This window comes from Pseudonaja textilis, chromosome 2 (genome assembly GCF_049901715.1).
Source record: "Pseudonaja textilis isolate UNSWEBS1 chromosome 2, rPseTex1.2, whole genome shotgun sequence".
NCBI lineage: Eukaryota > Metazoa > Chordata > Lepidosauria > Squamata > Elapidae > Pseudonaja > Pseudonaja textilis.
The window spans coordinates 73,395,953-73,507,483 of NC_141991.1; the positions used below are offsets into that span (position 1 = coordinate 73,395,953).

The following is a 111,531-nucleotide window of genomic DNA, read 5'->3' on the forward strand; positions in this document are numbered from 1 at the left end:
AAAAGGAGATGCCATTCCCAAATTATCTTTTCTGATTGCAAATACAAGCCAGTACTATTGGAACATGATCAAATCAACCTTTAAAAGAGTATTTTAAATGGGGCCTCCTTGAGCTGTATCTCCTCTCTCCTCCCTCCCATTGAAGTGTTCATGACACATTCTTTCTTGCTTGTTCTTTTTTTGGAGCTAGAAATTTCCTAACTTGTGGTCTTTTTCAGAAAACGAGAAGTGTCTTCCTCCAAGCAACCAGGCACAAAGAATACACGATTGAAGGATTAGCAGCCTTTGTTGCTTCATCCTTTGTTTTCCAAGAAAGATTCCCTGGGCCAAGGCACTGGCACTGTTCTCCTAGCCCACCATACCACACCTGGGTTGTGCAGGATGGATACCTTCACTCCAGGGCAAATGGGCTCTCTTTTGGTTCTGATAGCAGTAGCTATCTGGCAAGGTAGGTCTTCTTGTTCATTCCATTCACACATCAGTAAACTGTAGCAGCTGGGAACAACACAGAAATTTTTCTAGCTGTAACCAACCAACCCACACCTACAATGGATTACAAATGTCTTCAGTCCCAGCCTTTAAGGTCATTTGTTATTTTGGTTGTTGTGATGGAAGTTGCAATCTAATACCTCTGGAGGGTTCCAAATGAGGAGAGCTGGGTTAGAAAAGTAACAGTGTTCTTTAGTGTTTTTACATGTACTGCAAAAGGATAAAGGATAAAAATGTGTTTTCAAAACTTCTGTTTGAAGGAAACTAATGGTCAGCCAAATCTGTTGCCTTTATTGATATGATTGCCAGTTGGATACACCCAATATTGCATTAATGTCTACAGTTTTACTTTTAAAACTTTGATCATTTTCTTCATTCTTTTTTGAATAAATTTACTAACTTGTTGAATATTCAAGTGTAATGTTCACTTTGTTTATATGCAATGCCTGTTTTGGAAAAAATAAATTTTGGAATTAGGCGCTTAGTGTTTTGTTTTGTAATCAAGTGATAACTTTTTGACTAGCTTACTGACAAATTAAACATAGCTGAAGCAGTTCAGTTAAGACAAATGACTATTTTCTGCTCAAAAGATCAGTAATGTGTTATTCCATTTGGAAGTGAGGAAAATTTTTCTCCATCAAGAAGCATCTACTTTGATTTCTAGTTCTTAATTGCTTAAATGTACATCAGTCCTGTACAGCACCTTCAGTATCTAAATCAAGATTTGATCAAAATATTTTAAAGTAAGGATATATTTTAGAAACATTTCACATGATCAAAGCATGTCTGTAATCGTTTCTCAAGCTTTAACCACAGAAAGTTTCTCATTCCACCATAAATGGTACAACTAAACTGTACTTTGATTGTCAGTCTACTTTTTCTGGTAAATATTTTAACTAAATATTTAACAGAAGAGGGAGGATGAATTTTCATCAAGTAAATTCTCCCTAATAAATTGGCAGCATCAAAAGTTTTCAGCCACAATGGGATTAAACTGGAAAGTTCACACTGTACAAAAGGTTGTCCGTACTTCTTTTAGTTTCCAAAAGTCAAGAGGAAGAAGTTTCATGTGTGTGCTTGGTGGAAGACAATATGCTTCAAACTATCACTGAAGGTCACTATTATGCAACACAGTGATGTGGCAAAGCAGTGGCCAGTTGTTACTGAAAATATGAAGGAAGTAAGCCAGGATCCATTTTGGCAATGTTCTGAAACTCCATGCAAAACTTTAACTCAGCATTAGAATTGGCAAGAGAGATTTTTCTTTCATACTTTGAAGAAACTGAAAATTGGTTTTATATCATTAGGGCTGCATCAATGGTAACCACCATAGCTAAAAAATAGTATAATTGAATATTAAAGTAATTGGGTTTAGACAGGGAGGAGTGCTGCATATTTGATTTTGCTATGCTGCAGATTTTGCATTAGTATCAAGTACTATGTTATATTTAAAATGTGCTAGGTCTACTGCCCTTTGACCCATTTCTGACTGTGTTCTTGCATTCAAAACCTCACTTTGGTAAGGGTAGAAACTGTTCCAAAATTACTGCTATCACTTTTTTTTTTTGCTCCCTTTCATGCAGCCTCAACCATTTCCTGCTTATGTCTTCCAGTCTTGCCCACAATTCATGAATCCCTTTGTTTGTTATATGTGTAGCTCCTAACCTTATGTGTAGCTCCTAAACCTTTGTCTGTAGGGAATGATACCATGCCTATATAGGATTGTCTTTTGAATATGGGAATTAGTCCATTATTTATCTTGGTGGAAGACTACTACAAGCTCTCAAAATCTTTCCAGCTAAACATGGAGTATTCTGGCCAGGCATTCACTGTGCTACAAGAGGTAGTAACACTTTCAAACATGAAAAAATAGGCTTCTTTGTCTTACCAACTGGAGGGTTTTTTTTTAATTTGTATCCTTTCACAAATAACTCAGGGTAGTGAACATATCCAACACACCTTCCCTCATATTTTCCCCATAACCACTACCCTTTGAAATCAATTGGGCTGAGAGCCACTGGCTCAGGATCACCCAGCTGGCTTTTACAGATTAGTTGATGCACTCCTTTAAGTGTATCAGCCCTTCTCAATTCATTCAGTCTCTTTCACTTTTTTCTTACTATAGAATATCTTCACTCCTTGCCTCCCTCAAAAGGCATTCTTTGTCTTTAGTCAAAGCATTTTCTTTTGCTATTGGGTGCTCCTTTAAGTCCATCAGCTCCCTCATCTCTTCTTACCTCATTCACTCTTTCCCCATCATAGCTTATCTTAACTTTCTGCCTCCTTCCAAAGCTGCTCTTTTTTCTCTTTAGTTGAAGCCTTTCCTTTTGCTGTTGCTTTAATATCTTAGTCCAGCTCCATTTCTGGCTGGTCTATTTTCTTTGGTTTAACTACAGGCATAAAATGGATACCTTAGGTCTATCAAGGTAGTAGTTTTTTCTAAGGGAGAATCTGTCCCTTCTACCTTTCCTATGTCTGTTTATGTGGTGTAAGTTCTGGTTAAGAGGTCTGGTTTCTACAGCCAGGATTTTTGGTCATTTCCTGCAAAGTCTGACTTCTTCTGTGAGGGCCAAACTCTGTTCCTTTTGTATTTAGGGTGCATTTTCTTTTCATGGAGTGTTTAATGAACTCCTTGAGCTTAAGCCATCTCCATTTGTGTGGTTGCCACCCTAAGTTGGCTATCCCACTTTTTTACAGATATCCTACCCTGCCTTCCCACTTTTGTCATGGGTTCTTTTCAGTATTTCCATTTCAGTGGGCTCCAAACAAGCCAACAGAAACATAGGTCCAACACACACAAGCATTCACAAGCTATTACTACTACTCACCCCTATTTCCACTCTTCCCCACTTCTATTCCTACAGCTACTATTTCTTCTGAGAACTACTACTCCTATTTCTTCCAAGTACTGCTAGAGAAAATTACACCTCTCTGGCTGCCTGACTTCCACACACAAAGAGAAACTTATTCTCTCTTCCCCACCCCACCACATACTGCACTCTGAGCTGCCTCTCAGCACAGCTTTTATAATCAAGGCTGCCGGCCTGGCTGGGAAGAGGCCTTAAAGAGACAGGTGGACAGCAGCACAGGTGCTGGCCATTTTCTGGGTAGCCCGTTTCCTCAGAGCTGTAAGGAAAAGATGAAAACAGAAGTTAATCACCCAATTCCAAGTAAGAAAGAGATGAAATGTCCTTCATGGCTAGTTTTGTTGTACAGATGAAAAACCTATTCCCTCTCTGGTGCTCTAATTTCCCCCCAATTTTAGACATTCCCAGAGGATACTTTGGCAGGAAGCAAGCTTTAAAAGTCAAAAACAGGGTTGTCAAATGGGCTTCTTTTTGAAAAAAAGTTGAAATATTTTGTTCCTCTGCTAAGTGCTGTAACTCTAACTTTCAGAGCTAGGAAAGGGGACTCATGGTGTATTGAGTGCCTTTTTTTTTAAACAGACCATGCAAAAACCTTCTTTTTAATGAGAACACTTAACCTCAATAAGTGAAAGTTATAGAACACTAGATATTGGAAAGACAGCCCAGTTCAGACCTTATAGACCATCTTTCCTTACTCTTCAGATAAGCTCTATTTAATATCTTTTATGGCTGTTATTATTGATAAACCTGAGATAAGAATAGATTTGATGGACAGCTGGACGGAGAAAGCTGAAGGATGGGAAAGGATATGTTGATCCCATATCTGTGTACATGCTGGCAAGAGAAAGTCAATGACAGCATTAAGACTGTCCTTATAGCCCTACAAATAATAGCTCTACAAATTAATCTGTTGCATTCTCAGTCTTTATCCAAATATTTGGTGGATTTCAAAATTAATCTTTATCAGATTGTTCCACTCTTTATCAGAGTCAATCTAAATTCAGTTTGTTCTAGCTGTGTGATTTTCTGGATCTCAAGAAAACTCTTGAGTTTTCTGAAAACTCAAGAGTTCTTTGGAAGCTTAACAAATGGAAAACAAATTTCCCTAAATAAATAAATTAAATTATTCTTATTGATGATATAAGTAGCCATTGAGAACTGTTCTGTTCCATTTCAGCAGGAGTCTTCAAACTTGATAGCTTTAAGACTTGTGGACTTCAACTCCCAGAATTCCTCCACTAGTCTGTTAGCTCAGGAATTCTGGGAGTTGAAGTCCACAAGTCTTAAACTTCCCAAGTTTGAAGACCCTTGCATTTCAGTTTACCAAGGGTTACAAGATAACCAGTCAGTCTTTTTGAACAATACATGGAATCTTCTGTACAAAGTGAATTAAGTGTTCCTTGACAAAATAAATATGCAAAGAAATAAGACTTGAAATAGCTGGATGTGTAGAGTACTGTTTATGGTTCTGGTTATTATTTATTGTAAAATTTTATATACTGGATTGGCCTTTGCACTTCTTTCAACTTGCTGACATAAAGATGCACCTGGTTTATTAAACACTGAGTAACACTAAATATTTTGTGCCAGATTAATTTTATAAATTTAGAATCAACAACGTATGCTAGTATGCTAGTTTTGGTTTCATATAGTCATATTTCAATTTCAAAAAAATAATGACTAAAATAATTCCAAATTAAGTCAAATTTGGAAGTCCAGGGAATTGATATATTGGCAGAGAACCCACAACTTTTGGTGTTGAAGGATCTGGGATTGAGGAATCCTGGCTTAGGCATTGTTGTACTCACATAGCAATCATAAACACCTCTTGAGTAATCTTGAACCCAACACATATAGGTGGTCATTTGTTGGACCTTGTTTTTGTTTCAGGGAAGATGTTAGAAGATGTGGAAATTAAGGGGATTTCTAGTACTCCATTGCCATGGTCAAATCATGCCTTGATCAAGTTGCAATTGTTAGCCACCCATGATTTCTGCAGGACCATATTCAGATGGTCCATCCCAAAGGCCTATTGGATCAAATTGGTTTCCAAAGGGAATTTTTCCAGTGTTCTAGTAAGCATTTATGTGAAATATCTGATGAATAAATGGTAATGGGATGCAAACTGGGTTCTAAACAGTATTTTTCATTCCCATCCCAAGCCACCTCTTTCTGGATCCCTCCCTCAGTTGGTGACCCTTTGAGACATGAAGCACCAGAAATGATACCTATGAGAAGAAGGTGGATTTCTGGAACATTCTGGAACAGTTCTTACAGTTAGGAGATGCTTCCAAATGGCCAAACAAAATCTACTTCCTTACAATTTGTCTTTGTGAATCAGGTACCATAAGTCATGAGACATTTTGCAATATTCATCACATCATTTAATAATGGAGTTGCCAGTCCCAACTGTGGTTAGTAAGTGAGGGCTACCTATACTGTGTCTAGTTTTGGTTGCCACGATACAGAATGGATGCTGAGAATGGAAGAGCAGACTGTTAAAAAATGCAGACATCCATAGCTTCAGGAAGCAGACTGTTCAATACCTTGGTAGCTCTTAAAATCATGAAATTCTTCCTTATTTCAAGTTTGGATGTCTCAGTATAAAGCTTTGACCCATTGGTTCTTGACTTCCAAATCATGAAAGAATGTCATAGGGCAGAGGATGTGGTTTTATTCTCCAGAGTATCCAAAGATAAGAATTTTTTACTGTTCCATCATTGGAAATTTTCAAGGAAAGATTTGTCAACCATATATCTAGGGCAGTGGGAGGATCCTTGCACTGGGCAGGGAGCTGGATTAGACCTCAAGATCCCTTCCAATGTTAACAGATGGTTAACAGATAATCAGAGTTGGAAGGGACGTTGTAGGTCATCTAATCCAACCCCACCGCCCAAGTGGGAGACCCTACACCATTTCTGACAAATGGCAGTCCAATCTCTTCTTGAAAGTCTCAAGTGATGACACTCCCACAACTTCTGAGGGCAAGCTGTTCCATTGGTTGATTGTTCTCACTGTCAGAAAGTTTCTCCTTATTTCCAGGTTAAATATCTCCTTGTTCAGTTTCCATCTATTATTTCTTGTCTGGCCTTTGGGTGCTTTAGAAAATAGCTTGACCCCTTCCTGTCTGTGGCAGCCCCTCAAATATTGGAAGACTGCTATCATGTCTCTCCTGGTCCTTCTTGCTGGCTTTCTATAAAGTCTCTGTGGACAGCACTCTGACATACTGTCTGGGTGTGTGATATGCAGGCTCCTCAGCTGAGGACAAGAAAACTGTACAGAGGGTGATAAACACAGCTCAAAAGATCATTGGTTGCCCTCTGTCCTCCCTGGAAGACTTAGCCAGGTCCTCCTGCCAAAGCAGAATCAAGGCCATCATAGAAGACCCCCTCACACCCTGGCAATTATCTTTTTGACCTGCTGCCGTCTGGACGGCGCTTTAGGTGAATAAAATCCCACACCACTAGATTAACAAATAGTTTCTTTCCCTGGGCCATCCGAACCGCAAATAAACACAAAGCCACTACTTTATTAAGATGTGAAAAGATGTGAAATCTCAATACCTCATTTAGATGTATAATAACATATTACAGTACAATCCATCTCTTGTGTATCATATTCGGCAAAGTGTCACAGTCAGTGTTGGATGTATATTTTGTGCATATTCGTAGATATTGTACTCTCTGATTGTAAATGGAGATGTGGGTACTTTATTTTTCTATCTTCATTTTTAAGTGCTCTGGTTTTATTGTATTGCGAACAGTTGCTGGGGTGCATCCATAGCTTCGTTGTACTTGTACAATGACAATAAAGTTTGTCTTCTTCTTCTTCACCAGACTAGCCTAGCCCAGTTCCTCTAACCATTCTTCATGTGTTTTAGTCTCCAGTCCCCTAATCATCCTGGTTGCTCTTCTCTGTACTTTTTCTAGAGTCCCTACATCTTTTTTATAGTGTGGTGATGAAACCAATGCTATGATTCTATGTTGGAAAAGCAACAAGCAAAAGCTGAAAGCAAGGAAGTGTTACTTGCTAAGATGTTTAATTAAAATTCGAATTCAAAGATACTAACCAAGTATAGCCATATAAAACAAAATAACATAATAGCAGAATAACAGAGTTGGAAGGAATCTTGGAGGTCTTCTATTCCACCCCCTTGCATGAAACCCTATATCATTTCATACAAATGATCGTCCAATCTCTTCTTTAAAACTTCCATGTTGGAGCACCCACATCAACTGGGACAAGTTGTTCCGCTGATTAAGTGTTAGGAAATTTCTCCTTAATTTTAGGTTGGTTCTTTCCTTGATTAGTTTCTATATGTTATTTCTGATCCTGCCTTCAGGGACTTTAGAAAACAGCTTGACTCCTCTTTGATATTGGCAGCCTCTAAGATATTCAGAAGACTGCTATCACATCATCCCTAGTCCTTCTCTTTGTAAGACTAGACATACCTAATTCCTGCAACCGTTCATCATATGTTTTAGCCTCCAGTCCCTTAATCATCTTTGTTGCTCTCCTCTGTAATCTTTCTAGGGCCTCAACATCTTTTTTATATCATGGCAACCAAAACTGGACATTTTCACCCAACCGAAAACTGTCAGATGGGGTAATTTTTATTTAAGGATTTTTTTTTCATTTTATATGTCAGCAAATAGAACAATTAACATTGGCCTGGTTCTAGCAAGAGACAAGCAGGTTATGAAGATGATAAAAGAGATGTAATCTTAGCATTAATGTATGTTTTCTCTAAGACAGGAGGCACAATTCTGATACAAAAGTTACCTCACCCAAGTCTAGATCCTGTTTCAGAAACACCAAAAATATTTGTTTATTAATCCATTGGCACATTTCAGCAAGCTCAGTCAATAGGCCAGCCCCATTCATCTCAATCCATTGAGCTCACTGAGATTGGCTCAACAGTTAAGTGAGAGGTAAAGGTAAAGGTTCCCCTTGCACATACGTGCTAGTTGTTTCCGGCTCTAGGGGATGGTGCTCATCTCCATTACAAAGCCGAGGAGCCAGCGCTGTCTCCGTGGTCTCCGACATCTCCATGGTCATGTGGCTGACATGACTAAATGCCAAAGATGCATGGAACACTGTTACCTTCCCACCAAAATGGTCCCTATTTTTCTACTTGCATTTTTACATGCTTTCGAACTGCTAGGTTGGCAGAAGCTGGGACAAGTAACAGGAGCCCACTCTGTTACGCAGTGCTAGGGATTCGAACCACCAAACTGCTGACCTTTCTGATCGACAAGCTCAGTATCTTAGCCACTGAGCCACTGCATCCCTCTAATTAAGTGAGAAGTCTCACATTAAAACCAAATTTGTGTCATTGGATAGTAGCAATGACATTCTGAGTTTTGTTTTTGTAGAACTTAAACTAGAGAATGTTGATGTCCCCTGACACTATGTGAATCAGAGCTTACACACTGGTCAATACTCATGTTTAAAAAAATATTGTTAATAATTGTATCTTATGGGTTTTACTTTTCTTGTCAAAGAAGCTTAGGACACATCAGAAAATAATCAAAGTTTAATATGGACATAAATAATAAAAAGATCCAGCTTTTTAAAAATGTTTTAAAAACTTAAAAAGAAAACATCACAAACTAAGAGCTGGAATCTATGGGGAGCCCCTCCCTCCCAAGGTAATAGCAGAATTCATTTCAGGGGACTGCCATGAGTATGTCATAGAGGCCCATCCCACCCTATTGCTCCCTCAGTCAAGTACTAAAAAACAGAAGTGAAAGAACAGCAAAATTGAAGAGTTAAAATGGGGAGGGGAGGATGGGGCAGGGGAGACAACCACAGAAGAGGGACAGAGACCTCCAGTCTCAATGTGTTTCCTCTGTTGCTGAAAGGGACTAAAAAGTTTGTCTTCTCTGATGCTTTCCTCAGCAGATCTGAGTCACAGAAATATTTCTCACTTCCCCATCTTTTCCTTATATATATATATATATGTGTGTGTGTGTGTGTGTGTGTGGTGCTCCAAAGGAATCACTGACGTTGCAGAAAAAATAGTGTATGTTTTTGGGGGAAGAGAGGAATAGTCTTTCAGCTCTTATAACCACTTGAAGCCTTTTCTTCCTTTTGTTTCTTCCTTGACAGCCACTGAAAGCTGTTGTTCATATTCTGGAATCTGGTATTTTGTTTCATTCTTAATGCTCCATACATGATTTCACTTTTTCTTTCTTTATCTTTTTATGGGACACTGTTACTTAAAACAATGTTTTTTAAACCTGGCCATTTAAGATACATGGATTTCAATTCCCAGAATTCCCCAGACAACCCAACCCCAACCCCCAAACATGGAAGACTTAATTGCTGTAGCCAGAAAGGTTGGGGAATGCTGCTTTACAGTACTCAACATTTTGCCCCCAACAATCTGGGTCCTCATTTTACCAAACTTGGAAGGACAGAAGGCTGAGTCAACCTTGAGCTTTTCAGGATCAAACTCCTGACTGTGAACAGAGTTTGCCTGCAATACTTGATTCTAACCATTGTGGCATCATGGCATAATAATAATAATAATAATAATAATAATAATAATAATAATAAACAACAACAACAACAACAACAACAACAACAACGAACTATTTTATTTTCTTGATTCCCCATCTTGATTCCCCTTGATTGTTCCATCTCTCATTATCAAGCAAATTATATCTGTACAGCTTTTGACCAGGATTGTCCCAGAATTGTCCTCTACTCCTGCTATCCTGCCCACTCTCCTAGTCCTGAGGAGTAGGGATATCCAGACCTGAGAAGAGAAAGGGCCAGTATATCCATCAGTTACAAGTGCTTCTCCTTTGCCTGCCCAAGTTAGCATGTGCATCATCTCTTTGCCCCTGTTTTGAACACCAGAGCAAATAGTAAGACTTAGATAAGGGGAAGGATCTTCCCAGATTGTCCCTGGGTTTGAAGTGAGGCTTTTTTTGTCCCTGTGCATTTCCTAAGAAATATTACCTTAAATATAATGAATGACTTTTACTGTTCCATCCCAAATGCATATTTATCAGCTTAGTTTATCTGCCAATAAATGCAGAAATAAAATAGGCAGTTAGGACATGTATTATTTTTTTGTGATGGATTATTTCTATTTGTTGACCTTTGGTCAACAGCTGCAAGCAGCAAAAATACTCATGCAAAAAAGTATGTGCCCCAGACGCTTTTTATCTTTGAAAGATTAGGAACATTAAGCCCTTTTCTATAAATTTTTGGGTTTTGGCAAGTTCTGGATATGCAAATATTTTCCAGACACATGGAGCAAATAGTTTGGGAAGCCCAAATACAGAATGTCTGTGCATGTATGAGAAATGTGAGAGAGGTTTGGGACATTTTTTAAAAAAAAATATTCCATTCAGAACCATATCTATAAATAATGTGCTCTTTAAGAATGTAGGCTACATGACTTTCAGTTTGACCTTGCTGCTTGATCGGCACAGGGGAACGGGGCTCCGCATCCCCACATTGAATCCTCTCATCAGAGCCCCCCAATGGGCAAAAGTCACCCTGTAGGGATGACATACATGGAGGGACACCCTGCAGGTTGCAGAGAGCAGTGGATCTCCTGCTGGACCCAGGGTTTCTTCCCTCTTTGCTGAAGACAAAGACGAGGCGGCCAAAATGGCTGCTGTGAAGCTGGGGCAGCCGAAGAAACCAAGATTGTGCTGGACTGGTGTGAGTGGACAGTGATTGGAGCTGAGTGAAGTGACTTTTGAATGTTGCTTAGGATTTACCCTAAAAGAAAATTAATCAGGAAAAAGAGGCTCTCTGGAATACTTTCTAGCAGCAACTAAAGAGAGGCAGAGAAAAACTGCACCCTAACAGGAAATAAGTTAAAGTTTATAATACAGAAAGACTGGTTGTATAAATCTTATTGGCATGACCTAGAATGGGCATTTTACAATGCTGGACACCGGACTGGCTATTGGATATTTTGTTTGAAACATTTTGAAATAAATAACTGATAGAACAGCTTTAAAGTGGATTTTTAAACCTTGATTTCTAAGTGGAAGGCACCATCTACTGGTGAATGGATATATGCTATGTCATACCCCTAAAGAATAATAGAGCGACCATGGGAAACCTTGATAAGAGAAGAATAACACCTGGAGGTTTGCTATATTATTTATTGTTCTATACTTATCTACTTCATGGTGACTAGAGGATCAACCTTGAAAACCTGGAAGATATCTAATAGGATAACTTTTGGACATTGAAACTAACTAGCAAATTAAAAGGTAATTTAAAGAATCATTTGGAAAAAACCCTGGTGTTAGCCTTCGTTTGATTTCATAGGAATTCTAGCAATAAACTATGTTATTCACAGGGTTTTTGTGAATAGGTACATTTATTTTTGCTCGTTGTCCTTCAAACACGGCAACAACCATTATACTGGATAAAGTCAGCGCTGAGATCATTCGCATCTCAGCGCAATTTATCATGAGGCCCCACCCCATGGAGCTAACTAACATCCGCCCTCCCCATTAGTCCTATGCACCTCCACCCCGCAATTCTAAATGCAACTAATTTACCAAGCAGTTTAAATCTCGAGCTGCGACTTAATTTCCCCAATTCCACCCCAATGAGACTCCGTGTTTTGTTTCGGGAAATGAGATGAGTCGGAGCGATAAGCCTCCTCCCACCTCCATCCTTGTCACATGTCCGTGGCAATACGGGATAGATGAGTCAAGCCAGGATGGGATCTGCAGGAGTGAAAAACCTTCCCCGAGGATCTGCAGGAGTGGAAAACCTTCCCCGGCCAAGTCAATACATTGGAAACGACAGGATTGGATGTTCCTTCCCCAATCAAGATAATGTGTTGGGCTTCACTCCAGGGATAAACCGGTAGGATCATTGAAGCCAAACACATGGACTGTATAAATAAAACCTATTGATTAACTATGAGATATAAAGAACTATAACTATTATATTTCCTGATGAACAGTATCAAGATCAAATAATCTGCTGGCTTTGGGACATCAAAAAGAATAGCCTCTGGAGCAGTGACAGATTACTGACAGAACATTGTATATTTTTTGGACTTTTTAAAAATAAGGCAAGATGGTCCATCAGGAAGAACCAGGGGCACAAAAAGAAATTATGATGTTACTTCAAAGCTTTTATGATGGGGAATTTCAGGGAGATAAAGGACCTATTACATAATATATCTGGAAAGACTGAAAATGTGCAACAAAGAATAATGAAACAAGATAATAAAACCCAGGAAACTGTAAGCTTAGAGGATGCGATAGAACAGATGACAGAGCAAATAAAACAAGGAGAAAAGAAGGAGGAGATCATAAAGTTGGGTGAAATAAAGTTGGTGAAATATATATTAGGAGGTAGAAAAATGGAATTGAATAAATTGAAAGATATTTTTGGAAAAAAGATAGAGGATTTGACAGAGGACTTATGGGTGGACTGGCAGCAAAAAATAGTGGGGATGGAAACAATGGTTGGGTTGAATATGAAAGATGTAGATAAGGACCCAAGGGAGGAGTATGGGACACAAGTCAAAAAGAGAAGAAGTGAAACTTTCGAGAGAATGAGAGATGATGAATAAGAAGGATTTTTCTTAAATAAAAACAAGAGTAGCTGTACCAAAAAATAGAATAGATTAAAAATTAGAAATGGGGGGAATATTGTTATACATATTTTTACATAATACATTTAAAATAAATGTTAGAGGTTGAGATTAGATTTTGAAAAAGGATGTTATCAGGTATGCTCAAAAACAATACTATTACTATTAGAAGAATGTAGCAAATATTGCATAATTGAAAAATGGATTATGTACTGATCCAGAGATGTATAATAACATTAAATCACATAAGTCTGATTAATGTAGTAATTTTCATTTGCACTAATATTACTTTTGTATTAAAATGAATGACGTTCAGATGCCACATTGTCCATGAAATGATGTTGATGTATGTTTAAAAATTAAACTTTACAAAAAAAAAAAGAATATAGACTATATGTGCCTCTCAGACCATCAGAGCCAAATTCACAATTTAAGAAGGCTGTTGAAAATAATATAGCTATTTCAAACTTAGTTTTTTTTCTTTCTGATGTCTCTTCCTTCATGAAACAAACATGAAAGCCTGAATTTTGACCATATATATCCAAAATATATTAGCAGAAATCCCAAATGGGAACAGAAAAATTATCTGAGAAAACAGAGAATGTTTCTCTTTCAAACAAACTGAACTGTAGAACTGAATCCTTATATCGTGGTTGGACATGTAACTATCACAAAAAGTCATTAGATTGTGACTCCACCCAATGGAAGAATACCAATAATGAATATTGGCTTTCTTTGGTAAAAGATAAAGGACAGCTGTGGTCCAGCAACCTTGAGTAGACAATATTATTTTGCAATTCCCTGTCTTTAGTCTCAAACCAGCACTACTATTTGAGAACTTAGAAGAGGTAGTAAGTTGATGTAAGGTGCAGAAGTAAATTTGCAACAAGCAACAGCTGGGACAGCAAAATGGTTATGGTATTCACAGAGATCTAGCAAAAGGAGCCCCATAGCATGACCAAGAGAAAAAAGACACAGGAACTGTAGACTTGAGGACATATCAAAAAGCGACCCATTCACAAGGGTGAGAAATAAAATCAGGAAGGAGAAAGATAAAACTAGACAATGTGTGGAACTGCTTGCTAGAGGAAAAGACCTTGCTGCAGGGATGGATGCTACCGGTTCTGCCCGGTTCTATACAACCAGTAGCTCTGAAGAGCAGCAGACACCAGTTCTGTATTTGCTGCTGTTTGGCCCACCCGGGCTCTTACGTGTCCTTTGTTTCCTGCTTTTTCAACCTCAGCTGCTTTGCGCAGCACAGTTGAGGTTGAAACAGCAGGGGAAAAGTGGCTTTTCAAATGCTGCACACCTGCATGCAGCACTTTTCAGCTGTCCAGGGGGGACAGCTTAAGCCTATTTTATATGGGTGCACAGCAAAACATAGTCACTGAACCGGTAGTAACTCTGGTTGAATCCCACCCCTGCCTTGCTGACCTGAAGATGCCAGCATAAAACAAGCTTCAATTAAATGGATTCATTGATGAGATCAGGTTGTTCACAGATCTGCAGGGGATGCCTGTTCTTCTATGCTGGTGGAACAGTTGGGCCAGTGGGAAGCAAGCCACCACAGCACTGCCTAACTTAACACTGGATTTCCAGATGATCTTGACCCTGACATGCTTAATGTCTTCCAAGTGTGCTAAAACAGAATTGGTTTAGACTGGCCAGTTTTTCTCTAAATTGCCCTCAGACGTATTTCCTATAATCAATCATGTCTACAGCTTTCTATACATTGCCCCAGAGATTCAGATAGCTCTGATCCTTTTACCTTTTTGTAAGTCTTTGAAGACCTGGCTGTGTCCTCAGAAGTGTAAGCTTGGTTGTTAATGTCATCTTAGGGACTGATTTACCTCATGGGATGTTGCTTTTAATTTTTTTTTTTTCATCTTTGTTTGCTACCCAGAGTCAGTATTGTGAGAAGGGCGGCCAGCCACCCTGACGTACTTCTCAGAATGAATAATTGCAAAATCACAAAAAGCAATATCATTGTTCTTCATTTTAGGCTCAGCTTCTCCCACCATTCACCCTAATCTTGACATTCTGAGGGTGAAGAAAGGAGACTCCATCCAATTACTTTGCTTGGGGAAATTGCCTGTTGAGTGGATCGGTATCCAGAATGGGTCCACCATGATGGTGTATGACAATGGCACCCTCTACGTGCCTGAGGCTAGTTGCAACCAAATGGGAAGCTACCAGTGTGCTTATATCAACAAATCAGAAGAGGGGATTAGAACTATATATGTGGCTGTAACAGGTAACCAGATTTCTCTTTATTATCTCTCTCATATGCTCTGAAAATAAATCATTGCATATGCTAAATAAACACTGTCTGGGAATTGTGTTCCCCATACGTCCACTATCAACTGTCAGTGTTTTTACAGGGGATCAAGGGTTTATAGAGGGTGAAGTGTGAAGCCTACTGTGGATATGTTAGGGTCTTGCTCCATCAGGCAGCAAAGACACTTGGTGGAAGATGGAAAACCTAGGCCAGCTGGATTAGAAACTGACCCCTTTTTTGAATAATTTTATCAGCAAGGCTTAACTATACAAATATTTTTTTCATATATGAAACAAAGCAATCATGGGAAATCCCTGCTGCAAATTTGTCCAGTTCCACCATGGGAAATTAGTTGATCTGAATGACTCATAGAATGGAGTCCTTTTGAGCAAAAGAGGTAGTTGTTAATTCAGATGCCTACAATCACAGAACATTATCAACCTTGACTGTTGGCCAGAATGTGTCCCAAGGAGAACATGCTTACAATTTGGGGGCCCTTTTCTTTTCACAACTGGAAGATCTGAAGAATGAGGTTGCCAAGTAAATTGTCCTAGGGAAAATCTATTGGTGTGGGGGTTTTTTAAGAGCCCAAACTGTGGCATAAATGACTCTGGATTAACATCTCCTGCTTTATGAGAAAATGGTGGCCATGGCCAAGAAATTTGCCCTTCAAGACTACACAGAGACTTTAGCTGCTGCAAAAAGCATCACTGCTGAATTACACTAGCTATTACCTGTTACCTAAGCATGATTGACGATGCTAGTTATCACATATAAAGCCCTGTAAGTCTTGGAGCCTTGGACCAATTTAAGGCCTGTCCTTTCAATGAGAGAGACCGAAACCTGCTGAAGATCCCTTCCTACCATGAAGCACAATGAGAGGTAAATCTTCTCCTGAGACAAGACTGACTTTACCAAATATTAGTGGAGTAATCACACCAATCTACTTGATATTGATTGGCTATTGCATACGTTATGTTATTAATGTTAAAAATGAAGGCAAATATATCTGCCCCAAGATATTTTTGCAGGATTCAGTCTTGTCACCAGAATGTGAGACAGAACCTCCCTGTGGATGGGATGAGTCTGAAAGCTCAGTAGTGTAAACCTCTGTTCCTGGTGACCGACCCCAGATTGGATCCTGTTATTACTTCTATTATAATTAATATCTGTATGTTGTCTGGGTTGAGGCAAAGGATATATCTCATAAACAAAACAAATACACCACAAATACAACAGAGGCCTTGACTGAGAGAGAATACCTGAGAATATGTCAAAGATTTTGCTCTCACCACGTCAGCACCAGACAATCTTATTTCAGATTAATTCCAGCTATTTTTCTATTGTGCCAAGCTACCATATAGATTCATAACATATTTCTTCTACAGATCCTGAGTCTGTGTGGTGTGGCCTTCACAATGTTTATCCTAGTGTGGAAAAGGGCAGCGATGCCTTGATTCCGTGCCTGATTGCTGACCCAAGATTCACAGGCAACATGACCCTCCTTAAAGATTCCTCTCCAGTTCACTCAAGAGTCTCATTCAGTCCTAAGGAAGGAATACGGATTCATAATGTAGACCTGAGTGATAAAGATTCCTATGAGTGTAAAGCCCAGGTTCATGGAGAATGGGTGATTTCACCCAGAATTACTCTTTCTGTCTATGGTAGGTTGGAACTGCTCTTTTGTCACTACTTGAACATGTGCTTCCAAGCCTTTGGGGGACAGTTGTTGTAGCAGCATTTAGAAAAAGTGCTCCAGTGCATGTGGTTCATTTTTTTTTCCAACATGGAGAGGTTGGTTCCAAATTCTATATATTCATTGTGCTGTGCAATGCTAGACCAATTTTAATCAACAAAGAACAATTATACATTTTGGCAGGACAATGAATAGCTGCTTTGGTACATTAGTTGTTCTTTACTGTCACTGCCAAAGTGGCTTGAAATATGTTAAAGTAAAATGGCAAACACCCTCCATGTTATCTTTTCAATCCATTGGGTCAAAACTGCTGAAAAAGATGCGTGAAAGATTTGGAAAATACACCATCATTAAGCAGAAAATAGGAAAGGTATAACTTAAGAAAAGATGAGGGTGTTGGGGTTTTACTGACAAGCCCTCCAGCTCAGTTTGTATTTAACAGACTTTTCTGGCTTTTCTTAGACAATCACCAGCCTTTGATGGTTACTATTGGAGGACTAGCAAACCATGTGCGGTTACAAGGAGAACCATTCAGCATTTCCTGCAGAGTACAATATTACTCCTTTGAATATAATGGCACATGGATCTATCCCCTGACTGCAAACGTAAGCCATTTCTACAGGCTTTAGACATGCACTTTAGCTTCTGTTGTTTGTTGACTCGTGGTAACTGTTCTATTTCTACCGTTACAAGATGAGAGAAAAAGGATAGCAGATAATTATCTTTTTACTGTTCTGTATTCTGTACAGTGGTAGATTTGTCTTCTGTACAGTGGTAGATTTGTCTTCTGTACAGATGCAGATAGATAAACTCCACAAAACATCCATAACAAAGTACTTTTATTGGTTCATCAGGAATCCTCATAACTCACATTTGTGATGAAGTCCATCTTTAATGACCAATCCTTTACATATTTGTCTTGTAAGTAAAAAGATGATTATCTGCTATCCTTTTTCTCTCATCTCATAGCGGTAGAAATAGAACAGTTACCATGAGTCCATGAGTTCAGCCAAGAATGAGGAAAACTCCCCCAACCCATCGAGGGTCAATTTAGTGACCAATTAGGATTACAGATGTGGTCACGTGATATGGACTACATTTCCCAGGATACCTTAACTTCATTTACCATGATGCATTCCCTTAAGGGGACAGTTCACAATCGCTATCTAACTATCCAATTCCCATACACTGGCTGGATAGCACATTTGTCTTGAATGAGCTCAGAGTTACTTGTGGCTTGTATAAACCAATTCATGCAAGGACTTAGACCTGTCTTCCGGAGTTATTAACAGATAATCAGAGTTGGAAGGGACATTGTAGATCATCTAGTCCAACCCCCTGCCCAAGCAGGAGACCCTGCACCATTTCTATTGAACAACAATGCCTACCATCCCTAGCCAGAAAGACGTCATGAGCATCTAATGATATAATATGTGCTGCGATGTCACAATGAAAATTCTGCTCTTTTGATATTTGGATGCAACTTTGTGACACACAACTAAAAAATAGCAGTGTTTGCAAAATGACACCTGTGTCATCATTTTGACATCATCATGCCTCGGTTGTGAGGCTAATATCAGGCTGGGATGTTGGAAATTGTAGTCCTGAGACAATTCAAATTGAAGAAAGCTGCTTCAACTGCACATTGCACATTAACTTTGCACTTCTCAAGGTTGTTTGCTTTTGCATCCAGTTTGTCTTAACTGCTTCATTATAAGATTCTCTTGAAACTGCCTTGCAAACACAAACTTCAGTCATTTCTTATAAGAATAAGAGGCAGAAGCAAACAAAGGATATTTATTTATTAAATGGATGTACTCTGAATCTTATGTCTTTCTTTTCACCTACTTTAATTGCCTACTAAAGTGCTTTTATACTTAGGTATACTTTTATATTTAAATAATACAGATGGGAAACCATTGTCCTCATGGCTTATTATTTAAGAACTAGCATAATCTTAAATATATATAAATCATGAAATAGGATTAAAAAAATAGAAGTGGAGGACCAGTGGCTTCAAGGAAAAGCCCTGAAATCTGGTAAAGGTTTAATTGGAGATGATGGCAATGAGCATTAGAGCTCATATTTTCAAATCAGCCCAGTAATATCTGTCTTTTCTTACCACAGGCCATCTGGAATACAACGGATTTAGATACTGGATTATCTCAGTCATACGCCACTGATTACTTCCTATTCATTTCAGCAGTTCAGTTACAAGACAGTGGAATATATACTTGTCATGCGGAAGCTGCCCAATCACATGTAAATGTTTCAGCTACTCTCCAAGTGCTAGGTAGGTGACAACACAGGGAAAACCTCCTCACCCATCAATAAAAATAGATCCTGTGTATCCAAAACACCCCACCCCGTTTACAAATAATGTTGTCTTCTTTCACTTTCTATTGGATTTTTACATTGTGGTAGCCGATCAGAAGGCTTTTATGAATACAAATATGGAATGTTAGTTAAATCAATCAGAAACTAACAGTGCATGAGAACAATTCCAAAGGTGGTCTAACAGTTAGTATTCTAGTGTCTCAGTAAAGAAGATACATGATAAAGATAGAAATTCTTAATATTTTCTAGAATACAAGTGTGTTATGTAAGTATGTTTCTTTATGCTTCAAGAAAAGTATACAACTATAAAACACCGAAACTCAGTTACTTCTCATTGATTAATATGACTACTACAAAGTTTTCAAATGAAATATAGCATTGCTTTCTACTCTTTAAAAATTCATCAAGATAAGAATAAAATTTATAAATCTTGCAGAATCAGGGACATGGAAGGCAAGATACTTCCTCTTCCCACGTTCCATATTTCTATTCATATCGCTCCACCATTTTCAATGGCAAGGTTTCTGGGGTAATTCAGCTATCTTGCTCCTATCGAATCTTGTCCATAAAATCCATTTAGTGCTTAAGTACAACATGACTAACTTTTCTGCTTTCCGAATATACCGAAGAGAAGTCACAAGCTTAAAAGCTCCTAAAGAAGAACTGAATTACCGCAGAAATATGAAGTTTACATTCTGTCCTAGCCTTTCCTGAGTTCATGTTTGTTTCTTTTGTAAGCCCATCAATAGGAACTGTCTGTCTATTGGATTTTGTGGGCCATCTAATAAAACCTCTTTGGGGTTAAAGATCAGATCAGAACTCTTTAAATCACCTTTCCCTGCATACCTTCCAGTTGGGGTTGCGTGAGTTGTTTTTCAATGTATTTCAAGGCTGCCAGGACAGAGATAGGGAGTTGAATGAAGTCTTGCCTGTGGGATTTTTAAATTCTGCATACAAAAGTCACTATTTGCTGTGGCAGATAATGAATCATGGGCATGCAATAGTGCAACATGTAGCATCATGGCTGCTCCTTGTGAATGTTGCAAGAATTACTTGGAATTTGATGTTCTGTTCATGCCCTTACAAATATTGAACCTCATTGGACAGTTTTCATAAACCATGGATTCTTGGGCTTCTTCATACAATGTGTCACATTCCTAAAAATCATTTCTGTGATTCCCTGTAATCCAAACCCAATACATTCTAGTCATTCGTCCCTTCCACAGTCCAAACAGGCTCTTTGATAATTTCTGAGGAGTTGAAATGAAGAAAGTACTTTATTTTAGCTTTGGAATGCTGCTGTTTTGTTGCAGGACTCCTCAGTCATCATCATCATTATAGCTTCCACAATGAGGAACTCTACTAAGAGCCGAGCTGTTTTCCTCAAGGAGAAAAACTTTTTCCCTTTACTTCCCTATGGATTAATTTTGTGCTTTGCTTTTCAGAGAAAGGGTATCTGCGCTTGTCCACGTTACAGAACAAAATTCAGGAGACAAACTTGCATCTGAAGCTAAATCTTCAGGTGCTTATTGATGCTTATCCTAGACCTTCAACATATAGATGGATACATGTGAACCCATCAAGAACGTCCAAAGGAACTGGCCACATGATTTTTGGTCAACAAAGGTAAAGGCTATGTAGTGTCTCCCCTTCCTTCAGAGTTTTTTGGGGGGTGGTTTTTCAAATTACAGGTTTGTTTACAGTCCTAACTTTCAGGGAGAGAAAGACTGTCCGATGTGGTTGCCTCACATAACTGCAGCAAATGCAGAGTGCATTTTATTGAGTCTTTCTCTAAGAAGATCAGAGATAAGTGTTAGTCACACCAGAGCCTTTTAGAATAGAACGGGATAAAATGTAGGAACCCAAGGAATTTATCTGATTGAACTAAGAAGAATTTGAACCTGGACTTCCCCATACATGTATGACTTTATGAAAAAATCTGAGGCATCTAAAACTCACTGGGTCTGTCTATCTTCAAAGTTCGTGTGATTTGCTGTTTAAAGTTGGATCTCTAATTCATGAACTGGGATGAGAAGATCACAATAATACATGAAATTACCGCTGCTTAGGTGATGCTTCAAGGATCAGTTTTGTCTTCTTTGCTTTTTTGCATCTATGTTGAGCCCTGGGACCTTAATGGTTCTATTTGCACAACTCAGTTGTGCATCACTTGTCCCAGCCACGAGAAGATGCTATCAAATTCCTTTGTCGGTGCTGGGAAGTTGTTGGGATCTGGATTGGAGAGAATAAACTGAAGCTCAGTCCTCACATATCAGCATCCTGTGTCACCACCAGAAGTATTCCTTGATGCTCAAACATTACCCAACAGGAAGCAGGTTTGCAAATTGGGGGTCATTCTTAACTCAAGGCTCTTGTTGAATAAGTAAATGGAAACTATCCCTAGAGGGAGCTATGCCCAACTCTGGTTAGATAAGCATCAATGTGCTTATCTTACCTGGAGCAGGAGGACTTAGCTCCTCATGCCATCTAGTTGGACTAATGAAAGTCACTTAATAGAAAACTGCCCTTGAAGTGTATTTAGAAACTACAGCTAGTTCAAAATGCAGTGGCCTGCATTTCACAGTTTCAGCTTCAACATTGGGAGCACATAACACCAGTTTTGCAATCCCTGCATTGTTTGCCATTTGTTTTCTTGTCTAACTGAAAGTACTGGTTTTGAACTGCAAATGCTATTCATGGTTTGCAGATACTCCCAGGATTTGCTTGTCCACCCAGTTTTGATTCTAACAATTATTTCCATGCATATCTGTTCTCTCTTTTAGCAGACACAACAATACACTCGAGCTGAATTGGATGGAGGAAAAACACAGTGGTGAATATATATTTTTTGCAGACAATGGGGAAGCCAATGCATCTATTCATTTTTACGTCTCTGTGAAAAGTATGTTTTGTACTACTCATTCTTTGTAATAACATGTGGGGAATGGGAATGATCTTGGGGGACAGAGATGCAGCCAAGGGGATGGATAGATTAATGGTGAGATAAAAGAGAAAGAGGCAGGAATGTGGATAGGGCAAATGGCTCAGAAGGGAGTTTCTTGGGCTGTAAAGGAGATGGGGAAAGGGGGGTGAGATTCTGTTAACATACAGTAAGTAGCCTTACAAATAGCATAGAATTGGCTCATGTAACCATGCTTTCCATATGGAGTTTATGAAAAGGCTGATATTTTTCAAGCCAGAGTGCTTGATGTTAGTTGCGAAGTCGTGTCTGGTCCAACACAACCACATGGACAATGTTTCTCCAGGCCTTCCTGCCTTCTATCATTTTCTGGAGTCCATTTAAGCTCACACCAACTGCTTCAGTGACTCCATCCAGCCACCTCATTCTCTGTCATCCCCTTCTCCTATTGCCCTCAATCTTTCCCAGCATTAGGCTCTTCTCCAGTGAGTCCTTCCTTCTCATTAGGTGGCCGAAGTATTTGAGTTTCATCTTCAGGATCTGGCCTTCTAAAGAGCAGTCAGGGTTGATCTCCTCTAGGACTGACCAGTTTGATCGCCTTGCAGACCCAGAGTGCTAGAAAACTCAAAAGCCACATCAAAATCTTTCTAAGGGAAATCCAATTGCCCTTAAAACCAAATATAATTTCAACTATATCTGATCTCAGTGTAGGTAAGCAAAAAGAAATTATCTTCTTTTTTGTGGCAAAGCAAACACCCCAGGTATACTTCCCCCCCAAAAAAAATCTGTATTTTATCACTGTTAATATGGTCCTAGAAGTAATCCTGAATTCTTATCAGAAGTAGCCTTTCCTAGTCATGATTGAATCAATTCATTCAGATGGAAAAAAATAATTTGACTTTATGCCCTGTATAGAAAAAGTGATGGGAAGCTAAATTGCAAAGAGTATGCTATTAATCTGATTTGCTGCAAGTTCTGTTCTTTAGTGTGCCACCATTTTAATTTTGCTAATGAGATTTGAAATAAAGAAAATATGCTGCCCTCTGCTGTCTTTAATGGTTCCTTTGTATTTGCTTTGTAGCTAAACCAAAAGTTACAATGTTGACCAACATTTCCAATGGTCTCCAATGTGAAGTAACTGGCTATCCTCCTCCACATATTCAGTGGTACAAATTGCACCCCCATGTTGATAGGTGAGTTAACAGAATCACAGCACAAGCCAGTGCATTTCTACTCAAACATGCCTGCTAAGACTTAGGGATGTAATGGCACTGCAGCTGTCATATACCACCATTTTCATTATGGAACTGATATATCTCAATTCTCAATATGCTGACTCTGTTAATCACTTAGAAAGGGCTGCAAAGCCCCGTGAAACAGTTGATATGTCTTAGCACTATTGCTATTGTTATTTTTTATATAACTATAATGAAGGAAACCCACTGGGCTGATTTGTTTGTTTATGTTTTGGTTTCTTTTCAAATGCAAATTCCTACTATGTAATCTCTAGAGTAGTTAATTTACATTAAGATGATAGTATGGTTGAGGAAATCAATAAAAGACAAAAGGGTATAGGGGGAAAAGTGGAGTTTATGAAGCTGATTGCCATAAGAAACTCTTGCTAATTTGCAGATTGTCCTTATTTGTGAATGATTCTCATCCATTTGTTGTTTCTTTTGGAGTGTTACCTTCATTGCACAATTTTGGATGGTTGCTGCTAATTCAAACGATCTAAAAAGATAAAGGCCAAATGACAGTGAGATCAGGAATGGTAGTGCCTAACCCATGTGTTAGACCAGGGCAGAGCTGGTATTCAGCAGGTTCTGACCAATTCTGGAGAATCGGTAGTGGAAATTTTGAGTAGTTCAGAGAACCGGTAATGGAAATTTTGAGTAGTTCAGAATACCACCTCTGACTGGCCCTGCCCCCATCTATTCTCTGCCTCCCAAGTCCCAGTTGATCAGCTAGGTCTTCTTTTGTTTCCCTGCACAGGAGAACAGAGCTGGAAAGCAAGTTAGTGTGATGGGGAGAGAACGGGAATTTTACTGTATCCTCCCCCTGGAATGGGGTGGGAATGGAGATTTTACAGTATCCTTTCCCTGCCAAACCCACCAAGCCAGGCCCACCAAGCCACACCACGCCCACCAAGCCACACCCACAGAACCAGTAGTAAAAAAAATTTAATCCCACCACCGGACCAGGGGTTCCCAACCAGTACTGCTCTGGCCCTGTTAGGAACCAGGTAGCACAAGCAAGCAAAGTGTCATTTGTGCATATGCAGCATGCTAGATAGTGCACAAAATCACTTCCTCCCACCTGCCAGGTCCATGGAAAATTTTCTTTTCCATAGAACCAGTCCTTACTGCCCAAAAGTTTGGGGACCACTGTATTGGGCAGTATCTCTTTGACGAATTAGCTATTTCCCCTGTTGTTCTCATCATTTGGATGAGGATAAGAAAAACCTCTGATACCTCAATCCTTAGAAATTCCAGCAAATAAAATTCTCATCCACCTGTCCTAATAATATCTCTGACATTTTTGTTTGTCCATCAGGTGCGGTCAACACGGGGCCCTGGTTTTTAATGACTCCAGTCCAAAGATCATGAGTCAAATTCCCTTTGGAAGTGTGTCATTGAAGAGTGTCTTTAAAGGGAAGATGAAGGACAGTGAGCATGTTTGCTGTTTTGCAGTTAATAGTGCTGGAAATGACTCCAGTTTCATTACATTTTCTGTTTCTGAGGTTACTGGTAAGATCAATCTCCGTATTCATTTGATTAAAACAAATAGTTTTCCTGAATCATTTCAGTCATTTCTCAAAATACTCTGTGTGATTTCACCACCTTTTTTTTAATCTATGATTTTTCCATTCACATAAAGCGAACATTTACTATAATTTGGGGGGGTGGGGGCTGAGAAAATTAAACAAGAACAGTAGAGTTATTTGAAAATTCAAATGGACAAAAAATAAAGGAAAGGGGAAAAAATCCAAAAAGGAATGGATTTCCACTTGAAACTTACACATTTTAATTCCTTTTATTTTATTTTGTTTTTGTTTTTTCGTAACTTACATGAAAAAAAACAATTGCAGGTTTTTAGCAATAAATGCACATTTTCCATCTCTAATTTCTACTCTCTAAGCTAGTTTTTCATCTTTTTGTAAAGAACTATATTTTCAAAACTTGGGGGAAAGAGCTTCATGATGGATGACTATTTAATTTTGCCTTCTCCAACTGTTTTGGAAAATACATCTCTACTATCTTATTCTGTTGCACCAAAAGGAGTAGAAAAATCAATGTTTTTCTTTTCTTTTTTCCCTTGTCCTACGCTTTTCTCTCTTTTCTTTATCTCCCTGTTTTCCCATTATTTTCATTTTTCTATATTTTATATTTTGAAAAGCTAATAAAAATACTATAAAAAAGGAAAATACATCTCATCATCCCCATCTGTGAATTATTGTCCAAAATACCTGGATACATTTTCAGCATGAATTAACTCAATGCCATTCATAAAGGTATGCCATTCATAAAGGCACAAAGACAGGTATGACAAATTTTAAAAAGTAGTTTGATTCCTACATCATGCCAAATGATTGTTTGTTCAATTAACCACAATAGTCTTGGTTGGCATAACATGCTGTGCCAGAAACCAAATGCCTCACAGCTGAGTTTACTTTGCAAACTCAGCAATATTGCAGACAGAGAAAAATAGTCGGGTTCTGATTATATTTACCATAGTTTGACAAAACTGACTATAGAACCTTCTTCCTTTGGTCTCAAGGATGTTGGAACTCTCTGCCACTGTTCTCTTCCTTCTGCATTTTGTTTTTCCAGGAAAGGAGAACAAGATCTCCAAACTACTTTATGCAGTCTTTGGAGGCACAATGGGTTTTCTTCTTCTATGTATCATCATCTTGGTCTATAAATATAAACAGGTAATTTTTTAAAAATTTATGAATGGAAGGAAAAATAATCAAAAATTTGTCCAAGATACCAAAGAAGATCTGAAACTCAAGTGACTTGGTGTCAATTGGAATAAGAACCAATTCCTCAGAAAAGATTTTAATTGTATTTGTTTTAATGTATGAAGTGATATTACTTTATTAACAATTACATTGTTGAACAGATATTGTGAACGCATGTTCTAGTTTTAGTTACCCAGGGGTAAGATTGATGGCCAATCAGTTTGATAAATAAGTAATTTACAGAATAATAACTTAGTTTTCACAAAATACATATGTCTTTTTATCCCCCCAATATAAATTATCTCTTGTTTTTTCTTTTCCTCCCTTTTTTCCTTTTATGGGTATCTTTCTCAGTTCTTATCCTATGTCTTAAATTACTGCTTCTCCTTTTTTAATAAGGAAATGCTCTATTAATTCTTTATTCACATTTCAATGCAACAATGTCATTTTATTAGATTATCATAATAGGATCAGGCTGTATAAGCACAATACCAAAATTCTGTGAAACATATGATTCCTAAATAATTTCTCTTCTCAGAAACCAAAATATCAAGTCCACTGGAAGATTATTGAAGCCTGTGAAGGAAACAATTACATCTTTATTGACCCTACCCAGCTTCCTTACAATGAGAAATGGGAATTTCCTAGAAGCAACCTGCAATTTGGTGAGGAGCACCTCTAAATTTTATCTCTAATCAAAAAGCTCATTTGGCTCTACTAGTAGATTAAATACTGAAAATATGCAACAGTATGAAAATATCTAATTGTTGAATAGGATTGTGGCATTATTCTTGTTGAAAATGTTGAGGTTTTATAAAAACAGAAAAATATTGAGGTTTTATAGAAGCAGAAAAATGATGCCAGATAAAAATTAACTTTTGAATCCAAGAGTAAATAAATTCTGGAATATGCAGTTTATAGATCATTGAAATGTTGTTGTTATTGTTGTTGTTATTGTTTTTAAACCTGCTGAGATTGAATAACCAAAGCGAGGCATAATGGAAAAATAGAAAAGGCTTTTGAAAATCTCACCCTGGCCATATTGACTTATTCACTATTAAGAGGCTCTGCTAAAAATGTTTTTAATTGGGGTAACTGCCAGAATCCTGACAATCATGTTTTTAAGCATATATTCTCACCCACACCTAGAGAGAATTGAAGTCCAAATTTATTATGTATTTATTAAACTTGTGTTCCAACCATTTCATCTAGAAGCAACTCTGTAAGGCTTACAAACATCAAAACCACTAAACGTTAAAAGGGCTAAAACAATAAATAACAACAATAATAATGTGTCATTAAAAGATGAGGAGGAAAAGGAAACACAACAGGAGAGAGAGCTGAGGTCTTCTAATCTAATAGTCACCTCCAGAGTAATATCACCTTGTTGGGGCTACAGGACAACTGGCAAAGCCAAATCTTTAGCCCCTTATGGAGGGTCAGGAGGATGGCTCTGGATCTTACCTCAGGGATATGGGGGGTAAGATGTTCCAAAGGTCAGGAACCATGGCGGAAAAGGCTATTCTGTTAGACCCTGCCTGCTGAAATTCCTTGCTGGATGAAGTTTGCAGCATGTCACTTCTGCTGGCATGAGTGGAGCAGGCCAATCCCAGTCGGGTGATATAGGACTGTTCAGATAGCCTGAATCAATGCTTTAAAAGTGATAAGCAATACCTTGAATTGCACCTGGAAGCAAACCAGGAGCCAGTGCAGTTTGTCGAACAGCAGTGTAACGTGGGCCAACTTAGGCGCCCCAAGAATTGGCCATGCCACTGCCTTCTGCAACAGTTGTGGCTTTCCAATACTCTTCAAGGGCAGCCCCATGTACAGTGCATTTGCAATAGTCTAATTACTTCAGTTTACATCTGAATGACAACAAAATAAAGGGCTTTTTTTCAATCACTTATTGAAAGTGCCGAAGGAAACATTCTGCTTCTTGGAGATGCGATTTTTTCTTTCTTTCTATAAACATGGACAAATCTGTTTTTATCTCAAAGTATTTTTGTTCATTTGAAATTGTATCTGATCTTAGGGCTATAATAAATTTTGAAATCATTTGAAATGGTTTTTCATGCTTACAAGTTGGCAGAAGATGAATTGTGGCTCCAACTTCTTTTACATGGATGCAGAGTATTTTTAAAAAACATAAGAAGCCAAGATCATGAATATTTATGACAGAAATGTACTTATATAAGGAGACAGGAAAAGGCTGCCTCCTTTCTCCTTCCTTGTTTTGATTGGCATTAGAGTCTCTAGCAAATAATGTATGCCAAGAAAAAAAAAAAGACCTGGAATTAAATTAGAAACTCAGAAACTAAAATAATGTACTATTGATGTTGTACTTCAAATTGGTCAGCCAAATGTCCTATGATAAAACTGATAGAATACATGTAGCAATATGTTTCAGTATGCACATCAATGCATGTTATTAAAATTAATTTTAATAAAAGAAATGACAGTATTTCTTTCACAGGAAAAGTCCTTGGAGCTGGAGCTTTTGGGAAGGTGATTGAAGCCACAGCTTTTGGGCTGGGAAAGGAGGATTCTGTTTTGAAGGTGGCAGTGAAAATGCTGAAATGTAAGTACTAGATCAGACCAGCTCCTATGAACCAAAGAGGTTTTTTTTTCTTTTCTTTTTCTTTGGCCCTACTGATTTCATTTTTTTTTTGTCATATTTACAAATATTCCCCCCACCCCCCCAAGTTTTATCTGTATTCCCTTTAGCACTACCCAGTTCAATCCTTTATTTATGTTTACTTGTATACTTATTATGAGTTTTCACATGTTAAAATGGGGACCCGCAACCCCCGGTTCACAGACTGGCACCAGCCCATAGCATGCCAGAAACTGAGCCTTGCAAACAAACGAAGACCCATCTTTGGGATGCAAGTAACACATTAAACTATGCCCCCCTCTGGTCCGTGGGAAAACCTCTGCCCACAGAACAGATTGCTGGTGCCCTAAAGGTTGGAGGCTGTGTTAAATCAAAAGAAAAAAAGAAAAAGAAAAATACATGAAAAAAAGAAAAGTGCACTAAAGTTTCCTTATTCTTTTTTCATGCACTTCTCATTTTTTTTCTTTTGATTTGTCTTTTAACATATGAGTGTTAAAGTTTCCTTTTTTCCTAAATGACTTTGACCTCCTTTTCAACAGATGATTACACTCTTATTGCCTTAAATATTTTACAACTCCCCCCTTTTTAGAATAAAATAGAATAGAATAGAATAGAATAGAATAGAATAGAATAGAATAGAATAGAATAGAATCTGAAAGGGACCTTGGAGGTCTTCTAGTCCAGCTCCCCGATTAAGTAGGAAAACTTATACTATTTCAGATAAGTGGCTGTCTAGTCTCTTCTTAAAAACCTCCAGTGATGGACCACCCATGATTTTGGAAGGCAAGTTAATTGTCTTGTTAATTGTCCTCACTATTGGAAGTTTCTCCTTAATTTCGGGTTGCTTCTCTCTTTGGTTAGTTTCCAACCATAGGTTTTTTGTCCTGCCCTTTGGTGCTTTGTAAAAATATTTGATCCCCTCTTCTTTGTGGCAGACCCTCAAATCCCAGAATACTGCTATCATGTCACCCCTAATTCTTCTTTTTTTAGACTAGCCAAACCCAAATCCTGTAGCTGTTTTTCATATGTTTTAGTCTCCAGGCCTTTGATCATCTTAGTTGCTCTTCTCTGAACTTTTTCCAAAGTCTCAACATCTTTTTTGCAGTATGGTGACCAAAACTGGTTGCAGTATTCCAAATGTGGTCTTTACTAGGATTTTATAAAGTGGCACTAATACTTTATGTGATCTTGATCCCATGCCTCTGTTTATACCTACTAGAATTGTATTAGATTTTTTGGTGACAGCTGACAGATGGCACCTTTAAATCTGCAATTTGCTCTTGCATGGTTCCCACCAGAACCTGCGCACACAGATTGCCCTGCATCCATTTTCGTTGTTTTTTTTTTGTTAACCTTGAGTCTGCGGACATCTTCCTCATCATCTCTTGACTCTTCCAGCTCAGTGTGATCTTACCAGGCTGCGCTGTTGCGGCGCGTGTTGTTTGAGCTTTTTTTTTTTTTAATTACCACCATTGTTTTGATTGACGTCTCAGTGTCTTGGGCTTCCTCTACCCATTTTCAGAGTGAGATTGGGTTTCCCGAATAGTCACCATTGTAGTTGTAAATCTTTCACCCCACAAACGAATCTGTCCAATAATATGTCTTCGAGGTCCCTAAATTCACAGCACATAGCAGCTTTTTGCAGGGCTGTGATATAGTCATTTATTGATTCAGTGTCATTTTGATTCCGGTGGTGAAATTCATGTCATCTGACGATCTTCAAGGTTGTGAGTGCATAGTGAGTCCTGAGTGCATTTGGGATTGTATCCCACGTCACCATCTGCACAGCTGTGGGAGCAACCAGAGTTTTGGCCATGTCAAAAATTTCTGAGCCACAGTAACTCAAGAACAGGACTTTCTTTCTATTGTCCGAGAGTGCTTCAGCTCATTGGCTTCCAGGAAATTGGCTTCCTCAAATTGGATTAGATAAGAGTTCCAATGTTTGACAGCTGGGTTGAACAGTATTGGTGGAGCGTGCGTGGCCATCTTGCCAATATGCAAAGGCTATTTTTGTTTTGAGAATCATTTCGGTTGCTCCGCTATTCCTCTGTATTTCGATCAGCTTTTTTTGTGTCTTCTTTCTAAGATCCCACCTTTATCGCCAGTGTTGTATTGTGGGTTAAAAGAAGACTCGGATCCAGGATAACAAAAGCAACTTCTTAATTCAAGTAACAACAACAACCAGCAAAAGTTCCGTCTGACAGTTCTCCTTTTATAGGAGCTATCTAACAGGCCAACCAATCAGCTTTTAGTATTTTCCCGCCTAATGGCGGACCAGAGGGAAAACTATCCTTCTAACAGAACACATTTTTGTTGTTTGTTCTCTGCATGGGTAGATCAGTCTTGCTATTTCTGCAAGTTCTGAAATTTTCACAATCTATTTCTCCATCGTGGGAATCTCATTTTTCATCCATTGTTTGGCCCACCCACTTCAGTGACTCAGAGAGAGCCACAGAAGAGTATTTGGGAAGTATGCATCCCTGATGTAATGTATGTGGATGCCCACAGTCACTCTTTCCCAACCATTACTGTTGCAGAAGTGGGCTTCTACACTGGCTAAGGTTTGAACTAGCTCCATTCTAACTGAATGATTGAAAAAATAACCTGGTGTTTTTCCATCATCTGGTGTTTTCATTTCAGGTGTCATGTTTATTTCCTATATCCTGCTCCCATATTTGACTTCAAATTAATTGTTCTCATGTTGGATTTCAGCAACTGCACATACAGATGAGAAAGAAGCTCTTATGTCTGAGCTGAAAATCATGAGCCATTTGGGTCACCATGAAAATATTGTCAATCTTCTAGGAGCATGTACCCATGGAGGTAATTAGTCTTCTCATCATTTCCTTTCTGATTCACAGAAATATTGTTTCCTTTCTTTTCTATCATTGGTTGAATCATAGGTTTCCAAATGAAGATGATAATCACTACCTGAATAAATATTTGTTTGAAAATATCAAATCTCCATCAAACTATGCCACCAATGGTTTAATTCCAGAACTTAAAACATATAGCAGAGCGGAAATTGAGCTCAGCTTAAGAGATCCTTTATTTTAATATCCTCCTTCAGAGCTGTCTGAATTGAATGAATAAGACAGATTAAAAAATAATTCCACCTTCACATCTTGAAGTTGCTATGGTAGAGAACAGGGGTGGGATTCAAATTTCTTAATAACTGGTTCTGTGGGCATGGCCTAATTTGTGGGTGGCTTGGCGGTCATGTGACTGGGTGGGCGTGGCTTGCTGACTGGGTGTGGCTTGGGGGTCATGTGACTGGGGTGGGCATGGCTAGGTGGCCATGTGACTGGCAAACCAAATATAAGTGGTTCTCGCTTAATGGCCAGTTGCTTAGCAAATGTTCTAATTATGACTCACCTCCCCAGAACTACTTGATCTTTTTATGGTGTTTGACAGCAATGCACACACACATACACACACACACACACACACACACACATGCACACACACTTATGACCTGTTACAACATCCCACACACTCTTGTGACTGAGGTTTTTTGCCAGTTTCCAACAATTCCTTCTGGTTTCTGATTAAAAATGCCCATTGGGGAAAATTGACTTGTTTACCAACCAGTGTTTGCTTAATGACCACAAGGTTCATTTAATGACCATAGTCTGCAACCTTAAACACTCAAAGAGCCATTTTTCTATTTTCTTTTAAACAGGTATCTCTCTGTGTGTGTCTCTCTCTCTCATCTCTTTCCCTCTCTTTCATCTCCCTCTATTTTTCTGATTATGTGTGTGTAGCATGTCTATATGTGTGTTATGTATATGTATGGATATGTATACATATTTCACTATTAATGTGTGCCAATGTACTTACAGTAAAAAAATGACAATAAAAGTTGTCTTTTCCTATCTTTCTTCTTTCCTTCCCAACTCCATTCCTCCCCATACCCTATTTTGTGTTGGCTTCCCAGCCAAGTACTTACAAGTCTGATCCTGTTTAGCTTTCTAAAATCAGCCTACTGAAATAAATACCAAATTAAACTGCCCAATAATTTACCTACTATCACGATCTTGCACCTGATTTCAATGTAAACAGCCAATCTGCAGTATTACTAAATTTTGCTAGGCATCTGCTTCATGTTATTTTTCTCTTCCTTGATAATTTAGTCTTAGGTGGGAAAAACAGTCACTGGCGAGAGCAGCTCAGTGCAGAGAAAAGTCGTACTGCCCATATTTTTTTCTCCACAAGCAGCCTTCTTGTCTTCTCCTCCTCCTCATTTGTGAAGTTTAAAGGTGCTGCAAGAGGCTGCTCGCTGAGAGGGGAATATGGGGAGATGCATGACTTTTTTCCATGCCTTGAGGGCTGCTCTCTCTCTCTCTTGACTCCACTCTTGGCACAGAGAAAAGTCGGTGGGAGCAGCGGTTGAGGGCTGGTCACCCATCCTGGTGCTCACGCTCACCATACCTTTGCGGGGTAGGGGATGCATTGGCAGGGAGGCAGCAATGGCAATGGCCACAAGGAAGGCAATGGCGATTCCAGTGGCATCGGAACTTCCGGAACCAGCTCTCCCCGCCGGACATCCACGCAGCTGCACACATGGTGCATCAGAGTTTCCAGGCTCTGCTCCCCGCAACCACTGTCAGCTGTCCTGGACTTGATCAAGGGGTGACTTGCAGACATGAGCCTCTCCACCTGTTCCTTCCTGCTGCTCTTGATGGGAGAGCAAGGGAGTTTTTCCTGGCATAGTGAAATGCTTGCAAGTCCCCCTCCCATTGGAAACTGCTTCTGAGCAGCAGAGAGAAACAGGATTCAACCTGGCTGGTTCTCTGCTGCTCAGGAGCCTCTTCCAATGGGAAGGGGACTTGCAGCATTTCACTGTGCCGGGAAACTCTCTTGCTCTCCCAGCTAGAGGAGCAGGTGAGAGAAGCAGCTGCTAACCTGGCTGGAGCCTACACGAGCCTCTCCACATGTTCCCCATGGTGGAAGGCAAGTGATGGGGGAAAGGTGACCAGCAGTGGTGGCAAAAGGCAAGGGGAGGGGGCGGGAAGGCAACTGTCAGTGGCAGATAAGTGACCGGGGCTTGCAGAGCCTCACTCACCCAGGGAGATCAGTTCAGGCAGGGATGCAGTGGAAGGCAGGCAGCAATGGCGGGTGCACAAAAGCAGGCTGAAGGCAGCAGTGTCAGGCATGCACACGATGTGCATGCGCAATAAGGACTGACTGGGCAGGTAGTGGAGAAGCAGCGGAGAGGGGCAGGGCCAGACAGAGGCCCGACTTACTGATTCTCCGAAGTGCAATGAATCATAATAACCAGCTCTACCAAACCGGTCCAAACCAGTGGAATCCCAACCTGGTTGAGAACTACTAGTCTAGTGGATCCTAGATAAACAGTAGAAATAGATGCCCCATAGGTCATTCTAACTTTGTGATTCTTTCAGTCGGTACCACTTCACTGATCAATGCTGCTATGTAGCAGAAAACCTATTGTACTTTCAAGTGATGTTTCTTTTCTGTTTTCTAGGACCTGTCCTTGTAATTACTGAATATTGTCCCTTTGGGGACTTGCTGAACTTCCTGAGAGAAAAAGCTGAGCATCTCATAATTGAGGGTTTAACCTTGGAATACACTTTTGATAGCATGATGGCTGATTACAAAAATATCTACCTTGGAAAAAAGTATGTCCAAAGAAGGTAATAAGTTAGTCCTTAGTGGCCTCCACTTATATGGGGTGTAAAAGTGCGTTAACAGTTTGTTGATACAGCTGGTGCTAAATGACAGCACATTTATTAAGTGTGCAAACAGTTGCCCAGAGTCACTTTGGAGAGTGACATCATGGATGGCATATACATTTAATTAATTATTAAAACAGTAAACAATTATTCTATTGCAATCTCCAGTAGGGACTCCAATTTCTAATTTAAGACAGATATGGGTAATCTGAAATTCTACACCCACATGTCAAACCCAAATCTCCTTTTTTTTTTTAGACACAGGAGATCATTCCAGCCATAACTGACAAAAATCACCTACGCAGTTCCCCAACATTTTAAGTCAAGAAAGACACAGAAATTCTAGCCTAAACTTGACTATGTATAATTCTGAAATATTCCTTTATTTACTCCAGGGAAGAGGGAGAAACTCCTGCTTGTCCCTGTGTGTGAACCAGGTCTATTCAGTTCTTCAGGAGACCTATTAGAATCAAACCGAAGCTTATTAACTATTGGTGGGACAGATATGCTCTTAAAACTGATAGAAACTATTAATTATTTTTTTCCTCTTTTGATTTCTTTCATTCAGTGATAGTGGATTTGGATGCCAAAGTGTTGACAGTTATTTGGAAATGAAATCGGTCATAGCATCAATGCCTACGCCAGCACAAGGTAATACTCAAAGATCACGGCCAAGAGAAATGGAAAGATACACTAAAAAGGGATATATCTGTTCTAGAAATTTAGCAACATTAGTAATCTTTTGACTAAATTGCTGTTTGCTTATTTCTATGCATTTCTCTCATTGGAGAACTCAGTGCAACCTGGCCTTCTTATCTTCATAATGGTTATGTTAGGTAGGCTTAACTGGCTGAGAGTTGATTCTTTGCCAGGATGTGTTGCAGGAGTTTGCCTTTGGAGAAAGGCAAACTTGATGCAAGGATGATAATTATGTCCTCAGTTTCCACTTTTTGGATTAGTATCAAGATTGTGGGAGTTGGACAGCCAGAAAAATGTTTATTTGCTGTTCTGGCACTCATCACTTCATTGTTACCTGGATACTGTATCTGAATAGTTCAGTTTCTGTTTAGTGGTGTCTCTCTTGCAAGGAATCTTTTTAAAGATCTTTTAGTCTCTTTAACCAACTTTCCCTTCCTTTCTTTAATCCTCCTGTTTCTTCCCTTACTTTCACAATATATTATTTTCCAACCTTTTTTAAATTGTTGTTTAATCATGTATCAATTGAACTAATTTTGACTTACTCATTCTCCCTTATTGATACTTCCTGCAAATATTTTTAAATTAGCATCTGTCTAAACCAGGGGTGTCAAACTCAAGGCCCAGGGGCCAGATCTGGCCCACAGGGTACTTAGAACTGGTCTGTGGGGCTGCCCTGGGAATAGTGAAGGATCGGCCTGCGCTGCTTCTGCCAGCAAAAACAGGCTCTGGAGCTCCATTTTTGACTGCCACGGCCTCCTGCAACCCTCTGCCAGTGAAAATGGAGCCATGTAGGAGGCTGTGGCAGCCAAAAATGGAGCTTGGGAGCCATTTTCACTGGCAGAGTGCTCAGACCACCAGAGGCGCCCTGACTGGTGAGCTGGCCATATTCACTCTGGCCACACCCACTCTACCCCGAGGTCAAACACAACCCTGATGTGGCCCGCAATGAAATTGAGTTTGACATCCCTAATCTAAACTGTAAATACCATAGGTCTGTGCATCTAGATTCTCCTTTTCCTCTTTTTCCCCCGCTTTTGCCTTACAAGCAGTGTTCCCACACAGCGGAGATTTTTATAGAACTGCTCCTGCTGGTGGCTCATTCATTGTGGTTTTTGGCAAAGGATCCTTATTAGCAGAATGGCAAGCACTGGATAAATATGTGCCATCTGGAGAACTTTAAAGCATTACATTTGTCTTTCAAACCATGCCAGTTTGGTTCTTCTCTGTTTGGAACATTAAAAACAGGCCCCTATTCGAATAATTTACTTGTGGAAAGTTTTCAGGCCAGCCAACTCAGTGTGATCCAGGAAAAAAGGAAGTTTTCATCTCTGGGTTGATTGGGACATTTAAGACATAGTTACTACCTATAATTGCAGTCCTTAAAAATCCCCAGTGGTGCATATGGACACATAATAAATAATATGTGCATACTATGTATAACAATAATATAGCAGATATAGATGTTAAAGGACTATTGCCATAGATAAATCTCTTTGATCTCTTTGTTGTAATGTTCTTACAGCAGCTATACTTAAATTCCTCAAATATAGACATGACACAGATTTCAGTGTGTGCAGGGTCTGTACCAGATCATTGCTTTCATAGAATCATGTCCAGATCTGGCTTTTCATGATCCTTCTATATGCTGGGAGACAGAGCGTGGGGTATATTATTATTTCACTTTTATTTTTATTTTGTAATATTTATAGATCACACAATTCAGTCAGTCTTTGCTTTGGTTCCTCAAGTTTCTCATAGGATCGGCTTGTTTCATGCTGTATTAACTTTAATGAGAGATTTTCTTAAAGGGGCTGCAACTTTTTTTTCAAACTTATGCAGAAAACGTTTTTTAAAAAATGACAAGTTGCTTTAAAGAAAGCAGTTCACACAAAATTGAAAGTGCCTTTTTCAGCCAGAAGTCATTTTGCGTGCAAATAATTGTCCATGAATCGCATCTTTACCCCTTCCAGCTTCATCATTTATATTCTTTAATCATCATCCGTTAAAGTGAATTTCACAATTAAAGCTGTTTAGGTATATACTTTCTGGTCACAAATCCTTTCCAAATACAAAGCAGTTCCAATAAAGGAGAATATTTGTAGCTCCTAGTTGAAATGAGGGGTCTTTGGTGCTCTCTCTGAGCTTGGTTGTTTTCTTACAGTCATTTCATTACCTATCTAGATCAGTGCTAGCAAGCTTAGAGAACACCAAAGACCCCTGATAAAGCAGTTCTTTATATGTAAAGTCCATAGATAAGAAAATCAATATATAGGTAGAGCAATTATGGATGAGCAAAGAGAACAGAACCATTAAATCTCCTTCTGCTCAGCAATTTTCAGTTCATTCTTGCAAATACCAATAGCACTTAAACTTATATACCACTTCACGGTGCTTTTACAGCCTTCTCTAAGAGTGATTTACAGAGTCAGTGTATTTGCATATCTAGGGTCTCATGTTACCAACCTCAGAAGGATGGAAGGCAACCTTGAGCCTGGTGAGATTCGAACTGCTAAATTGCAGGCAGCCAGCAGTCAGCAGAAGTAGCCTGCAGTACTGCACTCTAACCACTGCACCACCATAGGTACCAAAAATCAATTCCATTAGTTTCTTGGGAGTTACTTATATTTAATCTCTAGCTAGTAAGGCCTTTGTTATCATGGGTGATTTCAAATTCAGAGAGTTCACTTCGCTTGAGGATTATACTTTTTGACCCTTCTTATCTTAACGTCTTACTGCTAAGTGGCCTTTATGGTCCTCTTTGCAACTATCGTTACCTATCCTTCAAACGCATACCTTCAGTGACTTCTGTGAACTTTCTCCCAATCCAGGAACAAGTTTGGTATCAGCTGAAGGGAAAAAAAACCTACGTTCTCTTGATCTCTTTGACTTGCTGCAGTTCTCCAACCAAGTGGCCCAGGGGATGACTTTCCTGGCTTCAAAAAACGTGAGGACATTCTGACAACATACATCATCATCATCATCACCATCATCCTAAAAGGAGTTCAGGCCCAAGCTTGATTTCCTGTATTATCTTCCTACCAGGAAGGAATTTCGTTGTTATTACACACAATAATATACAGGTAGTCCTCAACTTACAACAGTTTGTTTAGTGACTGTTCAAAATTACAGTGGCACTGAAAAAAGTGACTTATGACCATTTTTCACAGTTATGACCATTGCAACATCCCCATAGTAACATGACTTACATTCAGATGCTTGGCAACTGGTTCATATTTATGATGGTTGCAGTGTCCCAGCATCAGGTAATCATATTTTGCAATCTTCTGACAATCAGTCAATGGGGGAAGCCAGATTCACTTAACAACCATGTTACTAATTTAACAACTGCAGAATTTCTACCATGTTTCTCATATAATAAGACCAGGTCTTTTTTTTTTTTTTTGAGCCCCGAAAAAATGGCTAGGCCGTCTTTTCAGGGGTGACTTAATTCCCCCCCCTTTGCATCTTCGGGCGGGTGGGCAGCAATGGCTTGGATGTTGACCTCGGCGTTGGTGGGGCACTTCGTATCGGGGTTAACGCAAGCAGCACGATATCCGGGTGTGCAACAAAAGTACTTCCTAACGGCAAGCCCCCCCACCATTCCCCACCATTTCGCATGTTTTAATATAGGCCTTAATTTGGGGGGGGGGCTTAATTTCATTTCATGCCTATAAAACATGCTGGGACTTCCTATTGGGGGAGGCCATATTGTTGGAGAAACAGGGTACTTAACAAATATGGCAAGAAAAATAATAAAATGGGGCAAAACTGACTTAGCAACATAAATTCTGGGCTCAATTGTGGTCGTACGTTGAGGACTACCTGGACAATCAGTTCATAGTGCTGTGATTCCTGAGATGATCCATGTATAATTTAAGAATTTGTTCTTAGTGGGTATACTACTTGGAAGTATTCTTTTGGATTCTGTCTTTAATCACACACAATTCTGTGTAGCTTTTGAGAACAATAGCGTCTGTGTGAGAGTGAATATATAGTCCTGTTAAAGATAATGTGAACACTGTGTTCTCACTTTCTAACCAACATAAAAAGAAGCAGATTTATTGATTGATTGATAAAATTTATATGTTTGCCATTTAGGATACAAACTTTGGGCATCCATTTGAATATGTGTTTGCTTAGCTGCTGTAGGAAGCAAGGAGTAATCTGACATAAAGGTTAGCTTTAGCAACCCTTGTCCTTTCCAATGGTTGCAACTGAAAGTAACAGTTGATGATTTTTGATCCTTTCTTATAAATCCTATTGACAAGAACACTCTCTTTGGTTCTTTATTGCAGCAGAGCTGTCCATAAAAATTATATTCAACAGGAAATTCAGTGGCTGAGACACAGATTCTATAAAATAATAGGTCTTTCCCTCTCTTCCTATACAGAGTTTGTATAAGTGTTGTGTGGCTAAGTGGGGCACTGCCTATGTGGTACCCTAACAGCTTTGTCAACCTTTAGATAATGGATGCACTGAGATAGGAAAAACTGCAAAGTAACATTTATAAGAAAGGAAAGAACAACTAGGTGTATTTGCGTTATTCTGACCTTTGAACGTCCACTTACAGTTCAAAAGAAAAAGACAACAGGAGGGTTCACAAAAGTAACTTTGCATTGGTCAATTCAAATAGTTGAATTAGCCAAATGCATCCACAGATGATTAAATCTTTTGTAGATATATTGGCACAATCAGTAAGTAGATATTTTTGCACAAGGTGTCCTAAATGGCACTTTGTCTCCATCTGTTTTTCGTCTGTAAATTTTCAGGATTAGTATAGCTTGGAGGAGGCATTCAAGGCTGTAATAATGTTCTTCCCTTCCCTGTTACTCTAGATTGCATTAATTCCATGGACCTAGACCACATAAAAATGTTTGCAAATGCCAGGCTGAAGACTTTTGACTGCCCCTGCACTGGCCAAACTGGACTAAATGCGCCTTGCTACTAATCAAGTTATAGAATCAATAAATTGAAACGAAGAGCCTGTGGGTGCTCCTTTAGGCCTGAAAGCTATCTGAGTGAGCCTGGGCCAATCAGTTCCTCTGTTTGCCCAACTCACCTCAATGGGCTGTTGTTGTAGGGAAAATAGGAGGAGGAAGGAGTGTTGGATATGTATCCTGCCTTGAATTTTTTTTTTTATAGGTAAAAATAAATAATTAAATGAGAAGAAAATCAATTTGTCCCTTCCCCACCCCTCCTTTTTTTTAAAAAAAAAAAATCCAGTGCATCCATCGAGATTTGGCAGCACGGAACGTGCTAGTGGCTGATGGACTAGTGGCTAAGATCTGTGACTTCGGCCTGGCCAGAGATATTGTGAATGACTGCAATTATGTCGTGAAGGGCAATGTAAGTAACTGGAATGAATCTATACATTTACACCCCATAAAGCTGAATCAAGCTCTAGATTTACTTGGCTCTGGAATGTCTGTACGGATTGATAGCACCTGTCTAAGCATCCCTCCGAAGTGAACCTGAATGCAGGGATCATCTTCATGCAAAGAACATGCTCTAATGTTTAACCTCTAAAGAGCCCAGGTAGAGAATGCTAAGCACAAGGGCTTCCTCCTGAGTTTAGATAATATCCTTCCAGGCTCGCCTCCCAGTGAAATGGATGGCACCAGAGAGCATCTTTGAATGTGTCTACACAGTACAGAGCGATGTGTGGTCTTATGGCATCCTTCTCTGGGAGATATTCTCTCTAGGTAAGGGAAGAACATTTCTATATTTGTTTCTTTGCGCCTTCCTGCTTGTCTGTCTTTTCTATGAGGAAGGGCTTTGTCAGAAATGCAGCTTTGGGATTCATGCATCCAAATCATGATGCAAAAATATGAATAACAGAATAACAAGAGTTGGAAGATACCTTGGAGGTCTTCTAGTCCAACCACCAGTGCAAGCAGGAAACCTTACACCATTCTGGATAAATGGCTGTCCAATGTCTTCTTAAAATCTTCCAGTGATGGAGCATCCACAGCTTCTGAAGGCAAGCCATTCCATTGGTTAATAGTTCTCACTGTCAAGAAATTTCTCCTTGGTACTAGGCTGGTTCTCTCCTTGATTAGTTTCCATCCATTGTTTCTTATCCTGCCCTCTGGCGCTTTGGAAAATATGTGGTACTTCATGTGATCTTAATTCTATCCCTCTGTTAATGCAGCCTAGGACTGAATTAGCCTTTTTGGCAAGACTTACATGTGTGCATTGTATATTGGGATGCCAGTATATCCAGTTTTTGGACTATGTGTGTGCTATTATTTCAATATAGTCTTGCCTTGCTGCAGACAAATAGCAGGAGGCACTTCATTTGTGAAGAATTGAGAAAAGTTTTTAGGAATGAAAGGCTTTCATAGCATTCCTTTAAAAAAAAATTATTATCTTAAATCAAGATGATATTTCCCATTGTTGGTGGGTTTTAATGGGAAAGATTATGTCCCTTCAACCCTGCTCCAAAAACTAAATACTTTTACTCTTGCCCATTGTCTTTGTGCCTCAGTTTCCTCCAATTGTGCTCTCAAACTGCCTGCAAAGAATGGCCAAGGTGAAACGGATTCCTAAGAAAATTTAGCTACTTCTATAGGGAGCATTCTAAAACTGTAGGGTCCTTCCTTCATATGAGCATGACCAATTTTCTTGTGTTTCTAGGAAGAAGTCCCTATCCTGGCATAAAAGTGAATAATAAGTTTTATAGCCTTGTGAAACAAGGATATCATATGGGGAAGCCAGATTTTGCTCCAGATGATATGTAAGTAAAAGAACTACAGCTCCAGGTGCTCAAACCATTCATTCATTCATTCATTCATTCATTCATTCATTGAACTTAATGGGCATGCATGGGAAGTCTGGAATAGAAGCTTTATGAGACCCATCAGTAATCTGATTGCTAATTCCCCATTCATTCATTCATAATATTTTTCCAAGAAAACTCAGATGGGTCATGGGGTCTGAACCATGCCAAAGGAGGAATAAGAGTGCCCAAGTAGATCAAAGATGCAGAACCATAGGTGATTTCCAATCAGCTGTCACATATTATCATGCAATTTGCTTCTGAAAGTATTTTCTTCCTTGCCCACCTTCCATCTCCAATACAGGTACAATATAATGACGGCATGCTGGAAATTGGAGCCCACTCAACGGCCAACTTTCAGTCAGATCTGCACCTTAATTCAGAAGCAGCTGGATGCCATTAAGGAACAGGTGAATGGTTTATTTTATAAAATTCAAAAACAAGAAGCTGGTTCAGCCAAGATTGTTCTTCCACATTTTTTTCATTTTGTCACAAAAGTTGTGATAAAAAAAACCTCCCAAAACACCTTATGCTGCTCCTTTAAATGCTGTTCTCCCCATATACCCCAAACACAGTCATTTGTATGCACAGCAAAATAAAAATAAGAAAGATAAAATGATATAAACAACAGCTTGGGTACTCTGTGTAGATAAATATATAAACAATGCAACATTGACTCAAGACCAGAGTAAATATATTTTAAGTAATTTAAATTGAATTTACCTTTTTCAAAATGACACATTCCAGACTCTGAAGTAAGTATGTTTGTATTTCTTTCTCTCCTCCTTTGTATCATGAAGGATTATACAAACTTGCCCTGCCCCAGAGAAGAGCAAGACAGTGGATGTGACCCTACCAGCTGCTTTGAAGAATCCTGTGAGTCAGGAGAAGTGGAGCAACCCCTTCTTAACAGCAACAATTATCAGTTTTGTTAGGGTGTATTGTTCTGGGCCTTCTGGATGATGAAATACCAACTGAGATTGGACTTGGATTTCATGCAACCCCCAATCCCTTTTTGAGGCTTTTCACATCAGAAAACGAGAGAGTCATACATAAGTCACAGACTGGGTTCGTGCCTTGCACTGACAGCAGATTCCTAAATTCTCCCATTCTACCTGATTCTAACTACTGGTAGGAGGGGTTGATCACTATTGACAGCTTAAGCTATATAGGACATTGGTGAATCAGTGCCTCAACTTTGCAGAATGGGAGAGACTGTGCAGTCGCAGGAAACAAAGCTTAATAAGGCAGATGGACTTACTTTCTTTTCTCTATATACCTTTCTGCTACAAGCTATCAACCCTATAAACTAGATATGTGAGAGGTAAAAGAATAAGATTACCCACATTTTGTGCTAGATGGGGGTTTTGCAGAGCAAGAACAGGGAACAGAAAGAAGTGGAGGCATTCCCCTTGTAACCTGCCATTCTACAGTCATTTCTTGTAGCTTAGATGGGCAGACTGAAATCCATGGCAGATAATCAAACCAAAAGGGGACCTCACTGGAAGAGAGGTGTCCTTTGGCAGTAGGAAGGATTGTTGAACATAAGGAGGATGGTGGGAAGATTTCTCGAGAGCCACTGCATTCATCTCATCCTTGAAACAACCTCCAAACCTGGAAAAATAACCAAACTTCTACCATTTTGCCACTGAGTTTTGGCATGGGTTGAAAGGATGGGCCAAAAGTTGTTCACCCATCATAGAGAAGAAAACTGCTGGGCCAGTTAAAAAAAGAAAATAAATCTAATTCTCCTAAACTTTTTTTTAAGCTTCAAGAAGTAGCAACTCTGTTTTTCTCTCATTTGGCATTACCATTTCACAGCATGAGCATTACTTGGCAATAATTGTTTGGATATTATTACTGAAAGAAGGGAATATAAGCCACTCACTGTCCCTCTGTATTGAACTGGCATAAAACCACCAATAAATTAATTACAGGTAATCCTCGACTTATGACCACAATTGAGCCCAGAATTTATGTTGCTTAGTGAGAAATTTGTTAAGTGAGCTTGGCCCCAATCTACCACTTTTCTTGCCACATGTGTTAAGTGAATCACTGTAGTTAAATTAGTAACATGGCTGTTAAATAAATCTGGTTTCCCCATTGACTTTGCTTGTCAGGAGGTCTCAAAAGAGGATCCTATGACCCCGGGACACTGCAACCGTCAAATAGGAGTCAGTTGTCAAGCATCCAAATGTCAATCACATGACCATGGGGATGCCACAATAGTCATAGTCACTTTTTCAGTGCCGTTGTGAATAATCACTAAATGAACTGTTGTAAGTCGAGGACCACCTGTACCATATTTTTCTGTAAAAACCAGCCTGTTAGCTAAGATTAGATTTAGATATAGGTTCACTTGTTATTAATGAATACTTTATAATATAACCTTACATGTGTTTATTTCAAATCAAAGACTATTAAGTGAAATCAAACTAATTTCCAAATGAATTGTAAAGATCGTTGCTTTTAAATTTCCTGATTTTCAATGTTTATCTATTAGATGGGAATAAAGAATAAGTGCAAATTATTTTGGGTCATATCTTTTTGACCCTGGGAAGGTCACAATGCATAATTGCATGCATGCATTTGTATGTACATATGTGTTAAACTTTAGAATTGGTAAAATGGAAACTCTAGTTTCCATTTTATCAATTGCTCTAGAGTTTAATGCATATGTTACAATACTAGCTTAATTTGACTACTAGCTTAGTCTGGAAAATACTGTCCATCTCTTGATGGACAGCTTATCTGGTGGGAAGATACCATGTAGAAATGGTGGTAGGAGAAACCCTCCCATACTACCACCTCTTACAATACTAGACAACACAGTATCAACAGTAGAGACCTTCAAATTACTAGGTTCTATCATATCTCAAGACTTAAAATGGACACCTAACATCAAAAAAGCACAACAAAGAATGTTTTTTCTGCACCAACTCAGAAAGCTCAAACTGCCCAAAGAGCTGCTGATTCAATTCTACAGAGGAATTATTGAGTCTGTCATCTGCACCACTATAACTGTCTGGTTTGGCTCTGCAACCAAACAAGACAGACACAGACTTCAATGGATAATTAGAACTGCAGAAAAAACAATTGCTACCAACCTGCCTTCCATTGAGGACCTGAATACTGCAAGAGTCAAAGAGGGCTGTGAAAATATCTACAGACCCCTCACACCCCAGACATAAACTGTTTCAACTCCTACTCTCAAAATGACGCTATAGGGCACTGCACACCAGAACTACTAAACACAAGGGCAGTTTTTTCCCGAATGCCATCACTCTGCTAAACAATTAATTCCCACACCACTGTCAAACTATTATTATTCTCATCCATCCTAGTACTTATCTCTTCCCATTTATGACTATAACCGTGTTATTTGTATCTTTACAATTTATATTGTTTTATTTGTTTCCTAGTATGATTTGATTGTTTATTGGTAACCTATAACTATCACTAAGTGTTGTATCTTATGATTCTTGATGAATGTATTTTTATTTTTTTCATATGTACACTGAGAATATATGCCCCAAAGACAAATTCCTTGTGTGTCCAATCACACTTGGCCAATAAAGAATTCAATTCTATTCTATTCTATGGGAAGATGATGCCTCTTAGTCTTCCCACCAGATGTAAGGAGAATCTAATCCTTCACATACTACTGAATTAGAGTGCAGTAAAATAGTAGTAGTACTTGAAATTATAGCTCAGTGAAATGATAGAACTGTACATTTTTGAATTAAGAAGATGCAGCTACATTCTATCTTCATATTAAGTTATTGTAAGATATTAGTTTGAAGTCCTAATTGGAACCTTAGTAACACAACACAGCTGTTAAGTTGTGAACTGGAAGTGATCATAAGAATTGTCTTGCACTTCGATGAGCTACCAAACTGCCATTCCATGAATATCATTTAACATACTAGTGTTTGTTTTTAAAGAGCTCAGCAGGATCAGAAGTTTACATGGCAAAATCCTAATATTATTTCAGTCAGGCTTTTTAATATATTATATAGTCTTCATTATTATGTAGGATTTTATCACTCCATCACTCCATCATTCCTTATTCTGTGATTAAACTGATCTTTTAGTTTCTAGTATTTATCTTCCCTTTGCATTGCTGAGAAAAAGCATAGCTACATACTGTAGTATTTTGTAAACTCAAGAGAACAAACAAACTACAGGCAACATAAGACTACTGACAGGTATTTTTTCCAAGCTGTTTTTATAGATAATAAAGGATTTTAAAAATATCCTATTAGAGAACAAATAGGCAATCGGTGTGGGACATTTAATAAGTATTTATGCCTGAAACACTGGTGATTGTATGTATGTGCTCAAGTTGCTAGGACAGATGTTTTACTGTCTTTGACCTGCACTTCTATTTGATAAGGCTGTGCAAAGCACCACTCTTTAGAATTGTTAAAGTGGAACAATTGTTTACAAAGTTACAAAGCAAAACAATTATTTACAAAAATCCATAAAATTGTTTACATGTTTTTTTGTAAATTGTTTACAAAGTTCATGCATTCTTTATCTATTTAAAAAGAGGGTCTCCTACACTGCAATCTCAAACAGTCCTGTTTGTTTCCCAGTGATGGCTTTAAACTTGCACTAGACCCGAACAGCTCCAAATAACTGGAATGATTTACCCACTGTTAAATAATTGCTCTGTTTAATACTTTTTACACAGGTTTTATGTAAGATTATTCACCTTGCTAAGCAATCATCCCTGAAGCTTACACAAATGAAAATATTCATGATGCTTAGCCACAATTGTCTTATATAAATCACAAAACCTATGAATAGACTTAGGAAGGGAACATGTCTTTTACTGCACGAAACTCCAACTAACAGATTACAAGTGCTCAGATATTGCCAGATCGCTATTAAAAAAAATTAACTACTGTTTCAAGCATCTTAATGTAATAATCGCATAAATGTGAATTTATTTGTAATTCAACTATCATGAAAAATAAATCAATTTGATCAAGTAACTTGCAGTCTCTTTTTTTAAATCTTTATTTTCCCCTTGTGTAAACTTTACAAGGCTGATTTTTACAAATTCCCAATAGTAAATATTAGATGATTATATTAATTGCAACAGTACTTAAGTAATTATGTTAAGAAAAACAAAACCCAGCAACCTGATTGTCTGATTTTATGAACTCTTGTATAATTGTTTAATATGGCTACTAAGACCGGGGCTGTGGGGGAGAGGAGAGAAAGTCTGTCATTTTTTTAGTTTGTGATGGAACTATTATGTTTGGTGGTATGAGAAAATTTTGTATTGTTATTTGTTTACCTGTTAGCCACCCAGAGTTATGTTATGTAACTTGAGCAGCCATACAGATCCTTTAAATAAATAACCAAGCATACATAAAGCATTATTCTATCCTGAATGTTGGTTTAGTGCTGGTTTAGCCCCTCTGCTGCATGAGCAGTGAGAAGGGAAATAGTTCAGTACTACGTGAGTAGAATGATTAGTACAGTAGCGAAACTCAGAAAATGGTTTCTTTAGTTTGATAGACACAATAAAACAAAACTGTAGAGTAAAAGCACATTTAATTTTTTGAATGAGAGGAAAAAAATAGAAGCATAAGCAGTATGTGTGGCCTGTGAAACTAGATCTGCAAATCATTTGTGGAGTGTATTAACCTGTCATAATAAATGAGATTTGCAAAATCTAATTGAATATTAAAAATAGATACAAATCATTCATATTCTGTTTTTATCCTTCATAACATCTAAATGAGCTCAGATTATAAAGTTAAGAAAACAAAACATGCATTTATGCTGGCTCGAATTACCCAATCATTAAGTGTTATAACGAAAACAATTTAAATTCAGCATCAATAGATTCTGTAGGGTTTTTTTTTTTCAAAAACAATAAACTAATAATACTGTTTCAGCACATCTAAAATTCATCTTTTCCATGCAAACATTTGATAAACACTTCCATCTTATGGATTGTTAACTCTTATTATTTAGCAACCAGAAGCTACAAAATAAGGAAAACTCATTTGTCCAAATAGTTTTACTCTCCAACACTGGAAGAGATAATTTATTAAAGTTTACCACTGACTTAAAAACTGTATTTCATACATTAGCATTTTAAACAGCAAGTCGTAAGTTTTGCTCAGAACTTTAATAAATTTCTTTTTCGTTGTTTTTTTACAGCACAGTACACACTAGAACTCTTCACAGAAGAGAGTTTTAAATCCACACCACAAATCTGAACAAAACATAGTGGATAACTTTACCTCAGTCAGGAAATCTATTTTTTTTTTACTTTTGAGATTTATGGATGGCTAAGAATGAACACAAATCAGTGAATAGTGTAGAGCTTACACATCATGGCTCATCACATTACACAGGAAAACCAATATGTAATAATTGAATATGACAGCATGAACTCATGTCAGATTTATAACACTCAAATGGTAGAGTATGTAGTGGTTTCCAAGTGGCCCTTAAAGGTAAGTGTTATGTTGCATGCCTAACAATTTTAGCCATAGAAATCATTAGAAAAAACATCAGATTGTATTCATGGAACCCAACCATTATTCCATAAATATCTTTAGTAGCATCTGTGGTCAGAGGAATAAACAATCAATTAAGTCCATTAACTGGATTATAAAGTAAAGTGCCTGAATATCCACGCCTGACTATTAGCCCCCATCCCTTATCCAAAACATATAAACCCCTGAAGAACCTTTGAAATAACCATGCTTGTCAGGGCAATGATGCTTCTAGCAGCATATAACTTAATATGCAAGCCAGTTTAACTTTCAACCACTAAATAATGTCTTGACGGGAAACAGATTGACGGGGAACAAGCTGAAGAAGCAGATAAACTCAAGCCACCAATGCCAATTCAAAGTTCAAGTTTTTTCAGAATAGAAACTTAATAGATCTAGGTTACAAATATCCTTCAATCTATGATTCAATCTATGATGGCCACTTCAGAATAGTGGAGCAGTCATACATGTTTTATGCTGTGGCTTTTTTTTTTTTCACTTTATGCATTTCCAACAACATGCAGAGATTTTAAAAAGTGATGTCCTGCATATGTATTTTCTTTTTAATGTCAGCAATAGAAAATTCTTCGGTCTCTGAACAATTATCCTGGGTTGCTTCTAGGTTTACCCAGCCTCTTGAAAAGAGAAATTTATTCTTCAACAACAATCTGTTTACAGATCAAAGCCCAATCAATAGGTCTTGACTCTTAGTTTAACATAGTCCTGTGATGGATTGAAACTTTATGTGACAAACTGCTTAGCTATTATGTCCGATTCAGGGATGATCATCTCACAATACATTAGACAACACCTTCTTCTTCTTGTATCTCATCTTCATCCATTTCTGTCTTGATCTGGGCAACACCAAGACGATATAGATTGTCCCGGATTACAACCTCACCAGGTTGGCAGCTTTGAACAATTTCGTGGATCTGCCTGTTCACAACCTCACGACTGGAGAGGAAATCTATCAAACGATTGTAGAGATAATAGTGGGTTGCACTATCAAATGCTATAGGGTTTTGGCGGACATTATTGGTTTTGCTGTCATTGATGGCTGTAATGATAGCACCGTAGGGCTCCAATTCCCGGCACAGAGAGAGGGAATGGTGTCGAGCCAGTGGATCACCTTGAGTCTTCTGCTCGGTCCCAGTGTGAACTACAAAGCGAGATGTTGATTTAGTGATTGGATGCTCAACAGAATGTTCATCAGTGGTTGTATCCACATTGTAGTGCCTGTCCAGGAGTTCTGGGCAGGACACATACTGACGGAGGGGAAAAAGCAAGACAAAAGCGATGTATGCATTAGAAAATTGTATTTATAGTCTTCAAAGTTGGCTTAGCAATAAGAAAAATATGAACATAATTCAAAATAATCCAACAGAGAGCACAACAGATTTGAAAAGTTCAAAAGTGTTTGGCTGAAGGCTCTTTGAATAACTCGTACATTCTCATATCATGCATACATCTATAAAATTGAAAGAGTAACTGACCATTCCTAAAGAGAATATTTCGACCAAGCGGTCAAGAACAAATGATGATGATATAAATACACATCTTGAATATATGAATTAAATGATGTAATTTTAAAAACTTGGAATTATATGTATTTATGTAGCTTTTTTTGTAAAGCGCATTGCAAAAGAAAGGGGAAGTGACCCCAAATTTTCAGATGGAAGAAGGCATTGTAATGATCATCCCTAAAAATATTCCTTCATGATTAGTGATTAGGGAAAAAAAAACAGCTTGTCTTTCTCATTCTAATCGATATATTAAATTTTGAGGATCAATACAGATCCATTCTTGGTGTTCTGGAAAAGAGACGTTCTGCACTCTTCAACTGATTTAAAAACTGAATTTAAGAGGGAGACAATAGATAAAATCCTTACTTATTCCAATACTGTGTTCTAAATAAATGGGAATAAGTACTGTTGAAGGAGCTACATAGGTCATCTAATACCATAAGTTTTAGAGAATATCATTTACAGAATTATTATCAAAGTAATCAACAGATTTAAATTAGCCATGATTTTGTCAAAGAAACAGAAAAACTACGCATGATAACTATTCCAGACATGTCAAGCTATCGGTAAGGAACTTAATCTTCAAAGGAATACATGGTAACTAACCCTTAAAGGCTCCATAGGGTCAGAGAAGCAACCCTGGTTTCTTCCCCACATCTGAGCAGTCAAATCAGGATAACAGATATCCGCGCACAATGCTACGGAAGTGGCCATATCTATTACATAGACTGGTGGCCAATGACGTGAGGACATTAATAGATCCACATGGTCTCGGGGAGTTTCCCCTCTGACAATATATTTTGAACCACACACAACCTGTAAAGGAAAAAAAAAAGATCAAGAAAGATTATAGAACAACAAAAGAACCGGAGGGGTAAACACTCACTCAAGGTAATCCTAATAATTTACACTTGTAATTCAAACTTTAGAACACTCAATGTAATTTTCATCACATAGGAGCTTATTCCTTTACATTAGGCAAACATCAAATTATATCAAAATACTATTAATATCAAATAGGAATATAAGAGGGAAAAGGGCATCTTATGTGATCCATTATTATGCTAATGTACTTAGCTAAAACAGAAAATATATGATTTGTTAAAATATATTCATATTTTATACTTTTATGCTTTTATATATTCAGGTAGAAGGATGTGATGGGAACAAGGATAGAATGGTAGAATGAATGTCAGTTTTAAAGTAGATTTAGTTAATTTTCTCCCCGTCCCCCTTTCTCTCCAGACTTAGTTATTTTGCATATTTGTAACACTATTCACTCCTGGAACAACACAAAAGTATGCGTCCATGCCTGTTTCACCATCCTTAAAAGTACATTTTCTACTATAGGAATCATCCATACCTATTCTGGAATAACATATTAGTAAGAGATGGGCACTAAATAGAAAATGTGATTTGTTTCAAACTGAGATTAAATCAATCCCATTCAACATATTCATTAAAAGACGTGATATGTATTTTGTTTCATTTAACTAAAACTTAAGTGGCTTCCAGTGTTTTTGTTTCTCTCTCTCTTTTCTTTTTGAGCACAGAAAACACTTAAGACCTTGGGAGCAGCAGTTGCTATTACTTTTTTTTCTATTTCAGGGTCAAAAAAAGAAGGGTGATAATAGCCCATACTGAATGAAAATTACCTTCCAAGTCACAAAAAAATCTATCAAGGAAACCTTTTTAAGAAAACTGAAAACCTTCAAATAAAACCCCAAAAGAAACAATGAGAAAACAAATGTGCAATCTTATAATTTTTTTACAAGACTAACAGCGGTTAAACTTAACAATATGCCTTTCCATTATCACCTCTCTCCTACAAGTGTTTACTAATGTAAACACTTATTCTTAAAAACTGATACTTTAAAAAAATTGACCAATTATTTAGAGGCAACAGCATCTTCTTTGTTCTTGCAGCTTTCCTGTTAGGCCCAAACCCAAGGGAGCAATTGGCATTCTTCCTGATATATGTAGTCTTAGCAGCATTAGCAACATATGTGTCAAACAAGTGTTAAAGTATCCCTTCACCTACCCACAAAATAAATTTTGTGAATCCACCCATCTATCCCCATTAACTCTAACTTCTGGATATCAAAGTTTTTATAAAAATGCCACAATGACTATAAGGCAGAATAGCAGTTATGCAGCTGTGATCGGCATTCTGTCTGGCTGTGCGCACAATTCCATTTTTCTGTTTCATACTTTATCTAAAATGCCAGCCCATTTAATCTAGTCTAAACCAACAACAACAGGGGAAATAACAGCCACATTGTGAATCACAAAACTACAGCCCATCTCAGGATTAAAGAACAGCTGGAACACTCAAAATTAAACCTCTTCAAACATTCTTCCATGTTCCCAACATACTTCTAAAATACAGGGGTTTGTTTCCACTCTTGAAATATTCACGTTTTCCAACATGGCCATTTTCATCATGAGCACCTTGCAGATTAGTATTTTTTTTTTGTCAGCCTCACCTGATGTGGACACACTTTGTAGATTTTTCCTCCTGTTAGGAATGCTGGAGGCTGACTGATTTGTGTCCCATTCTGTACAAAATCATAAAGAGCCAGAAGAGAAAGACAGAGCTGCTCCTAAGAAACAAAAAGAAAAAACAGACAGCTGAGTTTTTCAAAGTCTTAGCTTACAAATAGCCAGCAGCATGCAGAGTCAAAGAGGACAGAGACAGACAGGTTAGGAAGACAAAATGTGGCACAATTGCAGGTCATCGAGCAGAGGTGACCCACAGGCCTTATTTTGCCTCAGAATGCCACAAAAAAAAATGAGTAGCTTCATGGTAAAATGCACTTCATCATTATTAATCATTTGCAAAATTAAAAACATTTACTTTTACAGATCTAATAAACATAGAAAGGACCTGTGGTGGCACAGTAGTTAGAAAGCAGTACTGCAGGTTGGCTCTGCCCACATCCTGGAGTTTGATCCTGATGGGGCTCAAGGTTGACTCAACCTTCCATACTTCCAAGGGCGGTAAAATGAGGACCCAGATTGTTGGGGGAAATATGCTGACATTGTAAACTGCTCAGAGAAGGCTGTAAAGCACTATGAAGCGGTATATAAGTCTAACTGCTATTGCTGTTATTATAGAGAGAAGGACATTACATTATGTAGGCACTGGACAGAAGTAGTGCTTCCTTCAAAAGTGAAGCATGGCTCTATGCTTGAAGAACATTGTGATTACCTTGGAGTCCCCCTCCTGCCAAGGAATGCTGCACTGTGTCAAGAAATCCTGCAGTTCTTCCTCACTGTAGGAACCAATCTGTTCCATTTTACAAATTTCATCTTGAATCAGCCTCACTAGAACACTTGCATTACCTGAAAAAGCAAGATACAATCCTCAGTATTTGCACATGCCTAGGGTCAGCATCATTTCCACAAGGGAGGACACAGCCTTGATCCCATGTCTGAAGGCCATATCTATGTCATGTTCATGAATCAGAATTCACAGAAATAAAACCATGTCTAATATAAACACTGGAAGCATTATGAGCATGAAAGCATTGCTTTAAAAACTGTCCCCATTACATAGTTATCCCTATGCAGCCCAACACATGCATAACTGTGGCTAGTGTGCTATCTAAGATGGACAATCTCATAAAGGCACACCCTTTTATAGCAAAGCATACTGAGTTTTTAATCTTAGTGACACTTTGGATAACATCAAAACTGCTACTTAAAAAGGTAAACAAGACAAGAATTTTGATTGCCACCTGGGATTACATGTGATTCAAGATTCTTCTCCCTTTCTGTGTTGACTACTATGTTGTTCCTCATTAGTGGTGGAAAGAAGGGAGCTATGATGGAGGCATCAAACTTTGTGATAGGTATACTGGAGGGAAAGGCCACTTGCTCTATGACTTCTGTCTCCATGGTTGACCAAAAATCTTCCACATTTACCTCACTAGATGCCAAGAATTCTGGCCAGGTAAACTAGCATTGAAAAAAGGAGGAAAGAAAAGTATAAATGTTTAATTTGTAGTGTACACATTATTTTAATCTTTATCAAGAAACTGTTATCATTTCTTGCTCTTGTTTCTTTCATTGTTGCATTGCTTGTTATTTCAAAGGGAGTGTTAACAGAAAACCAACTCATCAATTTTGCTGAAGTAAAAAGGCCCACCTTTGCAGATTCTATAGTAGAAGGATGATGTTTGAACAAAATATGCACATCAAGATTAACAAACAAGTGCAGCTTTTAAAATAACTCATTCCTGGTCTACCTCAATATTTTTCAGTGACAAAACACTTTCCACATTCCTCTGAGCTATTTCAACTTTTGGTGCAATGCCACAGACACCGCAGATCATATCATTGTAGTCTCGGACAGTGAGGCACTCAAAGGCCCAGTATCCATTGCACAGCAGTTCCTCAAGCTGATTCACCTCTTCAGTGCTCAGGTTTCTCTCTGAGGAAGGAGGGAGGGGGGAAGAGAACAAATGAGGATAATTTCTGTCAAGAAGGCTCATGGAAATCATCCCTATCTGTAATGACAAACCACCAACATGAGAGTTTCAAACTTTTGCTTTAAACAGAGAATATCACAGAAATATTAGCTTAATTATAACTTGCTCAGACTCAACACTGCTTACTCATTAGTTAGATTAGATATTTAAGCCTATGGTGGTTTTAAAGATGACAGAGATAGTACTGATCACCCACTCAGGTCAGGACCCAAGACTACAATGTTCTAACAATTATCTAGAAGCTATGCCTGAACCACAGTCAAGTCAGTACAATTCAGTAGCTTTCATATCCCACTCTTAGAACAAGCAAGTAAAAACTGTTTTAAGGAAGGAAACTTTACATCTCAGTAATTCTCTATTCAAGGTTCACAGATTATCCAAAGAAATCAGACTTCCATAATATATTGTTTTTACTGGCCACACACAAATTATAGCCTGCTACTCTTTGCACCCAGCAGTCACAGCATTAAGGTACTCAGTCTTAAATTACATAACACCAACCATCTGTCTTAAATACTGACTTTCTCACTTGGTTAAATAATAATTTTTGCAATCTCTCCATTTCCCCCATTCAACCAAAGATTCACATCAGCCGTTAAAAGTTTTATATTTTAAGGATTGTTCCTTGTTCTTGAAGGTTGAAATATTAAGTGGCAGTTATATCACCACTTCTGGATAATTCTTTTTTCAAAATCATCAATAAACCAGCATTTTGGAAAGATTTGGTTGGAAAAGCTATATTAAACTTCACTTAGAGCAAAACTAATGTATTACAAAGTAATGTGTGAAAGCTGTAGCAAAGGCAAAAAAAAAGATGTAATACCTGTGTGTTCCTGCACAGTTTCCAAAATCTTGCTAATTGTCACTTTAGGATCCTCGCCAAGTTTTATATGGTTTCTTATTGTAAACAGAAGGTCTAGGCTCACTAAAAGCTTATTACCAATATTAAACAAACCTATAATTAAAAACAGAACAGCTGTTATTATGGATTTGAAAAAGTTACACATACCATAAAATAACTTGATCTCAAGCTCCATGTTTATAAATTAAAAAGGCACAACCCAGGTTCATTTGGGAAATAAATAGACACCCTAAATGTATTCTTCCCCTTGAAGCTTCCTATTTTATAAATGCCTCCATGCTTTTAACTCACCAGTGTAGATATCACTGAAGCTGTGAAGGGCCAAGCACTGCACATTCACACACACCTTGAGCTGGGCAGTGACGACTTGCAGACGATTAGCTGTTAACAACCAGCATTCCTGAGGACCTGCAAGAGAGCTATGGAAATGGAAGAGAAAAATGTATATGGATCCGTGAAATGCATGGAAGAGCACATCAATAATGCAATCCTATAATGCTTAACTAGATACAAGTAAAATCAAAGCATTTTCAAAGTAGCTCTCTTACTGATCAGGCAGGCCAAACTGTACTGTTGGGCCCTTCAGTCCCACTATGGTAAAACTAATCTTGATTCCTGTTGTTGCTAGTCCTCAAGTCGTGTCCTAGTCTGACCATCGCGACCCCATGGACAACATTCCTCCAGGCCTTCCTGTCTTCTACCATCCCCCAGAGTCTGTTTAAGCTCACGCTGACTGCTTCAGTGACTCCATCCAGCCACCACATTCTCTGTCGTCCCCTTCTTCCTTTGCCCGCAATCCTACATTGATCCCTCATGTATATAAATTTGTGGCAATGGTACAGAAGTAGGCCTTTTTTTTTCCATTCCCCAGTTTTAGTTTAGTTTACTTTGTTGTTATTGCACCTCGTATAATGAAATTAAATACCATCTTCAGTGTACATTATGATTATGAAAGTAAACACAAACATACATTCTTCACATTCTATACATTGAATTGAAAACCCCTGATATTGCATTAATATTGCACTAATTTTAACAGTCTCGGAATTTCCAGGTAGCCACTCCCCTGCCCCCCCATTCAAACAAGAGCCATGGCAGATCCTTCTGAATTTCTGGTATCAGCCAAGTCTCCTTAGATACAGCTACCTGCTAAGTCTCACCAAAGCATAGTTAAATAACCATCTATCTGAGTTTCCTCCTGGCAGTCTAATGTGGAAATGGTTGATTCAAGGTACAAAAACCTAGGGCCTCAGATTAATATTATTTATCTGAAAGAAGGTTAGGGTTACAACACAAGAATTCCAGCAAGAGCTCTACATTCAAATAGGACATCCATACATTGAGGACAACACTGCTCTTATTTGTTTCTTCATACTTTTTTAACATTTAAGAGTGGAAGTTTGCCTCTTTTGCTCCCTGTTTGGATAACCACCGGCCTTTTCATGAGCTCGGGGGAAAAAAACCCAACCACCTCATCCCGCTAATGCAGTTGGAGAGGGAAATTGCAAAATAGCGGACATAATCAGATACTAAAATTATCTTTTATTTCTTTCTGAAGAAAAGTGAGCTGTACCTCACTGACTTAATGTCTGTTCAGATTATATTTCCTGTGTTGTGACTGTACGGCTCTTAAAAGCTTTCTGACTCTCAATTAGCCAAATTAGACTACCCAGGTAATTTTCTCAAGCTACAGGAGAAAAAAATATTTAATCAGGTTCTGGGATGAGGACATGGGGAAAAGAGCAAATAAACATTCTAGTCTATGGACAAGTAGTTCCTCTGACAGTTTCATTTCATTTCAATCATTAATGTGACAAAAATACAAATGCAACAGCTCTCTTTTCTAAGTTTGACAGTGAAGAATTTTCAAAAGGAAATGTAACATGGTAAAAAAAAAGTGGCAATAATTGTACTTTCACTTACTTTGGCCCTCCTTTGAATAAAGGACTGTTACAGAGAAGGCATTGGGAAGAAGGAAACTCATAATAGTTTGACCAGGAAGTCTGCTCAATGGTAACCGTTTCTTCATTCATGTTAGACAGGATGAGCCGTGAGCTATTGAGTTCGTGAATCAGTGCAAAAACATCTGAGAGTTCAGATTCATTCTCAGGGATCTGAATTACTTTGCGTAGAAGTTGCAGGGTGGACTGGCGCTGGATCTCTTTTTGAGACTGAATTAGAGGCTCATTGGTATTCAGTATATGTGCAGGGCTAGAAGTGACTTCCTACAAAAAACATATTATCTTGATTATCTGTCAAGCTACTTGTTGATAATTATTTTACTGCTGGCAGGGTAATTTCTGCCATCTTATATCTAGAGAAAACCACCAATGGATACTCAAGCCACTGGCAGTGGTGCAAAAGATGATACTGGAGTAACAGAAACCTAAATGTTATTTTCTTTAGTTGGAAGAGTTGGTGAACTAGATCTCAGGCTGTATTCTTGATAAAGAGAGGGAGATTATTATTGCACGACATTGTGGCTGTAACAATTTCATTCCCTTTCAAGGAAAACTAGTTAAAAAGTAAATTAAGAAAGGTAAGAATTTAAATCCAGCTGCTGGAAAATCAAAATGTCCTACAACCCCATTGCTACTGAATTCCATTATGAGCCAAAGGGAAAAGTCTTCAAAAACTGATGTGCTTCAGTAGACTGACATAAAACACTCAGTATTACACAGTATTACCCAATTTTAGCAACGATCTGTATTATGTTGCAGATTTCTGAACTTACATGTTGAAAAATCAAAATGAGTCATTGGAAACATTTTAATAAGAGAGGTATGCAAGTAGGACAAATTCAAAGGGGAAACAGTTCACATACAAGACTAAATACTAAATACAGGTAGTCCTTGACTTACAACAGTTCATTTAGTGACCGTTCAAAGTTATAACAGCACTGAAAAACATTACTTATGACCGTTTGGCGCCGTTGTGGCACAGTGGTTAAAGTGCAGTACTGCAGGCTACTTCTGCTGACTGCTGGCTGCTTGCAATTTGGCAGTTTGAATCTCACCAGGCTTAAGGTTGACTCCGCCTTCCATCCTACTGAAGACAGTAAAGTGAGGAGGGCGATATGCTGACTGTATAAGTCTAAGTGCTAATGCTATTTTTCACACTTATAACCCCTGAAATATCCCTATTATCACGCGATCCAAATTCAGATGCTTGGCAACTGACTCATATTTATGATGGTCAAAGTGTCCCGGGGTCATGTGATCCCCTTTTGTGACCTTCTGACGAGCAAAGTCAATGGGGAAGCTAGATTCTCATAACAACTGTATTATTAATGTAACAACCGCAGTGATTCATTTAACAATTGTGGCAAAAAAAAAGTTGTAAAATGGGACAAAGCTCACTTAGCAAATGTCTCACTTAGCAATAGAAGTGATGGGCTCAACTGTGGTCATAAGTCAAGGACTACCTGTACATGGTCAATCATTGTTCACAATGATTCCTATTACAATAAACTGCAAATTTCCACTCAGTTTGTGGATGAGGATGGAGGCAGAAATGTCTCCATTAAATCAGTAATTTCTCAGCATTATCGATCTGATTCTTTCTCTCAATTATTATTTTAAAAGGATGGAATTCCAAACTAACAAAAGCGGCATATAATTAAGTCCCATGGGCACAATTAAGTCTGAGAAATGCATTATATATCTCTAGCCATAAAGTGAATGTTATCACAAAAAGTATCATTAAAAATGAAAGGGGGGGGAAGGGGGGGTGTTTCAGGACAATAACATTAGATCAGTTTGCACTGCGTAGTTTCACACACTGCATTCCTATTTTTACAACTGCAATTTGGCACTAAATTACACTATCGTAGCTGGACTAAGGGAAGAAAGGCCATGCATGATGTTGTCACAAAAACTGTTAACTCAATAAGAATAGGAAATAATTGTTTTTCTCCGAAAATTAGTGCAGACTCTCACTTGAAAATATGTTCAGGACTAGCCCTTGCTTGCTTGCAAATTAATGCATCCATGAGCTAACAGTTCTGAATGACCAATGAAAGATTGGTTATCATCAACACAGGGGTTTTCCCTTTATATTCATGCTACATCTCTAAATGCAACAGGAGGTCAGGAGAAAATATCCCGTTTTTTCCCCTCATCCTCTCTTCAGCACCAGTGAAATGGGAAGACCAACTCCTGCCTACAACAAAGTCAAACCTTGCAGGGAGGCAGAGATTTGCTTTGTCTCTGGGCCTATCCTATGCAGATTTATTCAGAGATAAGTCCTGTGGACTTCAAAATCATAATCAGTTGAAGGAAGCTTGAAGGAACCGTAACTCACCACAGATTTTACTGCTTTCTCAGTTCTGTCTTTGGTAAGATTGTAGCCACAACGGGGACAGACTCTTGGCTTGTGTCGATTAGTGTACACATAAGTGCAGGAAGGGTTCTTGCATTTCCCTCTGCCACGTGAGGTTGCCAATCCCAAATCCTATACAGAAAGCTCAAATGTTTATCCACTCTTATTTTAACTGTACTACATGTTCCAGAATATCTTTTCAAATATCAGCAGTACAAAACTATGGAATAGGTTGCTATGCTGTCAATCGGCAAAGACTATTCGTCCAAAACATAGTTAATCAGGAGGTGCTCATGGAATCAAATCTGAATTATTAATACTGGTATAGAGAAGTATTAAAATTTTATCAAAATTCCCAGAAAAAAACATTATTATGGATTAATATCAAGTCAGATAATGATTTCCATTTCACTGCATTATTATGGGACACAGGCAGGTTAAAAAACAACAACATCGAACTGGTTTTAAGAGGACTAGTGAATGGTGAACTAGATTGTTACACTTCCTTTTCCCCCCCCCTTGCTTCACACCTTTAATTTCTTTGGTTTACTATTTCTTATTCTCTTTCTTGGTAGCCAACTTGATAGGCTGACTAGGCTGGCTAGGTCGCTCGACAATGAGACACTGGTGAAACAGGCACAGCAGCACCTGCGTTTTCTGTGCCACATGAGAAAAGTACATCTTCCCTTCTCCTGTCCTTACCACTTTCTATAGAGGAATGATCGAGAGTATCCTATTTTATTACTGTCAGGTTTGGAAGCATTACTGCTTCGGACAGGAAGGTGGTTAAGAGAGCGATGAGGATGACAGAAAAGATTGGCAGTTCACTCCCTTCTATCCAGGACGTGGCACATAACCAATGCTTGTCCAGGGTCCGCAGTATTGTCTGGATGCTACACATCCTCTTCACGAGTTGTTTTCTTTGTTACTTTCTGGGAGGAGGCTTCATGGTATCCAAAGCAGAACAACCAGATTCAGTCAGAGTTTTGTTCCATACAGTATATCAAGCTTGAGAACTCTCAAGCTTCCTCTTTCCACTATGCATTCAAGATGGACAGTGATTAACATTTATGTGTGTATGTGTGTGTGTAAATGTTAATCACTGTCCAATGTATGCAGCATGTGTATACGTGTATACTTTTGAAAGCAGGCAAAGACAATTTCATTTTTAATGTGTGCCAGTGTGCCCGCAGTAAAAAATTACAATAAAGGTTATCTCTCTCTTTTAGTCTTTTCCACAAATTAGCCTAAATAGGAAGAACCTGGTGGGTATGTGGTATAATACATACCAACATCTAGTCCCAGAGTTCATTTATTAGACAGCATTTAGGTACTGCAATCTTACAGATTTCAAATTGCCAGTTATTCTTACCAAGGTTACGGTGCAGCTATATTTATAAGAAGGGAATACATCTGGCTTGACTTCCACCACTTTGACCTGAGATGTGGAGCTGTTTGTGCTGCTGTGAAGCTTTAGACAGAGAACAAGAAGCAAAGACAGAAACATGAAGTGAAGTGTACTGTCAAGTTTTTTGACAGAAAAACACATCATCATAGTCAAAGTTCACCATTTTTTTAAGTAACATTACTTGCTCCACTCAAAACTGCTAAATCCCAAGATGTGCGGGGTTTCACCGAACTAGGTCAAGATTCCATGAAGCATGGAGAAATCATTTCAGCCCTCTCCCATTTGGTACTGTGGAGAAGTACCTACAGTATAAACTCTGAACTGGTTCTAAATGCTTCCCATTAGAATTCCAACTAATTAACTAGTCAACTGAGGAAGAGAAAAACAAGCATTTGGGCAAAATCTAAAATTACCTTCTGATCTTCAGCACTGGATGCTTGAACAGGATTATGACCCAGCTGCTTCAGAGTATTTGGCTTTAATCCTGAGATTCTTATTGGGGAATTTTCTTCTTGGAAAAAAAAGATAAATGGAAATGTTAACATTAGTAAGCAACAAACTGAATCATGTCAATTTTTACAATAAGTGCTCCAGGGAAGATGGAATGTGTCAAGTCATCTCTAAATCTCATTTGATTTTCTGCTCTCTTCAACACTAACTTAAAAAAAATATTTTTTTTGTTCAGGCATTTAGGCACAAATTTTGAACATTAATGTTTTTATATAACTCAACTGAATTTTTTTATTTTTTATGACTGTTTTATTTTGTTACATTGATTTTTGTAACTTCAGACGGTCTATTCAGTAGCTCAAGTGATGAAGGATTTGAAAAATAACTTTCTGGGACTAAATCTAAATTACATCTAAGCTTACCCATCAAATATAACGAATCACAGCTACAATTCAGAAACTCTAACATAAATTGGACTTATTTTTTTACCACTGTTTCTAAACGACTGTCCGCAAGGTATCTGTTCTTGGTTAGTTTCTCTTGCCAATCTAACAGGAGCAGGCAAAATGGCTCTCATGGGCCTCGCAACAGCCAGCAACGAAGGCTTGGGTTTTGCTTTGCTCTTCTGCTCCAGACCCTTAGGTGTAGCACCAACTGCATCGCTGCTGAAAAAGAAAGACATGTAATTAAGACAGGAAATCCCTGCCATAACAGTCACAACTTAAAGGACAAAGACAAAGTTGCTTGATTCTTAATTTACTTTGTTAGGAGTCACAGAAAAACATAAAGAAAATAGCCAGCTTTAACTCATAGGTATAGATTCAGAACTAAAATTTTATCTGAAAAGGCTGGAAAAACAAAAGATTTTGGAGAACATTGAATAAAACATTGGTTTGTTTTAATCTAAAATTGTTTATTGCACTCTAACACCATGTTAATCTGTACCTCATTTTTGGTCCATGTGAATTTGACTTACCCTGTTGTATTTTTCACAGTGGAAGTTGGGTGTGAAATAGGACTGGGAACATTTGCTGTCTCAGCAGATGGCTCATTTTCTCTTTCCTTCTGTTCTAACAATGGCTCTATCTGTGCAAGACTCTCTTGAAGCTGAATAATGGTAGTGGCACCTCCTTGCTCTTCTGACTGTACATTGTTTGCAAGAATATGAGCCTCAGAGATTATCACTTCTTCCCATTCAGTCTCCTGCATTTGCCCCTCAACAGGGGATGCATTGAGAAGGTGGGTAACTGCTTCTGAACTTTCTAGCACAGATTTAGCAGGATTATCTTGAACCAATGCCTGTCCAAAGGTTAATGGTAACTGATTCTTTTTCGGGCCCAAGGTTTTTATCGGTAGTTCAGAACCTGTTTCAGATTTGCCTTTTAGAGGTTTCTCCTGAAAAACAAAAAAACTCTCCAAATTAGTATTACTTACATTTAAGCATATAGGTATAAGCTGCAGAGTTCTGGAATTGAAATCCACACATCTTAAAGTTGCCAAAGATGAGGAAAAACTGGGTCACATCAACAATAGTGCAATGAAAACATCAAACTCAAGACTCTTCAGAATTATTATGACAAATTAAAACAATTCACTCTTCACAATTTTTAATTAAGAAGTTAGAGAAGTAAGAAGTAGATCTGATCATGCTTTTTACTCTAACATCTCAATTTAGCATTAAATATGTAATCTCTGAATCTGCTACAGATACTGTACATGGCACCCTGTGAAAAATAAACTTCATCTTCTGAAAAAAAGGCAGAACTCTTTTAAATTTTAAGAATCAAACAATAACAATTATACTTTGAAACAGGATTTTCTCTATTGTTATGACTTTGATTTTAATTTGTATTAAGTAATTTGTAATTTGTAAACCATTAGAGTGAAATACAAAACTTTGAATAAAGAATCAAATCCATCTTCATAACCCATTTATATACCCAAACAATAAACTGTATTTTTAAAATAAACCTAGAATTTCAAAATAATTTACTTCATAATTAAATTTAGTTCAGATAAGGTAGAAGACATCCTAACACATTTTTCCCTTGGAAATTAGCTATAATGAGCAAATAAATTTTCAAAGGTACAGTACTCATTATCCTAAGTATATTTTAAAAGATTACTTGTACAAATAATATTTTTGTAACACATAAACATTTTACAGACCCAACCCAAAACTAATAAAACACCTTTAATGCAATGTCATATTTTTAAAATTAATTTCACCATACCTTAGGGATCCATTTCCCTCCCAGAAAGTTTCCACACATGGGACATTTTGGTGGCTTATGTCTGGTAACATAAGTAAAGGCACAGCCAGGATTGGTGCAATTTCCGTGCCCCCTACGAGTGTAAGTAGTTGTCTGAAATGAAAGGATATAGATTACTTCACAAAACTAAATGGCATAATAACGCACAATAAGCAGTTTTGCTCCAATAGAACAGAATATTTGTAGCTTCGTTTCTACCTCAAATGTCATTATGAGTTATTGCGACAAATATTATATGATCTAGGATGATCTCTTATTTCAGTATTATATTGCTCTTACATAGGGCAGGAATTAGAATTTTATTCAAGATTTGGGAGCAGAATGAACAAATACTCAATTTAGCTGCTTTTGTCACATCATATGAATTATACTTGTATTATGCTAACTAGTTTTCATTATCCATATTTTATTACCAGTTGTATTATAATGTCTCTTGTTGCATTTTCAAATGGTTGTATAATTTTCACACAGAATCTAAAATCAGAGGTAAGCAGGAATATTTAACTCAAAACATTGAGTCAGCAACTGTAATATAAGTTGAAATTATTTTATTCATAAGAAAGCATGTAAAGCAATCAAATGCAAAGACATGGTTATTGTTGAGCCCCAAGGGGGAAAAACAGATTACATTGCATCAGCTATGCAAATCACATTTATTATGGAGGGCATTGGTTTTATATTTAATATCTGAATATCCAAACTGAGTAACAACTTTTTCTTTCCTTTCTTTTTAAAGTTTGCGCCACTGGTTTTAATTGGGACAAATCTTGGATCAGAAAGAAACTCTTATTAATTGCCCATTTTGATTTATTGTTATCATGTGGGCTTTTTTAATTACTGTGATTTTGTTTCATTTTAATATTGATGTAAAGTATCAGAATGATATAAAGATCACCTTTATATGCAATACTACAATAACTGAGTGTTATTTTAAAAATCTTACTCAATTTAAGCTAAATTGTAATTTTTTCTATTTCTTTTCTTTTTCTTATATTTTTAAATGTGAAAATAAAAAGAATTTTAGTTGGTTATAAATCTTTTTTTTTCTAGGTATGTCTTGATTCAAGGTGATTCAACAAGATGTTATTTTGTGTTTATAGTGCTTCAACTCTTTCTTAAAAAGTAAACTTATGTTATTCTATAATTAAAGTAACTGTTAACAAATCTAGATCTTATCTGGTTCCAGGAATAGCCTAGCTTTAAAATCAAAGTTGCAATGATAAATGATCAGGATAAAAATGGTGGAGAACCACTTTTATCCTATCCAGTACTGCCAAAAAAATTAGCCAATGCTACTAGAGAGCAGGAAGGATCTAGGAACAAACAACAAAGAAAAGTAAAACTTTTCTGAGAAAAGTTGACTGCACGCTTTGCAGATTTGATATATTGCTTCTTTCATGAGGAAAGCATAAGTTTACTTCTCCCTGCCAAGATTCTACATTAATTGAAGTGAATTTTTTACAAATAAAGCACTTAGAAATATAATAAGATTAGGCAAATATATGGACTTCTTTTATGAGTTCACCAGTCTTTACTGCTTTATGAATTGGAGAATAATCCTAAATGGCACTTGGGGTAGGGGAAAAAGCACTCATCATTTTAAAGATTGGATGACAACTGACTACAGCTCAGGAAGGAAAGCTTGCCTTACCGGGACCCTGAGATGCTTCATATGGAATATAAAGTCACCTTGCTTCCAGATGACAAAATGATACTAGCCTGACTCTTTAGTAGCAAAATCAGTAAAAAGTCATGGATAATTTTGCAGTCCTTTTGGAGTATAACATTAACTATTATAAATCAGAAATTATGCCTTTGGAGACTATTCAATATATCAGTCATTTTTTTCTTGGAAGTTGATTTTACCAGGCAGCAATAACTTATTTGGATTGCAAGTAACTAGATAGATGCCTCAAATGATCAAATTGAATTTAAGCATCAGAAATTTCAACAGCATGGATTGAGAACTACAAAACATCAAAATAAACATCTGAAGTAAAATAATTTGTATATGTGTGTGTGTGTGTAGTCATATTAAATTCTTCTCTATAGTCGGAAATGTTTTTCCATGTTCATTTTTATTTTAGAACCTAATTTGCAATAAAGAGATATATGATATAATTAGAAGTATGGTTCTGAACATTTATGGATTAAAGACTATGGCTATTGTATCTGATGGGAAGAATGGAGCAAAGGATTGTAAGTTACACACTAAAGCTAATAGATGCAGGCTAGCATAGCCAAGGCACCCAATTCTGAGTCCCAAACCATTTTTATTTTATTGTCCATTCACATCTCATACGCATAACGAATAGGGAATAAATATCATTTATTATGTTCAGGATTAAAATTTCCATTCTTTTGGAGCTCATGGGAGTTAAAATCTAAAATATCTAGAACAAACTATATTGCCTACCCCTTCATTAACACAGTACATACTGGTACTATGCATTTAAAATGATTTTGCATTTTATTTGTGAATGCTTGTTGCTAATAAGAGTGGGAATGGAATTCTTGTTTATTAGTTGAACTACATCTCTCCTTGGAAACCTTTAAAGCAAGCTGTCTATTTAAACAGTTTAAAGATAAGGACTTTATATAAAGTGGGATATAGCACCAGAGGATTCGGTTCACCTGGTTTGTCTGGTCTGTCAGCTTCTCAGGTAGAAAGAAAAGGAGAAAAATAACCCAGGAGGCAGTCTTGCTTAACCTATATGCACATTTCAATATAAATTCAAATCCATTCCTCTTTGTAAAGTGATGAAAGTGTTTGGTTTCAGAATTTATATATGGGGAAGTTTGAGACCATAGAAAAATGCTTCAATTTAGAATAGTGTTCAATTTATCCTAGACATATTCAATGATCTATTGATACATTATGATTCAGTTACTGAATAATATGTACTTCCAATAGACCTGGTAGCAGCATTTCTTTTACTGACCAGTTTGATCGATGCTGGATTTTCCAAAACAGAATGGGCTGTCAGAGGCAACATAATGAACTGTGCAGTGGGGGTTGCAGAATTACTTTCTTCTCTATCCTAGAAATAGAAGATAGAGGTAATGAAACTGCTTGTTTTCTACATTGTAGTTGATTTTAAAATTCTGAGGACACATTGTAGCAAAACAGCTCACAAGTAGTTCATTGAGATCTCAAATGCAATTCTTTCAATTTCTGAGCACTAATTATCTCCAAAAAATAGTTAACAATCCTATCTACTATATGTACTACTGAAGATGTACTACTGGCATGGTTTAGGCATTTACTTGCTGGTAAATATGACCTGGATTAGGCAGAAGTATAGAAAAAGAACATTAAGAGGGAGCATTTTACTTACTCTCCTAGTCACCACTGTTACCACAGAAAGGCCATGTGAAGCCTGGGGCTGTGCCACAGTCATGCTCCCATTTGGTGCCTCTGAGGTGTTAACCAAAGTTTCTTCAATAACCACACTGGTTGCTTGGCAGGGATATCCATCTCCTGCTTCCAAAGGGGCCTCCTCGTCCAGGAAGATATCACCAGCCACTTTATGTGCAGTAGGTCTGACATAACGAGACAAGATCTCTGATGCGACAACTTCTTCTATTGTATCTGCCTGAACAAATGAGGTGGGATCTTCAGACACCCCTTCAATGGCAATGCACTGCTCAGAAATTCCAATTTGGCTGGAGTCCACTGAAAGTATGTTCTGCACAGTATCATGGGAAATACTTCTGACATTAGTAGCAGCTGTCTGTCCTTCCAATGCTGTTTGGCCCTGGGTCACATGAAGTTCCACCTGTGGCTTATTCTCATCCTGCAGACCTCCTTTAGGAATAATTATGTAATCAGAACGAGGGAGGATTTTACGAAAACCTGGAATATCTGGAACTACAGCAGTCAGGGAAGACAACTTTGAGTTCTATGAAAAAAAGAGACAGAATATGGAGTCATCAGCTTAGCTGTATTTCAATGGTTTCTTTGCCAGCTTTCTAAGGCAAAAATATCCCTATTCTAAGCAAATTTTTCATCTTCCCCCTCTCACCTTTTCTAATTTTAACTATATTTATCTGGCCTTCTGTGAGGAAGAGGAAGACATATTTTATTGTGATTGACACCTTTTTTATCTTTTTAAAATATTGTTTTTAATTGTAATTTGTTTATTGTGAGCTGCCCAGTAATGTGAAGGGTCAGACAGCATAAACATTTAATAAATTATATTATATTTACTGTTATTAACACTATAAGCTACGAAACTGATGGAATTCCTGAGATATATTAGTCATCTCACACACAGGAAAAGTAATATTGGAAGAATACTATCTGGTAAAACTTCCTATAGAAGATATGTATTTGTCAAAACTAATCTTCAATAAATACTGGATTCAAAATATAAAATATTGCAATGAGTTTACTGTTTGCTATTAATAAGCTCTTCAACATTGCAATCAATACTGAAGAATACTAGTGTCCAATATTGCAGGTGTTTAGATTCCTAGAGCATGAACTTGGAATTTTCCATACAAAAACATCCTATGACTACAAATCTATAATAGAAATTCATCGAAATGTAATTATCCCCCAGAAGAATTCTAAGAACAGCATTCTATTTGTTTTTAGCTTTTAATAGATACAGTATATACAGAATACATGTAAACACATACCTGCACACAAAAGACCTGCAGATTTACAAGCATAATTATAAACAAATTAATTACCGGATCGAGACCTTCTTTTTCTAACTTAGCCTTCTCCAAATAATAACTTTTCTCAGCTACACTAAGCAGCCTCCAACTCTCACTGATCTTCTTGTTAATTGCAGACTGAGGAAGGTGTGGGAGCTCCTGCTGAACTTTCAAGTATATATCATAATAATACAGAAGATATGCAGATCTGAAAAACAAGCAAAATATTTCTCTAATTTCCTCTCAAATTATAATGGAAGCAAATTATCCTTCTACCCTTGGTCTACATTTTCACATGAATTTTCAATAAACAATGACAAAAACTTTTTAACAGAATTATACAGACTAGGACGACAAAGCTTTGTTCAATTAACATCCCAGAACTATGTGTGCAAGCAAATTCTAAAGAACCATATTCCCTTGCAAGACCTACTGATCTCAGAAAATCTTATTTTCAACTTACAGATGTGCCCAAAAGGATTGGTACATCTCCCTCCCTCCCCCCTCCGCCAAAGAATTACAATATGGCATGAAACAGACACAAGTAAATGGCATGCACCATTGTTTAGTCTATGGTCCATGGAGTAGACACTTTGCTTTTAATATATTATCGTAAACAATAAAACAAATGATAATGGCTTGTTTTGCTATCTAGGATGAAAAGCATGGGAGAGGGACTCTTTTCAGGATACTGTTGAGAGCAATAAGAATGAGAAACTCTTAAGCAGAATTTCTTGAAAAAGAATGGTGACTTTTAAAACACCCATATTACCCAAATTCTTCTCTGCTACTGCTTCATGAGTTCTTGAATAGACAAAAACTGACCCTTCAATTACATGAAAAAAGTTTCTACAGCATTCTTGAAGCATTACTGCTTCAGATAAGAAGGCAGCATATGAGATTGTCTGGGTGGGACACTACACATTCTCTTCATTGTTTTCCTTGTTACCTTCTATGGTATATAATCGTCAACTCAAAATGGACATTAATATATGTGTGTATATATATGTATGGGTGCAGGTATATATTTATGTATATAACATGTATATATGTACTATGTATGTGTTTGGGTAGATACATACTTTCTCTTGAGGGCAGGCAACAGAATTTCATTTTTAATGTGGACCAGTGTGCCCACAAAAAATAATAAAATTTATCTTAAGTTAGGTATCTCTCATTCTAAAGAAAGTAGTCAGCTGGTCTAAATTCTGTTACCATTATTCACTATGTGTTTAATCTTCCTTTTGTTAATAAGCAATTACTTTGAAACAGCAATTTTTAGAGCACCTTTAGATAATTGCATGCAAGTCAGGTCCATAGAGAATGTGCTTTTGTAATATAGCAGTCCAAGAGCAGTCCATTTATTTTACTATAGAGCCAACCCTGTCATTTGATAAAATGTAGTGGCTGCTTCAGACAGTTGATCTGGGGAATCATAAAAGCACAGAAGAGTTTTAGATATTTAATGTATTATTACTGCAGTTTTACTAAAGAGGTAATAGAATTTATCTCATATATTTACCTTGACTTGCTTTGGTTCAAGTAACAAACAGGTCATATTCAGTTAATGTGTCTGTCATTACTGGGGATGCAAGCAATCTGATGCTTTCCAGATGCTTTGCAGTAGTTTTTCCCACTCTTTACAATGACCATGCTCTGTGAGCTAATTTGAATCTATTCAGTGCCAAGTGGAAACTGTATGAGAACCTGATATACAAGCAGTCCTCAACTTACAACAATTGAGCCCAAAATTTATGTTCCTAAGTGAAAACTTTAAGTGACTTTTGCTCCGTTTTATGACTTTTCTTACCACATTTGTTAAGTGAATCACTGCAGTTGTTAAATCAGTAAAATAGTTGTTAAGTGAATCTGGTTTCCCTGGTTTTGCTTTTCTGAAAGTTGCAAAGGGGATCACAGGACCCCAGGACACTGCAACAGTCACAGGCAGTCAATTAGGTACAGTAATTAAAGGTACTGAGAGACCATGAATTCTAGTTCTGTCTTAAGCATGAAGCTAGTGCATGCATTTAGGCCAATCACTCACTCTCCCCCATAAGAGAAAGGCAATGACAAAACAATTCCATAAAATGTTGCCAAAAAGTCTGCAACATTTGCCCATGTTATTGCTGGACAAGATGGGCAGCATATAAATAAAAAAAAAGTAAACTCAGAGGTACAAATATATGCATCTTCATAAGAATAAAAATAAAGTATACATATATATTTGTATAATCATTTCTCTCAAAAAGTTACTTAAGAAGCAAAAGCTATAAGCACAATTTTTAAGTAAAATGCTAACAGTATTAAGTAACTGAAAGCATGACGAAATTCCTAATTAAAAAAATGAAACTTCAAGGAAACTCATTATTGCCAAGTAAGAGTATAAGATTACTCATTTCTTAGTTACGCAACTATAGCTCAACATTTTAACATTTTAAACAAGGTATCATTTATGAAATTTATTTGCCACCCATCTGATTTTCAACAAGTCTGGGTATATCCAATAACTCATCATAATTTCACAACACTCTTCATTAATTCTGTAATAAATGCCATTAACCACAGAACAGTTTGATTTTTGCTGAGTATGCATATATGTAAACATATCAACTTCTTTATTATCAAAGGTTATAAAACATTGAAGACAAAATAAGGAATAACAATTCTAAAAAAGCAACTGATTATTCATGTTAAAAAAATCACTCACCTGGGCTTTTTAGTTTTTTCCCCTTGATCTCCAGGACTTCTATATTTCTTCTTCTTTTTAGATGGTACTGGGGATGAATAAGTGTATGTGCTTTCTATCTCTTCCATGACTACAGTTACTTCACCGCCATCATATGGAGCATCCATTGCTAGACAGAAACTCTAGGAAGTTATATTCTCCAAATCATTATGTCATAAATCCCAAACAATGAACCTTTTACCCTTGGCAGAAAGATCTAGTACATTTTAATACTGTTAGAATTTGAAGCATTGATTTCAAAAACATACAGAAATGTAATAAGGTACATCGCATTTTGCTGCAATTCTCCAGCTTAGAAGTCATTAAATGTATTAAATATATTTCTTGCAGCTGGATTTAAAAACTTTAAACTTTAAAATCATGGTATGCTTTTTAGCATACTATGCTTCTAAAGACTTTTCATTAAGATTCCTCTATTACAAGTTTCTTTTTATTCTACTCCTATAAGATGACAATGGCTGCTTTGTCCCAAAGGTGCTTTTTATTTTCAAAAGGCAAGTGGACTTTGTTTTTTCAGTAGCCCTTTGAAAAAAAAAAAAAGAAAGCACCTTTGGGAATAACCCAAGTGATTGGATAACTGAGAAGTCTCCATAGACAGTGGCACTTTTGATGAAAACATAACCGAAGGGCAACGCAAAAGAAAACAATAAACGCATCCAAACACTAATGGCCGAGATGGTTCAAAGATAACGGAGGCTCAAACCGTCAAAGGAAGCAAATCTAGAATTTAGGAACCATGGAATAAAGGGGTCGAGCTTCTGTTTGTTTGGATAACTTGGGACAGGAGAGAGAATTTACGTCCTGGAAACCGGCTAGCTTTTAAAAGACCCCGAAGCCTTCTGTGGTGCGGTTTTTCTCGCCGCAATACAGCTCTCCCCGTGACACCTTCGCCTTCTCCTCTACAGCAGAACCTCGGAAGTGCCACCAACCCACTTGGTCTCCTTTTCTGTTAAGGGCAACTAAAGAAACCCGAGAAAAAAGAGCCCTAAGACTTTTATGGGTGAAACGCTCCGGGACTTACTTGAAAGCGCGGGTCATACTCTGGGAGAAAAGACCGCCTCTGCCCGAGCATGCCGAGGAGGAAGGCCAAGCCAGCTTACACGAGCTTCGCAAGGAAGCTGTAACGGCCGGGGAGGAAAAACAGCCAAAGACTTCACAGCTTGCCGGGAATGGCCAGAATGATTCTTAAACAAGGCACTGTACCGGAAGCTTTACCTCGACAACTCCTTCCTGGGTCACCTGGTCTGTAAACGTTCGATGGATGGAATCTAGACTGAGAGAGAGAGAAGGGATCAGGTAGTAAAACATAGAGTTACGAGGATAGACGGAGAGGCAATAAAAGCCTATCTAGGAAGCAAATATGATAGAGTTGAATTGCATCTTCGGGTGGGACGTGTCTTATTTCGCTGCAGAAAGAATTTTTTGGCATCCCTTTTTTTTAATCGAATGTTTCATTTTGGCGTATGATTTAGCTAATATCATTGGGGGGGCGGGCAGAAAAAAGAGGTCATAGGGAAATAAACGGTAGGAAATGCATACTGGGATTTATAAATTGAAGCTATTGTTTGGAGATCCAGATATCCTACATATTGTCCTACATATTAAAAAAAATCAGATAATAAAATACAGGCTGAATAGTCAAGACCTTGTTGATGATCTAAGTGCTGGAGCCCACTGTAACTACATAGCCAAAAAGGCCTTAAGAGTTGTTAACCTAATCTTAGGTAGCTTTTTCTCTGGTAATATTACACTAATAATTAGAGCATACAAAACATTTGCTAGACCAATACTCGAATACAGCTCATCAGTCTGGAACCCACATTACGTATATGATATTAACACAGTTGAGAAAGTTCAGACATATTTCACAGAAGAGTTCTCCATTCCTCTACTGGTTGCAGAATACCTTATGCCACCAGACTCGAAGACCTAGAAAATCTAGAACTACGCCACCTTCAGTCCGATCTAAGTATAGTATATAAAATCATACATTGCAATGTCCTACCTGTCAATGAATACTTCAGCTTCAACCATAACAATACAGAAGCAAACAAAAGATACAAACTCAAGGTTAATCACAACAAACTTGATTGCAGGAAATACGATTTCAACAACAGAGTGGTCAATGTCTGGAATACTCTACCTGACTCTGTGGTTTCTTCCCCAAACCCCAAAAACTTTAACCTTAGACTGTCTACTATTGACCTCACCCCTTTCCTAAGAGATCTGTAGGGGGCATGCATAAGCACACCATGTGCCTACTGTCCCTGTCCTATTGTTTCTTTTATTTTTATTTTTTATTTTTCTTATATGTATCCATGAATTCATAACTATGTTTTGACTTATACCCATTATTTTGTAAGCAATTGACAAAAATAAATAAATAAATGCTTCTGCATAGTGGAGCTGATAAGCCTCCTTTGGGGCGAGGAAGGGCATTGCAGAGGGTGTTATTCTTGCTCTGGATTGACACAGCCCTACTTAAGAGGAAGATAAATGCCTTTGGCTGGCAATGAGAAGATCCTGGTTTTGAACACCTGCTTTTATGTGGGCATTGGTTGGACAGCTAATCCTCGACTTATGACCACACTTGAGCCCAAAACGTCTGTTGCTAAGTGAGTTGGTTGTTAACTGAATTTTGCCTCCTTTTACGACCTTTCTTGCCACAGTTGTTAAGTGAATCATTGCAGTTGTCAAATTAGCAACCTGGTTGTTAAGTGAATCCAGTTTCCCCATTGACTTTGCTTGACAGTAGGCCTCAGAAGGTGATCACATGACCTCAGGACCCTGCAACTATTGTCAGTATGGGTCAGTTGCCAAGCGTCTGAATTTTGATAATGTGACTGAGGATGCTGCCATGGTCTTAAGTGTGAAAAACGCTCATAAGTCACTTTTTCAGTCCCATTGCAATTTTGAATGGTCACTAAGTGAAGTGTTGTAAGTCGAGGACTGCCTGTTCTTTTATTTTACAGAAGAAGCAAGAGAAGCAATTTACACAACAGATTAAACTACAAAGTAACCAATTACTTTTGAGTTTAGATGTGAACCAAGCCACTGTGATTGGTTTATTATTACTATCACATTTCCTTGCTTATTCATTCATTTAGTGACTGTTCAAAGTTACAACTGGTTTACAAGAATTGACTTACAACAGGTCCTCGCATGACCTGCTTGACAACCTTCATGTATCTATGATATTGCAGCATCTTTTGGTCATATGACTGCCAGTTTCTGACAAAGTTAAGGGGGGAGCTGGCAAGAGGTTGCAAATCATGTTCATGTGATGTTTTGCCTTGTTTAACATCCACAAACCATCGTAAGTTGACCCGGTCATGCAATATTCTGCTTTGTGACAGAGTTGCTGGTCCTAATTAGGGTCATTAAGCAAGGACAACCTGTATTATATTTTTATCCTTTTCACTAATATTTCATCAACTCAAGATGGCAAGCATACCATACGTAATATGCCCACCTTCTATTTTTCCTACAACAATCCTGAGAGTTGATTTGAGCTGAGAAAGAAGAACTGGTCCAAAGACACCAACCAGTTTTCATGCCTAAGGGAGGCCCCAAACTCTTGCTGATTTCCTTCCAATAATATAATGACATTATTGGAAGGAAAGGAACTGAATATTATTTTTCTTTGTTGGAATCTTAATGGTAAAGATTAGGATCTAGAGCTCTCTAGGAAACAAGTTCTTATCTTCTCACCTCTTGCCAAAGGTCACCTCAGACCACTTTTCAAGGTTTTTAGAAAATTTAATGTTACAGATAGTGGTTTTCCTTTCCATGGGTTTCTAAATTCTCTAAAAAAAAAACTTTAACTCTTTAATTTTATTTTATTTTATTTGTCAATTGTTTACAAGATAATAAGTATAAGTGTATACATAATTATGAATACATGATATGGGTACATATAAGAAAAATAAAAGAAAAATAAAAGAAACAATAGGACAGGGACGGTAGGCACGTTGGTGCGCTTATGCACGCCCCCTAGCCAAGAAGTATCAGGTGTGTGTGTGTGTGTGTGTGTGTGTGTGTAAGTTTTTGTTTTTAAAAAAATCATTGCTGAATGATTTCAGCAATTGACCCATTTTTTAAGTTTTCCAAATCAAATGAACTAGATACTATTAAAACTAAGTTTGCAACACATATTTTGCTAAAATGTGGCTGTATTATTTATGGTTTTATGTATCATGCTAACCAAGCCAAGCCTTCATTTATTTTACCTCTTTTATACTGGATGTATGACAGCATAGGATGCTGATGACTGAAAATATAGTTTTTCCTCTACTCACTTGCTCATTTCCTAACAGTCGTTCAGATGGTGATTAGTCTCAAGTTAAAAAACTATGAAGGAATAACTTCAAGGAATAACTGATCCCTTGTATCTTCTGGAGGTCTGTTTTTCCTGCTGCATTGCTCAAGAGAATGGATCATGTATATAGAAGGTAAACAATATTTTGCATTGGTGAAACCCGTTCCCTTCCATTCAGATAGTATTTTGTTCTTTTTCACCACAATGAAAAAAAAAAATCAAGTGGCGGTTTTGAAGAAGCAGCAATGATTGCTTACCTGTTCCTTCCTTGGTCAGGAAAAAGGCAAATGGGTATCTGGAAAAAGCAGGAGTTTCTGTAGCAATTAACCATTAGAATTATTTCCATTCACCTACCCTCAATCCCTCAAAACACTTTCACATCACCCTTTACTGCTATTATCAGTGCCTAATCTTCCACAAGACCAAAGGGTTACAGCCTTTATTTTCCCAAGGAGTAAAAACCTGTCACAAGAAGAAAGCTGCAGAGTTTCTCCCACCTCCAATGTAAAAAGGGAAATATGGTATTCTGATGGCCTACAAACTTACATTACAGATCAGGAATCCCCCACCAGTGTGAAGCCACTGAATCCTTTCCAAAGGATATCATCTATGCTACAAACTGCATTCACAGCATTTTCTTTTTATGCCACTGTTGAGCTGCTAGATAATTGGTTGCACAAGGACAATTAATGGGCAGTATCAGATCAGCACAAAGTTCACCTTCACCCTTGGATTGAATTTTTTTCAGTTTTTAATGCTAATTCAACAGCATTTCAGTTTTAGTACCTGGCATCTTTACATTTGCATTGTTAGGATTGGTATGCCCCCTAACTGAGATGATATCATATCTAAGAAGAATGAAGACGACATCTAATTTTTGTTTGTTTTGTTTATTTTTGTTATTTTGCAAAGTTTAATTTCTGGCATGAATCCATTAGTTTATGCAATTGTCAAAAAAGATAGTATGTATCATTATGTGTCACCAACAAGATGTCAGTATGTGTCACCACAAATCTGGCTTGATTATATGACAGAGAAAGCTGAGTAGGCGGCGGAGTAGGTAAAGGAATGTGTGTCCAATAGTAGGACAAGAAGAGATAGGATCAAAAATGGATGGGGAACGAAGAGATGTATATTTAGCAGATCAGTACCAAAGTACCAAATAAAGGTAGATTAAGGTGATTTGGTCATATGAATCAGCATTCAGATAAAATCTCATTTATAAATATAGTTATTTGGAAAGCATGTTAATTTAAATCACCCTGTGCTTCCCACCCCCCAAAAAAGCTTACTTGTCTCTTAAATAGGTAACTATATTTTAGTTTGCATTCTAAATCAGAATTTAGACTGGACAGTATAATCTATATGTTTTTCCCAGAGTGGGGCTTTTCTCTTGATAATAGCTTGTTCTTTTCTCCCCCCCACCACCACCCCCCTTGCCTTTTCCTTTCCTTCCAGGCAGAAATATTACTTCTTTGGCAAGTGCCAGCTACAAAATAAATAAATAAAATAAGGTAATTCCAAAGGTGAAAATTGAAGGATTGTGATGAAAAGATATTCTACGGTCCTGACTGTTTGTGTGGTTTCAGGTCACACAACCTAAGAGGTTTACTTTAAAATGCTTTTGAAAAAAACCCCATTTGTGTTAATGGACCCTCTGGAATTAGTTTTCTACCAGAACCTCCTTCTGCCCTAGAAGAGGTAATTGATATTAGTGGAGCATATGAGAGATTAAAGTAACATCAATATTTGTATTGGTTTTTTATTGGCATAAAAGTAAAAACTAGAAAATCTAGTTCCATACTGTCAAAGTTCATTTTGCTGTTTAAAAACTGAATTGTGCCAATTTTCACATAGCTTCGATTATTCTTTTACTTAGGACTTTCTGTTTGCTTATTTCATTTGTTTCTTACATCTTTGTTTTGTTTGAATTAAAATAATACACTTTGTTTTTCTTTTAGGTTGCTGTAAAAATTATTAAAATTGAACTGCAAGTGGAATGCAAGATCATTTGGAGACCCTCCTCCATAATAATAAAAGTTGCTGAAAATTAAAATGAATGAAGCAAAATTTCCATAGGAAGACCAGTCCTTCAAGGATTTTGCCCTACCTCTCTTACAATATTATACCAGTCAATATAATGTTGATTTTCAATCATACAGGTAGTCCTCGATTTACAGCAGTTCATTTAGTGACCATACAAAGTTACAAGGGAAAATTGTGACTTGTGACATTTTTCACACTTACAACTGTTGTAGCATCCCCATGGTCACATGATTAACATTCAAATGATTGACAACTGACTCATATTTATGACAGTTGCGGTGTCCAGGAGTCATGTAATCAACTGTTGTGACCATCTGACAAGCAAAGTCAATGGGGAAACCAGATTCACTTAACAACCAAGTTATTAATTTAACCACTGCAGTGATTCACTTAACAAATATGGCAAGAAAAGTCATAAAATGGGACAAAATTCACTTAACAAATTTCTCACTTAACAACATACATTTTGGGCTCAATCATAAGTTGAGGACTACTTATACTGCTAGTTTCCTTAAACTAGTTGTGAGTCATAAAAGACATCACATCTTAATGTATTTTAAAATTAAAACACAATGAAAAGCAGAACAATTGTATGGAAATGGGGATGGGACAACTGTCAAAGCATTTACAACAGATTGAAAGGATTTAAGCAAAACAGTAATGAAATGGTTTCAGATAAAACTGAAGTCTGTTATTGCTGGAAGGAGTATTTACAGCAGTTGTTTTTTAAATAATTATAATGATATATTAACCTGGAGCTGGATCCTCCAGGAGAAAATCTATGTTGTCCATAAGAGTGCAAACCAACTTGATGACATATAATCAGTTGGTGATATATTGAAGAGTAGAATTGGGGGGGAAACCCATGCATTAAATAATTGCCTACAAGAAAATAAAATGAAAAAAAGGCATAATCAATGTAAAATGTTGAAAAATAATAAAGCACCAGGTAGAGAGAGAAAGTGTAATTGGAATCATCCTAAAAACTGAATGGTTATATTCGTATATTCTAAGAAGGCACTTTATTCCATAATTTAACCTGAGTTCAAATTCCAACTCTTTTGCAGAGAAAAATCTCTCCAACCCTCCACAAATATTTAAATGTAGTATGAATGAGTTCCTTAAGAGTTTAATGTGGTATAATAAGAAATAGGATCAAGAATTTTTTTAAGCGCTGAATGAATGAAACCCCAAAAACTTTAACCTTAGACTGTACTATTGACCTCACCCCTTTCCTAAGAGGTCTGTGGGGGGGGGGGCGTGCATAAGCGCACCAATGGGCCTACCGTCCCTGTCCTATGGTTTCTTTTATTTTTCTTATATGTATGTATCCATGTATTCATAACTATGTTTATACTTATACCTATTATCTTGTAAGCAATTGACAAACCAAATAAAATAAAATAAAAATGAAAGTGAGTTAAAACACAAGAGTGAGTTTTGTTCTGTGCGTGTTAAAAATTAGCGGCACGTTTGGAAAGTAAATGAGGCAGCCCAGAGTCTGGAGGAATCCCTGCTTTTTGAAAAGCTCATTCGGTGGCCATATTCTGAAGTAGCAAATGTTGGAGTATTTATCTTCTTTTTCCATTTAGATTTTTTTTAAAGTGACAGGTCTGAATGATTCTAAACATCCATCTTATGCCTGCAAACATTTTTATTCCTAATGTTCACTTCTGTCAACAATGTTGGACATCAGAGTTGACTTTCCTTATCACTTTATTCAGCTGGAAATTGATTAAAATAAGTCTTCAAAGGCTTATAGGCACTCTGCTCTATTAGGTCAGCTAAAGACTCCCAAAGCACAATAGTTTAACAAGACTATAATATAGCAGACCGACATCTCTTCAGATTAGCTTGGGGGCATCTAGTGGATGGAACAATTAATTTTTTTAATAGATGTACAATCGTCTTATGGTAAAGTCTGATTTATTACAGTAGGGAGTGGTATCTGTCATTCCTGAAAGTCTATTAAAATGAGTTATAGTTCATTGTGGCCACTCAAATGACATCTTTGGCATGGAAAGTAATAGAGCTATCATTTTTGTAATGCTGTCATTAGGCAAATGGTGCAGATCACATTGTTTTTATAACAATATCATTGTGTTAGTGAAACAGATTCCAACCCCATGTCATCTGTTTTATTTATTTATTTATTTCAGAAATTTATATGGCTGTCCAGCTCAAACAGTTGCAAATCTGGGTGGTGTGTGATCTGATCTGAGGGTTCATTTGCCCATCCAACAGGTGCCTCAGAGGAGTCCTGTCCAGAATTTCACTGCTATGGTGCCTGCCTCGTGAAATATCATCTCTCCACCAACCCCTCCCCCACCCTACCCCAGAAGTTGGCTTCATTCCACTGAGCATTCCATAACTCCCTCCTTTCATTATTATGTCATCAGACTGGGCAGGGGGCGTGTTTCCCATGGGAATGGTGAGTTGCTGATTAGCTTTATTGTTATTGTTGCTTTCTCCTTGCCTTCCAATCGTATTTTTTTGAATCGTAATTTTAAATTAAATTTAAATTGTAAAATCATAAAATTTTAAATTGTTTATTGTAAATTGTTTTTAGAACACTGTTTTTAATTCTTATTGCATGCCATCAGAGTCGCATTTTGTGAGATGAGATCAGTGCATAAATAAGATCTGCCAACATCTAGAAACAAGTAAAGTAATAACTAGCAGTCAGCACGGGTTTGTTAAAAACAGATCATGCCAAACCAATCTTATTTCATTCTTCAACACAGTGACTAAACTAGTAGACCAGCAAAATACTGTGGACATAATATATTTAGATTTCAGCAAGGCATTTGACAAAGTAGACCACAACTTACTTTTTAGTAAGCTAGAAAAAAGTGGAATAGATAGCACCACCACTAGATGGACTCGAACTGGCTGGCAAACCATACTCAATGAGTAATCCTTAATGGGTCTAAGTCTACATGGAGGGAAGTAAGTAGTGGTGTGCCACAAGGTTCCGTCTTAGGCCCAGTACTCTTCAATATCTTCATTAATGACTTAAATGAGGGAATAGAAAGGGAACTTACCAAATTTGCAGATGATACTAAGCTGGCAGGAATAGCTAACACCCAAGAAGATAGGCTCAAGATCCAGATGGATCTTGACAGACTAGAACACTGGGCCATATCTAATAAAATGAAATTCAATATAGAGAAAAGTAAAGTCCTACACTTAGGCAAGAAAAACCAAAACTACACATATAGACTGGGTGAAACCAGGCTAAATAGCAGTAACTGTGAGAGAGATCTTGGAGTCTTAGTGGACAACCAGCTAAATATGAGCCAGCAGTGTGCAGCAGCCATCAAAAAAGCTAATGCAATCCTAAATTGTATTAACAGAGAGATACAATCAGGATCAAGGGAAGTACTAATACCACTCTATAAAACCTTAGTAAGACCACACCTAGAGTACTGCATCCAGTTTTGGTCACCACATTATAAAAAAGATGTTGAGACTCTAGAAGAAGTACAGAGAAGAGCAACCAGGATGATTAGGGGACTGGAGGCTAAAACATACAACGAACGCTTGCAGGAACTGGGCTTGGTTAGCCTAGTAAAGAGAAGGACCAGGGGAGACATGATAGCAGTCTTCTAATATTTGAGGGGCTGCCACAGGGAGGAAGGGGTCAAGCTATTTTCTAAAGCTCCTGTAGCCCAGACAAGGAATAACGGATGGAAACTGAACAAGGAGAGATTTAACCTGGAAACAAGGAGAAACTTTCTGACAATGAGAACAATCAACCAATGAAACAGCTTGCCCTCGGAAGTTGTGGGAGCGCCATCAGTTGAGACTTTCAAGAAGAGATTGGACTGCCATTTGTCAGAAATGGTGTAGGGTCTCCCGCTTGGGTGGGGAGTTGGATTAGATGACCTACAAGGTCCCTTCCAACTCTGATTATCTGTAAGTAAAATAATCAATAAGCAGGATGAAAACAATACAGTTAAAAACAATAAGAAAAATGTCTAGGTGTTTAGAAGACAAGTTTCTATTAAAGCTCTCCAAGTGGGAACGCCAATAACTTGGCCTCGTACCCAAGAGGAAGGGGATGTTTTAGACTCTTTGTGAAGACTAGGTTGCTAGTCTTGTAGAACTCAAGGGAAGATTATTCATGAGGACAGGAATAGATGTGAAATAAAAGTGGGGGGAGGGCAGAGCCCCAAGACAAAAGGAGCAGAACCCTACAGCACTGAGCTTCTCACTTCCAAACTCCTATGGTGGTCCAGAAGAATATCATGGTTGAAGGTACTGAGGGCTGCTCAGATGGCCAGAATGGACACACTGCCCCAGAGATCATCATCACTTAAAAAAAAACATCTATGACAAAGAGCAAGTAGACTTTCTCTCCTTTGCAGGTCAGTTGCAGCATGCCCATTCCTTTTGTCTTGTAGGAGGAAAAAGAAACAATCACTTGCTTCCACCACAGGCTGTTCTGATCCCTATTAAAGCCATCCACCAGAATTTCAACTGCTTTTTATCCATCTCTTAGGAGGCAAATGGCATCCATAGAGTGACAACTTCACTCACCAAACTTGTAAGGGTTAACATTTACAGAGCTGGAATATTACAGTACAATATTAGATTACAGAATTGCACACCTGTAGCATTATGTTTCAAAAATGTTTCTTGAATACATGAAGAGAGGGATTGGGGAAACACTAAGTGTCTTTCAAGCTTGTGGTTTCATCTGAAATGCTACCATCAGCTCACTACTTTTCAGCACTCAACTTTTTAAGAGGATTTATGGATCATGAAATCATAAAAAGTGAGTCATAAAAATTTCATCATAAACATCCCATCTAACATAATGTCACTTCAGCTAGTTTTTATAAGATGTTGCAAAAAGGATAAGTTAAACTTTGCTTACAAGACATCACACTTGTGAAATAAATGCTACAACTGAAAGATATTAATCCCATACTTTTCAGAAAGCTGAGGTTTATACAAAACCTAGTGTAGTTTTATTATCACATGTGCTGCTTCTTTGTTCCATCTAGAAATCCTGAACATTTTCGCCAGTATCCAGAGGCCCAGACTTAATGCTCATGAACATGATAGTAAATACTTTCTGATTGTTTAATGCTGAAGTATTACTTTCTCACTTTTTTCTGCCCAATAATTGGACAGAGTGAAAATAATTAGGGAAGTCTATACAAGCTTGCTAGTCAAGTACAGTAGGTCAATTTGTCTCAGCAGGTCTTATCAAGGAAAACCTTGCATGACCGAGCCCCAGAATGAAAATTATCTAATCTAATCCAATCCCATGCTCAATGCAAAGTCCAGTCTACTCATGTCTACTCATCCTCAACTGATGGCCATCCAGGCTTCATTTATGATCTCAGAATCTGAAATAAATAAAGACATACAACAACAAAAATCATTTGTAAATATGTACGTTTTAATTTCATTTTTTTTTAAGAATCTTCACATTGTCTTTACAAAGCTAAGAACTGCCTTAAAATTTCTAGCCTTTTTAAAAAATTTATCCCAGTCCCCCAAAGTCATTTATTTCAATCCTCTAATCAGGCTTCAAACTTCTGTTTTACCTTCTTCTCCCTACCATTTTTTACTGCCCTCATTATTCCCCATTTTATCCTATGTCAATAGGCAGCAGCCATGGTGATAGATCGAAAGGCCATGAACCAATAACCCTCCTCATAAAAACAGAGGCACAGCTGTCTGCCTTCCAGCAAACTAATCTGGACATGATTAATGTTATTCTTCATAAGGTCACCTATCTTTTGCCTCTAAATTTCATTTTCCATCATTGCTGATTGCCAAGATATGTTTGTGCCATTATAAGCTGCCTTTATAACAAGACCATTTTTTTTCTCCAGTTCAGGAGTCCAGGAGTTAGCATTTATGTTCACAGTGATTTCACTTTAAAATGTTTTTGATTCAACAAAGTTATGCTCTTAAAATCAATGGCAAAAGAAATGAAAAGGAGAAGTAAGACGGACTAAATCATTTTGATAAGACTTGGTGTTATTTTTAAAAAGATAATAGGTAGGAGTGCTAGAGCCATTTAAATCTAAAAGGTGGCCGATATTGCAATTACTTTTATTCCTCTGGCAAAAACTTAATTTAACAGTTCCATCAATAAACATGAAGCTGAGTTATCAAAATAAGCATATTAGCATTCTTTGCAAGATGTTCATATAAATGTTTCAGCTTAAACATATGGGCATCTAATATGTGAGCCTTTGTAGACAAAAGTTGCAGGTGGCACTATTGCTCCACTAAAAGCAAGCAATATCTGGTAAACCATCAGTATAAAGAAAATAATAAAGTTATGTTGGGGTGAATTAATCTACAGGAGGCTAAGACTTTGATATTGGGAATTTATGTTCCAAATGAAGATAAAATAGCATTTTACAAAGAAGTTATGTGTAATATTGGATTTTACATATGAAAATTGGGTACCCCTGCGGGATTGTAATGGAATAATTTTCCCATAAAAAGACAGAACTTCTTAGAAAAATATTAAAATAACACAAGGTAAATTATCAAAGCTTTTTTATATTATTTAATGGATAATTTGGAGCATGTGATGCATGGAAACATAAATACGGCAATTCAAAGAATATACTTATTTTTCTAAAAGACATATCTTTTTCAAGAATAGATATGTGAATTTCTAAGGCTTATCTTAATAATGGCTATAAAGTGAATATATTATTAAAGTCATTTTCAAATCATAATCCAGTGATTTTAACTTTTAAAAGGAAATTGAATTTTTAGGTGGAGATTGAATGAAATGGTGATGGAAGGCTATAAAATAAGTTAAAGGGATTTTTAAGGACAACTTTATCAAGGATACAGGAGTGTAGAAGTTTTTGTAATTGGATATTTTATGCCACATAATAGTGAATTTTCTCTACATATTCCAGTAGAGAGAAGTTGTCTGAGGATGGACTGCAGCAAAAGAACAAAAGTTAAGAAGACTGAACTCTTTTCCCGATGACCAATCCAGATTGGATGCTGAAAAATAATTGTATTGACATGGATTGAAATTAAGGACAAATTAAAATAAGAGACATGAAAACGGTCACTGTTAGGGAGAAGTTTTATGAGAAAAATGAATGTTTTGCCAAGAAGAATGTTTTTGTTTCAACAACATAGATGTTCCATTTACACTATGACAAAAAAGGGCATATTTAAATTTTATATGGCAAGGGGAAAAACATGAGTTAAATATAAAGTGTTGCAAGTTGCAAAGGAAACAGAAGGATGATGGATTTTAAATTGTATTTTGCTGTTTGTTGGTCTGAATGAAAAAAGGAAAACAACATTTTTCTATTCTTTCATTCTCTGGGTAAGATATGAAGGACTATGAATAAGATATGGAAGATTACGATTTGCCATATTAGCGTGGAAAGAGCTATTTAAGGAATTATTATCAAGCTCCCCATCAGGTGCTCAGCTTGGTTGACCAAAGTCTTTACCTGTTTTCATCCTTTCCACCAAAGCTTTGGATGCATTTTCCACCTTGCAGCACTTGGCATGAATTATTTTAGGGAAGTCCTCCTCCTTTTATTCCTTTGTGTATAGAAATACTTTAGCTTGCAGGCCAAAAGAAAGATCATAGCTCCTGCAGAGACTAATTGTCATTCTGTAGGGAGGAAAAGGAGCTATGATTTTCTCTTAACATTTTACAGTAATTGAAAAGCACACTTTGGAATCATGGTTCCTTTGGGACATATATTTTGAATTAATAATAAAATTAAGTAGGCAATTGAGCCAACTGAGCCAATACTTCTTTTTGTTGATGTTAGAAAGAATATCTATGGTATGGCAATTCTCAGTCATCCAGGTCACGGTTGTCCCAAAGGTGCTTTTTCAAGAGGCAACTGGACTTTCTGGTTTTTCTTTGAAGACATTTCGCTTCTCATACAAGAAGCTTCTTCAGCTTGCTTCAAAGAAAAAACAGAAAGTCCAGTTGCTTCCTGCAAAAGCATCTTTGGGTTAGAAGAAATTCTACTTTTTCAGCATGGGCCACAAACAGAGGTGGTGTATGTTATGTCCCCGAGACTGACACAAGTTCCCCATCAGGTCTGTTACTTCCGCGGGGGCGTTAGCAGCCCCCATTGGCTGGCTCCCTTCGACAGCCGGTTATAAAAGCTGGCTGCGAGGTCGAGCCAGCCGCTGTTCGCTGGTAGTCTGCCTGGTTAGACGCAGACGCGACAGCCCCCTTTATTCCCCTGAATAAAGTGTGTTATTGGAATGCTCTGGTGTGGCCTCCCCTCTTTCCGATCCATAACATTGGCGACGAAGGTGGGATCTGGCCAACCAGTAGCAAGAGCAAAGAGCTGAAAATCACACCCCAAATGCTGAACCGTAGCCGCGCCGTGAGAGCTCAGTCAGTTGTGGATTGCAGAAGTGAAAGCGGAGCGTGTAGCCGCTCCGTGTAAAAAAAAAAAAAAAGCTACGTGAGAAGCAGGGCGCTGAGAGCCTCAGCCGCCGATACTGAAATGCAGAATTCAACCGCTGTGTTCGAATTCTGCTGTTAGCAAGCTTGGCGCTGTACTCGCAGCCGCCGGAACACATTGGGCGCGCGATTTGAATAGCTGTCAGCATGACGCTACAGCTATAGCCGCCTACGCCTTTGGGAAGGCGCGAAATTCAAACGGAAATCATTGGCTACAGCCATAGCCGACTGAGTCACATAGAGCGTGAAGCACAGAGAGAACCTCTAAGAGCTGAAACACTAAGCTGGGGCAGAGCTGCAAGCTACTGCTGCCACACTTATCAGGGCCATTGTATTCCCAGTGAGATTGGCCAGTCTACCAACAGACTGAAAGCCACACTTATCAGGGCCATTGTATTCCCAGCGAGATTGGTCAGTCTACCCACAGACTGAAAACCCAATATGAATTCAAATCCGGCGTTCCCGCCATTTAAGCCAGATGAAGACAAGTGGGACTCTTACAGAAACCGCTTCAATCACTACATTGATGCCATTGGTCTAGCCGATGCTACAGAGAACAGGAAGAAATCGTACTTCCTGAGTTACTGCGGGGCCGCAGTGTTCGATACCGCCACAGCGCTATTTGCACCCAGAGAGTTAAAGAGCGTCCCCTGGTCCGAGCTGTTAGAGACACTCTCTAACCACTATTCCCCAAAACCATCGCAGATCGCGAGACGTTTCGCCTTTCGCATGCGGAAGCAAGCAGATGGGGAATCTATCAATCAGTATTTGGCTGCCCTGAGAACCGCAGCTCTCCACTGCGAATTCAAAAATTACCTAGACGACATGCTCCTTGACCAACTCGTCTGTGGAGTCAAAGACTTAAGATTGCAGAGGCGTTTGCTGGCTAGAAAAGACCTCAACCTCACTCAAGCGATCGAGGAAGCCTTGGCAGCAGAGCTAGCGACCCAATCAGCCGCCGAAATACAGGGGAGCACGGCCAAATCCAGTCCAGTCACCATCCACTCAGAGGAGGTGGTGAGTGAAGAGGACCCCGTCGAGCACTTAGAAGTTCATCGACTCAAGCCATCCAAGCAGCCACAGGTAGGAACTAGGCCTGGGAACAGCAACACGTCCAAACACATCCTGTTGTGCCTTGCCTGCGGGGGTTCCCATGCCAGAACGACTTGCAGGTTTAGGAACGCCACCTGCAACAATTGCGGCAAGAAAGGCCACATCGCCAGGGCCTGCCAAGCAACACACGTGGCTCCACAAAAGGCAGCATCTTTTTACTCCCCTCCGGGGCCACCCAGGCAAGTAGAAAATTGTTACACGTGCTACCAAGCTAACCACACCTTTCTGACACCTAACAAAATCACGCTTTCTATCCATTTAGAAGGTAAACCCTGTCTTATGGAAGTCGATACCGGGTCGGCACTCTCGATCATCTCTTGGAGCACGCTCAAGAAACTACGACCCAACCTGTACAGAAACCAACTCCAGAAGAGTCGTCTCACCTTGAGGGACTACCAGGGGAAGAACATCCCAGTACTCGGAACAGGCAAGTTCCTCATTAAATTCAAATCCTTTAAAGGCCATCTGCCTTTAGTGGTGGTAGATGGTGCCCTCCCTAGCCTTTTGGGGTTGGATTGGTTCCCCTATCTCGGCCTTAGCTTAACGGGAGTTCATGCTGTCTCACCTTCCGATATCGACTCACTCTTTTCAGACTATGCTGATGTGTTCAGCGATGAATTGGGTTGTTACAAGGGCACGCCCATTTCCTTTTCAGTGGACCCCCAAACAGTTCCCGTCCGTTTAAAGCCACGCAGAGTACCATTTGCTCTGCGCTCTAAACTGGACACGGAACTGGACAAATTGCTCAAACAAGGGGTGATCGAGCCCACGGATTTTGCTAAGTGGGAGACCCCAATTGTCACACCCCTAAAAAAAGATGGCAGTATAAGAATGTATTCTGACTACAAGACCACAATTAACCGCTATCTGCAGACTAGCGCGTACCCAGTTCCAGTAATCCAACACTTACTACACACATTTGAACCAGGAACCATATTCGCCAAATTGGATATGTCACAGGCTTATCAACAGTTTCCTGTAGACAACCAAACGGCCGAATTACAAACAATTGTCACCCACAGAGGGGCATTCCGATGCAAACGTCTCCAATTTGGCGTTAGCATCGCCCCAGGTATATTTCAGTCATTAATGGAACGGATACTGCAAGGCCTCCCTGGCGTGGTTCCGTACTTTGATGACATATTGGTGTCAGCCAGGGACAGACCTCAACTTCTCCTCAGAGTCAGAGCGGTATTGGATAGGTTCAGGCAGCATGGCCTCAAACTAAAAAGGGAGAAGTGTGCCATCGCCACTAAGCAGGTGGACTTTCTTGGGTATAAAATAGACGCCTCAGGCATCCACCCGGTGGAATCTAAAGTCAAAGCCATTCACGAGGCACCCACTCCTTCTTCCAAGTCAGAGCTACAGGCTTTCCTGGGTTTGCTAAATTTCTATGCATCGTTCTTACCCCACAAAGCGTCAGTAGCAGAACCACTGCATAGACTTCTAGACAAAAACACTCCATGGTATTGGGGACCCAAAGAGGATTACGCCTTTAAGGCAGTTAAATCGCTGCTCACCTTGGACGCTGTCCTAATACAGTTTGACCAACACCTGCCTATAGTCTTAGCAGCAGACGCCTCACCTTTCGGGATTGGGGCTGTTTTGAGTCACAGACTGCCCAACGGCTCTGAAGCTCCAATCGCATTCTTTTCGAGAACATTTTCACCAACTGAGCGCAACTACAGCCAAATTGACAAAGAGGCCCTAGCCGCCGTAGCTGCGGTCAAAAAATTCCATGAATTCCTTTTTTGTCACAATTTCGAACTTGTCACAGACCACAAACCACTGTTGGGGCTTCTCTCAGGTGAAAAGCAGACACCGCAAGTCTTGTCACCTAGGATGACTAGGTGGACCTTATTCCTGGCGGCTTACTCATACAAACTAGTTCATCGTCCAGGAAAACACCTTAGCCACGCCGAAGTCCTCAGCCGCTGCCCGTTGCCAGCACCTGTGGAGGACCCGGCCCCGGTACATGCCATTTTCGATGCCAGTGAGTTCAACATTCCAGTCACTGCTGGCGACATCGCCCTCCACTCCAAAAAAGACAAACTCATCGCCCAGGTTCTGGACTGGGTACGGAGGGGGTGGCCAGGCAACGATCTCTCAACTGAATTCTCACCGTTTAAAACCCGCCAGCAAGAACTTTCTAGTTTGCAGGGCTGCCTATTATGGGGGACCAGAGTTGTCATTCCAGAACCACTGCGCACACCCGTCCTGAAGGCGTTGCACGAGGGACATCCCGGCATCGTCCGGATGAAAGTGTTGGCTCGGAGTTACGTCTGGTGGCCGGGCATGGACGACGAGATCGCCAAATGGATAAGCTCCTGCCGTCCCTGTCAGGAATCCCGGCCAGCACCGCCAATCACCACCCCAACCAAATGGGAAAGTGCCAACGCACCGTGGTCACGTTTGCACATTGACTTGGCCAGGCCATTCCACGGCAAGACTTTCCTGGTGGTCGTTGATTCATTCTCAAAATGGATCGATGTGGCCCTCCTGCTAGCAACCACCACCTGAGCAATTGCCCAGGCTCTGACCCGCCTATTTGTTACACACGGTCTGCCTGACACCATAGTCTCAGACAATGGGCCCCAATTTACGTCCACAGAATTCAGTCGGTATGTCACCAACCTGGGCATCCGACATATCCTGACAGCTCCCTTTCACCCCGCTAGCAATGGGTTGGCGGAGAGAGCCGTTAGGACAGCAAAAGAAGCATTGGCAAGATTCACTCAAGACGACTGGCACTCCAGACTCTCTCGTTTTCTTTTAAGCCAACACTCGACCCCATGCACTGTCACAAATAAGTCTCCAGCCGAACTACTGATGGGCAGACGTCTAAGGATGGTGTTAGATAGACTGCATCCCCACTATTGCCCTGACACACCGATTGGGTCTAACAGTAGGGTCAGGAGTTTTGTATTACAGGACCGAGTGTTTGTCCGGAACTACGCGGGCGATCCATTGTGGGTATCCGGAAGGATCGTGGCCATCACCGGTCCGAGATCATACCGCATCCAGCTGGAGGACGGGCACGTCTGGCGGAGACATCTGGACCAGATAAGAAGTCGCCAGAGCGAATTTGCCAACTCCGACCGTGGGACTCCAGGGACACTCCAGTCGCCCATCCCGAATCCGAGTTGGGACCACCAGAGTGACCAGCCCCCACCGGCCGAACCGAGGGAACGGACGGTAGACCGGGACAAATCCGCCAGAGTCGCCAGCCTTACCGTCCAATGACACTACCGGGTTGCGTGACAATGACAGTTCAACAATCCAACCCGAAGACTGTGGTCATTCCCAGACGCCAGGCCGAGTTCCGGATCGATCCTGTGCTCCAGCTAGCCCTGTCCCGGGCTCACCGAACTCTGTGCCAGTGTGTGACTCACCAGAACTGCGCCGGTCAGGGCGCTCACACAGGCCACCCGTTTACTTAAAAGACTATTCGTGTTCGTATCTGGGGGGAAGGGGTGTTATGTCCCCGGGACTGACACAAGTTCCCCATCAGGTCCGTTACTTCCGCGGGGGCGTTAGCAGCCCCCATTGGCTGGCTCCCTTCGACAGCCGGTTATAAAAGCCGGCTGCGAGGTCGAGCCAGCCGCTGTTCGCTGGTAGTCTGCCTGGTTAGACGCAGACGCGCAGCCCCCTTTATTCCCCTGAATAAAGTGTGTTATTGGAATGCTCTGGTGTGGCCTCCCCTCTTTCCGATCCATAACAGTGTATCTCAGAGGAGACTGATAATCCTCAGGGCATATCACCCTCATTTAATATTTTGAAGTATAGAAAGTACACAGAACATATGTGTCTCTAATTTAGTAAAATCTCTAATGGGGCCTTTGGGGGAAAGAATTATATTAAATCCAAATGTTCATTAAATGTGACTTTTTTCTGATTTTATATTTAATAAATATATGTTAACATAATTAACATATATTTATACAAATAACATAAGTTATGTGAATTGTCCAACAGTTGTCCAGTATTTGGTAATTAGATCTACAGTAAAAATTTTCTCATTGCATCTGACATCTGCTAAATGGAAGCCTGGAGAGTTATTGTTTTGCCGTAATTCTATATAAAGCAACCATCTATTTTTTTTTCAACAAATAAATAAATACCAAGAAATAGGACACTGAAAGTGCTATGCTAGGGTTTACTTGCAAAAGTTCCTGTTAAAAATATGCCAGAGAGCTTTATCTAATACTTTGCATGCTTCTACAAAAACTGTAGATCCAACTGAATTTTCTTCAGGGCCTGTTGGTTGGATAGGTTAATTTGACCTTAGTCCTCCTTTCTATGCTGTGCTATAGTTTATAGTGCATTTCATGAGTGATAGGGCATATCACCCTTTCATAATGCTTTTCATGGATTCCCAACTTTATTAACACTTAATCTGAGAAAAGACAACAAGGATTGTTTTCCTCGGTCATTCCAACATCCATTTATTCCATACAGTTTACTCCCAACTACATTGGATCAAAATATTTTATTTCTCTCTCTGTGGATTTAGTCTAAAGCACCTTTTTAGGAGCTGATGATGATTGGAAAGGTGCATAGTGGGAAATATAATGGGGAAATATCTCTGCCAGATCTTTGCCAGATGAAAGGACACAATGGGGATAACAAGAGGTGGCCCATCAGTCCTGACAAAATAAATGTAAGCAATTCACACTGGTACATGAATGTGTGAATGCATTGATGGTTGAAAGATAACTAGAGCCAATTCCAAAAAGTAGCATGAAGGATTTCTGCACAATTTCATGATATTTGAATGGCTGAACATGTTTTCACTTATATAAAATTACTAGGTAGTGTCATTGAAAAGTTTGGAGAGAAATGTGATTTTAGCAGCAGAATCAGTTTAGGGCATTTGTTGGGTATGGGCTGAATGAAGGCCCAATTTACTAAAACAGAATTTAGATAAAATGGATGCACCACCTTAACTGTGTGACCCTGATATGCAACCTTTAAGTTGTCTTTAAAGATAATTCAGAAACTTTTCTTAGATTTTATTACTAGATATCTTGCTACTTCAAATAGGAAGCATCATGTTATAAAATTCTGGAGGATTTAAAATATTTAAGTTATAACTTTCAGTGTGTGGTATTTTTGTTTTGTCAAGGATTGAATGAGTTGTTCTTCTTGCAGTCCAATTCTCAGCATTCTTCAGCAGCAGAATTTAAAAGCATCTATTTTTTTTAATTTATTCAGCTTTTTCAATGGCTCTTTTCACAGCCATGTTATGACAGGGAACACCAGGGCCTTAACTATTGTTATCACTGTTTCTGCACTTTCATATTTTGTCTCTACCTGTCACAGTTTTCTCCCTGATATGACTCATAATTTTGGTTCATGGCTTCAGTCACCATTCCTGTAAAGTCATGAGCCTACAAAGCTGTATCGGTGAGATGGGCAGCATAACAATTTAATAAATAAATAAAAATAAGTAAAAATATTTTTTTTAGAAAGTGACCACTTCATCTTCCTTTTGCTTTAAATTTGTTGGACATTGGCCAAATTAAAAGTTACAGTTTGTCAAAGCTCTTTAGAAATGTCTATGGAGATTCTCAATCATCCAGGTCATGATTGTCCCAAAGGTGCTTTTCAAAAGGGAACTGGACTTTCTGGACTTTCTTGTGTTTTTTCCTTGAAAATGTTTCACCTCTTATCCAAGAAGCTTCTTCAGTTGTAAAGAACTTAATTGCAGAACTGAAGAAGCTTCTTGGATAAGAGGTGAAACATTTTCAAGGAAAAAACACAAGAAAGTCCAGTTGCCTTCTGAAATGTGCCTTTGGGCTCTTTAGAGTTCTTCAGGTTTAGAAGTCATATGTGGCCCTGAAGTTTCCAGTTGCATCAAGATAAGTTCTCCTTGAATTTAATTTTTTGTTGATTCGTTGGGACAAAGTCTTCTTGGTTGGTATCTGTAAAGAAGCCGTTTGCCACTGTCTTCTCAGTTTAACTTACAAACCTTGTGTTCCCTGGAGGTGTCTCTTCCACGCCAGCTGAGCTTCCAAGTTTAGACAAGCACGGCCTTCCTGGGGATTAAATGGTTGTGTGAAAAACTGATTCTTTCTGCCATTTGTAATCTGGAGATCTTTGGAACTAATAAAATGCAACTTTAAAAAAGAATTGTTATCTGGAGATGCCAGGGGGAATGCTGTTTTTCAGTAAATAGGTCTGTTGGAAGGTTGGTATATTTTGCTAACTTTATAAAATGTATGATGACTGCAGGCTTTACTGAATAAATTTGTAATATCCAAATACAAGAGAGCTAAAAAAAAGCTTTATCATCATATCATGGACAGCATGAAACATATATGCTTTTACTATACTGATCATCACAGAGAAATATGTTCTATTAAAACAGGTTAATAACATTTTTATAATGTAGAGCAGATGTATTATGAAGATTGAAGGGCAAATTATTTCCTCCTACAGAATTATGGTCTAGTTCTATATACCATATAAGTAACTGCTCTGAGGGTTAAAATATAGTACAAAGTAAATTTATGCAATTGTACGCATGCTAGAATAAACCTGATCTATTTCTTTTGAGTTCATATGTGATGTAAGGATTCTAACTGTAATCCCATGCATAGCTCTATATTTTTTCATCAAAGAGATCATTTAAAAGGGCAAATGAACACAGGTAATGTGGTTTATAAAAGCATAATTATGAACCTGAAATATTTTTATTATAATTGGCGTGCTACGTCAGAAAGCAACTTTTGACTAAAAATGTCAAAGTCATAAAGTTCAATTGCCGACTTTCCATTTCTCCTGTAACTTGGAACTCAGCAGAGGTTAATGGTCCTAGTCCAGCAAAAATTGGCTGAAGCTTCTAGTTTTCAGCTGCTTTAATTCCCAAACTATATATTGAATTGTCACCCATTGGCTGGTCTCTGGAATATTTTGAAGGCAACAGTCGGTCATTTATCATGTAACACATACAGCATTAAGATTTAGAAAGAACTAAATTCTTTATCCTGTCCTTTGCCAAGTCCCTTTTCATTCTGTTATCTCAAGGGAAAGATTAATATTCTGACAAGTGTTTGCAATATTGTATCTGGTGCCCAGAGACTTAAAATAAATACAGGATACAGTGAGAGGAGAAACTATAGCTTAAAATCCCTTTTTTCAGTTGAAAGCCTGTTTCTAAAACTTTGTCTCTGTGATACCCAAATTTGGCAAAAATGGGTTTTTTTTCCCACCAAAGGAGGGTGTCCACTCATCCTAATGTCATCTGCATTGTTTGTCAATGAATCACAGACAAGATAATCCCATATAGATAAGATGCTGAAATAATCACATGTCTTGCCCAGTCAAAGATGTTATTGCCTTGACTTAAATTAGTAATAATAATAATAAAATGATGTATGCCCAGTCTTGTGGAAAGCTGCTGGCCATCTGTGACCTCTGCTTGGCAAAAGTCTTTAATTAACTTATATTAGAAGAACAGATCTTTTCTCCTGATATGGTATTCATATTACTCCCCCCGCTTTTTGTTATTATTACATCAGCCATGTATCTTGTACGATATCAGTGAGAAGGCCTCTACATTTTTGTAAACCCTTAATAGCTTTAAAAAAATGTGAGACTGTTTTGAACATCACTACAAAATGACTGCCATAGGAGAAACGATCTACTCAAAAATGGCCGTATTTCAACTCTTGTTATCACTGGTTAACTTAACCATGATTTATAGAATAAGCTTTCTCTTCATTTGCACAGTGTTGAACTACAAATTAAACACGTGATTGATGCAAAATGCTAAACTAAAATTTGGCTACTGGTCTGTAGTTCAGTAGGTAAGATGCAACATTACTGTGCTGTTTCTACTACCCTTAAATCAGTCGTGGGATTCAATTTTTTTACTATTGGTTCTGTGGGTGTGGCTTGGTGGGCGTGGCAGGAGAAGGTTACTGTAAAATCTCCATTCCCTCCCCACTCCTGGGGGAAGGTTACTGCAAAATCCCCATTCTCTCCCCACCCCACTAACCTGCTTTCCAGCTCCGTTCTCCTATGCAGGGCAACAAAAGAAGACCCAGCCAATCAGCTGGGGCTTGGGAGGTAGAGAACAGATGGGGGCAGGGCCAGTCAGAGGTGATATTTGCTGGTTCTCCCAACTACTCAAAATTTCTGTTACCAGTTCTCCAGAACTGGTCAGAACCTGCTGAATACCACCTCTGTGTTAAATGCCAAGTCATTACAGTCCTCAACCTCCAATCACAATTGGGGATCAGAATTTCAGTCACTAAATGATACAGTTATTAAGGGATCACGTGGCTGGACCCAATTTTATGACCATGGTTGTTAAGTAGACTATGTGATTGAGTGAATCCAGCTTTCCCTGTTGATTTGGTTTCTCATTTAGTCAATTTCAGTCATTAAGTGATGCAGTGATTAAGTGATTGTCTGACTGGACCCAATTTTACGGTTCATGGTTGTTAAGTGAATTATGTGATTGATTCCCCATGTTGATTTGGTTTTGGGGACGCCAGCTGGGAAGGTCGCCAATCACAAATATTTGTCTGTAGACTCTGCAACCATCGTAAATGTGAGCTGGTTGCCAAGCACCCAAATCCTGATCAAATGACTGAGATGGTGGAACAACACTTGTAACTTTGAAAAAGGGTTGCAAGTTGCTTTGTTCAGGGCTGTTTTAATTTGCAAATCATTGTAAAATGATTGGTCACAAGTGGATAACTACCTGTACTGTCTTCTGTTAGAGAAGCGTTGAGAAGATTCATCTGGGGGAAATTAATAGATGCTTGATATATTGATCTGCACAGTTCTGAAATGAGATTGTAAAGGAGGCAACCTAACTGGCCTACAAACACACTTGGTCATTACTTTTTCATGCCATGACCTCATGCCATTCCTTTTCACCTCATGTTCAGTCCATAGCTAATGGACTGCCTAATTATCCATAACTGCTCCAGTTTTAAAGTGGTGTTCCAAGTCTTTTTTGTACGTTGTCTGAATTTGTAGGTATGGCCACCAATCTATCTCTATTCTTTAGGCCTTTAACTCTTGATTAGATTTTAATTCCCCTTGCTCATCCAATAACTCTTTGTATCTTACTATCTTGTTTAAATCTAATACATTGGGGTATATCATTGCTTCCATAGTCGATAGCCAAGTTGCGATTTTCGTACCTTGATTTTCTCCCAGACATATAGCAGGGCATCCCTCACTTGATGTCTCTGGAAATATGAGTGTAGTTTGTTTTTCTCCTCCCAGATGAATGTGTGCCAGCCAAGCTGCAGATCATGATCCTCTATTGTTAGTATTCTTTTATTGTTTAAATTTATCCAGCCTTTGAGCCATGTCACGGCTGCCGCATGGTATTAATTTCCCAATCCAGGAGTCCAAAACCTCCCTTTATTTCTACTATCCTTCAAAAGCCTTAATTTTATTTGGGATTTCTTCCCTAGCCAGATAAATTTTATTATTACTTTATTTAATTCTTCAAAAAAAATCTTCCTAATTTTATTAGTACTGTTTGGAAGAGAAACAGGATTTGGGGTAATATATTCATTTCGATAGTGGCAATTCTTTCAATCAGTGATAATTGTAATTTTGCCCAATTACCCAAATCTTTTTGTACTTGTTGTAATAGTTTATTATAGTTGTCCTCTTTTATAGAAGAACATTTTGCTATCAACCAAATTCCAAGGTATTTCACTTTTTTAACCATCTGGATCTCCAGTTTCTCCTCCAATTCTTCTTTCTGACTCGGAATAAGGTTCTTAGTTATTATCTTTGTTTTATCTTTATTTATTTTAAGTCCTGTTACCTTACCAAATTTTTGTATTTCTTGTATTAGCATAGTTCCTGTCTCTAATAGGTCTTCTAAAATAAACACCAAATCATCTGCAAAGGCTTGTATCATATCATTCTTCCTTTTTCATTCTCAATCCTTTTATTTCTTACATTTGCCTGATATGTGTCAGTAACTACCAACCTGCCTTCCATCAAGGCCCTGAATACTGCACGAGTCAAAAAGAGGGCTGTGAAAATATTTACAGACCCCTCAACTCCTTCTCTCAAAACGACGCTATAGAGCACTGCACACCAGAGCAACTAGGCACAAGAACAGTTTTTTTCCTGAAAGCCATCACTCTGCTAAACAAATAATTCCCTCAACATTGTTCAACTATTACAAAGTCTGCACTACTATTACTGTTAATCTTCTCATCACTGCTTATCACCCATACCCTCCCACATATGGTTGTAGGACTGTAACTTTGTCGCTTGTATCCTTACAATTTATATTGACTGTTTCCTAGTATGATTTGATTGTTGATTGTACCCTATGACTATCCTTAAGTGTTGTACCTTGTGATACTTGATGAATGTATCTTTTCTTTTTTGTATACTGCGAGTATTTGCACCAAGACAAATTCCTTGTGTGTCCAATCGCACTTGACCAATAAAAAATTCTATTCTATTCTATTCTATTCTATTCTATTCTATTCTATTCTATTCTATTCTATTCCATTCCATTCCATTCCATTCCATTCCATTCCATTCATACCTCAATTGATAAGATGAATAGTAATGGGGATAGTTGGCATCCCAGTCTTGGTTATATTAAATTTATCTGTTGTTTCTCCATTTAGTATTATTTTTGCTGTTTGTGAGGTATATATTGCCCTAATCATCCCTATAAATTTTTGTCCGAAGTTCATCATATTCAGTTGATTAATAAGAAATTGCCAATTTAGGTTACCAAACACTTTTTGTGTGTCCACAAATTTCAGCACCACTTGCTTCTCGGGGTGAGCCAACACATCCATTATCATTCTTGTATTATTCCTTAAATGCCCTTTTGGTACAAACCCATTTTGATTGCGGTGAATGACTTTCAATCATATTTTAGCATGCTTGTCTATTTCTTCTTCCCATATCAATAATGTATGGGTAAAATTAATGTTAATGTTTAATAAACAGAAGCCCGAATTAATTAAAGACTCTGTTTAATTAGTTTTGAGGCTTATGGTATTATCTGTCAGTAGCAGCTCCTGCTCCAAAGGTTAACATATATATTTAAAGTGAAGTTCAAGTCTAGCTTTCCTGGCAACAAAACACAAAACTGTTTATTTCAACGAATACATTTTGTTATTTTCTTCACATTTCATGTGCCATTCTGTGTCCAACTCTTTAAGGAAAGAGTAACAGAATGGAAATGGAGACGACTGACCAAGGACTATAAAGGAAGTGTGCACCTCGTACATCCCATCCCCACCTCTCACCTGAATTTGTCTCCAAAAGAACGGGTAGGGTAGCCCAACTGGTTTTACATACCCAAAGGATGTCCTGAAAAATATTTAAATATCAGTATAGCGAAAGACAAAGTGATTTAACTAATGGACTGAGGAAGATATTAAGAGAATGTCATGGAGTCAAAGGGAAAAATGAATGTTGCCAGGGCATGACTGTGCCAGGTGGGTACTGATGTATTGGCAGTGCTTTTGGAGGAGTTGGCCTGGATAATGATTGCTTAGTTTCTATGTCAAAATTGAATAGCCCACTCTCAACAGAGCGGGAGAGATATTATATCATGTGTCTCCAGTCCACAACACAGTCCTTTCAACAGTTCCAAGAAGGCTCCACACCCATTCGTACTGCTTGGGTGACCCTGGATATAGATAAACCTCCAGGTGGCCTCAACAACTTGCTAAAAGAATGCAAATGATCAGCTGTCGGCAAGGAATAGAAATCCTTCCATTCCTCACCATCCAGTCAGAGCTGAAGAAATTTTTTGGATGAGCAGGGAAATGTCTTCAAAGAAAAACTGGAAAGTCCAGTGGCCTCTTGAAAAAAGAATCTTTGAGATAACCATGACCTGGATGACTGAGAATCTCCATCGACAGACAGCTTAGAGGCTTTACTGTAGGAAGCAGGAAAGTTTTGAATTATATAGAACCCTCGCAGTGTTCATTCTCAGAAGGCTTTTGTCCTATTTCTACCTTTAAAACTTTGAAGAAAATAAAAACAACAGGCCAAACACTTCAGTCATGTCATGGTACAGCCTCCTATCATCCTTTAGAATATCAGAAGGTTGAGCCATGGCCTCTGACTTCTCGGGTATTGTTCATTTTGAACAGAGTTATCCAGATACACAATACATTTAACTGTATCCATCAATTTTCTTTATAAAGTAAGAAGAAGACAAGATACAGGAGCAATCGGAAAAAAGTAAAATAATTGTTCAGCTACATGAGAATAGTTTAATTGCTTTTTGTTGTACATTCATCTTTTTTTTGTATATAATATGAAAAAACAGGATCTTTGACTCACTCATAACAATCAGGTTTTGTTTCCCATCTCTGCTTTATAGCTATGTCTGAATACATAGTTTTATTTTGACAAGCACTAGTGAATATCAAATCGCTTTGCAAAATGTTTATGTATGGACCAGAAAATAGTTTCCATTTCTTTTAAACGTCCTTCAGAAAAAAATCATCCTCCAAGTTTGAGAAGAGACAGCCATGTGAATAGAAATTTGCAGGCTGAGCACCCACATTTAGCTCTTTTACCATTCATCAGAGTGCCTCCATTCACTGTGAGATAGAGAGACACAGACAGACAGTCAGACAGACAGAAAGACAAGTTATTACCAGCCGAAAGCAATTCACTGTAGGATAAAATCTTCTTTATGGGAGGTTATAAATGTCTAGGGCTGAGAGTGAGAGTTTGGCCCAAGGTCACCTAGTAGTTTTGTGAAATCTTGTGTTTCCTCACTTTTGGTCCAGCACCTGAGCTACTGGCTTAGACATAATTTAACTATGACTGTCTACCTATTACCTCAAAAATACAGGAAAATACAACTTTCAAGATCATCAATGTCTTTTCAAAGTTTTATCATAGTGACACATGGACCCTCTGCAGAAACAAGTGGTGTCACCTAGTTAGATCCTGAGAAGCACCAAGAACCTGATTCTACAACTGTCTTAAAGAGGGACATTTTTCAGACTGAAGTGTACAATGGGAACTGATTGATGAGAAGGTCACACTCCAGTAACCTCAAGGTTACTATTCTGTATCCTGTACAGACGCAGATAGATAAACTACAAAACATCCATAACAAAGTATTTTTATTGGTTCATCAACATTAGTGCAAGGTTGTCTTCACAGAGCTGCCTTTCAAGTTGATCTGGAAATTAAAGCTAGTTCAAAATATCATAGCTAAGTTGCCAAGGAGAGAACCTGATCCTGAACGTATCTTGAATGAATCCACTGATTTGCCTCTATGTTGGCTGGGGAATTTTCGGAGTCCACTCGTAACTTTGCTGAGGTTCAGAACCACTGGTATAAAGCCATACACAATCTGGGTTCTAGGTCTCTCTTCATCAAATATATCTGCTAATCTTTGAAGAGGGATGTCTTTTTTAATGTGATCCCTCGGCCAACATTCACTGTAGGGCAGCTCAACAAAGGGCACTCTCAATGTAGGTTTCCCAATTATGATATTTCTTCCCTGTCCAATTACAATTAGCTAGCTTTCCTTGTCAGTAAAGGTTTGCCTGTACATGCAGGTATTGGAGATCTGAATTCAGCAGCAGGAGCCCTTGTTAGAGGAGGGCTTCCTTGAATGAAAAACAACACTGAAAGAACATTGAGTCCTTAAATAATTAAGTGTTCCACTGAGGGAGAAAAAGGCACAGTCTATATATAACTATTTTATTTGAAATAAAAGCAGCTTTATTAGAAAAATTCATAAGGACAGAAAAGCAAGAGTGAAGGGGGAAGAGGCAGTTCCCTTTTGATTCATTTCACTAATGAACCAGGTGGGAGCAGGGACTGTGTATAAAGAGCTTTCTCTTCATCTACAGGTGAAACTCAAAAAATTAGAATATCGTGCAAAAGTTCATTTATTTCAGCAATGCAGCTTAAAAGGTGAAACTAATATATGAGATAGACTCATTACATGCAAAGCAAGATAGTTCAAGCCATGATTTGTCATAATTGAGATGATTATGGCTTACAGCTCATGAAAACCCCAAATCCACAATTTTAGATAATTAGAATATTACATGCAATCAATAAAACAAGGATTGTACATAGAACAATATCAGACCTCTGAAAAGTATAAGCATGCATATGTACTCAGTACTTGGTTTGGGCCCCTTTTGCAGCAATTACTGCCTCAATGCGGTGTGGCATGGAAGCTATCAGCCTGTGGCACTGCTGAGGTATTATGGAAGACCAGGATGCTTCAATAGCGGCCTTCAGCTCTTCTGCATTGTTCAGTCTCATGTCTCTCATCTTTCTCTTGGCAATGCCCCATAGATTCTCTATGGGATTCAGGTCAGGTGAGTTTGCTGGACAATCAAGCACAGTAATCCCACAGTCATTGAACCAGGTTTTGGTGCTTTTGGCAGTGTGGGCAGGTGCCAAGTCCTGCTGGAAAATGAAGTCAGCATCCCCATAAAGCTCGTCTGTAGAAGGAAGCATGAAGTGCTCCAAAATCTCCTGGTAGATGGCTGCATTGACCCTGGACTTAATGAAGCACAGTGGACTAACACCAGCAGATGACATGGCTCCCCAAATCAACACAAACTGTGGAAACTTCACACTGGACTTCAAGCATCTTGCAGTGTGTGCCTCTCCATTCTTCCTCCAGACTCTGGGTCCTTGGTTTCCAAATGAGATGCAAAAGTTGCTCTCATCAGAAAAGAGGACTTTGGACCACTGAGCAACAGTTCTGTTTTTCTTTAGCCCAGGTAAGATGCTTCTGATGCTGTTTGTTGTTCAGGAGAGGCTTGACAAGAGGAATATGACATTTGAAGCCCATGTCCAGGACCGAGAGACCATTTAAAGGCTCAGGAACACCTTTGCAGGTGTTATGGCTTAATTAGCTGATTAGAGTGGGACACTTTGAGCCTAGAATATTGAACTTTTTCACAATATTCTAATTTTCTGAGATTGTGGATTTGGGCTTTTCATGAGCTGTAAGCCATAATCATCTCAATCATGACACATCACGGCTTGAACTATCTTGCTTTGCATGTAATGAGTCTATCTCATACATTAGGTTCACCTTTTAAGTTGCATTACTGAAATAAATGAACTTTTGCACAATATTCTAATTTTTCGAGTTTCACCTGTATGCCTACATAAGACCTAGTAGTGGAAATAGCTCATAAGCACAAAGAGATGAGATATAAGGCCTTTGGATAAACGTATGATGCTGTGCGATTTAAGCAGTTCTGCACTCTTTGCCTCCTGTGTTACTCCAGGCTGTTTCTTAAGCCAACTTAAGCCAAGGCCAGACTGGCTGGTGGGCTGGAGCTATTGCAAGACTTCACTGGTGGTTTCCCTGTTTCTTTATTCTTCCCATCCATGTAGGAAAGACCAGTTTATCTGTGGCCTGGTTTCCCACTGCCTGCCTTTTCTTTTTAGGGATTGTTCCTTCCTCACTGCTCTTCTTTCCTTGATTTCATAGATGTTTATACAAAAAAATCCCCTTCCTTCATTTCTTTAGATACTGTAAAGGAATACGAAGATGATTGTAATGAAGGACTAGATGAACTGTTAAGGGAGGACAGCTCAGTGCTGGAAAAGGGAGAGTGTGGAAAAGGAAATTCAACACAATCCTGCCTCAATTTGATTTAGTACAAGAGGGGGCAAAGAGAAATTCAGGCAGAGTGCAAATGGGTGTGGGACTGTTGAAAGGACTGTGTTGTTGACAGGGTTTATCTATATACCACCTATCTCCTGACTACAACGTGGTCCTTTCAGCAGTCCCAAGAAGGTTCCATACCCATTTGCACTCTGATTCAGGTGACCCTGAGGGCACAGATAAACCCCCAAGTGACCTCAATAGCTCTCAGAGAGCTAACGCTTTAGAGCGCTAACAACCAAGTGACTGCAAAGAATACAAATGCTTCTATTCCCAAACATTCAATCAGGACTGAAGAAGCTTCTTGGATGAGAAGTGAAATGTTTTCAAGGAAAAAACAAAACCAAGAAAGTCCAGTTGCCCTTTGAAAAACACCTTTCGGACAACCAGGATCTGGATGATTGAGAATCTCCATGAATCAGTTCTCCCACTCAGTTTAGCACAACTAAGGCAGAATTTACCTGAGTGTTACACTCAGGTGTTATACTTTTGTTATACTTTTCTCCCTACTCTCGGATGGGGTGTCTCTTTTGGAACAGAATGTTTAGGTGCTGACTCATGCCCACTTGGCTCCCAGCCAACCACTGCGGCCAAAACAATGGAAGGCGTTCCTCCTCTGCTGGCCCTCTGCCAGTGATTGTCCACCATCAATGGCCCCCTGGCCCTCCACCCCCAGCCCTTCATCCCAGCCCATTCCCCAGTTTCATCCAGGCATTTCATTGCACCAGAGAAGTAGCCGCCAGCCAATCGGGTGACAGTTGGCAGTAATGGCACTGGGGGAGGGAGCACGTGATTGGCAGTGGGTGGGGGCAATTGAGGGGGCTGTGGCGGGCAGCGCACAATTGGCAGCAGGTAGTGGGCAGTAGCGTGCAGTCAGCAGGCTGTGGAGTTGGGCACGGGCTATGAGAGGGGAGCACACAATTGGCAGTGGGCTGTGACTCTGCCTGCCTGCTGGCTGACTTCCTCTCTATGCAGTGAAAACCTTTTTCCTGGACCAAACAGTTTTGCATAATATCTCAAATTGCTCCTGCTGACCAGGACTGTCTCCTCCCCAGTCCCCCTTTTTGTATTATTTCTAGGACAGCATTAAAGCTTTGCTGAGTTCTGAACTGCAGAGATCAGGGGAAGGGGTTAGTGCAGTGTGGAAACCCCGGAGTTTTCAGGGCAAAGCAGGCATTTGGCAGCCTGAGTGCCAAGGTTCCAAGTCATATATCCCTTTCAATCAGAACTCCAGGCCAGGCATATTCCTCAAAGAACATTTTATTGGGACGTATCGAATTGTCATTTTCTTGGTGGAAAACCGGCTCTAAGTTCCCACCGGTTTTATACCCAATTAAAAGTAAAACTTTGTCACTTCCCCCCAGAGTCATCAGTCACATGGTCCAATCAGCATGTAGTCCAGTTGCTAGGTAACCTCAGTCTCCATCTTTCAAACACTTGCACCAACGTCCTTGATTCTCAGGGAAAATAATTTTATTTTGGTTACAGCACCCCAGCTATCTCTACACCGCCCTTCCTTGCCCCTTCGCTCCAGGCTGTGTCAGACCTGAGAAAACTCTCTAAAGAAAAGCTACAAAAAGGAAATGGCCACAGTTCAGCCAACTTCAAAGTTGACACTGAGGTAGCTTCCCTCCTTCCCTTTCAAAGCTGCAAGCACTGTCCTATATCCTCATCAATTCCCCACTTCCTCCTTCTTCCTCTACAGCCTGCCACTGATCATGCCCTGCCCACCACAGCCCCTGTAATAGCCCCACCAACCACCAATCACACACTGCTTCCCCCAGCGCCAGTGCTACTACCAGCCACCCAATTGGATGGTGGCTACTTGTCCAGTGCAGCAAAACACCTGGGCAAACTGTGTCTCAGGGAATGGGCTGGGAGGAGGGGCTTGGGGTGGAGGGTCAGGGGGCCATTGACAGTGGACAATCGCTGGCAGAGGACTCACAGAGGAGGAAAGCCTACTTTTGTTCAGTGGCAGTGGTTGGCTGGGAGTGAATAGACCCATCTCTTTTGCACTTTCCGTCTCTTCTTTCCCAAAGATTGCTAAACAGTCCATCTCACCAACTTTGGCCTTGCCCATGACATTATTCTCATTCATTGCAGTGGCTTAGAAGCTGAGCAATGTCTAAATGAGCTCCATTGGCAAGCAGAGCAGATGGCCTAAAAAGACTCAATGCTTGTGAAAATATTTCTGCTCTTGCCATGTAATCAAACTAGATGATGAGCCACTAGACGATGCCAGTTACTCAATCTCCCTCAAGCTGAAGATCTGTGCCACACAAATGACGGCTGAAGAAATAATGGGCTAAAGAACAACAGCATGTCTCAGCTTTAATAGCATAAAATCAATCCTACAGAAGAGGAGAAAGACCAAAGCAATTAACCCTTCAGTGTCTTAGTCGTGCAAACAACCATCTTATGGCTATGAAATATGGAGCTTAAACAAACAGAAGCAGAGAAGCTTGGAGGGATGCAACATGCGACGGGGAGGCAAGGACTAAAATTCTCACTGAGAGGTCAAATCCAAAATGCACAAAATCATCACAGAACTTTAAAGATGTCAGCAAGGAAGCATGTTGCTCATGCAAGGCAAAAGGTGGACCCAAAGAAGCACTTACAGGTGGCCCTCAACTTATGTCATTTAGTGACCGTTCAAAGTTGCAACAGCATTGAAAAAGTGACTTATGAGCATTTTTCACAGCATCCCCGTGGTCTCGCAATCAAAATTCGGATGCTTGGCAACTGGTTCGCATTTATGATGGTTGCAGTGTCGCAGGGTCATGGGATCCCCTTTTGTGATCTTCTGGCAAGCAAAGTCACCAGGGGAAGCCAGGTTCATCAGATTCACTTGACAACTGGGTTACTAACTTTACAGCTGCAGTGATTCAATTTAACAACTGTGGCAACAATGTCATAAAATGGGGCAAAATTCACTTAACAAATGTCTCACTTAACAACAGAAACTTTGGGCTCCATTGTGGCTGTAAGTGTTTGTGACACTACGACTTTACAAATCCAGGGAGATGCACATAAACACAAGGAAGAGCTTTTGATCATAGATTCCACCTGGACTTTTTTTAGACTGCACACAATGCAGACACCGCAAGGCCAAAGCAAATTATGACTTGTTGCCATCAATTTTCTAAGCCCCACTTTTTATGTGGAGGTATGTCAAATCACTTTACTGAATTTTATCCAGATAAATGCGAGCATTATAGCACACAAATGACAAGTTTTTAAGATTGCTGCAGCAATCACACATCTTCTGAAGACAGAAGTTAAAAATAGGCTTTATTGTCTCACACAAAGTTTAAAAAGCAGTATAGGTTATTTTTATGCCCTTTTTCTTGGATGAATCTAATTACAAAGTTGTCTCATAGGATCGGGGGGGAGCTTATGCTTATTTCTGGCTCCTGAAATAAAACATTAAAAAATCCAGAAACAAGATGCAAACGGCTCCTTATTGTTGCCCAGAAAATCATTTGGACTCATCCACAAAGGCAATTAATCAACTCAAGGAAAAATTATTAAGACTTACAATAAAAATTAATCAGAGGCCAGTAAGCTCCAGTGCTACTACGCTATCTCGGGGAAACTAGAGCACCTTAACCCAAAGCTATAGCTCTGATTTATTATGGAATATTAAAATGTTATCCAGAACTATTGCTCTTAAAAATGTGTTGTTTCTTACTATTTAATTTAGATCTATTGAAAAGCAGGCCATTGAACCAAATGGTTTTCATCATCCATTCAATTATTGGCTATGATAGCATGTGACAAAAAAAAAAAATAAGTCATGTGAGGAGGACAAAATTAAAAATGCTTAGACTAGAAGAGAAAAATAAAAGAGGGATACAGTAGCATTTTTCGGATACATGGAAAGGAAACAACACAGAAGAAGTACAATACCTGTTGTTTCTTGTTCCATTGTGCAGAATAATGGACTTGTTGTAAATTCCAACATGGTGGATTCTACTGAAAGAGTCAGTTTGGACATGACAGTATCTGAAAACAGCAGAGTAGAAGACAAAGAACTGGAGAAAAATCACAAAATATTCTGACCAGCAAATAGAAGTTGAACCGTGGCAAAAGAAAGCAAAGTTAATACCGATTGTAATAGTGTTATCTAACTTGGAAGGCTGCATCCATCTCTGGGATTTCAAGATTTCTGTCTTGAGCTAATCCCCCCTTCCTCTCTCAGAATTACAGATGGCATAGACTCTTAGATTGGGATTGGGAAAAGGATTCCAATCCAATCAGACCATTCCTCCAACACAGACTGATTATTTCTGAGTCAAGTTCTACATTTAAGACTAGACTATACATCTAGTTAATGAGTACTTTTATTTGGGTCTTTTTTTAATCAATAGAAGAGAATATATTTAGCTCAGGATTGTTAATTGGATAATAAAACATCTACAAGCAAACAGCTCAGAAAGTACCAAGGTTCTTTATTGAATATGGAGCTTCTTTAGTTCTTCAGTTCTTTACTGAATATGGAGCTTCTTAGAAAAGAAAGAAAAGAATCTCCAACTTTTCTATATTCAGGAATGTTGAGTAGACTAAGGTCAAAAGAAGATGTTGAGTTATTATATTATTTGGATGAAATTTCTGTACTTGCTTAGCACTGATGATGTTACCTAGCTTAAGTAAAAATTCCAATATACTTTTGATCATGCTGCAGATAATAATAGCTGAGGACAGAGAGAAGCCTGGCCAGAGCTTTCTTTCTCCTTCTATAATCTTTTATGCTGAACAGTTCTTGGTTAGCTTAAGCCACTCTTTGATATCTTCAGCTTCCTTGTTTTCTTGAAAATATAGACTAGTTTAAGGTGTTGCATGATACTCCATATACAGTAGCCATTTGGATATGTGGTTGTGGTACAAGAGATTCATGATGGAGTCAAAGATAAAACAGATTCGTTACTAAATGATGTAGATGTGTATATTGATATATCTCATTTTCCCATTATGATGTGGAATGGCAATAACACATAGACATATACAGATTCACCATGCTTTACAGCCCTCTCTAAGCAGTTTACAGAGTCAGCATATTGCCCCCAACAATCTGGGTCCTCATTTTATTGAACTGCTGACAGCTGGAAGTCAGCAGAAGTAACCTGCAGTACTACATTCTAAGCACTGTGCCACCACAGCTCCACCATGCAAAGGTTTTGAATGCACCTCTGTAATATCATACCAAGAAATAACTGTGCTGAAAAACTTCATTATCACTGTTAAGTCCGGGAGATCGGTCCCGGGTAGATTAGGTCGCATAGAGAGGTGAGACTCAAAGTGCACATTCAGCTCTTTATTGAATATACAGTTAGGTCCAGGACCTGCGAGCCGCTTGGCTTTATTCAGCCGGCTGGCGGCTCGGCGGCCAATGGCAGCGCTTTGAATTTCCTGTGATCGGCTCGGCCAATCGCGGTAGATTTTTAGCGTACCAATCACAGTTGTTTAGTTAACCAATCGGGTTGCAGTCCGTGTGGACCAGTCAGAACTCAGGATTTGGAGAATGTTAATATAGAACAATCACCATCTTTTTTCTGATCATTCTTGCTCTTGAATTCTCTTTTGTAGTGCAGTTTGTAGAGCTTTGGGTTTTTTCATCTTTTTTCAAGGGAATCCTCTCCTGGCTACAATCAGAGAGAAGAAACATTTCCTGGGGTTCCTCTGTTAAAGCAAAAGTTTGAAAAAAAGTTCACAGAAGAGCAACTAAGATGATCAAAGGCCTGGAAAGCAAACCATATGCAGTATAGCTTCAGGTTTGGAGTCTGGCTAGTCTAAAGAAAAGAAGAATTAGGGGTGACATGATAACAGTATTCCAGTATTTGAGGGGCTGCCGCAAAGAAGAGTTGGTCAAATTATTCTCCAAAGCACCAGAGGGCAGGACAAGAAACAATGGATGGAAACTGATCAAGGACAGAAGCAACCTGGAATTAAGGAGAAACTTCCTAACAGTGAAGACAATTAACCAGTGGAACAGCTTGCCTTCAGAAATCATGGGCACTCCATCACTGGAGGTTTTTAAGAAGAGACAAAACAGTCAACTTATCTGAAATGGTATAGGTTCTCCTGCTGAAGCAGGGGGCTGGACTAGAAGACCTCCAAGGTCCCTTCCAGCTCTATTCTGTTCTAAGCAAATGAACACAACACTGTTTTCTTTGCTTTTTCCCTGCCACTTATATGGGAACAAATATCTTACTTGCCAGATCAGGGATAGTATGCCTCTAAATACTAGTCATGAAGGGAAATCATTGTTCTTCTGCTCACAATTTGCTCACAAATATTGACACCTCCGCCCATTTTCTTAGTTATAAAAGGCAAGACTTTGGTGGAGTTCTCCCACACAAGGGCTTTCTCTTTGTGCCTCTGGAGAGGCTTGACTGCATTTGTTGGAAACCGCAATGGGTGGCGGGGGGAACTACTTCCGGAAAAAGAATCACCTTCCAACTCCACAAGGTCTGCAACTGGCCCTTCTTCAATGGTTTTCGTTTGGGATATGGTAGACCTGCAGTCGGTTCACCTACACGGAAAGTAATGTGCAATTTGTTTGAAGCTATCACCATTGATGCAAGCATGGGCCTCTGCAGAAGGGACGTAAGAAGTAGTCTGCATCATGACATCATGACCTATATGCTACAACTTACATATCTGCCTCAAGCATGTATCTTCTTCGTACACAAAATGTACTTATGGAATATTACTTCGTGGCATATTTTGCAACACTTGCATCTCTCTCTTTTTCTTTGGTCAAAAAGGGGAAACAACTTACCATGAAATGTTTTAGTATTTATTTGATCTGCTAAAAGACAGAATCATGTGTCTCGAGAGTCACAGATAGAGTACTATTCATGATCCAAGAAAGAAAAGACTCCAAGGTTCCTTCCAGATAGATCTTTTAATGTACATTGGCAGCAAGTTGTGATGGTTATTTCACTGGGCATCGTGATGACATAGTTATCCATTACATATCTAATCCCATTATAAATCTTTTGGCTCCATTCCTTTCCCTTAGCTAATGAAGATTTCATTTACATACTAGGACCCAGAGCAAATGCCATTGTCAAGGATATCTGTCAGGGTTCCGGCAGTTATTCCAATTAAATCATGAGCCTTGAGCCTTACTCCCAAAACTAAAGAGGATTTATTTGAAGGTAAAATTCTATGTCCGGCACTAACCTGGGCGTAGCCAACTCTGAGATACATAATTCATTGTCACCCTTGATCCTGCTTTCCCCCCCCACCCCACCCCTCTGGGTGTATCATCCAACAAAAAACGTCCATAGCCAAGAGTCATCAATCATGCTCTCCAATTAGATTTTTTCGGGCAGAAGCTTCAGCCATATAATTAGTCTTTGCAGAAAATATGAATGGAATGTACTTTCGATTCCACACTGCTGCCTGCTCTTTGAAACTCCCCCCCCCTTCTTTCTGTTGTCAACTATAAACCGTGTATACAAAATATTTTATGAGTTGACAATACCAATATCCCGTAGCATTTCTGAACAATTCTGGATAAAGATCAACTGGAGCAATGGTAGAACTGATATGTGTTGGCAGTGAATTATGTAAATTTCAGTTAGAGACAGTACGTTGCTGACTGACTGACTGAATTCTTTATTGGCCAAGTGTGATTACACACAGAAGGAATTTGTCTTGGTGCAGATGTCTCAGTGTACTGCCACAATACTCACATTTGCTCTTTGCAGTTACTCTTCCTTCCCCCTGGAGTTATCAAACACTAGAAGAACTGAGAATTCTGGATAAAGAAAATCTGTTCTTCTATAATATACATGCAGAATCTGATTTGCTCAAGTGAGTGGACATAAATACAGGTGGTCCTCGACTTATAACCACAATTGAGCCCCAAATTTCTGTTGTTAAGTGAGACATTTAAATGAGTTTTGCCCCTGTTTATTACCTTTCTTGTCCCAGTTGTTAAGTGAATCATTGCAGTTGATAAGTTAGTAACCCAGTTGTTAAATGAATCTGGTTTCCCCATTGACTTTGCTTCTCAGAAGGTGGTGAAAAATGTGACCTTGGGACATTGCAACCATCATAAGCATGAACCAGCTGCCAAGCATCTGAATTTTGATCATGTGACTATGGGGACATTGCAAAGGTTGTACCTTTGAAAAATGGTCATAAGTCACATTTTTCAGTGCTGTTGTAACTTTGAATGGTCACTTAATGACTTGTGAAGTCAAGGGCTACCGATATTATAGGACATGTTTTTTGCAATAAGACATTTACCAAGAATGAAGGATGTGGATGATACCTTAGAATCTCCCAAACAAAAAAAGTAGGAAAGCAATCTCATAATATGAAATATTTATGACAGTCAAGAAGAACCGGAATTTCAAACTTCCAAAATAAATATTTATTTATTGAAGAACAAGATTGAACAATCACTTTAACCAGTGAATGAAATGCAAAAATTGACTGTGGAGTGCAGTGTGGATGTCACTATCAACAACTATTAGCCTAAAAACATTTAGAGTCAGTCTTTTCGGCTGGAAATCAAAAAGCAAATTTTGCCTTTTTTAATAATTGGAGAAGTTAGAATTAATTACTTTAGAACAACTTTTCATATCACATATGTGTTATACATCTTTTTCATTCCTATTCTTTTGTTGACCTAGAATTCTGATTAAGGAATCTAAGACAGATCTTTGGTATGAGGAGTGCAAAAAAATCTGCAGGAAATTAAAATAAACACTACCATTGGATGCTGTGGTTTGCCAATATTGTTGCAAACACCTTAATTCCCTCTGAAT

The 111,531-nt window shown here is 38.6% G+C and overlaps 2 protein-coding genes across 6 annotated transcripts; one reads left to right on the forward strand and one right to left on the reverse strand.

Moving 5' to 3' along the window:
* The first annotated feature begins 218 nt into the window (after window positions 1-218).
* CSF1R (colony stimulating factor 1 receptor) lies at window positions 219-46,927 on the forward strand. 2 transcript variants are annotated; one of them, XM_087924288.1, is made up of 21 exons: window positions 219-448; window positions 14,951-15,202; window positions 16,615-16,890; window positions 17,385-17,527; window positions 19,050-19,215; window positions 20,705-20,885; window positions 22,043-22,161; window positions 23,261-23,372; window positions 24,733-24,926; window positions 26,010-26,110; window positions 26,679-26,805; window positions 28,614-28,718; window positions 31,467-31,577; window positions 34,243-34,411; window positions 35,019-35,101; window positions 37,978-38,093; window positions 40,373-40,495; window positions 40,740-40,851; window positions 41,786-41,885; window positions 42,232-42,337; window positions 42,728-46,927. In XM_087924288.1, the coding sequence occupies exons 1-21, from the start codon at window positions 382-384 to the stop codon at window positions 42,860-42,862; spliced, it is 2,898 nt and encodes a 965-aa protein (XP_087780414.1). In that variant the 5' UTR covers window positions 219-381; the 3' UTR covers window positions 42,863-46,927. The 2 variants fall into 2 exon arrangements, with proteins under 2 accessions (XP_087780414.1, XP_026552383.2); XM_026696598.2 differs by having other exon boundaries at window positions 22,046-22,161.
* A 1,035-nt stretch (window positions 46,928-47,962) lies between these two features.
* On the reverse strand, window positions 47,963-72,404 carry HMGXB3 (HMG-box containing 3). Of its 4 annotated transcripts, none has more exons than XM_026696594.2 (20): window positions 72,213-72,404; window positions 71,153-71,300; window positions 68,479-68,653; window positions 67,119-67,682; window positions 66,723-66,821; window positions 63,742-63,873; window positions 62,484-62,902; window positions 61,997-62,172; window positions 61,471-61,568; window positions 61,022-61,120; window positions 59,632-59,781; window positions 57,253-57,554; window positions 55,621-55,748; window positions 55,291-55,422; window positions 54,225-54,409; window positions 53,715-53,934; window positions 53,186-53,319; window positions 52,461-52,577; window positions 50,581-50,790; window positions 47,963-49,716 (listed from the first exon to the last, which is right to left on the reverse strand). In XM_026696594.2, exons 2-20 carry the CDS (start codon window positions 71,296-71,298, stop codon window positions 49,252-49,254), a joined length of 3,951 nt encoding a protein of 1,316 aa, XP_026552379.2. In that variant the 5' UTR covers window positions 71,299-71,300; window positions 72,213-72,404; the 3' UTR covers window positions 47,963-49,251. The 4 variants fall into 4 exon arrangements, with proteins under 4 accessions (XP_026552379.2, XP_087780413.1, XP_026552380.2 ...); XM_087924287.1 differs by having other exon boundaries at window positions 61,471-61,565; window positions 61,997-62,169; window positions 72,213-72,396; XM_026696595.2 differs by having other exon boundaries at window positions 61,997-62,169; window positions 72,213-72,396.
* Window positions 72,405-111,531: the final 39,127 nt, after the last annotated feature.

Bases quoted from the DNA above. Each gene is read 5' to 3' on its own strand.
- HMGXB3 (XM_026696594.2), bottom strand. From the start codon at position 71,298: ATGGATGCTCCATATGATGGCGGTGAAGTAACTGTAGTCATGGAAGAG. The intron at 67,683-68,478 runs GTAATTAATTTG...TTTTTTTCATAG, and splicing joins AAAAAGAAGGTCTCGATCCG to AACTCAAAGTTGTCTTCCCT. The intron at 57,555-59,631 runs GTGAGTTACGGT...TGTTTTTTGTAG, and splicing joins AGAAAGCAGTAAAATCTGTG to GAAGTCACTTCTAGCCCTGC.
- CSF1R (XM_087924288.1), top strand. From the start codon at position 382: ATGGATACCTTCACTCCAGGGCAAATGGGCTCTCTTTTGGTTCTGATA. The intron at 17,528-19,049 runs GTAAGCCATTTC...TTCTTACCACAG, and splicing joins TCTATCCCCTGACTGCAAAC to GCCATCTGGAATACAACGGA. The intron at 28,719-31,466 runs GTAAGTACTAGA...GTTGGATTTCAG, and splicing joins GGCAGTGAAAATGCTGAAAT to CAACTGCACATACAGATGAG.